This window comes from Lutra lutra, chromosome 14 (assembly GCF_902655055.1).
Source record: "Lutra lutra chromosome 14, mLutLut1.2, whole genome shotgun sequence".
Classification (NCBI taxonomy): domain Eukaryota; kingdom Metazoa; phylum Chordata; class Mammalia; order Carnivora; family Mustelidae; genus Lutra; species Lutra lutra.
The window spans coordinates 40,626,809-40,745,676 of NC_062291.1; the positions used below are offsets into that span (position 1 = coordinate 40,626,809).

The 118,868-nt window shown below is 49.6% G+C and overlaps 2 protein-coding genes and 1 long non-coding RNA gene across 5 annotated transcripts; 2 read left to right on the plus strand and 1 right to left on the minus strand.

The window, feature by feature from the left end:
* The first annotated feature begins 48,684 nt into the window (after nt 1-48,684).
* On the plus strand, nt 48,685-50,107 carry LOC125084600 (uncharacterized). The gene is made up of 3 exons (XR_007122652.1): nt 48,685-48,980; nt 49,423-49,511; nt 49,964-50,107. It is a non-coding gene; the product is annotated as an uncharacterized LOC125084600 (long non-coding RNA).
* Nucleotides 50,108-50,484: 377 nt separating this feature from the next.
* On the plus strand, nt 50,485-87,676 carry ANXA11 (annexin A11). 3 transcript variants are annotated; one of them, XM_047702114.1, is made up of 16 exons: nt 50,485-50,706; nt 51,795-51,889; nt 70,704-70,769; nt 72,594-72,706; nt 73,645-74,037; nt 75,328-75,415; nt 75,658-75,752; nt 76,456-76,569; nt 78,532-78,622; nt 79,015-79,094; nt 79,213-79,269; nt 81,571-81,664; nt 83,512-83,607; nt 84,560-84,618; nt 84,819-84,941; nt 86,838-87,676. In XM_047702114.1, exons 3-16 carry the CDS (start codon nt 70,715-70,717, stop codon nt 86,895-86,897), a joined length of 1,518 nt encoding a protein of 505 aa, XP_047558070.1. In that variant the 5' UTR covers nt 50,485-50,706; nt 51,795-51,889; nt 70,704-70,714; the 3' UTR covers nt 86,898-87,676. The 3 variants fall into 3 exon arrangements, with proteins under 3 accessions (XP_047558070.1, XP_047558069.1, XP_047558071.1); XM_047702113.1 differs by lacking the exon at nt 51,795-51,889 and having other exon boundaries at nt 70,707-70,769; XM_047702115.1 differs by lacking the exons at nt 50,485-50,706; nt 51,795-51,889; nt 70,704-70,769 and adding an exon at nt 72,251-72,397.
* A 16,532-nt stretch (nt 87,677-104,208) lies between these two features.
* On the minus strand, nt 104,209-117,158 carry PLAC9 (placenta associated 9). Its single transcript, XM_047702392.1, has 4 exons — nt 116,930-117,158; nt 106,736-106,833; nt 105,459-105,582; nt 104,209-104,979 (listed from the first exon to the last, which is right to left on the minus strand). Exons 1-4 carry the CDS (start codon nt 116,979-116,981, stop codon nt 104,933-104,935), a joined length of 321 nt encoding a protein of 106 aa, XP_047558348.1. The 5' UTR covers nt 116,982-117,158; the 3' UTR covers nt 104,209-104,932.
* Nucleotides 117,159-118,868: the final 1,710 nt, after the last annotated feature.

Genomic DNA, 118,868 nt, shown 5'->3' on the forward strand with positions numbered 1-118,868 from the left:
GGTGGAGGGCTGGATGGAGGGTTGGAAGGGTGGCCAATTTTCCTCCCCTTTGAAACCTGAATGGCTCCTCTGGTCTTGTACTTTGCTTCCTCCTCTTGCCCACAGCACACCTGCCCAACACGTGGGCTCTGTACCCTGTAAGTAATCAATAAGTGTGAACAACTGCTGTGTAGTTTGCCTGAGTAGTAGCTGGTTGCCGTGAGGTCAGCCCCTCAGCCCGTCCCAGAAGAGTCCCTGAAACAGCATGTCCTGTGGGATGGGAGGCGATGGGGGTAGATGGCCAGATAGGTATCAGGGGCCTGGGTACCAGGCTCAAAAGACCCACCCAGGCCCAAGCTCTGTGCCTCCCCTGTCCCCTTCATGTACACATCAAGAAGCCTTGCATTTGAATGTCAGAGGTCTTAGCCCAAGCCTTCACTTCAGAGAGAAGGAGTCACCATATTCCAGAGAAGGAAAGAGACTTGCCCGAGCTCAGCCAGGAAACCTAATGGCTAAGTTACCTTCTTGTAATCCACCCACATTCTCATGCCCCCCCTCACTGGTCCCCATCTAGCAGTCTCCTGGTGTAGCATGGCCCCAGACACGCAGGTCAGAGGGTACTCCTGGGTGAGACTTAGGTCCCTGTCTCCTTCCCTTTCTGGTAACTCTGTCCACCTCATGGTTTCCAGAATGGGACAATGGAAAGAAGATGGGATTTGGAGAGCAGAGACCTGGCCATGGGGCCTTGGGCAAGTCTCTACCTTCTCTATAAGCCTCCATTTTCTCAACTACTGGCTGACTTGGTCAAGTGAGGATACAAATAGGAAGACGGTGCTTTGCTAACTCTGAATAAGCCATCATTCAAAAGGGAAGTGTGGTATTAATAATTTAAGCAAGAGAAATATTCAGTTTATCTGGAGGGGTGGTTGGAAGGAAAAGCGTGCATGGAGGGAGGGTCTGTCCCTCAAGTTTCCCAGACAACAATCTGATAGATGTTTGGGTGAGTTTCAAACCAAGAGCTTTGCGCTCAGAGAAGCAAGAGAAACTTTGGAAAGAAGGGCACGCAGAAGTCTTCATGCAAGAATCAGCCTTCAGTTTGGTCTTGAAAGGCACCAGACAGGAGCCGAGGAAGAAGAGGGGGCCTCACGACCCCATGCTAACTGACCAGTGCTAACTGATGCTGCTTATTTCTCTAAAGCACATCAATTGCATGGAAATTTATAAGCCTTAACCCTCTTGAACCTGCCCCTACTCCATGCCCCAGGAATAAACAGCGAAGTGCACCCTGGGAAGGCTGAGTGTTGTCTCTCCTCCGGGCCAGGACTAGGCATTGGGTTCCTTCGGACTGTGTGTTGACACAGAAGGTGTCAGTTTACAGCAGTGATAGCAAAATGGCAAAGAGTCTCCCTGCATACGCCACTGCCCCATCCCCCCACCCAGGACAGAAGTCACTGAGTGCAGAACTCTTCCCCGGATGTGACTTCAGAGCCCTTCTCAGCACAGCATTCTGTCACCATGAAGGATGGAGCGGACCTGGAGGATGAAGACTGTTCGATATCTCCTCTTCCCTGTGGACGTAGCATGCTTCTTGCCGGGCCATATGACTGCTAGCTCAAGTTCAACATCTTCGTGCAAGGCTCTGACAGCCAAACCATGGGGTCAGCCTGACCAGTTCAGTCCCCAGCCACAGACTCTTAACTCTTGATAAAAGAACCACAAAAGATGAGGGGATCCGTGAACATTCAATTCAGTCAGCCACTCCGTGTAGGTTCTGAGCTGTGGAGAGTGCCTGGGCCTTTGGAGATGGTCTGTTTCCCAGCTGTGACTTTGGTGAGTTGATTATCCTCTGCTCGACAGTTTGCTCATGTGCAAAACCTTCTCCCTATTACTTGAACCCCAAGACACAGGAGGACATTGGACGCTCTGACAGCCTTGGCCACTGCAAGGCTCTCAGAGGATGCTTGCTGCGTTTCAAGGCTGGACAATGAGCTTGAGCACGAGGGGCACCAGCCTGGATGTCAAAAGCCTCAGGTTCTCTGCCCTACCGTTGTGTGTGGCCTGGGGAAGCTGGCAGGGTACCCTGGATCTCTGGTCCCCAGAAGTCATAGGAGGCGGCCTAGTAGACCACTGCTCCCTGAGGAATAGCCTTTAGAAAAGTGCCGAGGCAGAGATGGGGCCATCCTCACACAGGAGCTAGAGGAAGCCATGACTCTCCTTTCAATTTCCTACCTACTTTTCCTTAAAATACAGTGACAACAATAACAACAAGAAACAAACAAACAAAAAACAAGCTATATACATTTTACCAACAGCCCCTTAGCAAACGTCAATCTCTGAAGATACCCTGGGCCTCCAGGGCTGGAAAGAAGATACCTGGTCACTCAGGACCAGTGATGAAAACATGGTCCCTTTCTCTTGTGGAGGACATGGGGGAGTGGCTTTTGAATATCCATGTATTTAGGCTTATGAAGCATCTGTTTGGAAAATGGAAATTAAAACACTCACTCTGAAGTTGAGTGCACAGTGCTGTCTACATTGTTTTGGGAAAGTCCTACCCATATCAAAGAATGGAGAAAGCTGGCTGATGGGGACTTTGGGAGGGGCTCAACCTGCCCCTCCAGGCACCCCATGACCTTTCTCGCCTGCTTAGACAATCTTTCCATGGCCGCCCACTGAGTAAAGTCCAAACACTGAGCATGATGTCCAAGGCCCTTTGGGCCTCTGGCTGTTGGCCCCCTTTCTATCCTAATTGCCAGCCCAAACCACCCTCTAGCTCCTTAACCCCATGTGTCTCCTGCCCTCCGGCAAAATGAGACAACCAGCCTTTCCCATTCAAGCAAGGCCTTCCTTGCCTTAGGCCTTTGCACATGCTGTTCCCCTGCCAGGAAGAGCCCCCACTGTTAGTCTCTTGGCAGTCTTCTCTCACCCTTCAAAACCTAGCTGAAAAAATGACTTTCTCGAAGAAGATTTTTGTAATCATAACCCCCGTTCTCACCCTCACAACCACCCATTTGATACTCTCTTTCGTTCTTAACTAGAGGGTGTTCGCATGACATCACAATGTTCACAGAACGGTCAGTCCTCCCTTCCCACCCGCTTCTACCCAGCAACACCAGTGGACTATGAGCTCCTTTGGCTGGCCCAGCACTGGAGCAGAGCAAACCCTCTGTTTACTTAAGGAAGGAGTAAATAAACTCAGCAAGCCTTTGTGGTTTGTGGACTCAGAGACAGGAGACTGTCAAATCTGGTCTGGAACAGCTCAGAGACTCGAGGATTGCAGAAACACATGAGGGCCCTGGCAAGAGGGGTCACTATTCACTCCGCGTCCATGTCCTCCCTGCACTTCCCAGCCTCCCTTGTAGCCAGGAACTGCATGAGACTCGTTCTCGACAACCGGACAGTGAGTAGAAGCAGGGTGTCTGTAACGAGGCAGCACAACGAGGTGTGGCTTCTCCGTGGCTCGTCTCTCCCATTCTGGAGGCGGGAAGTGAACGACTCTGAGACAGAAGAGGGCAGATGGCTGAATCAGTGCTGTGGGAGATCTGGGCCAGAGACCCTCCCAGACTGTGATGGGCACTACGGACAAACTCTCTGGTGTTCGACCACTGAGACTGGGGGCTCATTCGCCACAGTAGCAAAGTCTGCTCTAGCTCTGCTCGTGGAGGGACTCGAAGATGATCTGGTCCAAAAAACCTCATTTTGCCCGTTTGAAAACTAGTATTGAGAAGAGGAAAATCACGTGGCTTCTGATTCTGTGATTTTGAGTTGGCCTCCTGAATCATTCGTGGGTGACAGCTGTCCTATCTTCTGATGTTCAATACCAACCTTGTCCCTCTCCCTCAGCCCAGGTGCACGGGAGGGCATTAACCATAACCCTCGCTTGTCAACATTATTTTTTAATTAATTATCTATGAATGTAATCAGCCCCCACGAACAAATCAGCCAGCATAAAAACTAGGTCCTGGGCAATAACTTATGTATACCCATGAGGTCTACCCCTAGCCAATGGCCCAGGCTCCCTGACCCGACATAAGCAGCATCCGGAACCCTCTCCTTGCTTTCCTATTTATAAAGTGCTGTCTCCTCTATGTGTATTCTAAAAATATATCTTTGATTTGTTCTTTAACATGATCAAAATGGTGTCGTGCTTTTTGAAATCTTTGTGACTTACTTCCTCACTTCCCATAGTACTGCTAAAGTTTAATCCTATGAAAGTCGTGCCCCTGTAATTCATTCATTTGGATCGTGATGTATCCTAGCCCGTACTGTAACTCAGCTGCTCCTTCAGTCCCTCTCCTGCTGATGGCTCTTGCCACGATGTGGCTAGGACTCTTCCTGACATCCATCTATAAGACTGTCTCCGGAGTATATGCATTTGCCGCACTGTGGAGACGTAGATGTTCGCGTTTGCAAGATACTCCTGAATGTGCTGTAGCACAAGAGGTCCCGTGAGTCCACACCCTCCCCAACACTCAATCTCAGACTTTTTAATGTTGCCACATGCGTGCAGTCAGTCCGCTGCGGCAGGCTCCCTGATTTCCCCGGACCTCAGTTTCCAAATCTACTGCAGGGAAGTGATCCTCAGAGGGCCTGCAAAGCTCCCAAATTGAAGTTAACATGGGGACTGAGTGGTGTTGGTGCAGGAGACATGAAGCTAAGGAGCAGAAGTGTGGCCTTGCTTCCGCCGTGGCCCCTACAACGGGCCACTTGTCCCTGCTGAAGCCTGCAGGACCTGGCAGGACACGCCATTGCAGAGAAGGAGCCCCTGACCCGCAGAGCTGGGTGGTCAGCTGCAATGCAGGAAGCAGAGGGAGGCAGAACATGAGCGCTCAGGGCTGGGAAAAGATTCAGGCCCTCCCTAGTGGCCAGCTCCTTGCAGACCCATGCTTGGGGGGTTTTCCTGTTGGCTCGTGAAGTGATATGAAGTCAAGGGTATTGTTTATCCTGGTCTCTGCCATTGATAAGACAGAGAAAAACAGCTCCAACAATAACGTGGATGCCGCCAGCCCTTCCTGCCATTTGCCTTCCTGGTTAGAGTCCTCCTCTCCTGGGCTCCTTCCTCCCTCTCCTTCCAGAGACCGTGATTCAGACCCGGATAACATTTGGGGTGGAGGAGTGGAGGGTGAGCTCCATTCCCACCATTGTGACCTCCATGAGCTCCAAGCCCCATCCAACCTTGGATCTTCTGTCTGTCAGAGCTCGAAAGGTTCTGGGGCAATGGTGGAACTAGAGTGGGCTCACACGCGCTCACTAGAGCAGACTGTACATGTTTACAGATTTTGTAAGCCCGTTGTTAAACACCACTATTATAAAACATTTAATTATATAAAATTACAATTAAATTACTTTGAACACAAAGATAATAAATACTGAAAACACATCAAGTCCTAATTATTTTATTATGCTTTACTGTGACCTATGCTCTTGATAACAACAGCACTGTGTTTTCAGGGTGGAAATGCTGTGTGTTGTATTTCATGGTGGAAATGCTATGTAATGGTGTGTGGCTACACACTTCTTCCCAGGATACATTAGTCACCTGAATATGACCTTGAAACTGGTGGGAGTATTAATACCATGGAAATGAGTGAATGTTAAAATCAAGGATTTGTTTTTGGAAAGCTAGTTGTTAAACATTAACTAGGATGCCACTATTCCTGGGCACTTCCCAAATCCCCCTCTGAGATCCAGGGAGGGCTTGGGATTTGCCCAAGGCCACACAGTGAGTCGTAGGTGGTACGAAGATGGGAGTCCAGGTCTTCTGAAGTCTTTCACCACCAACATACACCACACTTGTCCTGTTGGTCTGTGTTACTGTAAACTCTCTACACAGAACACTATCTCATTTTCCCTATTTTTAAATGAAATTCTTTTACAATAGCTGTATGTTGTCATTGTCAAAAATTTAAGCCACCTGTGATCCCACCAGCCAATGATAACCGGTGTTAACATTGTGATGTACATATTTCTAGTCTTTTCTCTAGCTAGTCTTTTATCTTTATCTTTTAAGATAAAGCCAGATCAAAACTGCATCAACCGTTTACTGTCTGAATCTTGTTTTTGTTTTTGAACTCTGCAAGATAATGTGACATTTTTCCAAGTCAAGAGTCATCCAAAAGATTGAGTGCCTCTTTCCTTGACAAGAGCTACCTTCTGCAGTCAGGCAGAATTGGTTTAAATCTCCACTCAGGCCGGTATTTGCTATGTGACTAAGGACAAGGAAAGTAACCTCTCTGTGCCTCTTCTGTAAGATGAAGACAGTACTAGCCCCTATTCCATTGCATTATCCTGAGAATTCAATGAATATGCATAATGCTCCTAACACTGCCGGGCAGAGAGGAAGCTCTGAGTAGCTATTAACTAAATTTTTTTGTTTTGCCTCAATGTTTCACCATGGGTTGCTTTCTACCTGTTTTGTGCTTTCTCAGGAGCTGATGCTAAGCCTGGAGCAGGAACAATTAAGAGGAGTGAAATTGTGCTGAAATTGACACCGCCCAAACAGAACTCTTGATTACCTGCAAATCCACTCCCTCCCCATGGTAACCCATGTCAGTAATCAGCACTGCTGTTCCCCAGCAACCCAAGCCAAAAACTAAGTCATTACTAATTCCTCCCTCTCTCTCCCTTTACATCTAATTCATTAATAAGTCCTGTCCATGCTGCTTCTAAAATATATCCCATGTCTGCCCATCTGCCTCTGTCTTCACCGCCAACATCCCAATCCAATCCTCTATCCTTTTGTGTCTGGATTTGTGCAGCATCCTCCTCGCCGGTCTTCCTGCCGCTCCTCCTGCTTCCCCCCACGCCTCCCACAACAGTTTTACCCCCAAGGGCCAGAGCAATGTTTTAAAAGCTGTGTAGGGACGCCTGGGTGGCTCAGTGGGTTGAGCTGCTGCCTTCGGCTCAGGTCATGATCTTGGGGTCCTGGGATTGAGCCCCGCTTCCGGCTCTTTGCTTGGCGGGGAGCCTGCTTCTCTCTCTCTCTCTCTGCCTGCCTCTCTACCTACTTGTGATCTTTCTCTGTCAAATAAAAAAAAATCTTAAAAGCTGTGTAACCTGTAGGTTACAACCAATTACTGGGTGTGAAATCAATTTAGTGGGTCATGACCTGATTTTCGTTTTAATGAAATAGAAGAATTGGGACTATCAGAATACATGGCTCCAAATAGCTATTGTTTTGTGACACTTTTGTTTGATTTTGATGTGTTCAAAAAACATATGTTTATATACATACCTAGTGTACCTGGTCATGACATAACTTGTATTTCTTTCTTTCCGTGTGTGTGTATGTATATGTGAGATAGGCACACTTAATGTAAGATACACACACTTAACAAATTTTTAAGTATACAATACAATATAGTGAACTGTGGGCACTCTGCTGTATGCTAGATCTCGAGGATTTACTCATCTTGTATCCCTGAAACTTTGTATCCATTTCCTCCTCCTCTTAGCCCCTGGCAACCATGGTTCCACTCCACTTCTGTGAGTTTGACTATGTTGGGTTCCACATGTAAGTGGTATCAAGTAGTAAGTGTCCTCTGAGCCCAGCTTATTCCATTTAGCACAATGTCTTCAACATGTATTTCTGAAGCTATTGTTTTAAAACATCTATCAGATGCCACTCCAGTGCCGTTCAAACTCCTTTGACAGCTTCCACCCGCTCAGACCAAGCCCAGAGTCATTACCCTTCCCACAGGCCCTGCAGGACTGCCTCCCGTCTCATCTCACCTTCTCTTTTAGACGCTGGCCTTCTTTTCGTTCTTCTAACATTCTCAGCTTGCCGGCCCCTTAGGGCTTTGGTATGAGCTGACTCCGCTGTCTGGACCGCTCAACCCCAGTTTTGTGCCTGACTTCACACTTCATACAGGCTTCACTTCAAACCTTGCCTCCCTGCTCATGTATCTGTTCACTTAGGTGCTGGCTGTGTCCACCCCCCACTCTACCCATCTCCAAACCAGGATGTCAGCCCCCTGAAGACGGGGGCCTTGCCCAGCACACGGTATGCTGCCTGGCACAGTAGGACATCATTTCCTGTTGCTGGGTCAATGCACTGACCCCAGCATCTAGGGCAGCCCTCGGTGACTTCTCACACCCGGAAGTGAGCTTGTGGTTCTCCCTGAGCACATTTGCACAGCTGTCCTGATGAACCGCTACCTCACTCACCCCCCCTCCAAAAGAGATAAGGGATGCCATAAGGTCATTCAGCAAGTGTGCAGAATGAGGAGAGCGGCCACTGTCCCCTGCTGCCCCTGGGCTCCCTGGCGGTAGCCAAAGGCTCTGTCCTTGAGCTTACGTTCAGGCCCCAGCCCTGTGGGAGCTCAGCTCTCCTGAACCTTTATCAGATGGTTTGACACCTTTATTCCTTTTAGCTTTGTTCTTTTATTTTGCTTGATTGTATTTCCCTTGGGCTGTATTTCATAGCATTTCAGTATTTTGTAATAACAGTCCACAGCTTCTGTATTCTGGCGAAGGCTAATGATTTACTAGGAGATCTTGAGCTTTGGTCATTTTTTCTTCTCCCTGCATCTCCCTCCCTCCCCAGTGAAAGCTCTCTCAGGCTGATTCCCCTCCCCTGTGCCCCGCTGGCTCAGGAAGAAGGCACTATGCTCCCTGGGCCTTCCAGGTGAGTTTCAGAGTTTGCCACAGCTCCCCCACCCACCCTACAAGAGCTGATGTCCTTCCAAAGAGCCCTTCCTTCGTGGGCCCCAACTCCAGAGCCTCGGCAAAACCTCCCTGAACTTTAGTGTTCTCATCGGCGCCTTTGGCACTGGGATCTATGCTGTGCCTACCACCTAAACCTGAGGCGATCCAATTAAAATAACAGATGTGAGCACTGTTTGTGGAGTCTGAGGCTCAATCTGGTTGTGAGCAAGTGTGCACAGTTCAAGCAGAAAGCACTCTCACTTACCCAGCGGACGCGCCTGTCCCAAAGCTGACCTGGCTGGTGTTGAGTCCTTTCCCCATGCTGGTCCCCCTCCTCAGGCTGATACTCTTCTCTCAGCCATGCTCAGGCCTGGCCCTGCCCTCCCAGCCTCCCGGGCCACCAACAAGGCTCTCGGACGCGTATGGCCGCTCCGGCCTCCTCACCTTCCTTCACCGTATCTGGGAACCCTACTTCAGAGGTTTCCTCAATTTGCCTTGGGTCAATCACCTACATCGCATTCTGCCTTGGTTTCGTTTTCTGAAAGGAAAATGTAGCAGATAATTTTCAAGAAAGTTACGAGACTGAAACAAAAATGCTTGAGAAAGTCCAAAACAGTATGACTCATGTAGGAGGTGGAGCAAATCTTATTCTCCCCCAGGTCCGGAGGTGGTGCCTGTGTCCTCCACTGTCCCCAGCTGAGCTTCCCACCCAGGCTCTTCCGCCTCTTTAAAGCCCCTGCTTGGTGAGCTTCCTGGCATTGGTCATGCCACCTTGCCTCACTCTGTGCTCAGCTGCCTGCATGCCCCATCGGTCCCTAAAGATGTCATCTTCCCCATCCTGCGGGCTGCCATCGGCCTGAGCAGCTGGGCCTCAGAATGATCCAGGCCTCAGTTTGCTCAGGACAATCCAGGCCCATGCCGTTACTCCTCTGTACACAGATCCAGAAAGCCTCCTTTCCCTTGCAAAAGTGGACAATCGATTATATGCTGACCCATCGCCACCCTAGCTTTCAGTTCCTTGACTGCTTCATCTGCAGGGACCATCACCACCACTGCCCTCTGTTCCCCATACTTTCCTCACCACCACCAGCCATACTCTGGCCATGTTACCCTGAGCCACCCCACCTCTGACGGTGAGAATGCAAACATCACTCTTTGACCATAACTGCTCTCATTCTGACTGACTGGGTGATAACCCAGCTTCTCTTACTCCCCTTTTCCCTTTTTTTCCTCCGCTACCTTCCATGTCTTGGCACAGCTTGTCAATCACCCTTATAGACATCCCTCTCGTCCCATTGGCCCTGCCGTCTCACCTGGGTGAGAAATTCCCAGGACGGGTTCATTCATCATCAGCCTTCTCAGGACTGGCCTGGGCCATCAGGGGCTGCTGGAGAAGCTCACACCATTGGACAGTCTGAAGTCACTAAATGTTTGGTCTTGGCAATGGCGGTTTTTTCTGGAGGCTTGCCCTGGCTACAGTGTGGAGCGGAAACTGGAGGGGAGGGCCTGGCAGGCAGGAAACCAGACAGGAGTAATCCATTCACCAAGACTTGACTAAGAATCTGCTTTTGGTCATTATCCCAGTCATCATTAAAGCTTTAATTAATTGCATGGGCCTTGAGCGAGAGCGGAAGGATGCAATCGGGAGTTGTCAAAGTGGTTTGGTGGGGTTCGGGGAACCTGCAAGAGCAAAGCTCTAGGAAATCACCCAGCTCTCTGGCTTGGGTCATTGGCTTCACAGACAGGCCTTACTGAGACTGCAAACATGGGGATAGAAGAGAAGCAAGTTTTCAGGGAGGGATGAGGAACCCAGCAGGGGTTGGCTGAGTTTGGGACATCCTAAGGCCCTAGGTGAAATGGTGGATAGGCCTGGGACTAATTGGATATTCAAGTCTTCAGGAAAGATATCTGGGCTGAGGTGCCAATATAGGAGATTAAAGAAGAGATTCGAGCATGATCGGACTAAAATTTGGCTCTGCAATGATTACAACTTATCAAGCCCATCCCATCAGACATTAGACACTTACAGACCACACCTCATCTGCTCCCACGGCCACCCTGGGACAGCAGTCACATCATTTCCCAGTGTGGGAGAGACACACAGAGGTGTCAAATGATTTACCCCCAAAGTACACTTGGATTAAGTGATGATCCAATGTAGAAACTGTTCTAATACCCAAACCTGGCTTCTTTCCATGGCCTCTGAGTTTAGCAGGATCATGGGACTCTTGACCCAAACACCAACCCAAATACCCACAACACACCAGGGAGGGAGACGAGGTCCAAGACAGGGAGCCCTGTGGGACCTGGCACAGGCGCTTGGTAGGCGCTTTCTAAATGATGCCGGATTGGAATGTGCTAGTAATGTCCTGCCAAAGCCCATGGGCGTGGGCAGCGTGGAATCTGAGGCTAGTCAGTTGTGGTCCCCATGCACTGCTCAGGACTGGTTTGCCCCGGCATGGCCTAGGAAGATCCCGAGAGTCCCCCAGGGGTCAGCTGTAAGTCAGCTGACCAGAAGGAGCTGCCGCCGCAGTCTCTGGAGCCTAGGAGCTGAGCAGCCCCCATCTTCCATTCCCTGCGTCTGCCTGCCTCACACGTGTTATTGTCCTTAGCCTGAGCTGACGGCGCTGGAGACTTGGTTTTGCTCGGCGAGCACAGTTTATCCTCTCGCAGAGGGAGAGGCGATGCTAACTCCCAGCCCCCATCATCCTCCCAGCACAAACCACTGCCCCTGGTTTGGTGAAAAGCCAGGCTTAGCGGAAACTCTTTTTACTGGTGGGCATGCTCCAAGCGGGTCAGCCACTCCTAACCCCCTCCATGGGGTCCAGGAGCCACCCCCTCCCTTCTCTGGAGCCTTCACGTCAAAGTCATCCTCTGTACCTGTGAAGGGGAAATGGATTTGTTCTGCCAGAGGAGGGTCGACCCAAGGGAGGACCTATGGGCCTCTGGATCATTATCGTCATCATCATTAAAGCTTTAATTAATGGCACAGCGTGAACTTGTTTTTCAGAATTGGTCACTGCCCTGGGAATTTGTAATCGGAGACACATAGACTTGTTCAAGATGCTAGTAATAGAAAAGTCATTCACAAACCTCAGGCAGAATTCGGAACTACACAGATGGAAAGAATCTGAACTTAAGGTTGGAGACTGATTATATCTTCGATATGCCACCAAAAGCATCAGTAACAAAAGAAAAAAATGGATAAATCAGACTCCACCAAAATTAAGATTTTTGTACTTTAAAGGATACCATAAAGAAAGGGAAAGGGCAACCCACAGAATGGGAGGAAACATTTACAAATCGTACATCTGATTAGAAATCTGTATGTAGAACATATGAAGAACTATTGTCATCTATTAATAAAAAGACAAATGACCATTAAAAAAAAATGGGCTAAGGATCTGAATGGACATTTCTCCAGGGGCACCTGGGTGATTCAGATGGATAAGCATCAGACTTTTGATTTCAGCTCAGACCAGGATCTCAAGGTGGTGAGATCGAGCCCTGCAACAGGCTCTGCATTCAATGGGGAATCTGTTTAAGATTCTCTCTCTCCCCTCTATCCCTCCCCAACTCTGTTCATTCTCTCTCTCTCTTAAAAAGAAAAAATGAATAGACATTTCTCCAAAGAAGACCTACAAAGGCCAGTGAGCACATGAGAAGATGCTTCACATCATTAGTCATTGGGGAAATGCAAATCAAAACCACAATGAGCTCCCACTTCACACCAGCTTAGGATGGCTGTTTTTTGAAAAAGGAAAATAACCAGCATTGGTAAGGATGTGGAGAAACTGGGGGTGGGAATGGAAAATGGTGCAGCTGCTGTAGAAAACAGTTTGGCGGCTCCTCAAAGACGTAAACACAGAGTTACCATATGACCCGGCAATCCTAGGCAGATGCCCCAGAGACCTGAGAACAGGGGCTCCGACAAACACTTGTCCACACATGTTCACAGCGCTCCTCTTCCCAGTAGCCCAAAGGTGCAAACAACCCAAATGTCCATCAGCTGATGAATGGATAAGCAAAATGTGAAGATCACTGAGCCATGGAAAGGAATGAAGGTATGAAGCATGCTACAACGTAAACCTTAAAACATTCTTCGGAGCACAAAAAGCCATACGCCTGCATGATTTCATTAATACAAAATGTCCAGAATGAGCGAATGGATAAATATGGGGAAAGCAGTTTATGGGTAGCCAGGAGCTGGGGAGAGCAAGGGCAAGGATGGGGAGTGCTTGTTAATGTGTGTGGAGTTTCTTTTCCAGTGACGACCGTGGCCTGGAACTACAGAAGGGTGATGTTTGCGCACGCCTGACTACACTAAGAAACCACTGAATTGTATACCTTAAAAAGATGAATTTATGTTTGTGGGTTATATCTCAACTTTTTAAAAAAGATTGAGTGTGCATTCCCAGATCCTATGGGGACCCATTCTCCAGTGCTCCCAAAGGGCGATGCAGATCCTTGTTTATAGCCCCCGTCCCGGGCTGTGTCGAAGGAACCGGACCGCGGGGTTACCGGAAGGGGGCATGGAACAGGAGCCTTCTCAAAGTAGCTTGAGCAAGAGGGAAAATTTGCCAGAGAGATCCAGGAATAGCTCACGCTACCTGAGGGGTGGCAGGGCTGGACTCTGGAAGAGTGAAAACAGGAAGGGAAAATTGTCGGGACCCAGGGCAGGTCCCCTCCCAGCCTCCCTTGGAGAATGGCCCCAAGCTTCCCTGCGGCTTATGTAAGAGTCCTCAGGACTGCCATTCAAAGGTTCTGTTTACCTTCAGAGCTCAGCACGGTTAACATCAGACCCTGACCATCTATACTCCAGTTCTAGGAGACACAATCTGGTTGGTTCAGTCCAACTTCTGGATTGATTCCCCCAGGGTCAAAAGTCCACCCACAATCCCATCAGTTGGACCTCAGAAGAGGCTGGGGGACGTGGGCCATTCCTTCTGTCGTCTCTAAGCGGTGTGACAGGCAGAGCAGAAGAGCCCCTGGGCCGGGGACTCCGTCATGCTGTGTCTTTTGTCTCTGCTTCTCTCTGTGTGTCAGCTTTGTTCTCTCACTGCACCCCGGTGCTCTCCATGTGGCTTCCAGCAGCTCCAGATCTACACGCCTTCAAGAAAGAAAGATGCTTCCACTTTCAACATGACAAGTCCCAGAGCAGAACCCTGGTTAGCCCAGCTCAGATCATGGAGAAGGTCAGGAGGTCAACAGAACCCTGGGGGATGGTGAGGCGCTCCCACATAGGCACATGAACGAGGTCAGGACAGTTTCCAAGAAGTGGGAGTGAAGTTAGAACTGCAGGTGTCTTCTAGAGGGTTCATAAAAGTTGGAGGCTGGGGATGGGGTAGGACCATTGCCCTAACTGATCATTAGGTGAGGGTGTCTTGGAGGAAGGCAGGAGTTCGAGAACGTTTCTGTGATAGAAGAGTTACCATCTGGTGCCTTCAAATTTGCAGGGTTATCAGAACAAAAGATTAATAACCATCTCAACCCAACCTGATGATCCGGGGAGCCTCGAGGGAAGCTTTCACCACCAAAGCTCCCTAAGACACACATCTGTTAAGAACCTGGTGTACGGGTGCTCATGCTTTCCCGCAACAGCTCCCCAGATGAGTTCCTTTCCCTGTTTCTCAGATAAGCGAAACTGAGGCTCTGAGGGGCAAAGTCCCTTATCCCGGTAGAGCAGGAGTCACTGGCGGACTTCCGGCCCCAGCTCAGATTCTTCCCGTTGCTGTGTACTGCTTCCCACTGTGCAGACCCCTGAAGCGAGGAGAGGTCCGGGCTGGGGCTCAGTGTGGGGCCTCATTGAACGTGACCAGATGGGGGTGGCCGGGACCTCAGGACTACGGCCACTACAGCATGTGGCCATCGCCGGGCACTCCAGAGCTCCCATGGGAGGCAGGCGGAGTGTTTGTGCGTCTGGGAGGTCACATCCTCCAAGTAAACACATCCGTGAGGGAACCGGGGCTCCTCCCTGTGACTGAGACCCTTTGATTGGCTTCTGGGCAGTAAACTGCTGCTGGCCTAGAGACTGGCGGATACTTCCGGAGAAGTAGTCCATCCGAAGCTCCAGCATCTCCGAGATGCCCGCCCGAGGACTGCACCCAGCCCCTTACTCCAGACATCGGGGCCCTTCCGTGGCCATGATGTGAGAGACGACAGGCCTGGCGGTGGTCAGCGTGCTCCAAGGAAGTCTTGCGGGAAATGCAAGCCCTGTTTACACATCCCTGTGGGATTCAGATTAGGAGCAGATGAAGCAGATGTGTCATGGGAGCCCCAGAGAGGACACAGGAAGATTCCCACCCGATGGGATGAGAGACTTCTAGTGGTTAGAGAGGTCTTCAGGACAAGGGCGGGTTGCTGGGTGAGGAGTGGGCTCCCTGGTGTTGGAGGGATGTGGGTTGAGATTGAATATCACGTTGAGGACCGACAAGGAGCAGCGAGGGTAGATTCTACGAGGTGACATCCTAGCCCTCTCCCAGCCCTGAGCTTGCTGGTTCCTGTAGTCCTCTCTTGGAAGCTGTATTTCCGTTCCATTCCTTTTGTTCCAGAGAATATTGTACGTGAGGAACTTTGCCGTTTGCTTCCCAGCATCCTCCCTGCTCTCCCAGCATTCCAGAACAGCTGCCATTCCGTTCTGGCAGTACTGGCCCCACCCCAGGGGGGAGGAGGGAGGGGGCGCCAGGCGCCAGGGGGAGGCCTGCGTTCACCCCAGCCAAGGAGCATGACCCCATCTCTTCCCACGGTGATAGGTGGCTGGGTGGGCAGTAACTGAGCACAAAGGCAATCAGGACTGAGCATTCTCCTGGACACAGCTTTCAGTTGGTATGTGGGCATGGGACGGGACAAACCTCAGTGCACCCCAGGACTATGGGCCACCAGCTGTGGGAAGGACTGCTCCCTCTCCCAGTGGGCAGGACAGAGGAGACACATAGTTGGGATAACAGATACACTCAGAGCCCTCCCCAGAGCCCCCGTCGCATTGCCAATTGGCAGCTCTGGCTTTTTTGTTTGGTTTGGTCTTGTTTTTTGGTCTGAGGCTTTTTCTGGCTGCTGGAGCCTACTGGGCCGGCTCCCGGCGCAGGCCAGAAGTACCAGGGTCAATGCGTGGGATAAAACGATACATGGTTCCACACTGTTCCCCAAAATTCCTCAGTGGCCTTGCACTCCAGTCCTCTAATTGTCTAGATAACCCTTGATGGGCTATTTCCCTTCCCAAGTCAGTTTGCCATTTTCCTGCTCGTGTTTCCTGGGATCATGTCCCAAATAAACTACTTAATCTTACATCCTCAGCTCAGGATCTGGGGGAAATCTAGCGGTAAGAACTCGGCTTGCTGCTGACCTCCATCCTGAAGCCTTGTGAGAGCTCGTGTAAGGATGAGGCCAGGACCGCGGGAGACGGTGGGGCAGGAGAACAAGGCAAAGTGGGTCCCTGGGGACATCGATGAGCTCCAGGACCCACCCTTTGCTTGAAGTCTGCCTTTCCTCTAGACATTCCATTTCTGTGAACCACACATTTTCTTTCTAGTTTAAGCCAGCTTGAGTTGGGGCTCCTATCGCTTGTACCCAAAAACATCGTGAGTGATCTCATTCACAACAAGGAGAGTCTCATTCACAACAAGGAGAGAGGCTCCATGGCCTTGGAGACGGGGGTCGCTGAGAGTGAATTTTGGATGAAACAGGGAAAAAGCGTGCCATGGAGGTGAAAGTCACATGGACCTCTCAGCGCGGCCACCCGGCAGAGCTGCTTACTTGGCCTCTCCAAGGCTTGCTCCTTCCTCTCCAAAACAGGACAGTATTACCAGTCTTTCAGGATTGTAGTGAGTTTTGAAAATATAACACTTGAGGGGTGCCTGGGTGGCTCAGTGGGTTAAGCTTCTGCCTTCGGCTCAGGTCATGATCCCAGGGTCCTGGGATGGAGCCCTGCGTCGGGATTTTTGCTCAGTAGGGAGCCTGCTTCCCACCCCCCCTGCCTGCCTCTCTGCCTACTTGTGATCTCTCTGTCAAATAAATAAATAAAATCTTTAAAAAGGTTAAAAAATTTAAAAAAAATAACACTTGAAAAGTAGCCAACCTATAGCAAACATTCAATACACAGTAGTTATCATTGAGAATGGGAGATGGAGGAAGTGAGAAAGGAGAAGGAAGAGAGGGATGTCATCTTGCCCTTGAAGACCCCACAGCACAGATGAGAGTTGGGAGGGACACAGGGAGGGGCGTGGTCTGACCGGAAAGGAGGCTCTATCTTGGGACGCACAGCTGCAGAGAACCTTCCGAGCACCAGGCACTATTCTGAGCCCTTTTCACTTGTTCATTCATTTCATCATCACGAAAGCCCTAGAGACACGTGTTATTATGACCAGCACTTACTGGTCTACAGAGAAGGAAACTGGGGCACGGAGAGGTTGAGTAACTTGCCCGAAGTCTCACAGCAGGTGCGTTGGGAGAGTCAGATTGGAAGGCAGGCACTCCCCGCTGCTCCTAACCTCTGGGCTCCCCTGACTGCAGCCCCAAAATGAGGACATCTCTGCTGATGCTGAGTGGCTTTACTCTCAGGACAGGGCGTGTGGGCTGTCTCCCACAGGCAGCGCAGATGTACTGGTACAGGCCTGGTGACAGTGAGAACATTGCATAACCCCCTGTCATTGGTGAAATGGCTGTGGAGTCATCCTAGGAACCAGATTTTCATCCCATCCTTCCCATGGGAACAAAACCTCTTGTGTATTTTCCAACGGGGAAACCAAAGAGCTGGGAAGCTGTTTTTAACCCCACTGAGAGATGAGCTAATGATGCAGGAGGAAAAAAATGGAGGTTAAAATAAACTCTAAGAAAAACTCGCACATGTTTGTGAGACCCTAAATTGTGCTATCCTAAGAGGCTGGGAAACCGCCTTCTCCAAAGAAAGTAGACTTTGACCCATCTTAAGACAGCTTAGGGGCTGAAGGAATACCCTGAGGCCCTTCAAAAATGAACCCCAGGAGGGGAAATAGGTGTTCTCTCAAGTTTCAAGTCACACAGCTGTCTTGCCCCTCCCCGACCCTGGCAGCTCGAAGACCTAAAGAACTATAGCAAAGACATTTAAAAGCTAATAAATAAATACATAACTGTGTCAGAAAGAAGACAATACATATGTGAACCAGAAACTTGGAGGAACCCTTCAGAAACCCAAACAAATGATGGGCCTGGATCTAGAAAGGGCCGGCATGGCACAGAACACACCTAGCTACTACACCTGGCAAATCATCACCACTCAGCTAGAGCAGGAAGGGGACTGTGGCCAGAGATACAACTCGGGAGTCCTTTGGATACAATACAGGTTGTAAGTGAGGACCGCTGAGTAGAAGGACTCACCAGGGAGAAGGTACTCTGGGTAGAGTGAAAACGATAAGCACAAGATTACTAGAGGATGGGCAGAGGGAGGTGATTACATTCAATGACCAATCATTCAATTTCTCGACTATAACCCTGAACTTCACCGCTTCAGTCATTTCCCTAGAAGGCTTGCTGCAAGCAAGACACTGCTTGTTGGGGACATGAGAGTGGCTGTGCCAATAGAGAGTAGACAATGGGCTACTTGCTTTCTTTGCCCCTTCCCCGCCATCCCACATTGGTGTCATTTCTCCAGACATGTCCTTGCTCTGAGGCCTCTAGCTCAGAATGTTGAGTCTCCCTCTCCCTTCTCCATAAGTATGGGCCTTCAAAGCCCCAAGGCAGAGATCACCAAGGGCAGGGAGCTGGGATGGAGGTCCTGGCTGAGACAGGCACCGGGAGACAGATTTGGAGCAGAGGGTCTTCTCCCATAACTGGAGCCATATCAGCCATGACTTGACAAACGCGGGCCCTACCTACTTCACAGGCAGGGAGATCAAATCGCAGCCTTGGAGAGAGGGAAGGGGAGGACTGCTGGTTGCAGTTGGTGGGCTGAACACTGGCATTAGCTTTCATTCCCTCCCACTAAAATGACAGTGAAAGGGTCAAGAGAAGGTATAAACCCACGAAGATAACGGGAAGAGAAGAGGGGATTAAGCAACATCATAATCCAGGCTGGAAAGATGACGGAACAATGGAACCAGCTCAGCACACCACAGAAAGGGGAATCGCACGCGGGCCGGCAGAAAGCCATGAAGCAAGTAGATCGACACCGCAGAACCCCCGAGAAGCTTGAGGACAGGCAGCATCCCTTCCCCTGGGAGTGGGCGTGAAGGTGGGGTCAAATAGAAGAATGATTGGTCACAAGTCTGTTGAATGACCCAGCTGGTCTGAAAACGTGTGCCCACACAAAACCCAGGGTGCAAATGCCTCTCTGTGGTCTTTCCCTCAATAACATGTCATTCCTGCCTGATCACTAGAGAAACTTCAGAAAAAATCTCAGTTGAAGGACATTCTACGAAATACCTGACCAATACTCCTCAAAACTGTCAAGGAGAGTCTGAGAACAGTTCTAGCCAAGAGAAACCTAAGGAGATATGACTGGACACAGGAAGTTTTTTTTTAATCCATGGAAACAAAAAATGCTAGACAAGGCTAGCTAGAACCCAGAATTCTTGAAGAATCTAGTTGACTAACAGATATAGAAATATTTTTTGACAGGAGTATTTTGTTCAAGTGTACTCATTAAAAGTACAGATTGAGGATTTTAAAATAAAAAGATCTTTGGATGAATGTGACCAAAAAGTATAAATTTTGGTAAAATCTTACCTTAGGATGACAGAGAAATAATTCCATCATATTTTTATTAAAAGGGAGTTATTAGAAATTAGTGTAAGGTCCATACACTCTCATATCATCACTTCTGATTTTAAAATTTAAGTCCCCAATCACCGTAAAAAGAGATGTTATTCTTGTAGAATACGAAAACATTGGGGGGAAATGAAGTTTTCTCTTTGGAATGAACTCAATATATTACGCCCCTCGAAACAATCTAACAACAAACGTAACCCCTGGATCCATTCCCTGCCTTGCTATGCAGTTTGGGGACTGTCTGTTCTCCAGCTCAGCAGAAGCCTGAGGCTTCATTTTCTGGATGGGATAAAACGAGGATATCCAGACAGGAAGACAGCAGGCACGGATGAGTGGGGAGTATTAAAAGTGGGATTAAATGTAAGTTTACTTAATAGATGTTACAGCCTCCAGTCGTCTTCTCCCACTCTAATCTCGAAGTACCAGCAGTGAAGCATGATAGGAGGATTCAGGCACGGACTGTGTAAGCACACCCTAAGAAAATGTCTGGCCTGATTGCCTAGAGAGAAGCCTGTAGTCACCAAACACCACCCCCACAACACACACATGCTTACGCGTGCGCACACAACATCCAATCAGATTTTGGGGGTCTTCCTTAGACAAGAAGACAGCCAAGAACCACCTATCTTTTGAAGAAAGCCTCTACTAAGAGACAAAAGCAACTTGGAAGAAACAGAGGCTGTGTAGGAAGAGGAAAATGTACGAAAAATGGTCATGAATATCTTCAGAGAGATGAGAAGGGTTATTGCATATTTGAAATAAAAAGGTGAGCCGTAAGAAAGAACATCCAGAGAACCAAAAGGAGCCCTTAGAAATTAAATCCATAATAAGAACAAAAGTTCAGTATGTAAAAAGAATGAATAAGGCACGCCAAAGACTAGGAGAAAATGTTTGCAAAACACAGATGTGGTAAAGGCTTGTATCTAAAATATACAAAGAACTCTTAAAACTGAACAATAAGAAAACAAACAACCCAATTAAAAAATAGGCAAATGATCTGAACAGATTCCTCCTCAAAGAAGATAATACAGATGGCAAGTAAACATACAACAATTTGCTCCACATCGTATATTACTAGGAATTATAAATTAAAAATAGCGAGACAGCATACATACTCATTAGAATGGCTAAAATCCAAGACACTGACAACACCAAATGCTGGTGAACATGTGGAGCAACAGGAATTCTCCTTCGTTGCTGGTGGGAATGCAAAGTGGTACATCCACTTCAGAATGCGGTCTGGAAGTTTCTTGCAAAGCTAACTGTAGCCTACCTCACAATCCGCTACTTGATGTTCACCCAAATGAGTTGAAAACCTTTGTCCACAAAAAACCCTGTATATGAATGTTTATAGCAACTGTATTCCTAATTGCCCCCAAGCTAGAAGCAACCAAGATGTTCTTCAGTAGGTGCATTCAAAAAGTATCCATACAAACAAGTTGTTTTGAAATAGGGAAGTAAATAACAGCAGAATTATTTAAAAGAGTTGGAAGTAGTTGTTTCTGGAGAAAAATAGTGAGGACAGGGTAAGAAACGAGTTTTTGTTGAAACAAAAGAACAATTCACCTTTTTTACTATGTCCATGGATAACTGTGATAAAAATAAAAACAACAACAAAAAGAGAAAAATAGAAAAAGAGTTGGAGAGGAAGGAAAAGTCACACATAGACTGAGCAGCGCTCTGAGCCGATACTGTTCCAGACACGTCCTTGTGCTTTTCCTCACTGATTCCCCCTGCCCCCGACCACAAACTTACCTCCTCTCCCCTGTGAGGTCGGTGAGAAAAGAGGCCCAGAAACACCGAGCCTTGCCTGGGGACGCACAGCCAGCAAGAGGGGCTCAATCTGTCCATCTCCCTCTTCCAACCCCTTGGGGCAGCTCTTACCAACACATTATTTTTCTTCTGAGTTCGTTCCTCTAAGGAGCAAAGGTCTGGTCCCTTCCCCAAAGCCTTCCTCCAACCCCTGCTGAGTTGGGGACATAACACTGTCAGTGGTTTAATTCGAGCCAGATGGAAGGCTTCACTTGGCTCTTAAAGCGTGCCCTTTGAGAGTGCTGAGATTTGCAGATAAACCTTGAGATGTGAGAGGAGAACAAGAAAACAGGAGGGTGACAGCATAGGAAGGTTGGGGGTGGGGGGGCCATTCAGGGATGAGTCTGAACCTGATGGAGAACCCCCTGCACAGCTGTCAGGCCTATGGCCAAGGGTTGGGCCTTGAGCCAGCAGCCCAGAATCTTAGAGGCCGAGACTCATGTGTTCCACCCATTCACAAATTCCCCAAACACTTTTGAATGCCCAGGGGCAGACTTTGGGGTGGGAGCTCGGGTACAGTGTGGAATCAGACATAAACCTCTGCCTTGAGGGATTCATAGTCTAGCAAATAAGATGGTAAAATGGGCAGACAGCTGGGTATCCAAAAATTTAGGATCCAGTGGGACCTGAAAGTAACATTATAGTAGAGGCAGGGACAGTATAGGAGGAGAAGAGTCACAGTCTTGAAGGCATTGACATGGGGCTGGTTTATGAAAAATGAACAGGGACATGCCAGGGAAAGAAGCTGGGAGGCCCAAACCAGGCAGAGAAAAGAGCAGGTGCAAAGGCACAGTGGCTTGGAAGGATAGTTAGCATAGAAGCAGGGTGAGAAAGAACTCTAGGGTTGCTTGGAGCAATCCCATATAGCTCAGAGGAACTGGTATCATGAGACAGGGCCTCCATTCTTGGTCCTTCCTCTTGCTAGTGGTATGACCAGAGGAAAGTCCCCTCTATTCTCAGGGCCTCAGTTTCTTTATCTGTTTAATGGGGAATGTAGATTTCAATTTTTTCAAATAACATGAAAATAATATATTACATTGTATTCTTAAAAAAAAGAAAACCCAAGATATGTTATATACATGTGTGTGATGACAAACAAGTTTCTTGGTCCTGTCCTCCCTACCTCTGACTTACGTCCTGAAGCAAACTTTTTAAATTATTTGTGTTTTTGTTTATTGAGGTCCTTAGTCTCTGAAACTCTGAATAAAATATCCATGGAACTGTTTCTTGATTTACTGACTTTAAGTAGTCTATTGACTTCATAGTCAATGAAAAACAAGAATTTAGTTCACATAAACTCCCTTCTTTGTCTCTTCCTCTCTGTTCTTTCTTTCTTTTTTCTTATCTATCTATCATCATCTAACTCTGTGTTCTATTAATTACATTTGAACACTTTTAAACAATGTACTTATACTTCTATTTCTCGTTTTCTCAACTCTATTCAATATTTCAACAACCTGTTTGAAAACTAGGCTCTTAACTCCTCCACTTTTTATTCCATTGTCCCCCCAAACTTAAGTATTCCATTGACTATACATATATTTTTATATTATCAAGGTCATTAACACCAGCATTCTGTCTTTAATCATCGCTAAGTTTCTACACTTTGTTCGCAAGTTATTTGAAAATAAAAAACATGATGAATCACTAAATTCTACACCTGAAACTAGTTTTACTATATATGTTAACTAGAATTTAAATTAAAAATTGAAATAAAAAAGTTTTTAAATAAAAATAAAAACGGTATTTACATTCTTATGACTACATTAATATTATTTACTATGTAATTAATAGATAGTATGCTATGATTATATTGCCTTTATTTTTTCTCTTGCTTTATTTTTCTTGGAGTTGATAATTGCCTTTCCTTTTCTTTGCATTGTCTTATTTTTGTCCTATCCCTAAGTTATTCCAGGGTCACAAGGATAATATAAAGTCTATGGAATTTCTAAACTGTAAGCTCTACCAGGCAGGCATTTTCATGTTTTGTTCACTGCTCTGTGTCCTCAGTCTGCTATCTTGAACCTGAAGTCAGAATAATTTTTATGGAACTTCCAAGACTATTTAAAAACTTAGTTGTGTGGGTGCCTAGGTGGCTCAGTGGGTTAAAGCCTCTGCCTTCGGCTCAGGTCATCATCCCCGGGGCCTGTGATCAAGCCCCACATCGGGCTCTCGGCTCAGTAGGAAGCCTGCTTCTCTTCCTTTCTCTCTTTGCCTGCCTCTCTGCCTACTAGTGATCTCTGTCTGTCAAATAAATAAATAAAATCTTAAAAAAAAAAACTCACTTGTGCCAAAACAACTTTATTTTTTTATCTTGATTTTTTTAAGTTTATTTATTTATTTAAACAATCTCTACACCCAACATGTGGCTCAAACTCATGACCCTTGAGATCAAGAGTCGCATACTCTTCTGACTGAGCCAGCGTGGCTCCCCTTCAAAACAACTTACTAAATGTCAAGTACTGTAAACATAGAATTATTTCCATTATCTCTATTATTATTTATCTCTATTATTATTTTTATTCAAATGTAGGAATCCTCTCCATCACCTCCCAGACTAATGATTATTCAACGTCTGTATGCAGTAACGAGAAGCTCGCTTCCTAAATTTGGGCATCTCTGATTCCGAGAACCTTCTTTCCTCTTTTAAGCTTAAAATTGCTTCCCTGTAATTTCTTGCCAGTGGGCCTAGCTCTTCTTTCTAGGGTCTCAGAGCGTCAGGCAGCTTCCTGCTTCCTGGGTCAGGCGTTTAGAAATAGCATGGCTGCCTCTTGACCTTCCTTGGGTCTGTCTGTCTTAAGAAGTGCTGTAGGTCCTCCCTCCCTTCCACCCACCATGCAGGTTCCCATCCCTCACCACCTGACCGTGCTGCCCAGACAGCAGTGCCTACAACTGCCCACAGACTCGAGGCCCATTTCAACACTCACAGTAAACAGTAGGTGTGCAAATGGATATTATTTTCTTAAATTTTCTTAAGCTCTTAATCCTGGGAACAGCATGAAGACCAAATATAGAAAACAGTGGCAACACTACCTGTCTTTACTTTAAAATGTCAGGTCTTGATATGACACAAAATATGTACTGAAAGCCCAGGACTGACACTGCCTTAATATTGCAACCACAACACAGATCCCAGCATGGAATTGCTTGTATTGGTTTGTGCCTGAACCCCAGGCCAAAATTACGAACGGGTTTGTGGTTTTTCACTTGTTTATGAGAAATAGAAAAATTGAGGACATCATAGGGAAATATTTCGTAAAGTTAAATTTATTAATTTAGAGGACTTTTCTTTATTGGGACACCCTATTCCTCTTCCTTGTTTTGATCATAAAATAAAAAATATAGATCTTAAAATTTGTATTTGATTATTTTTTAAAAGGATGAGTGTTCCCCATTTAAAAGCTCCAGGAACATTTTGGGAAAATTGAAATGCAGATCAGATCATATATTTTTTTTTTTTTTAGTATTTATTTTTGAGTGGAAGGGAAGGCACTTGTGCATGAGCAGGGAGAGGGGAGGGGCAGAGGGAGAGAGAGAGATAACCTTAAGCAGGTTCCCCGCTCATCTCAGAGGTAACACAGGACTCCTTCTCATGACCCTGAGATCATGACCTGAGCCGAAATCAAGAGTCTCATGCCCAACCGACTGAACACTCAGGCAGGCCAAGATGAGATAATATTATAATGAGTTTCTTGGAAGTATTAAAAGTTGGGAACGTCATTTGGTTTCTTACATTGGGAGTGTGGGCTGGGTTTGCTTACAGGCCCATGAAATCCAAAATCCAGGAACCACTGGGCTAAATAAAAGGGCGGAGAATGGAAATCCAGGTGGTCTCTGACTTTCGCTGCAATGACTTTAGGTCCAGTCCGGGCACAGGCTATTACCTTGCTGCTCTGGAGGCCTGACCCGGGGAAGTGGCAATGGGGACCCACATGTGGCAGCCTTGATTAAGGAGATGGTGAACTGGGAAGGGCCCCAAGCTGGCGTGCTGGCACTCGGGCTATAGAATAGGCTGGACTTGTTGGGCCCTGGAATGAGCCCTGTTGTCTTTTCCACTCTTAGAGCTGTCCCCCAGGAAGGCCGGTGCCTGTACCTCTCCTCAAAAAGGAAGGGAGGGACGAGCTTTTGTTACACTAAGATGGGTAGAGCTGAGCATCCAGTAAGTGACAAAAAAGGAGATAAAGGGCAGTGATTTGAGGCAAGAACTCTGAGAAGCCCCAGACAGGGGCTAAAGATATCTGGGAAGACTTCCTGGGGGAGGAGGGGTCTGTTTAAGCCCATGTCTAGGTTAGAGGTAAGGGGAGGTATAGAAGTGGCAAAGTACATCATGTCTGCAAGGACCATGGCAAAGTCTGGTCAGGCCAGACGATAGTTGGGGTAAACTTTTCTGTATGTAAGGAAATGTTAAACTCGGGAAAGGGGGTTCCCTCTTGATTAATTTGGGGAATGGTACATTTAACAAGTCACAGAGCCTTCTTACCGCACGGCTTTTAACAGGGTGGTGTGACCTGCGAATCTCCAGAAAGCAAGTGTTGCACGTTCCCGGTTATGCACCCTTTCCTCGGAAACTGTTCGAGAAAGTAGGGAGAAAAGCATGAAGAAGCTTGCCCCACTAAGATCATGGCAAGACTGACTGACGTTCTCACCCTATGCAGGAGAGGACTGCGGGCTGAGTACTAACTGTGCAGATTCCCGGGCCCCATCCCCCCCTACTCACCTCCCCCCACAATAAGAGCTCTGGAGCAGTGGCAAGGAATCATTGCGCCTAGCAAGCTGGTGCCCATGCAAGGGTTCTAGCCACTGCGCTTTGAGAACCAGGAGACAGTATCAACCATCGAAAGGCCTGGAAACTACGCTTCAGAAGGCAGTCACAGATTCAAGCCTCTGTGGGGGTAAAGGCCTGAGAGCCCAGAGCCTCTGGTCAGCCCCCCTGCTGTAGGGATGGGGGTGGGAGAGCCAAGCTGCCTATCCCACTGTGGGGCAGAGAAGGGCCCAGCAAAGCCACTTGTCTTCCCCCTGGCGTCTGAGGTCAGGTACTGCAGGTCAGAGCTCATAGACCCAGAGGGCAGGCTGACCAGCTGCTGCCCCAGGGAAAGGGGACAAGGCTCAGCTCAAACCTTGCTTCTTCCAGGAAGCCTCTCCAAACTTCCTCCACCTCTCTCTGCTCCTGCAGCACTCATCTCTGAAACACACCACCTCACTTTGCTACACCTCCCCCTGACGTCTCTAAAACAGTCATTTTCGAGCTTATGCAAACACTGATAGTTTTATCTCATTAAGTGGGGAGCCTTAGGGATACTGTTGACAGCTGAAGGTCTATGGATATTAATTAGAGTTACAAAGATAGCACCAAGGAGCAAATGCCAGGGATATAGCTGAAGGGAGAAAGGGGAGGGGAGAAAGAGAAATCTCCCTTCCAATAGGATCCAACTTCAATAAAGTAGATCAATCAAGAGGTAGCGGAAAGGCTACCCACTGTCAGCCTCATCTATATGACGCTGTGGAAAAGGCAAAATCGCGGAGACATAAATTAGCTCCGTGGTTATCAGGGAAGATCTGGGGATAAGCTGAAGATGACAATTGCTTTGCAATCATGCTTGAAGGCAGGAGGAGGGGGAACCACATGGCAGAGCAGGGGTGGGTTAGAGAAGGTCCCAGAGCACACCCTACCTCCAAAAACCACGTGGCAGTAGTGGAGAAAGATCAGCCTGCTCAGCCAGCACACAGAGCCCTCCCCGCCCTGCCCTGGCCACTGATGAATGTCACTGGGATGCGAGAGGCCCAGAAAGTACACTGCCAAGGATTCCATGCACAGCAGGTCACAGCATCTGGGGTAGGAAATGAGATCAACAGTAAGAGCAACTGATTAGAGCTTCCCCTATGCCGGGTATGGTGTGCGTTGGGCTTCACAGGTATTATCTCATTTAATCCTCACGACAATCTTACGGAGTTATTACTACACCCCACATAACAGAGGAGGGGACCAGAGCCCAGAGATGTTAGGTAATCTGTACAAAGTAACACAGCTGGTAAGAGAGGATGGGATTTGAACATGGGCACCTCTGGCTTCAGAGCCCTGGCCTTCACCAGCACTGCTCTTCAGTGCCACAAGGGCCATCTCCCATCGTCCCAATGACAGCGGAGTCTCCTCTCCCACCTTCCTGCAATGCACCCATCCTGCCTTGGTTTGCACACCCCAGTTGGCAGGTACTCACGTTTTTCCCAGGAGGGTCGTGCTTAAATGAACTTAAAGTTGACTTCTGAATACATGCACCCACACTCAGTCACCCCTCTGCGCCCTGAGTCAGTGTTGCCCAGCAAACATTACCGCCTGCTCCTGGGCACTGGGGAGGATTGTACTTCCTGGCCGCCAGGACTTAGGTATTCCCACATGCCTTCCTCTGGCCAAGGAAGTGGGAACAGACACTTTATAGGTCATTGTCCAGTTCCCTGCTTCTGATGCTACAGTGTTTGGGAGGCTCACGTCTGGAGGAAACCCCCCTTGGTGTGGATTCCTGAGTGACGAGGACGAGCGGAGACTCCCTCCTGATCTGTGCGGTGATGTGAGCAGGAAGTAAGGCTTGGCTGGGTAAGCCACTGAGATTTGGGGATCGTATGTTACTGCAGCAATACCGAGCCTAGCCTGGCTAAATGGGCCACAGAGCAAGTCAGTCTGCTCAGGGCCAGCAACAATCCACTCTCCCCTCAAATCTCCTCTAAGCTACCTAGTCCCAATTTTTTAGCCAAGCCTCCCATGACTTGGTTAGCTGACTTCTTCCCTGCTCTTCTTTTCGGGATACATTACAACGTGAGAACTGGACACAACACTCAGCAAAGCCTGTTGCCTCTTCCCTCCTCCTCTGTGCCCTACCCTAGGGATGCAGCCCATGATTTCAGTGGCCTTCACCAGGATGGCAAGGCCAGCTCCATCCCATCCCCAAGATTCCATTCTGACCGGCCTGGCTCTAATTCTTTGGGCCCTGGATAAAGAGAGGGCTCAGGATTTAGAATTGGACTGACCTGGGTTTTTATCTTGTCTCTACTACTAACTTAACTGGGTCACTGTGGGCAAGTTACTTAAGCTTTCTGAGTCTTATTCTCAAATGAAGGATGGATATAATAAGACCAACCTTGAGATAATGGTCCATGTCAGGTGAAGAATCCAGCTGCTCCCTAAGGGCCAGTAGCTCTGTGCAGATGCTACTTCCCTTCCTGTCCCCCCACTCCATCTCCTTCAGGCTCCCAAGATGGGGAAGGGAGAAGGCATTTCTGGAATGAGGCCCCAGGCAACTCTTGTACTGTTGCTGGGCCCTAAGCCTAGTCTTAGACCAGTTGGGGGGGCCCTCCTGCCCTCCCTTGCAAGTCGCAGCTGTCTGCTCCCCCATCCCCCATTCCAGGGTGGCTGTCCCATGGGGGTGGGGAAGAGGGAAGTGGACTCCGGGCTGCAGATGTTCAGTGCTCAGAGAAGGCTGCTAGGCTAATCCCGGGGCTGCTGGCAAGGCTGGGCCAGAGTCTCAGAAGTAGGCTTCCAAGAGGCCCTCTCCTGCCTGCCGGCTGCCTGTGGCTCAGCTCGAATTCCCGAGGCCCCCAGCTCGGGAACAGCTGCGTGGCTGCCCCTCCCTGCCTCTGATCTCTCTCCTCTCTTCCCCCTACATGAGTTAAACGAACAGGGGAGCAGTGCTAACCCAGGGTCTGGACGGAATCCAGGCGTCTCCCAGCCACGCAAACCAGTTCTCCGAAGCTTCAAGGAGCTCAGAGCCACGGGGTTTCTTGGGTCTTTCAACTTGGAGACACGTTTCCTGCTGCTCTTCTTTTGGCAGAAAGTCTCAGGTCCAGCTTTGATGCTTGCACTTTTGCCTGCCCCTCTGCTCCCTGGCTGGCCGCACTTTTCAAGATACCCTCTAACCAGTGCGGTTGGGCAGGACTGGACCTGGGGTGGGGCTCAGCAGCAACCTCACCCACAAGCCTCCCCAGCCTCCTCCCTCCCCACCCAGGTCTCTACCGGCCTCTCCTAACTGCCTCCCTTCCCATGTCGCCATTGTGCACCACCCCCACAGAGGGGGGTGCGTGTGTGTGCACGTGCCCGTGGGTGTGTACTCACTACCATTTTCTGAATGTTTGTTACAGGAAAAGCTTGTGTTATTCTATCCTCCACATTCTTGCTTCTTCTCTTTGACAAACACGGAAATAGACAAAAAGAGAGGGTGAGAATCTTGACTTGTTCACAGAAATAGGAAATGACAAAGCCAGGATGTGACCCCAGTTTTGATGCTCTGATGACTTCTGCACCCGTGTCCCCTCTCCAGCCAACCATGGAGCCTGGTAAGGACTAGTCCTCTGCGCTGGAGCATGTGGGACAGCTACGTGATTTACCCCCACTCGAAATAGAGCCCCACCTGAGCCACAGACATAGGTGCCTCTGTAGCTGAATGTGTCTCAGGAGTGACACTGAGGACAGCCTGATTTAGCAGGGCGGGGGGGGGTGGTGGAGGGAGATCCCCACCATCCCAGTGTGCTGGGGTGAAGCATGGGATGGGACGGCAGAATCTGTTGCCCTCGGCTGGGTCCCCAGGCTCTGCCACTGGACTGTTCCTTTTCAGGTTGGGAGTAATTCCAGGTGAACTTAAGGGTACTTCTCATGAGTGACCTTAAATACAAGCCAGCATCCACCAAAGAAATCAGGTTTGAGCCAAGGCAGGAGGCACACCTGCCCTCATGGGATTATTGAAGGATCACGTGGAGGGGTCCACCAGGTGTCTCCTGAGATATTTCCAAGGGTGACTTTGATGCTACATGGTCTCTGCCTGTGATTACAAACTAAGCCCAAGCATAAACAGTTGTCCCTTAGTCACAGGGAAATTGCCTCTGATGATGAGATCCCAGGACTGGAGAGAAATCTGGGGAAAGACTAGAGACCTGGGGCTTCCAGGGAACTTGGTCTCCCTTGAAGGTCCCTGGAGTTCCCTGTTGCCCTTCCTGATCTAGGTTTTCAGTGTGGGGCAAGGCACACTGCTGGACAGAGAATGGGATCTGGGCTCCAACGTGGCTCTGCAAGGGGACCCCGGGCAGGTCACTTACGATCCATATGGGCCCCATGTTCCACAACTGTCAGATGAGGTTGTTGGACAAGTAATCCTGCTGAGGCACTGGGGGCCCTTGGGGACTGCATCTGGAATGGGGAGGGCTCCAAACCCTAGCCCGGGGAGCAGCACGGACTCTAAGACTTGTTATATCTTGACTGAACCTTCCAGCAGCCTCTGCCCACTTCTGGTGGTTGCTTCTGGTTCAGGGATGGCTTCTAGATCTGCTTCCAGAGATGGTATCATCACCTCCTTTTCCAGGTGAGAGAGACACCTGTTGCCCATAGGGCCTTCCCCCACCCATCTCCTTTCCAATACCTCCATCCTCCCTCTGTCCCTCTTTTGTGAAGCTCCCATGTACTGGCACTGTCTTCCCAGGCTGGACCCTTTGCAAAGCCTCAGGGTCAGGTCCTCTCAGGACACCCCCCACCCACCATAATCAACTAGGTGCCCATATTCCCTGAAGAATTGCCCCCTGTCTTTTTCCCTCTGTTTCAAAAGTCTACATTTGGGCTTGAAATAGTCATGGGCCCAGTTGCCCTTCAACACCAGCTGGTGACCTTGGACAGATCACCTCAACTCTCTGAGCCTTAGCTTTGACATTTTGAAAGAGCGCCTAAAATAATAACAATAATTCCAGCAGTGACCACGTGTTGGGTGTTTATCATGAGCCAAGCTAAAAATCGAGTCCTTACATACAACTCAACACCAAAAAACCCCAAACAATCTGATGAAAAAATGAGCAGAGAACCTGCATAGACATTTCTCCAAAGAAGACATCCAGATGGCCAGCGGACACATGAAAGGAAGCACGACATCACTCATCGTCAGGGAAATGCAAATCAAAACCACCATGAGCTGTCACCTCACATCTGTCAGAACGGCCAGAACCAAAACGACAAGCAACACCAAGTGTTGGCGAGCATGTGGAGAAAAAGGAACCCTTCTGCACTGCTGGTGGGAATGCAAAACTGGTGTGGCCGCTCCGGAAAACAGTATGGAGGTTCCTTCAAAAATTAGAAATAAAAAAATTAAAAATAGAAATACTATATGATCCATTAGTGGGTATTTACCCAACGAATATAAAAATACTCATTTAGGGGCGCCTGGGTGGCTCAGTGGGTTAAGCCGCTGCCTTCGGCTCGGGTCATGATCTCAGGGTCCTGGGATCGAGCCCCGCATCCGGCTCTCTGCTCAGCGGGGAGCCTGCTTCCTCCTCTCTCTCTGCCTGCCTCTCTGCCTGCTTGTGATCTCTCTCTGTCAAATAAATAAATAAAATCTTAAAAAAAAAAATACTCATTTAAAAAGATATATGCTCCCCTATATTTTTTGTAATGTTATTTATAAGATATAAATATCTATATATATATATATCTTCATATATGTGTGTGTGTATATATATATATATATACATATATATATATATATATATGAATATTACTCAGCCATAAAAAATAATGAAATCTTGCCACTTGGAACAATGTGGATGGATCTAGAGGGTAGTAGGCTAAGTGAAGAAAGACAGAGAGCACCCAGCCTTGGAAGCCAAAAGTCCTGTTGTCATCACTTGGGGTGAGCAAAGCCCCAGCCAGAGTCATCCCCATAAAGTGCATGGGGACAGTGAGTGTGAGCAAGCCCGTCAGGCACCGTCCTGCCCGGACAGCATTATGACTGCCGTGGGGGCTTGCTGGGGCAGCTGCTGGGCAGTATGTCCTGAAGAGCTTGACTTGCTTTGGCCTTTATTCCGATCCTGTGGCCCAGGGCTGAAGGAAAAGAGGATGGGAAGAGACCGGAAGGTGGGAGGGAGGGAAAGGATGAGGATGAGCTCCCGAAGAAGCCTCCGAGGCTTCTCGCCAGTGGGTGGAGTCCATGGTGTACAAAGCCTCATTGGGTGGGCCTGAGTCTTACCGGTGCCCTCCTGAACGTGATCAGCTGGATAGGGCGTGGGCTGTCCAGGTGGGGAAACTGAGTCCCAGGAAGCAGCAGAGGCTTGCCCAGTCGATAGCCAAGCCAGGAATCGGAAACTGGATCTTCTGACTCTCAGTTTGGGCTTGATTTGCCTTCTAGACATCAGTGTGGGACCTGGGTGCAGGCTTGCAGGGACTGTCCTACCTCCCCCGTGGGCCCGTCCCTTAGCCATGGAAGGAAACAAGGAGGCCAGTCCCCTTCCATACAGTGGGGTGGGGATGGACAAACCAGTGCTGGTTCCAGCTGCCCCCCAAGGCTCCCACGAGCCTTTTCTGCCCTAGCAGCTTCCCTCTCCTTCTGCAAAATGGAGAGCTTTAGTTCTCTGGCAGGTAGTTGCGGGGTCAAATGAGAGCATACCTGGGAAAGGGGTTTGTGGGCTGTAAAGCCCTAACCCGAGGGAAGGCGAGCTTGCTAATGTCTCTGGCACATCGGGGCCCCCGGGGAAGGTGAGGTCAGGCTGTCCTGTCCTGCTGGAGGAAGGACGGGACCAAGTATGTACTTACCTCACCCCGCTCTGGGGTCGGATTCAGGCTCTGTGGGCTAAATTAAGTGCATCCCAAGCCATATAAACTGTCCCTATAAACTGAATACAGTCTTCTTCCCGCGCCCTCCCGCCTGCAGCTGCGCCTTCCTTCCATCAAGGAGGTGGCTACAGAGTTGATAGGTGCCCCAACCACAGCCCCAGGGGCTGCCCTCTGACCCCTGGCTGTTCCTGGGTGGTGAATGAGTGGGGGGACATCATGGGGAAGGGAGTTGCCCCAAGACCCTCACCATAGGCCAAAGCCCAGGTGGCATGTCGGGGCAAAGTACTCCCCCCAACCTTCCCCTCTTGCTTCCACACATACTTTTCCAGTCCCTTCTAAATGTTGTGCCCTCTCCTCCAGGTAAAATGGGTCCCTGCCCTCAAGGAGCTTACATTCCCACCAGGGGCTCAAAAAGGGGACCTCCTGGGTAAATTAAGCACTGTTACAAGGTGGCTAGTGCTGCTCTGGAAACAGAGAAGAAAGACCCCTCTGTGAAGGGGCCAAGAGAGCCAGTGAGGTGGAAGGGGACAAGGAGGCATTGCAGTTTGAAAGAGGGAGGTCTGGACAGGCTTCCTGGGGACGACGGCAGCCAAGGCCTCCGACCTCCCCCAGCCAAGGGATTTAAGGTTTTCGATTGCTGGCATCTGGCATTCATTTTGCCTTTTCTCGGGGTGGGAGGACATAGAGTGTTTGGCAGGGCTATTCTGGGTCAGGCTCAGGGACAGCTTCTCTGTGTCCTGGTCAGTGGGGAGGCTCTTCTGGGGTTAGAAATCACCCCTGGAGCTCAAGGCAGCTGGTGTGCCTCAGGGAGACCTGCGGTGGGGATCAGGCCAGAGTGAAATCCCCATCCGTGCCAAGCATTTGGGCCTTAATTTAAAACAAAAGACACTCCAGTGGACACCATGCAGACAGGCCTCGTCGGGGTGTGCTGACCTAGCTGGCCCAGGGCCCCGCAGTGCCTGGGGTCCGTGAGCCAGGAGGCGAGTGCCACTACAGCCCAGCGTGTTTGTCCCAGCCCTGCACGTGCTCCCACACACTCGCACACACAGCACCGCACACACTTACACATACTGCTCATCACACATCCATCCCCATGATGAGAACGTAGCCGCCACACATACGCACACTCGCCTACCACAGCACCCGACTCAGAAGGACCCCCCCCAATGCACGCTCACAGAGATTGATCCCCACGTGGTATAGACCCACAACACATATACAGACCCCCCACGCACATACACAGTATGCCCCAGACCATCTCACACGCACGCGTGCACACGTGCCCTCACAGACGCACATCATATGTCCACCCTCCACCACATACGCACACGCATGCCGCACGCCCCCGCACTTTGTCGCCCTTAAGGAGCAGGCCTGACACAGCTACACCAGCTCTTGAAACCGTCTCTGTCGCTTACGTAGCTGAGTGAGTTCTGACTCCTTGACCGGGTCCCTACAAGGTATCTGTCTGACAACCACTTTAAGATTTAGTTAGTGAGTTAGTTCTTTGGTTAAGAAAAGGAGGCAGAGTGAGTGGGGGAAGAGGCAGAGAGAGAGAATCTCAAGCAGACTGAGCGGGAGCCCGTCGATGCCACTCGGATCCGATCTCAAGACCCTGAGATCATGACCTGAGCGGAAACCAAGAGTTAGAGGCTTCTCCGACGGAGCCGCCCAGGTGCCCCCTGCCTGACTACCCCTACCTGACTATCTCTGTTCCAGGGCAGCTCAGAGTGAGAAGGTCAGAATTGTCTCTGTGTCACTTCATAAAATGCCCAACAAGGAAGGGACTTTTTCTTCCATCACGTGGAGCTCTCTGGGACAAGAGGAAGATCCTCCAGCATAAATGTCAGAAGCCAGGTTTTACTCCTGGCCTGTTGGCTACCAGTTACATGCATGTCACTGGGTAAAGACACTTTGCTCCTTGAAACCTTAGTTTCTTCATCCACAAAATGGGAATGGAAACCGCGTTTTCCAAACTTCTCAGTGGAGGTGAAACTCCACGTGAAATGGCTTTGCAACCTTGAAGTCATGCCAATATGAAACGGGATCACCAGTAATTTGGACGAATTGTATAGGGTTTGTTGCCTAACCAGGCAGGAAGCACGGGTGGGTGGATGGAGAGCATGTCTCTTGTCCTCTGTCTCCCTGCTGCTTCCAGGAGGAGGCTTGAGAGAGTCACGTGGACATGGAGCTGGTGCTCCACCATGGGCCACCTCTTCTCATCCCAGGACCCAGCAGAAAGTGCTTTTTGCCAACAACCATTCTCTGGTGGGGTGTCCAGGGCCGAGAAGCTAGGAATAGGGAGAAGAACAAGGCAGGGCAGAGAGCCTAGCTGGAGAGGAGAGACAGAGAGCTACAGCGTCACCAGGCCTAGTCTGCCTTCCTTGATCAGGGCTGATGCCAGCCCACTTTGCAGAAAGCACTGGAAGGCCGCCTGGACTGCAAGAGAGCTTCTCTGTGTGAGGTTATAGTTGCTCTGAGCGGTCGCAGGGCTAGGGGTCCTAGGTAAGAATGTGACTAGGTCCTGGGGTACATTGTAAAAAACTACAATAAGCTCTTAAAGCTTCCTGGAAAATGGGGACTCTGTCCTTCTCAAAATCCACAAAACATTGTAATAGTTTAGCTGGGGGCCCCAGGTTGGCAACTCTGAGCCACTGCTACTTAGTTTGGGTCTCTCTCGTGCGACAATCCTAATGGCACCTTCAGGAGCTGAGGCAGCAGCCTTGTAGCTCTGGGGACAGGCTCACTCATTCTAGTTTCTAAACTCAGAAAGTGAAATAAATACAGGAAAATGTTGATAAGTACCACTACTGTATTTGTCTTCTACTGCTGCATAACAAATTCACCAGAGTTAAAAAGAGGAACCATTTGTTGGTTTACCGATGAGCAGCACAGAAGCCCACGCACACGTGGCAGGTGTGCTCAGGGTCCTACAGGCCAATGCCGAGGAGTTGACTGGGCTGTGATCTCATCTAGAATTCTGGGTCCTCTTCCCAAGCTCATGGGGTTGTGGCAAATTTAAGTCCTTGAGGTTGTAGGCCTGAGGTCCCTGGGTCCTTGCTGACTGTCAATCAGGATCTGTTCTCAGCTCCTAGAGATCATCTGTATTGCCACAGAGGCCCCCTCCATCTTCAAAGCCATGTATGTCACATCTTTCATGCTTTGAATCTCTGACTTTCTGTTTCTGATCTCTAGATACAGGTTTAAAAGGACCTTAGGACTTGGTCAGGCCGACCTGGTTAATCTCCTACTTGAACTCACATGCAACTGGTTAGTTACCACAGTCACATCTGCAAAATTCCTTTTGCCATATAATATGACACAATCACCAATGATACCCGTCATATTCGCAGGTTTTGTCTAAACTCTGGTGCTGGACATTATGTCATGCGGTCATCTTAGCATTCTGCTTACTACAACTACATTATCATTAATAACTTCAAGTCTTCAAAAGACATTCATAAGAAGGTAGAAGAGAACAGTTTATCAATATACATAGATGATAAAAGAGTTGTATCTCAAATATAGTTTATAACGCCTACAGATTAATGGGGGAGGGGGAGACAAAACAAGAGGAAACCAGACAAGGAAATAAACAGGCATTTCTCAGAAGGAAGGCAAAATAATGAATGTATGAAAGCATGCTCATGATTAACTGGGGAAAAATAAATGAAAGCCCAGTAAAACACCATTTCACCCTCACCAAATTAGCAAAATTGTAAAAAATATGACAGCATCAAATACTTGCAGTGAGTATGGAGTCATGGGAACCTGCACACACTCCTAATGTGAGTTTCCATTGGCGCAACCTCATGGGATAATGAAATGTAATTATCTCTAAAGTTGAAAATGCACATGATCTATAACCCAACAATTACACCCCCTAGGTATGTACTTGACAGAAATATACACACATGGATGACCAAGGCAGCAAAAAATCTGGAAACAATAGGAAAGATTTCAAATGCCATCCACAGTAGCATGTATAAATAAATTAAAATCTATTCATATAATAGATGACTTCAGAGGCAATAGTATGATTCCATTTCTTAAAACTGGTGGAGACTACAGAGGTGTTGGTTCCATTGTTCCTTCAGGAAGTCTTTCCAACTCCTCTGTCCCTTCCCCTGAGCAGAAAGAAGTCAGAGGAGGACAGGTGTTTAGAGATCCGGAGCCTAACCCATGGCGTCACAAACAAGGAGACAAGGGAAGAAGATATGTGTCAGGTTTTCCAAGGGCTTCTCTTGATCCGTCCTCTTTTCCGTCTCAGTACCCATCTGTAACATTCTCTTCATCTTTCAAGGTCTTCCCTCCGGATGCTTGGAGACCATCCTAGCCCATGCACCCAGTGAGAAGCCCAAAGTTCAGAGAGGTTGAAGGATGTGCTCAAGGCACACAGGCACGGGGAGGCTGCTCGAGCTTTCTGGAGTCAGCGGCGTCTTTACTGGCAGCATCCAAGGCTAATTCATATCTCTACTCTATAGCATCCTCTAAGATAGTCCCTATAAACAGGAAGTGCTCAGCTAATGCAGCCCTTCCCCTCTTGGGTCCTTAGCTAAGTTTGAACAAGAGCTTTGCAACTCTTTTTTTGATGCTGCTACACAGGAAATGACCAGCAGATGGTAGCATTTCCCTTTCCTGGCTCCTATCTCTTCCCAATTGCAAGTGTAAAGGGAGGAAAATTGGCTTTTCCCTTCTGTTCTCCAAACTCGGATGTCAGTATATCCCAAGGGCCTATTGCTCCCATTCAAAGCATGCATCTGCTTACTCCTTTGCTGGGAAAAGCCTACTTCGCATCTGCAGAAACTCCAGTGTTAGACACTGAAGAAGGAGAGCACGGGGATATGCAGCAAGCACATGAACGAAGCCTTATGAAATACTGATTCCCCCCCCCCCCCCCACTGGGGTACAGTGGCCAGAGAAGGCAGCTTGCTTAAGGTTCCCATTTTCCTTCAGGGAAACAGGTTCAGAGAGGTAGGGCAACGTGCTCAGAGTCACACAGCAAGGTCAGATTTTCTGACTCCCAATCCAGTGCACCCTGTGAGTTTTGCCAAGTTCATTCTCAAAGGTAAAACCTACCCTGAGGGCATTTTTCAGCCTATATATGCAGACAGGAGATCTGAAAGCTAAAACACAATTCAAAATGCTATATGGTGAATATTAAGGGAACAGCATAGGAAGGAAGTGGGGGCTCAGAAGAGCAGACCTTACCATTTTCAGGGTGTGTGTGTGTGTGTGTGTGTGTGTGTGTGTGTGTGAAGACCTGTGAGGTCAGGGAAGAGCTCCTAGAAAGAGAGGAACTCTTACCCTTGAAAGTCAAGATGTACAAAAGACAAGGAACCTTGGTGGAAACTGTAGATCAGGATGGCAAATGTGTGACCTGGGTCTGCAACTTTCTTTATTCTTCTGCACCCTCCATCCAGCACCCGGGCCCATGGCAGACATCATTAATCGATTGTTGGACTCTTTCCCCCTGAGCACTGGGCCTGCCCAGGATCCGTTCTAACACAGGGCTCGGGGCACCCCCTTCCAGCCCATCACAGGTGGCCCAGCAGATGAAGGCTGCTTGCTCCCCCCGGGCCTGCTCTGCGGCCTCCCTGCTCACTTGCTGCCCTTTACTGCTCACTCCCTAGGGGGCCAGAAGCCACGCTGAGTCCTTTACACACACCTGCCATTCAATCCACTTAACAACAAAATCTCAGGTTTACAAATAACTGAAACTGAAGCACAGAGGTGCTAAAAACCTTTCTGTGGCAGAGCCAGGATGCACGCCCACACCTGTGTGCCTCCCACGCCCAGGCTCTGAGACTGCTAGAGTGTTGTGTAAGCCAGTGCGGGAGAAGGGCTGCGGTTTAGGCCCTTGATGGAAAGGTAGTAATGATACTAACGGGGCTTCAGTGGACACCGAGTCCCAGAGAACAGGGGGCATCAGAGGTGCTTTGTTTGATCGTGCATTCCTTTGACATATATTTATTAAGCACCTACTGTATGCCAGATACCTTCTAGATGCTGGGAGTATAGCTATTAACAAAAGAGGCAAGACACCCCGTCCTCAGTCGGGGGAGTCTAACAAGTGTGCCATACGTCAGGTGCTGTGGGGGAAAAGTAAAGGCTGGAGAGAGCCGTGACCAGCTGTATGGGTTTTCGGGCCTGGGAGATAAGGGATAGCCTGGGCGCCCGAGCTTTCTGGAGTGACTGAGGCACATGGAGATAAAGCCCTAAAGAGGCGGATCCTGATGGCCTCAAGGCAAATAATGGTGGTGAGGAGTCCGTGTGCGGAGGAAAGAGCGGGGCTGCCGAAGTATGAGGGATTCCGGAGGCCTTCTTTGCTCTGCCGAAGGTGATGTGACTACAGAAAAGGCAGTCTTTCAGAATACACAGGCTCCAGGGCCCTCTCGGACGCTGGCCGGTGTGGGATGGAGGCAGGGTTCCGTGTATGCCTCATACAATATACGAGCACCTAATGGAATCGATTTCATTCTTCAGGGGTCTCTGACCACCGCCCCATGGATGGGGCTGGAGCAGGGTGGGAGGTGAATTTTCAGCCTCTGGGCCCTCACTTCCAGCAGGGCACTGGGAGGAACTCCGTGCCATGAACAGTGGAAAGCATGGAAACGTGCTGGTCACTATCAACAAGTTGCTTGGTGTTTAGTTGGTGGAGGAAAATGACTTTCCAGGAGTCTGTTCAATAGGAAGCCAGGAAGCCTGTTGTTCGAGCGCAGTGCCCTCTGTGCGCCCAAGCTCACAGACAGATTAGCTAGGCTTCGGGGGAAATAAACATGCAGAAATAAGATGGACTTGGGGCACCTGGGTGGCTCAGTCAGTTAGCATCCAACTCTTGAATTTGGCTCAGGTCATGATCTCGAGGTCTTTGGATCGAGCCCCGTGTCGGGCTCTGTGCTCAGCATGGAGTCAGCTTGTCCCTCTCCTTCTGCTCCTCCCCTGGCTCACATTCTCTCTCTCTCTCAAGTAAATAAATAAAATTAATTTTTTTAAAAAAGGAAATGGGCTTGCTCTGCTAGGGTTCAGGTCTCCCTTGGGTGCATGAGCAATGTGGAAGGGAGTAGAAAGGAGGAAGAATTTTAGAAGTCTCGTGGCCAGTTCTTTCATGTCACCTTGCCCCACCTCCCCTCGAAGGTTCAGTGCTTTATGGAGGCTTTCTTGTGGCCGGCAGGGAACCATGAAGCATGTTCTTCACTTGGGCTCTGCAAGCATTCTAGGAGCAGTATACCCTCTCAAGCAGGGAGGATTAGTATACATATGAGTCCCTGCCTGACTATATGGATGCACACCTGTGCGCATCCAGCTTTCTTCAAATGCCCCTAACATGTCTATGCTCGTTATCAGTTTATGACTTTTCAGCTCCAAGTTCACCCACAAATAGCTGCTGTGTGCTAATGGTCAGGATCCCCACAAGCATCTTGCCTTTATACTGAGCGTGCTGGTAAGTCTTCTAGCAGAGTGTGCCAGGAGAACTCCACAGGAGGACGGGACTTCTGCCATTGGTTTTGACAGGTACAGGACATCCTGTGGTGCTCTGTCCCACTCATGTGTCTGGGAGGTCCCCCAGAGACCTAAGCGTCTTGTCCAGCCTGGTGATCACCTTCCCATGACCCTCCCCAAACGGACACTGTGTGTTCCTTGCTGCCCACCTACACTGCCGTCTGACTCCTTCTAGATGCCCACAGACCCCACCACCAGGTTGTGACTCACCTGCACTCAGGCAGATTGCTTCATCCTTGTCTAGCCATAGAAGGCCAGCTCTGGCCAAGACACACGCAAATTCCTCCACCATCCAAGGGGCTGCCATGATGCCTTCTCCAACAAGGTCTGGTCCACAGCCTTGAGAGGTGGCCCCCTTCTGAGGCTGTACCCCCTCCTTGGGTTCCCTTTCTCAGCTGTAGGGAGAGTAGCCTTCTAGGGCTCTCTTTACATCCTACAGTTACTCTTTTATCACAGCATAATTTTCTTTAGAGTAAACTCCCATTGCTTAACTGCTTACAACTCCCATTGTTTCTGTCTCCTGTTCCTGACTGAACCTAGACAGAAAACAGTACTTAGCTCCCCAAGGATCTACCATAGCTAGTCTCAGGTAAAACAAAAATAGAAAACTCTCAGCTCATTGCTCAGCACACAGAAAACAATAAACCTAAGTGGCTCTGTTACTACTCTGTGTTTGAGGTAGAGGTCACTTCCCCTGCTACCAAAGGGTTGGCGGCTCAGGAGTATCTGCCTCAGGCACTTCCTCTTACCTGTTTAGCTGGAGCTGCATCTCCCCTGGGGTGGCAGGAACATAACAGAAGGTAGAGCTATCATTTGTGGAGCACACCCCCTGTAGGAAGCGGTGGGTCAAGAGTTTTGTGTGTATTATTCGTCCCGTTTGCAAAAAAAAAAAAAAAAAAAAAAAAGCCAAGGACTCAAGAAGTTAGAATGTTGCCCAACATTTCACAGCTGGCCCAGGCAGAGCTGGAATGTGAACCCCATATAGCCTATCCCAGAGCCCAGAGGCTTAACCACCATGATGAATTTCTTCGTGGCCAAGATCTATTGCTGTGTCCGGCCCTGTGCTAGATGATTCACAGAGGTTACATAATGTGTCTCCATAACAACTGGGTTTGGCATGCAGTGTTTTGGTTCCTGTCACACAGATCAAGAGACTACATTTCTTACCCAAGGCCACTCAGCTAGTGAGCATGGAGGCAGGATTAGAGATGGGCCCTCTGGCTCCAGAGCTACGCGTTTAACATCTAGAGTATGGCTGCTTCCCTGACTCCCGTAGCAGAAGTGAACGTTGGGGGCAGGATGTACGTAGATCTGGAGAGTGTCCTGGGTGAAGCATTGGAAACACTTGACATGGCACTTGACTTTATATATGGTGTCCATGCATTTCCAACCATGCCATGTAGCATCAAAGATGAAAAGCTAGGGAGAGAGAAGGATAGAAGAGTCGATAGGCTTCTCTCCCTGTGTCATCGCCCTACTATACCTGTCTTAACCCCAGCTCTATGCGAGAGGGATCATCTGCAGGCATTTCTATAAGACTGGTTTGGAAACAGACCTGTGTTGGTTTCCAGCCCTCTTCTAGGGAGGGGATTGCCCGACACGCAAGACGGATGGCACAGCCCCTCAAGCACCTTGCCAACACCAGGTCTGATTCCATTTCACCAATGGTGCCAACCTGAGTGATTAGTTCCCTTTGTACAGTTTCATGCTTCTTTATCAGCTTAGCCCTAAGACCCTAGCAGCAGATACAGAGAGGGAAATAGCACCTATTGTAAGATCTAAGAGTATTTGCAGATTCCAGAGAGTGAGGCCAAATAACACATTCATTTCTACAAGTTGTCCTCTTGGAGAGGTCGCTGCGGACATAACAAGCCCTGTGCTCTACGACATCCCTGCAACAGAAGAGGGATCCATGTTCAAAGCTGTATTTTGCATCATGTCACTCAGGATAGATTGAGGACCACCAATCAAAACACAATCCACTAAAAGTTAATCTTTAAAAAGCCACAGGAGGCACTGTCACTGAACTCTGCGGCTCCAGCTGAACTGGTATTATATGTATTTAAGAATATGAGTCTAGGGGTGCCTGGGTGGCTCAGTGGGTTAAGCCTTTGCCTTCGGCTCAGGTCATGATCTCAGGGTCCTGGGATCAAGTCCTATATCGGGCTCTCTGCTCAGCGGGAAGCCTGTTTCCCCCTGTCTCTCTCCCTGCCTCCCTGCCTACTTGTGATCTCTCTCTGTCAAATAAATAAATAAAATCTGTAAAAAAGAATATGTGTCTAGGGATTGAATAAAATACATACTTCTTAAGTACTTGTCCACAAACAGCATTTCTTTCAGCCAAACTTTTAAACAGTACATTGTGGCTCTGAGGCTGAGATTCGACTCGGAATGCTGGTACTTTCCGTTGCTGTTTATGAAAGAAGCCACACGCATTAATATTAAACTGATCTGGGACTTCAGTTCAGTCCTCTGAGGAAAACTGGGGCGCCAGCAAGCGCATGTTCCTAAAGCAAAGGCCAACACACATCCCCTCCAACGTGCGTCAAGAGAGCCCCTGCTGGTGGAGCCAAGGATTGCTTTAGGAGAAACTTCCAGAGTTCCCTAAGAACACCACAGGGGGGTAACTGAGGCCCCACGGTTCCACCTGGGACAGTGCAATGTCAATGAAAGTCATACTGGGGAAACAGGACAGCAGGTGTGGAAGCACAGATCCTATCTGAACACACAGGCAGATACCTGCAGCCCCGCTCATGCCGAACAGCAATCCCTTCTAGTCAAACCGGCTGTGAAATGCACTCCCTAAGTAACTAAACAAGGTAGCTTTTCTGTGCATAACTGTTTTCTCCAAATACCCTAAAGTTGGAGGATAGCTCTTAAAATGATTGTTGGGGATCCAGAATTGGTAGCCCTTGTTTCTGGAGGTAATACGAGAGTAATAGCGATTGCCTATTAAGACCATTCTGGGGGTGCCGGTGGGGGGCGCAGTCCGTTAAGCATCCGATTCTTGGTTTCTGTTCAGATCCTGATCTCGCTGTGGTGGGACTGAGCCCCCTGTTGGGCTCTGCTCCGCTGGCATGGAGTCCCCTTGAGATTCTCTCTCTGTCCCTCCCACTTGTGCTCTCTCTCTAAAATAAATAAAACTTAAAAAAAAAAAAACCATTCTGAATCCATGATATCCAAATCAGATTTCCCAGAAATTCTTCAGTGCTTCTAATTCCCTGAACATTACTTATCAGCTTTTTAAAAAAATACCAGTTTTTTCCTTTCCTGACATTTCTGGAGTTTGGGGCTGAAGAGATAGACTACAGCACCTGCTCTGTCCACTATCGTGAAGGAGGAAGTCCGAGAGCCTTATTACACAGAATTTCAGCAAAATACATTTCCTGGGACGCCTGGGTGGCTCAGTTGGTTAAGCAGCTGCCTTCGGCTCAGGTCATGATCCCGGCGTCCTGGGATCGAGTCCCACATCGGGCTCCTTGCTCAGCAGGGAGCCTGCTTCTCCCTCTGCCTCTGCCTGCCACTCTGTCTGCCTGTGCTCACTCTCTCTCCCTCTCTCTCTCTGACAAATAAATAAATAAAATCTTAAAAAAAAAATACATTTCCTGAAATTGTTTTTAAAAATATCTATTTCTAATCAAAACCACAATGAGATATCACCTCACACCAGTCAGAATGGCTAAAATTAACAAGTCAGGAAATGACAGATGCTGGCGAGGATGCGGAGAAAGGGGAACCCTCCTACACTCTTGGTGGGAATGCAAGCTGGTGCAACCACTCTGGAAAACAGCATGGAGGCTCCTCAAAATGTTGAAAATAGAACTACCCTATGACCCAGCAATAGCACTACTGGGTATTTACCCTAAAGATACAAACGTAGTGATCCAAAGGGGCACGTGCACTCGAATGTTTATAGCAGCAACGTCTACAATAGCCAAACTATGGAAAGAACCTAGATGTCCATCAACAGATGAATGGATAAAGAAGATGTGGTATATATACACAATGGAATACTATGCAGCCATCAAAAGAAATGAAATCTTGCCATTTGCGACGACTTGGATGGAACTAGAGGGTATCATGCTTAGCGAAATAAGTCAATCTGAGAAAGACAACTATCATATGATCTCCCTGATATGAGGAAGTGGAGATGCAACATGGGGGGTTAAGGGGGTAGGAGAAGAATAAATGAAACAAGATGGGATTGGGAGGGAGACAAACCACAAATGACTCTTAATCTCACAAAACAAACTGAGGGTTGCTGGGGGGAGGGGGGTTGGGAGAAGGGGGGTGGGGTTATGGACATTGGGGAGGGTATGTGCTATGGTGAGTTATGTGAAGTGTATAAACCTGGTGATTCACAGACCTGTACCCCTGGGGATAAAAATATATTATATGTTTATAAAAAATAAAAAAAAAAATGGGCAGAAGACCCTCTTACACTGTTGGTGGGAATGCAAGTTGGTGCAGCCACTTAGGAGAACAGTGTGGAGATTCCTTAAGAACTTAAAAATAGAGCTTCCCTATGACCTTGCAATTGCACTACTGGGTATTTACCCCAAAGATATAGATGTAGTGAAAAGAAGGGCCATCTGTACCCCAATGTTTATAGCAGCAATGGCCACGGTCGCCAAACTGTGGAAAGAACCAAGATGCCCTTCAATGGACGAATGGATAAGGAAGATGTGGTCCATATACACTATGGAGTATTATGCCTCCATCAGAAAGGATGAATACCCAACTTCTGTAGCAACATGGACAGGACTGGAAGAGATTATGCTGAGTGAAATAAGTCAAGCAGAGAGAGTCAATTATCATATGGTTTCACTTATTTGTGGAGCATAACAAATAACATGGAGGACATGGGGAGATGGAGAGGAGAAGGGAGCTGAGGGAAATTGGAAGGGGAGGTGAACCATGAGAGACTATGGACCCTGAAAAACAACCTGAGAGTTTTGAAGGGGCGGGGGGTGGGAGGTTGGGGGAACCAGGTGGTGGGTATTGGAGAGGGCACATATTGTATGGAGCACTGGGTGTGGTACAAAAACAATGAATACTGTTACGCTGAAAAGAAATTTAAAAAAAAAGGAAAAAAATATCTATTTCTATTTGTTTATATGTAGTCATTGCATATGTTGCCTTATCAAGTATATTTCCTACAAGAGAACTTCTATTTTAAATGGGAGTGGATGAGGGGTGCCCGGGGCTCAGTCAGTTAAGCTATGCACTCCTGATTTCATGGCTCAGGTCATGACCTCAGGGTCATGAGACAGAGCCTCACTTTGGGCTCCACGCTCAGCACAGAATCTGCTTCTCCCTCTCCCTCTGCTCCTCCTCCCATTTGCATACTCTCTCTCTCTCAAATAAATAAATAAAATCTCTAAAAAATAAAAAATAAATGGGCATGGATGAGGATAAACTTACATTCTTAAAACTTCATACATACAATGTTCGGAAGAGTTTTCCATAGACTAATTTCTGGTCCAAACGTATCAAATCTTGTTTCTCCTTCACTGCCTACATTTTTCTGAAAACAGGTGCGAGAGGACATGTTCATTATTGAACCGTCTCTGGCTCTCCTGGCTGAATCAGAGCCGTGTTCCTAGAAACCATTCCCACACTGAAAGATGAGCAGTAATGTAACCACACACAGAAGTGACTGGAAATGGCACGAACATATCTTATTAAGCCCTAACTAAGCAAATCTTCAGCTTGCCTTTTTTTAGCTAAATCCCAAAAATGCCTATGGCTCTTCTGATGTGAGGGGTTTTTGGAGAACTCAGGGTAGAAAGAACCAGATGTCTTAATTGCTTGTATTTAAAATAGCTTATTTCTGCAAACTCTACAAAAACATTGGACCATAGGAAGGTTTGCTCAGCCTCTCCCATGAGGAGCTCGGAGGTGAGGCGCCCTATAGTGCTACCTCAGTTGAGATACAGAAGCCAAGAGAAAAAGCAGGTTGAGCAGGAAAGATGATTAGTTCACTTTTTGACATTATAAAGTTGGGTTTTAGGAGGGATTTTCTTGTAAAGGTGTCTAGGAAGCAGCTATCTATTCATATGTTTTTAATTCTAACAGCACCTCCCTATTAAATAAAGAAAATTCAAACATTGCAAAGGGAAGTAGGAAAAGAGAAAAAAAGATACAAAGAGAAAGCATATTTCACATGATATTCAAAATATGAACCCACCTACCTGGCCTCTTTCCTAACCAATTAGAGACTTGGAAAAGGTGCTGGATGGCCCTGGGATAAGCATGGCCCCTTTTGTTGCTAGATCAGGGGAAAATCAAGGATGGAGGTACTATGAGGTCTCAAGGCAACAGCTATTTACCAAGCAGGATGAAAGAACTTTGACTTTTTACAATTTACAGCATTTACCAATGTGTTTTAGGTGAATATCAGCCCTGAGTACGTGTGTGTGCATCTCCAAAAAAGGGGCAGAAGTAAGTCCAAATATTTCTGTAATCATTATTAGTATAAACTAAACTCATCAATTAAAGGCAGGTACCCAACTGGATTTTTAAAAATTTGTTTAAAAAAAAAAGGCGTTATTTCCAGGAGATGAACCTAAAGAACAGGAAAGCCTGAAAACAAGACAGGAAAAACATACCAGACAAATACTATCTTAGCAATACTGAAAGCAGGCCTAATAATTTTTTAAGGAGAAAAATGATAAAAGAAGGTAAGTCACCAAAAGATAAATCAATTATGAACTTGTGTGAACCTAATAATTTGTTCTCAAAATTATAAGGCAAAATGAGAACAAATTATAGGGGGAAATTGGCAAAGTATAATAAAGGTAGGAAACGTTAATTCAGCCTTCTTGGAAATCAACGGCTGGAACAGAAAAAAACCTGGGGTATAAACAGTCTGAGTAACTAGCACACTGGAGGGAAAAACACATAGAAAGAAGCTTGTGCATTCACAAAAACTGGGACATTAAAAAAAAGAAAAGTCTGTCTGTCAGGCCACAGAGAAGTCACAAATTCCAAAAAGAGCACCTTTTCTCATCTCTAAGCATTAAAATTAGAAATCTATGACAAAATTTTTTTTTAAGATTTTATTTATTTATTTGACAGAGATCACAAGTAGGCAGAGAAGCAGGCAGAGAGAGGAGGAAGCAGGCTCCCTGCTGAGCAGAGAGCCTGAGGGGCTTGATTCCAGGACCCTGAGATCATGACCTGAGCCGAAGGCAGAGGCTTTAACCCACTGAGCCACCCAGGCACCCCCAAAATGTTTTTTAAAAAGCTACAGAAACATGCTTCTAAATAATACATGAATTAAGGATAAAATCCTAATTTAAAAAAAACCAAAATATTTAGAACTGAGAGATAACAAAAGCATAGCATGTTAAAACTTGTGATACGTAGTTAAGCAGGATGTACAGGGAGATTTATCATCTTAGATACATTCATCAGAGAACAACAAGAGAGAGATTTGGAAAATAACTGACCCAAATGTTCAATTCTAGAAACCAGAAAAAGATCACCAGGGCAGATCCAAGGAAAGAAGGAATGGAACTACAAAGATAAAATGAAATGAAAGCAGTAGGTAATATTTTAAAAGAATGAATATAATTTATAAAAAAAATTAGGGATGCCTGGGTGGCTCAATCAGTTAAGTGTCTGCCTTCAACTCAGGTCATGATCCCGGAGTCCTGGGACCGAGTCCCTTGTGGAGCTCCCTGCTCAGCAGGGGCCTGCTTCTCCCTCTCTCTGCTGCTCCCCCGCTTGTGCTCTTTCTCTCTCTGACAAATACATTAAATCTTTTTAAAAATATATTTTTTTAAATTAAAAGGGGATTGTAAAATCTAGCCAGACTGATCAGAAGCAGCCTTTCCAGATCCCATCCTCTACACTTTCCTCCCCCATCCTTGACCCTAAGGATCCTCTTTACAAGCCTGCGTTTTGTGAGGTATGTGCGATTTGTTTCCCCACTGGAGAAGAGCTGTGTTTACAGCAATAGAGTGTTCTATAGTCCCTCTTTGTGTGGCATACCTCGGCTGTACTCAAACCCTGTCTGTGCAATGACTCAAGGCTCCTGCTCTACTCAGAGCCGTTCAGCACCTGACCGGTTTACAAGTGGTTCACTCCCCCTTAGTTCAGCTCCTGTCTGTGTCAGACCCTAGCCGCGATGAACCAGGGGTTACTTTGCAGATTTTCATAGACCATTTTGAAGATTTTCTAAGTGAGAACACCGAGACTCAAAGAACAGATCACTTCCAAAGCGACAGGCCCCAGGTGTTGGCACACCAAACCCAGAGTCTTTTCCCCGACACAAGTGTCCCCACGGTGTCCGAGCCCAACACAACGTTTGTTAAAAATAAATGGTTCAAAGTCACAGAAGGGTGACCACAGGGGTAGCTATTCACCACCCTGGCCTTGAAGAGCTCAGGCCCGACGTAGGAAAGTGTGCGCTACACGCAGAAGGAATTCCGCTCTGATTTATTTTTTTAAAGATGGTATTTAAGGAAGCAGTAGCTCATCTACGAAAAAAGTGAGCCATTCAAAGAAGCTTGCCTTTGAGGCCGCCGGGAGCCGGGGCAAGCGCGGCGCCGACGCAGGCCGTCCAGCCGGAGGCTTGGGTGGGCGCCAGGTGTGACCTTCCCCGATGAAGTCCCCAGCCGAGGGTACTGCAGGCGACAGACGCTCCCTCGCAAGGCCGCGGGCTCGGTGGGGGCTTCGCCCCGACGCGCGCTTCTGTGTCGCCGCAGGCACCCCCACCGCGGTAATATCCGGGCCTGGCGGAGCCTCCTGGTGCCACTGACCCTCCGCTCGTCTTCTGCTGAGGGTGGGGGCGGGGCGTTTCCTCCGAGTCGCACTGGAGCCTTTGGCCTAAGTTTCACTCTCACCCGCTTCTCATCGCTAAAAAATGCAGTTCAGCCCCGAAAAAAGGCCGCTCCTTTGCGGGGTAAGGGGTGTTGCAGAGGCCGCGTAAAATGACTGGGTCCGCGGGGTTTGTAGTCGGGCGCGGCGGCTGGCTGTCCGAGGGCGCGGCTTCCGCACCGCACCCGCGACCCTACCCGGCAGGCAGAGGCCAGAGTCTCCCCTTCAACCTACAGCGCCAGTCCCGCCCTCTTTGCGCTCTGAAAATGGAAATAGGACCAGCAGCGCTGTTTGCAACAGCCCCAAACCGGCAGCAACCTAATTGTCTTTCCCTAAAAACCTAGGTGACACGCACGTTGGCGCACCCCTTGGGTCCTTGGGAAGAACCAAGGAGATCAAAGTGTGCTTTTATGGAAAGACCCGGCAAGATGTAGTGAGTAAAAATGCATGTCGCAAAAAAAACACGGCAACACCGTCTTAAACAGTGCATTTAGGTGAATATATATACACATAGAGGTTGCAGAGAGAAGGATCTGGAAGGACACACCTAAAAGTGGGCTGGAGGAGTAAAGAGTGAATCTCAGTTTCTAAAAATTGTTTTTAAATGGTCATATATTCATTTATTACCTGTGCGAACATTTTTTTTCAAAATTAAGATCTTTTAGAGTAGTTTTATATGTACAGAAAAAATGAGAAATTAACACTTGTTTTTTCCTATTACTAGCATTTCCTATTAGCATGGAGTTTTTGCTACAATGAATGAGCCAGTACTTTATTATTAACTGACGTCCATAGTTTATTTAAATTTCCTTAGTTTTTTCCTAATGTCCTTTTACCAGGATCCCCTCCAAGATGCCACAGTACATTATTTTCATATCTCCTTAGGCTTTTCGTGGCTGTATTCTTGGGAGGAAGACCACATGGGTACATGCTATCACTGAAGATTTCTCTCTCTCCATGTTGACCTTGATCACCTGCCTAAGGTAAGGTAGTTTGTCGGGTTTCTCCACTGTAAAGCTACTTTCCCACCCCCACCTCTATTTCCATACTGTTGGGTGACCTTTTTAACGTGAAAAGTGTTCTTTACCTGAAGGAGAGTCGCTAACAAAAGTACATAGGGCCGGAGGGGGCTGGGAGAACGCCGTCCCCGAGATCGTGGCTCGGGCACGACCAACGGAGGAGGCGGGCGGAGCGGGGATGCTCCTCACCAACGTCCCGACGCTGGCAGAATCTCCTACCAGCCCAAAAGAGCCAGAAGGCCGGAGATTTCCCCACGCCCCAGGAGACAGCTCTCCGCCCGTTAGCCCTCCCGGCTATCACCTGGGGGCGGGGCCGCGCTCCGACCCCACCCCTAGCACCGCCCCGTCCCCTGCGCGAGCTGCTCCGCCCCGGGGAGCACTGGGCCACCGCAGGGTTTTCCGCCCGGCGCGCTCCTCCTCCGACCCCGCCCTGACGGTTGCGGTTCCCGAGTGCCCGAGTGCCCGGAGTGCCCCGAGTGCCCCGAAAGCCGGAGTGGGACAGAGCTCCAGGCCGACAGAGGCTCCGAGGCCGGGACGCCCGCGGAGACAGCCGCCGCTGCCCGGGGCCCCTCGCGGCCCCCACCCTTGTGATCAGTGGCCAGCGGCCGGGTAAGTGAGGGCTCCCCGGCTCTCCGGAGGCACGGGGCGGGGCGGCGGCAAGGGACGGGGTGGTGGCAGAGCGCCGCGGCCGGGCCGGTGAGCCCCAGACTGCCCTGCGCCCGCTCCTGTCCCGGTCCCGCCCTGCGGCTTCCTGGTTGCTCAGCACGGCGGTTGGGGGGTTTGCGGGGGTTGGTGTCGGGTTGTCGGCTGGCCCCCGACGGGTCGTCGGCCAGGCTGCCCGGCTCGATCGGCAGAGAGGGGCTGCCCTCTATGAGGTGGGCGGTGCGCAGGCCGGCCCCTGTGCCCAGGGCCACGTGACTGTGCTGCGCGGCCGGGGTCGGGGGCTCACCCGCTCCTGGGTGGGCGTGGGACGACTGGGTGAACTTGGGACCAGATAAACCTGCGACCAGACGGCGACTGACTGGTATGGGGATGGCCCGTGGACCGAGCCCCTCTGACCCAGCGGAATTCTCGAGAGTGTAGGTGCCCTTCCGGCTTGTGCTAAGGAGGGCTCGTCTAGGAGGCTGGCTTCAGGAACTTTCCTCCTGAACTGGGAAGAAGCAAATCCTGGGAGCTGCTGGTGTTGGAGATTGTTTGTTAAGGCCCCTTTGAGAGAATGCGGAACTACCCCGGCGCTGTGTTCACCTGTGTGTTTACCCTTTCTGCCTTTCCCCTTGAGCTCTACGTAGCCTGTGGAAGGCTTAAAATGGCAGAAACCCATTTTATTGGTTTAAAGGACAGTTGCGAAGTTCCCCTTCCGAGGAGAGAAGTTAAGCTGGACAGTTCTAGCCCAAGCAGGTTACAGTTGCCGCCCCGCCCCCACCCCCGCGACATTTCTCTCCGCTTCCCCCATCAGTGACCTTGCTTTGCTGTGGGTATCCAGGGTAGCCAGCGACGCTGCTCTCTCTCCCGACCCCACGTTTTGCTTCTGGCTGCCTTGACCTGAGCGTGGAGTGGTGCGCCTCTTCGCAGCTCCCACAACCGGAACAAAAGCTTGCAGGGGAGGGCAGGGCTGAGTCGGGGAGGTGGACGAGCAGGGTGTGTTCTCTTTCTTCACTCCTAAATGGCTCTCATTCTGTTCCTTCATTCCTTCCTAGCTTCAGTCCATTGTCGGGGATTCCAGGAGGATTAACAGTGCTCCTTCCCTCAAGGCACCCTCCTGTGCTTCTAGGTGGTCCCTGGCAAGACAGACCGGGAGGTGCTTGGGAAATCTGTTTCCCTGGCATGGGGTGCTCAGTACCTCGGGGTCCTGCATCCCTCCGTCTTGTCTCTTACAAGTCTCTGTGCCTTGGTTTCCTCATCTGTAAAGTGGGGGTGATAATACCTACCTCACGGGGGCATTGTAAGGGTTAAATGAGTTAATACGTGACAGCCGTGACAGCCGTACAGCCCAGGCGCCGTGCTGAGCTGGTGACTGTTAGACCATACCTGTGTGCTCTAGGTGGATGTCACCTACATGGGGTAAAGCTTACGGCAGGGCGTAGGACACAAGTGTCAGCAGTAATAATACAGTAATACTAGCTGTTGTTTCTTTCATGCAGCTGGAGGTCCATTCAAATCGAATTGCTCTCCTGCCAGTTCCTGTTTTAGTTCATGTTGTTCTGCCCTCCTGGAATGTCCTCCTTCCCCATCTCTGCCCAGGATTCCCCACCCTTCTGGGAACCATCCAGGAGCCTACTCCTAGCCGGAAGGGACAGACATACTCTGAGCCCACGCTGCCCTCCTCCTCCACTCCTTTGGCATCCCTTCTCCATATTCGCCTTGCTTAGTATTTGTGTGGCCCCGTGTCTTATCCTTGCCCCATCCTTGCCCCATCCTTTGTCTTTGGAGGGTGGGGCTTACTCCTGTTTCTTACTTGTGCCTTGGTTGCACAGCACCCAGGATGGGCTCTGCCTCATATATGTGCTCAGCAGAATTTCGCTGAGTGTGAGAGGCAGGCCAGGGAAGTAAGGTTTTCCTTGATCTTAGACCTTGAAGGCTCGGTTTGGGTAGGCAACAAAAGAGAGCCTGAGATGGAGCCAGGGCAAGGCTGACCGATACCTGTCTTGGATTGCTACACCTAGAAGGCCAAGATTCCGTGGAGGATGGGTTCTTTGGAGTGACAGGAGTAAGAATCCAGCCAGAATAGGTTAGTGGGGGCTCTTGGGAATTCATTGCAGAACAGAGAGGCAAAGCCGGTGTAGGCAGGAGGTGAATGAATGTAGAAAGGAAATCTGTGTCGAGTGCTGGGGACCTGTGCCGAGGACCCAGGGCCTTTTTGGAGTTCGCCTTCCCTCCTCTTGGATTCACCTCCTCCTTTCCTCTCTCCCTAAGCCTGAGGCAGTGCCTGGTGCTTGATCCCGTGGTAGGGCACTCAGGAAGAGTCTGTGCGCTGGTGTGCTTCACAGTCACAGCCTAGCAGGCCAACTCAGGTCTATCTGGACTTCTCTCTACAGCTCATTCTGAAGCTGTTGTCCCCTGGTGCCTCAGGAATTTGAGTGATCCTAGATAGGAAAGCCCTTAGGCTTTCAGCCCTTAGGCACCTGTAAGGGTGAAGAAACTGAAGTTTCTTTGTTGGGAATTTGCATTTTTAAAAGGAGTTGTTGAAATTCAGTGAAGCTTTCTAATAATGCTGAAACTATAGCACAGTAGGCCCGCTGACCCCCTCCCACCCACCCACCCCCACCCAATAAAATAGAGGTCTGATGTCACCTGGTGGCTTGTATTCTGGAGGATCCTAACAGTACATAGGTCCCAAACAGAGGCTCCAGTACACTGTTAGAAGAAAGTAGTGGGTGAGGTCAGAGTTCTCCGTTTTGGGTCACTGGGACAAGTTGTGGAGCCACACAAGGTCCCAGTGTTCTAGATGGTAAAATGCCTGCCTCATATGGTTGTTTGCAGATTCTGGTGAGAAGATGTTTGCGGAGGGGTTTTAAGATCAGCCAGGGCTTGATCATGATGGTGTTGATCTCTTGGGTGCTTTACTGCAAGGACACTTGAGACAGGATGGAGTGTGCAGACAGTTGGCGCCTGACTCTGTGATCCCTTAGTGTCTGGTCTTCCAGGGGCTGTGCTCCTGAAAGTCCCACGGACTCAGCAGAAAAGAAGGGAAGAATTGTTCCTGAAATTGCAAGGGAAGTCTGGTGTCCCCAGCCTTTGTCACCTGGAGCTTGGGGGTAGGCTGGCTGGGAGGACCATGAGCTGAGAGGAATGCGAATGAAGGTAGAAAGGAGAAACCCAGAGGGGGTTAGCTGGGGGGCTAGAGGGGAGCATGTGGCAGATTAAGCCTGGGACTGGCATCTCTAGGGGGAAAAGTATGTTTATGTGGGGGGGTTCCGCTGGCAGTAGCAGATGTGAGCTTGCCGTGGCCACCTAAAAGGTCACAGCTATTTTTAGGAAGTGGGTGACAAGGCATGTTTCTGTTGAACCAACTTTGTGAGTACCCACTGTTTGCCCAGCCCTGTGCTGTGTGCATAAAAGCACAGTCCACCCCACCCACCCTAGGTTGTCTGCTTGGATTCCCCAGAGACATGGCATACTGGATGAGAACCAGGTCTGGAAGGTGGCCAAGATCATGATCTTGAATTCAGTTTTGGACGTGGAGCATCTTGAGGTGCCTTTGGGGTACCAAGGAGGCAGGTGTGTCTGGGGCTTAGGAGGACTCTGGGCTAGAGAGACATTTTTGTCTAGATTTATCTGCTGTAAAGGGCATGATGAGATTGAGGAACTCACCTTGAATAGCTGAGTAAAGGAACCTGAGCCCAGGAAGGAGCTAGAAAAAGAGCAGTCCATGAGGGGAGAGGAAAAACAGGACAGTGTCAGATCATAGAAGCCAGGGTGAGTCCACTTCAGTTGGAGGGAGTGACCATGGGTGCCCGCTGTTGCTGTGGGAAGTGATAAGGAGGATAGGCAGCATGTTAGCTGTGGCTGTTTTGCTGGGAGGCTGGCAGATGGGAATGAATGGGAGGAGGAGTTGCAGGAGTGCGGCTAGGCTGTGCTGAGTATAGACGAGCTTTGAAGGGCAGGAGAGGCATTGGGTGGTGCTGGAGGAGGCCGGCAGCGAGGGGGTGTTCGTTTCTGTTTCTCAGCTCATCCTCCCATTCCACCCTGAGAAATTAGCAGTGGGGGTGGCCGTCCGTCCAGGCTCCCCCCACCAATTCCTCTGTGTCGTATGGACACAGGCACTGTAAAGGTCTGCTGCTGCTGCTGCTGCTGCTGCTGCTGCTGCTGCTGCTGCTGCTGCTTTTTTAAGGATTTTATTTATGCATTTAAGAGAGCGAGCGAGCAGGGAGGGGGCAGAGGAAGAGGGAGAAGTAGGCTCTCTGCTGAGCAAGAAGCCTGATTTGGGACTCCATCCGTCCCAGGACCCTGGGATCATGACCTGAGCCAAAGGTAGACGCTTAACCAACTGAGCCCCACGGGTGCCCCTGCAAAGGTTGGCTTCTCTCACAGAATGGTTTCATGCTGCAGCCCTTATTCCACAGCTGGTGGTTTTGATTAGTTTATCAGGGGCAGTAATCCTGGGTGAGCCGTGTTCTGGGTCAGTAGCCACTGTGGAATGTTTTATAGTGCAGGGGGACTGTGGTTTATACAGTCTTCCCTTAATTGATGGGGATGGGGACCATTGACTATTTTTATAATTTGAACTAGTGCTGGAATGAGCAACCAGGAGGGCCCTGATTGGGATGTCATCGAATGTATTCATTTATAAGGAAGAGTTGACATTTTTATGATACTAACTTTTGCAAATCAGGGACAGATTACAGGCCTTGTAATACATCTTTAGTAGATATTATGAACGGGATTCTAACTGGATTTGCTAACTGGATAATAATTTTTTGTATGCTTTCCATTTTTTTTCCTGTTTCTTGGCCATTAATTTCAGCCTTTATCATTATTCATTCCTTCTTACTTTTGGCTTATTTTGTTGCTCTACTTTTAATTTCTAAATTAGTTCATTTATTTTTTAATTTTTTTAATTTTTAAAACGCATGTAAAGTTCAACATTTGTGTGTACAACCCTAGCTGTTTGGCCTTCGAAAGGCTCACCTTTCCATTCCTTTATGGCCGCCACATAGATCAGGGATTTTTTAATTTCTTTACATTTGTTTACTTATTTATTTAAGTAGTCTCTGCACCCAACACAGGGCTCAGACTCATGATCCTGAGGTCAGCAGTCTCACACTCTTCCAGCCAGCTGCCCTGTCGTGTAGATCTGTCTTGATCCAAGGATGTTTTAGAAGACAGGATCCTGTATTTAACCAGTAACCAGTTTTGTGGGGAGTATGATTACATTTTAAGGTCGACTGCTAGTTTTATTGGGTTATGTTTAGTGAATGTGATCAGCACAATTTCTTCTCGTTGGGCCGTATCCAGATTTTCTCTGTGGCAAGTACGTGATCCATACCCGAAGCTGTCACGGACAGGAAAGGTTACGTATTCCCGGTGGGTCACAGACTGTAGTTGTATCTGTTGACTTGAGCTTGCTTGCCTTTCTTTGCATATTGGTCTGTCAAATTCTGCAAGAGGTCCCCAAAATTCTCGCTATAATCTCCAGTTAAGTCAGGCAGTACTTACCTTCGTTCTCGATGCAGGGACCAGACGTCCATGCTTGATGTGTACAGGTTTATGAAGCTGATCTGTGCAGATTGTACTTTGTGTCATTTGTTGCTTATTTTAATGCTTTTGGCCTTTGGCCTTCATTGCCACGTTATGTGTTTTAGGAGACCATATTGCCAAAGGTCCGGGAGAATCCTTTCTTCTTCAGAGACCAAAAATAAAAAGTCCATTTTGTAAGACAGTAAATGAAAGGCTCAGAAACGTAGAGGCAGGCATCGGCCTGGGGCTTTACACCAGGGCCTGTTTCAGTTCAGGCTTATGCACAGTATGTGGTCCTCTGGTTTCCCGGACCTGCTTCTCAGAACCCCAGTTGTCATGAAATAATCCGGTCCCAGTGGTCACCAGGATAGCCAGCTTCTTAGGAGGGATGGGTAAAATAAGATTTGCCTGCCAGCTCCAGGGACAGGCCCCACACTGCCTCTCTTCTTTTGTGGTTCTTGTCCCTTCCTTTGTGTCCAAAGACAGGGACAGCTCTGACTGGCAGTTACACTGTTCCTTCCTGGTTTGTGACAGCACACGGCCTTTCTCTATTCCACAAGGGATATGACAAAACAGTCAGTACACAGAAAAGTCTCAAGGCCAAATGTCAAATATGAAGACTTAGGCCACGGCCTGGGTAGCTCAGTTGGTTGAGCATCCGACTCTTGATTTCAGCTCAGGTCATGATCTTGGGGTCGTGGGATCGAGCCCCACATCAGGCTCCACACTGAGTGTGAGCGTGGAGCCTGCTTGAGATTCTCTCTCTCCCTCTCCTCTGCTCCGTGCTCACTCACTCTCAAATAAATAAATCCTTAAAAAAAAAAAAAAAAGTGTCTTTTGTGCTCAGCACATGACCAGGGTGTGGGAGGATGGCAGAAGGCAGTGGTAACAGCAAACCGAATTCGGGGGTTTCAGTCTTTGATACCGAATTCAGACTATTCACATACCAGATGGTCTTGATTTCATTCCTTGGATCTTGTTTCCTGTTTATTACTTACTATACCTGGGTGTTACTTCTGTCCTGATTTCTGCTGACTTGGGGAGGTTTCTCATCATCCCTCTTCCCTCGCCCGCCTGCATTACCATTCAGCTTTGGCCGTGGATTAGGAGAGGAGCCCCCTCTCTCTTCAGAAGTTGGAGGCCGGGGTCCATGTCTGCTCCGTGAGGTCATCCTGGCCCCAGGCTCCTGGTGTGGAGTTGCCCCCAGCACTCTCTAGGGCTGCGGTTTCCGAATATAAGCAGTTTCCGAATATAAGCGTATCTAAGACTAACTGGGAAGGTTTGTTAAAACACAGATTTGTGACCCCCTTCGCCCTTAACGGCTCTGATTTAGGAGGTCTGGGGTGAGGCCTGGGCATCTTCATTTTTGACAGCCACCCCTGCTGTTGCGTCTGCGTGGGGACCGTCCCGGATAGCACTGCTCCAGGGCCTTCCCTTAACCCGCGTGGCTCAGGGCAGCTGGCTTGCAGGGCCATGCCTGCCTGGTTGCCAGGGAGGCTTGGAAACTAGTCCTTATTGGAGGCTACCGTGTGCCAGGCAACAGTTGTTCTGTGCCACAAGTAAGAGGGGGCAGATGGTCGTAGGGGACAACCAGAAGTTCCTGGGACACCACCCACTGCTGTGTTTAATTTGAAACTCCAGTCTTGCCATCGGCCAAGCTGGTACTCCTTGGTTAGGAAGAGGGAATGGTCTGTCATGATCAGAATGGTACGTCGCGATGGTGACGATGGCGAGCCCACAGGCAGTGCAGGGCACGGCCACCTCCGACCCCATGGCTGGTGCACAGAAGGCCAGCAGCTGCTGCCACCACTTGCTCATGCACTGAGGATTCTCGCTCCTTCTAGGCTGCCCCCAGGAGTCGGGTCCCTTCCTCATTTTGTCTTAACATTTCCCCAGCTCCATCCAGCCCTGGGGGCAAGGGGGTTGGCACCCAGAAGGAAGCTGAGTGGAGGGGAACTGGTGTGGGCCGTGAGTGCATTAGCCCAGAAGCCGAGAGACATGCTTCTGGTCTGTGTCCTGCCTCCAGCCCGCCCTGGGACATCAGGCAGATTCTTTTGTGCTCTCTGGGCCTCCACTCCCCACCATAGTAAAATAGGCTGGTCGAAGCTGATGATTTCGTGAAGGCCACTGCCAGGTCCAGTATTCTAGGATTCCTGTGTAATCCAATGCCAGGGCACTGGGAATTGACTTTTTATTTCTAGGACGTGTCTTTCAGAACTGGCTTGCTCAAGTTCAGCCCTCCGGTAAGCCTTAAACACTACCCCGTTGCTGCTTGCCCAGCCTGCCTTGTTGGGAGCATCTCCTGACTGCTTAGCCCCAGTGCCAGCCATCCGAGGACAGTCTGAGGTGCAGGCTGGCTAATGATTGACTTAGGCTCCAGCAAGCCTTCGTTCACGGCCTGGGTGGGGAGTTCAGTGTTTAACAGCACCTTGTGCAGGCTTTTTGTTCAGTGCGAGGGCAAATACGTCAGGATTGGTGGGGGTCTGCCTGGGGCTCTCTGGCTTGTTTCTGTGGCGTTATGGCACTGTGCCCGAGAGAGGCAGATCCCCATGAGGGCGGGACACTGGGACTCTGCGCCCCTGCAGAGAGTAAGGCCACTTACCTTGCAGAGTTAGGGATGTTCGTACACCCTCGAAACACTTGCAGTCCTGCCTTGGTGTGGGAGGGAGAGGAGAGAATGTCCTTGATGACGACTCCTCTCTGCCCCCGGAATTCCTGGAGCCTGTGCACCAGAAGGTCTGACCAAAGAGGCCATCAGAACATGTGCCACCCAGGATGTGGAAGAGATGAATCACGTCCACTGTCATGTCGTGTCATGTCATGTCGTGGTGCCCAGCCCTCTGCTAGCCAGTGGCAGGTGGAGGAGAGACCTGTCCTACAGCCTAGGCTCTGCCTCTTGCACTGAGAGGCCTAAGAAATAGTAATTCTGGCTCTGGCATCAGATGGTGTGACCCTGGCTTGCCAAGAATCATCTCTGAGCCCTGTTCCCTTGGAGGTGATCTTATCTGTCTTGTAGGAGCATTGTGAAGATGAAGGAGGCAATATATAATGAGGTAATACGTGTCTCGACCATAGGTACTGGGAAGAGGGGAGTAACCTTTATTTACTAGAGGATAATAGGCCAAGTGCTGATAAGTTCCAGGAAGAGCAGTCCTTAGGGGTAGAGAGATCAGTGTGGGCTTCCTGAAGGAGGTGGGGCTCTGTCTTGGCTAAAGGAAGGCCAAAATTGACATAGGCTTAAGGAAGGCGTAAAGGAGCCAAGGAGAGCAGACCGGTTAGAAGGAACCAACTGAGCAAAAGTCCTGAAGATAGAAAGTGCCAGGATAACATCCTGGCTGTGAACCGCAGTCCTATCTGGGAACCTGCCGTCAGCTTGCCGTGGCCCAGTGTAACTCTTGGCCCAGGGCCCTGTGGCAGAACCTAGGATCCCCCCTGCACAGGGGTCAGCCCATGCCTGAGATCGAGATCTGAAAGAGAATCTTCTCTACTGTGAACTGTAGGCTCCGATGGGGACCTCTTTCCACTTCAGCAGCACAAGGTTGGCTGGGAACTTTGTCACCCTTAGACGGGAAGGTGCTGGTAAGTGTTATTTGAAGAAGAGGTTTCCTGGGGCTTCTAGGTGAGGCGGGGGGCCTCTCGTGTATCTGGGTTCGAAGGGACTGAGCTTCTCCAAAGCCGTTTGAACAGGCGCTCCCTGCTGCCTTCCGTTCTAGCCCTCCCTGCCACCCCCTTCCCCCAGTTCACTGTGAGAGGATCTGTGAATGGGCTGTTGGCTTTCATATGGCTCATTGCCTCTTAACTGGCAGGGCCCTGGGTGACATCACCTGTCCCTTTGACTACACGTGCAGGTGCCTGCAGGGATAGCGCAGCTTGGGACGGTGGGCTGCTGCAGTAGGCACACCTGGCTGAAGGGGTGGTCGCTGCCTCCCTAGCTGTGTGCTACCGCAAGGAAATAGAGAACCTGTGTTGCCAGATCTCCTATTTTTCCTTAAAAAAAATTTTTTTTTTAAAGTCAGGCCCAGCTTTTTTATAGCCACTCGCCTTCCCCCCACCCCAGGAAATAAATGTGAACTACAGAACCCTCAGGGAGCCCCAGGTTCTGGGCAGCACAAGTCTAGAACCACACACCCCTCATAGGCTCACCCATTTAATAAGTGAGGGAGAAAGATGCCCAGGAAGAGCCTTAGGTTGGTCAAGACCCATCAGAGAAGCTGGTCCTCTACACTCTTCTCCCTCCTTCCTCTCCCAGAGGGTGCATTTCCTGATTCTCTGCCATAATCTCCATTCTTCCTAGGAATGGCTCTTAAACCCCTTGTGGGTAACTTCCTGCAACTGCTCTATTGTGTTTATGTCCCCAGGCAGAAAGAAAGCCTGGGGCAGGCCAGGACTTTGTTTTTTTTCTTCCTCTTTCCCCAGGTAGCCTAGCCCAGCCCAGCCCTGGGTTCCTCTCTGAGCGCAGAAGTAGAATTACTGTGAAGATAATGGAATATAAGCTTCCACTTCAGGAGACCCTCCCCTCCCCTCCCCCCTACCTTACTTGCCAGGGAGGGGTCCTAGCAATGATGTGTATTCATTTTCTGAAAGAAGACCCCCAAAATCGTATGAGGTTCAGACCCCACAAAACCGGGACTGACCCCTGTAGATGCGGTGACTGGCTGGCATCCTGTCTTTTGGACAGTGACCTCTTACTTGGGGGTGGGGGGCAGGAGGTCGGGGTCCTGGGCCAGCCCTCTTAGGATCTTGCTCTGTCACCTGGGCATGTCACTTCCTCCTCTCTGGTTGTCAGTTTCCCCATCTGTGAAATGAGACCCGAGGTGGCGTGGGTAGGAATGAACTGAGTCATGGCTAGGGCTGAGGGAGCTCCGGGGCCCCAGCTGCGCAGTCCTGGCGGGTTGGGGTGTGATGGTCCCGCTGGGGTGGAGCACCTTTTCCCTCCTCAGAGCATTTGTATTGCTGGCGGGGTGTGTCTGGCCGGGCCACACAGAACCACTCACAGCCCTGAGCCTCACTATGGTGATTCTTGTTGACTGATAAAATACGGGGGAGCAAAGCTTTATGGAGGTTTTATTCCCAGACCTGCAGAAATGGTGAGCACCTGCTCCTTCCTTCTCAGTTGGAATAGTCGATTTATTCCTTCCCTTGTCAGGAAAAGCCTCCTGAGTTACATAGACTTGTGCCTGGATCTTTTTACACAAGGAGAGCAGAGGCTTTTTCAAAGAGAACACCATAGAAGGATCTGGAAAGGAGGAGATTACTGTCTGTGTTAGTTTTGTATTGTTGCCATAACAAATTACCACAGACTTAGTGGCTTAGAATCATACAACTTTTTTGGTGATAAAATACACATAACATGGGATGCCTGGGTGGCTCAGCTGGTTAAGCGTCTGTCTTCGTCTCAGGTCATGATCCTGGGGTCCTGGGATCCAGTCCCACATCCGGCTCTCTGCTCAGCAGGGAGTCCACTTCTTCCTCTGCCTGCTGCTCTCCTGCTGCTGCGTGCTCTCTCTGATAAATAAATAAAATCTTTTAAAAAATACACATAACATAAAATTTACCATTTTAGCATTTTTTAAAAAATGTGTAGTTCCAAGGCACTAAGGACGTTGACACTGTTGTGTGGCCAACAGAAGCTCCCCAGACCCCCCTCCTCCCCGCCCCTGACCACTACAGTTCTCTCTGTCCTCATTGGGCTGCTCCAGGCACCTCCCAGCGGTGGACTCATACGGTGTTTTTTTGTCCGTGATGGGCTGAGTTCTCAGCGTAACATCCCGTGTTCAGCCCTGCCGAAGCACCTGTTGCAACCTCCTTCCTTTTTAAGGCTGAATAGTATTCTGTTCTGTGTTCTACACCGCATTTTGTTTATCGTTCCTTTGGGCGGCCAGCAGGGCTCAGGCAACCCCGGCGCCTGGTTGACATCCTCCTGCTTGGCTTCTGGGCCGTCCTGGCAGCAGCCCCTCTGTGCGGGTGGTGTCACTGGGAGCCATCACCCCCAGGCAGAGGTGGTGAAGCACAGACACAGACCTGTCTCTCCTCAGCCTGCACTGCACTTGGAAACACAACCACAGTTTCCCCTTTTTTGGGTGGGTGGGTGGGGGGTTGTTTCCTTAGGACCTGACCACAACTTGGACTTGACTCTGCCACTCTGTCTGTCACAAGACCCTTGGCATCTGCCAGGACCGAGCCCAAAGGCCTCCTCACGTTCTGGCCTTGGGTGTGAACCGGTGTTGCCACCATGTATGGGTTCACCTTCATTTTCCATTGCTCAGAGATCCTAAATTGGGATTGGCCTGTGACTAAGCATTGGCCCTTCCGGAAGCCCATTTGGTGTGGTGTCAGAGGGAAGCTCCCGTGAACAGGAAGGAGCCAGGTTTGTGAGAGAGCTGTGCTGTGGAGGGGCGGGAGGGAGACCACGAGCTGGTGTGTGAAAGTGGTCACCACTGCCTCGATGCTCCCCTTCTCAACACCAAGGACCTGGTCTAGAAAGGCAGCTGGGAGGAAGGAACATGATTTCCATCACGGTGAGGACCTGGGGTCAAAGTACTGACAGTAGGTGCAGGGGCGCAGGAGCTGCTTCGCTGGGTCCCTCCTCACAGGCAGAATCTTCTCCAAGAGGCCTTTTCAGAGGCGCTTCTCTCCCCGCACCTGGCCTCCCCTGCCCTGTCTGCTGCTTGCCGCTGCTTCTCTGGCCCCTGCCATTCCTGGGGCATGGACTGGGCACCCAGGCACGCAGAAGGGAAAGAAAGAAAGCTTTGCCAGTTTCCTGTTGGTGAATTCCCCCTTGGGGGGACGGGAATATCCAACACAGCCATTCCCAGGACCTGCTCTTCCAGAGCTGGGTTTGGTGTGGGAGAAGGAACTGGCCAGCAGGATTCTACTTGTCACGTCCTCTGCCCCCACCGCTAGCATTACTCCCCAGTTCTCCATCCTCTCCCCACACTGCCTCCCAGTTTCTCATCCCGAGTGTTATCAAGTGGGCTTCTAGTCTTCCTGTTTGCTGTTTTATACCGGAGAAACTGGTATCATGAAAGGTTAAGTGAAATTAGGAGAATATATTTGATATTAAACTGTTGCTATCCCCATTTTACACGTGGGAAACCGAGGCCCAGGAAGCTTAGGTAACCTGCCCAAGGTCACACACCTAGTAAAGAGCAGGACAGGGATTTGAACCTGTGTGGTCTGGCTTCCGAGTTCATGTTCTTCCCACCAACCTATCCTGCCGTTGATGAAGTACCTGGGGTCCCAGTGAGGCCTGAGATCCTGATTCCTAATCCCAGGCTAGTCCTCAGCTGGTGTTTTCCAGTTTCTGAGATACTGGTTTCTGGGGCGGGTGAGCTCCAGGAGGAAGTAGAGTATAGCATGGGGGTAAAAGTCCGGGGCTTTGGAGCGGGGTTGCCTGGGTGTGAGTCTCGGCTCAGTCATTTACTACCTGTAACCTGTGAGTTCTGTAATCTCTCCATACCTCAGTTTCCTTATCTCTTAATAGGGGATCATAATCTCAGTGTTTGTTTTGTAGAGTTGTTGTAAAGTTGAATTCCATGTAAAGCACTTAACAGAGTGCCTAGCACATATTAGTCCGTAAATGTTAACTGTTGTTATGATTGCCTAATTAGCTGGAGAAATCTGGGGATAAAGTTAAGCAGTCTCCTTTGTTACAGGAATTCTCAGAGCCTTTTACCATGCTATCATGAATGGGCACTTTGGAGATGCAGTAGGCAGCATTTTCCAAAGTTTTGGACAACTAATCTCTCTCTCCTTTTAAGTTGCATCCCTCTGAGTTCTCAACTTGGAAGATAGTAAGCTGGTGTCCAAGAACATAGTTCAGGAAGCACTGAGCTGTAAATCAAGCTGCCCGTTTGTGCTAAGCTGGGGCTGGGGGCCCAGTTATTGTTCAGCCAGCTCTGAGTTACTGTATGTGGCAGAGTTCTGTCTGTGTCTGGCTTCCCTCCTCCCCTGTAGGTGTGGAGAGAGGGAACAGGTGTGAGCCTAGGCACCTGAGGATCTCTGGAACCTCCTGGCCATGAGGAATGGCCTTGGCCAACCCTAGTTCAAAGTGTATTTACTGCACTCACTTGTGCCCTGGGAGGAGGGATCCTACAGTAGGTCCCCTGTGGCATGACTGTCTGGGACCACCAGATAAGCCAGCCTAGCTCAGATGGAAGCGGCCCCAGGTGTTGCAGCGTGGCTCTGTTAGGAGAAAGCAGGCAGTGAGTAGAGTTCTACCATGGATGCTCTCCCTAGTGTGTGTATAGTTTGAGTAAACTGTGTCCCTGGTGTATTTTAGCTGCACAACTAAGGGGGTTGGAAATTAGACAGCCTTCGAGGTCCCTTCCGATGGGAACATTTGGGTAGTCTGTAAACTTGAGATTGGGGTAAAAACCTAAAGGGGTGTCCCCTTTCAGAGTCCTAAAATAGAAAAGGAAGGATGAGCCCTGAGAGGAGGACTCCCCCCCACCCCACCCCTCCTGGCAAACCCTCCCTTCACACCCATGGGATAGCAAGGTCTGAGGAGAACTGGACCCAGCACTGGGTCATTGGTTTGGGATCCTTTTCCATGTGAGATTCTTAGAAGAGGATTGCTTTTTTTGAGAGAGAGAGAGAGAGAGAGAGAGAAACGATGCATGACAGGTGGGGGAGGGGCAGAGGGGGAGAGAATCTTAAGCAGGCTGGTGCCCAGTGTGGAGGCGGACTCGGAGCTCCATCTCATGACCCTGAGGTCCTGACCTGAGCTGAAATCAAGAGTTGGATGTTTAACCGCTCAGCCACCTAGGTGCCCCAAGGAAGTGGATTACTTTAAGTAGACGTTTCTGTCTTGCTTTGGGCCTCATTCACACCCCGTCTGGGTCATTGCCTCCTTTTGTCCAGCCCAGTGACCCGGGGAGGAATGCCCAGCACTCCCAGGGCGGTGTATGGAGGCCAGGAGCTGCTCAGACTGGCTGAGGGCGAGCAATGCCGGGTAGTGATGTGTCCCATTAATGACCCCCAGTCTGCCCAAACCTAGCCTGGTACTGGAGCGAGGAAAGTTTGCAGATAAGCAAATAAATCTCTTGCTTTAAAACAGTTGTATACACACATGCACAAATATAAACCATATATACACACACATGCACGTGCATTTGTGTGTGTGTTTTGGTGGGGCGGGGTCTTGAATTACACATTAGAAACTGCCAGTAATGACCTTTGGGTAGAGGGTTAGACCTTTGCTTTTCACTTTCTGGTGCCTTTCTGGTTGTGTGTGAATTTCCCTGCAGTGTATTCTCATGTTTTTATTTTATTCTTTAATTTTATTTTTTTATTTTTTTAGAGCAGTTTTAGGGTCACAGCAAAATGGTATGGAAAGTACATTACTATCAACACCATCAGTATCCATTGTCAACACCCCTACCATAGGGGTGTGTGTGTGTTGTGATTGATGAACCTGCACAGACACATCCAGAGTCCATAGTTCACCTTAGGTTCACGTCTGGTGTAGTGTGTTCCATGGCTTTTGACTAATGTACCCACCATTTTAATATCATACAGAATAGTTTCACTGGCCTAAAAAAAAAAATCCTCTGTGCTTTGCCCATTCGTCCCTCCCTCCTCAATAATTCCTGGAAACCGCTGATCTTTTTACCACTGGTTTTACCTGTTCCAGACTGTTGAGAGTTGGAAGCAGGCAGTGCGCAGTCTTTTCTCATTTGCACTCCAGCTCCCTGCATGTCTTTTCATGCATTGACCGAGCACTTCTTTCTAATGCTGAGTAATAGCTCATCGTCTCGGCATTTGTCCATTCACCTGCTTAAGGACTTCTTAGTTGCTTTCGCATTTTGACCATTATGAATAAAAGCGCTTGCACACATCTGTGTGCATGTTTTGCGTGGACGGTTTTCAGCTCACTGAGGTTAATACCGAGGACTGCTGGACCCTATGGTAAGAATGTGTTTAGTCTTGTAGGAAACCGCCAGACTGTGTTCCCGAGGACCGGTCCCATGTTGCATTCCCAGCAGCAGTGAGCGAGAGTTCCGGTTGCTCCGCTCCCTCATCGGCATTTGGTGTTGTCACTGGTTGGGACTTTGAGTGTTCTGACGAGTGTGCGGTAGTCTCTCGTTATTTATTTGCAGTTCCCTAACGATGTCTGATGGGGAGTGTCTTTTCACGTGCTTGGAAGCCATCCATGTGTCTTCTTCGGGGAGGTGTCCAGGTCTTTTGCCCATTTTTTAAATTAGATTGTTTTCTTACTGTTGAGTTTTTGAGAGTTCTTTTCTATGTTTTGGATAACAGTCCTTGATCAGATGTGTCTTTCATAAACTTTTTCTCCCATTGGTGGTTTGGCTTCTTTTTATTTTTAAAAAAGTATCAGCAGAGAATCATCTGAGCTGCATGACTTAAACTCTATATTTAAATTGTTGTATCAAAACAGATTGAGGATTTCATATTATAAGATGAATATACAGACGACTGCTCCAGCCCCCAGGTGGGGGAAGGCCAGTGGAGGGGCCATCCCACAACAGCCTCCACCACCCTAGTCCTGGGCCTGCTTGGTTTGCTGCTGGGCACAGAGGGTTGGGAGGTCTCGCATGGTGCTTCCAGGCCTCAGCCTGCTGCATGCTCTGTCCCCACCCAGGTCCCTCGCCAGCCTTCTGGGGAGGACACTTTTGTATTCTGGTGCCATAACACTGCCACCACCCACCCTTCCTTCCCTTTTATGTGCTGAAAATCAGGCCAGCTGCCTGCCGTGTGGCACACGCTCCCTCCAGTGAGTCCTAGTGTCAGTGTCCGGACCGGAGACCAGAGCCACCGCATAATGGGGCATCTGCCCAGCCTGCCAGAGCTGCTGACGGTCAGGAGGAGGAGAGCCTTGGTCAGTGCAAAAGGTGTGATGATAACCTGTGGACACCGAAGAGAGAGCCGATCTACTGGATTGTAACTCAACTGTGTTCTCTGTGGTGGAGAGCGAGTGCTGGACAGGCAGGCACAGGGAGAGCAAGGTGCGGAGCCCCTCTTAGAAGCCCCACTTGAGCTCACCTGCGAGTGGGGACAGTGCCGGAAACGATTTCACGTGGTACAGCGGGCCCTGCTGGTGGCGGAAGTTCCCCAATGACTGGAGGATGAGCGGATTTCTTCTTGTTGAGGAAAGGGAAAGCAGGTAGACATTGTGAGTCGGAGAGCTGAATCCCCACAGCCCTCTGGTTGGGTAGGCACTGGGGGCAGGGACGTGCACCCTGAGGGTGCCGCAGGTCATCCAGATGCCGTGGCTGTTCTCCTGGGGGTTATCAGGCAGGTAAACCCCGGGGGCTCTGGGCATGGGCCGTGTGTTCGAATCCTCATCAGACACGGGCCCTCTTTACACCATCGTGAAGTTGTGAGGAAATGTGTAACATCATCGTGGTAAGAGTTAGAGACCGGAGTGCTGCCTGTGTGGCACGGCACCTGCTGCTCTTGGACTGGGGTGTGGTCGGCCTTGACAGTTCTGGAGTGTTGTCCTTGGCCCCTTTCCTACCAGTTACTTGGAAGAAAGCAAACGTCATGCTTACCGAACAAAGCTGAGCACTAAGATGTTTGACGCTGGAATGTCTGGTCACCTCCGCAGGCTGAGCAGTGCGCAGAAGGCACGGGAGGAGTTGGACAGGATCTGCATCAAGGCTCCTTGGCCAGAACACTCTGTGTCCCAACCCAGGGAGGAGGGAGGCGATGGTCCAGTCCTGCCCTGTGCTCTTCAGGGACCACAGCTGGGGCCTTGGGTTCTGAAGAGAGCTCCGAGACAGGGAAGGAATGGTACTGCACACAGGAGATGGTGTGGAGATGAAGTTGCTCTCGGAGGAGGGCCAGTCTGGAGGTGGTCTCTGTAGGAGGGGAAGACCCAGGGATGAAGGCTTGCTGCTTGGACGTGGGGTCAGACCTGACTTACTGCCGAAGGACAGCTTTTAACTCTTGCTGGGAAGTCTGGGAAGCCCTCCTGGGAATGCATGCCATTGCCCTGGGAGTGACCTGCCCTGCGGTCCTGTCCCAGGCGGGGAAACATGGGTGGACCCTCTGGGTCTGGGTCCCAGGGTGCGTTTATGTAGGGCTGCTAAGCTCAGCCTCTGAGCTGGGCTGCCTGGGCCTGAATAGAGCCTGTGTGAGGTATTCAGATCTTGGAAGAACAGCCGTGGCCTCAAGGGAGCTCAGAAATCGCCACCTGAATGGGGCCTTTTTTTTCAAGTTGTTTTTTTAATAGGCAGTACACACATGTAGCCAAAAAAAATGCAAATATGAACAGTAACCTTCATGTCTGTCCCCAGTTTTCCCTTCCAAAGGCAGCCAGTGTCACCAAGCTTCTTGTTTATCGTTCCAGGGATGGGTGTGTGTGTGTGTGTGTGTGTGTGTGTGTGCGCGCACGCACACGCACTCACAACCACCGAGTGTGTCTGTTTTACATCTTTTTTTACAAAATGTTAGCTTAGTAAACACACGGCTTACACCTTGATCAAGAATGGCGATCATTTCATATGCCCAGTTACAGAACCGGCTAACTGTAAAATAGCTACGAGTGTTCGTTGTGCGGATCTTTTCTGATTCCCCACACCAGCCTCTGCAGATGGCTAGCTAGGGGGCTGTTATCCCAGAAGGCCCCAGCACACTCCCTGTCCCTGTCACTTCACACATGTGTAAGTGTGCCCGGGAAATACATTTCTAGAAGGGGAGTTTCTGGTTCAGACCACGTGATTTTACATGTTGACATCTCTGTGTTTGTAATGGGCGGTTCTAGCATCTTAGTGTGCATAAAGCCTTCTGATCCTTTTCTGGAATTGCCTGTTTACATCATTTGTGTTTCTCTACTGGTAACTGGTTTGTTTTGTTTTGTTTTGTTTAATTGCAAAACATTTTTCTTAAGTTTGTTATTTCTCTTGTCTTTCTGTTGGTTTCCTTATTTGTTTCCTATTGTGCAGAACTTTAATTTTATATCTTTAGGGTTCGGGGCCACTTCTTAACATTTAAATCTCTGGTCTGGCTGAGATTAGTTTTGGTGTATGGAACAGGGTGGTACCCAGCTTTTGGCTTGTCTCCCCCCACCCCACCACCCACCCCCACCCCGGCTGTGGATGGGGCCTTTTGGCTTCATTCCTCTGGGAGTAGAGGAGAAGGGTGGCAAGGGGTCTTTGATACCAAAGACTTTTGGTACAGTCACCTCTAGACACACTAACCAAAACATCCCCACGCCCATCATCCCTGTGGGCCCTGTGGGGACCAGTGGCACCTAAGGAAGCCCTTCAGCCTCCTTGCAAACACCATGTGCAGATCTCCAGTGTAGCTGTGAAGGGCACACAGAAACCTGTAAGTGAGTGATTGTGTCTAGAGCAGTGGTTCTCAAAGTGGGGTCCCCACACCAGCAGCATCACCTGGGAATTAGTTCGAAATGAAGATTCTGGTTCTGCGGACTCAAACTGCAGTGGAGCCCAGCTGTGTGTGTTTAACAAGCCCTTTGGGGTGGTTCTGATGCATACATTGCAGTTTGAGAGCTAGGTTGGGGCCCAGTGTTCAGGGGGGAGCAGGTCACCTGGGGTCAGCAGGAGTAATGGTTGAGGGGGCCTGCAGGTCCCCTGACACCCTTACCCGTCCCTGGACACCACTGTGGACTGCAGCAGCCACTGAACCACTGACCAGCAACAGGAAGTAGATTGCACGACAGTCTGAGTGGCTGTGCCCCTCCTGGGCAATTTAGCTGGCATGGGGCATGGCAGAGGGATCCACATACAGAGGGACTTTGTGAGAGCAGCTGTCCCACCCAGCACTAGCAGGCAAGAGCCCTGGGTTCCAGGGCTTTCTCCTTCCCTACTCCTGATCTGCAAGTCACTTACCTTTCTGAGCTCCCACTGCCTCACTTGCCCTCGTTCCAGATATGGATCACATGTGCCCTCCTGAGGTCTCTTGTCTCTAGGATTGAGCTGCCACACTCCCATGCCTGATGAACCAGAGGTCAGAGAGGGAGGAACTGTAGCTTGGGGCAGATCCATGTTGGAGGCCACCGTGGACAGCTTGGGGTCTCTAGGCCGGGCCCAGGGGACAGGGGCTCTGGCTGGATGGTGATGAAGAGACAGGAAATAAAGACCAATAGAGCAGGCCCCTGAGAATGAGACAGTGTGTGCTCGTCTCTGGGGTTAGAGAGCAGCTCCACACGTGTGTCAGCAGAGGTGGGAGTGAAGCATGGGGGGAAAGGGGTCTGCGAGGAATCGCAGCCACTTACATGTGGTGAGCCAGCCCTGCGGTGCTGCGTGTGGGCACGGGTGTGAGTCTGCCCCTAGTCGCCGTTTCTAGCTGGGTGCCCAGCAGTGGAAGGTACACTGGGCTGGCTCAAGTCAGGCCTGACGCAGCCTCTGCTCAGGCAGGGGCCTGGCCTGTGGCTGTTGGGGGATTTGGCAAGACTGGTGGGAGCTCCCCACAGAACCTGAACATGCTTCCCTCTTGCATTGCAGATTGAACCATGAGCTACCCAGGTTATCCCCCGCCCGCGGGCGGCTACCCCCCAGCTGCACCAGGTAAGAAGGTCTGGGGCGGGCAGGGGAGGGAATGCCCTCTCTGCTCAGTGTGCAGGAGTGGACAGGGAGAGAGGAACAGTGCTTTTCAGTCATCTCCTTTCTAACCCAAGGGCGCAGCCAGGATGGGGAGGGGTGGAGAAAATCCTGGACCCAAGGACCCAGAAAGGCCTGGACTTGAAACACTTCTGAAAGCCAGGACGAGGCCAAGACCCAGTTTCTTGCTTTATTAGCTGGAAGCAGCAGGCAGATCTCTTCTTCTTTCTAGAACCCTTTTTCTCTCCTTTGCAAATGGTTTCACGTATCTCTCTTCCACTGGATTGCACCTGAGACTAGTGAGATAGCCAGGTAAAGCCCCTGGCACCCTGTGATCAACCGCAGGGTCCTTCGGTCAGGGGAGGAAGTGGAGGCTGTTGCTATGGGTCAGCTGTCTGTGCTGCACCTCTAGAAGCTACGGGCGGATTGCACGGGGGCTGCACCTGCCGTCAGGCCGCCAGAGCCCGGCCCCACCAAAGCATGTTTCTTCACACTCAGAAATCAGCTCCTCTGGCCCTGGCCCCTCCCAGGTTCCTCCTGAAATGACACTGGGTCCCCATGGTAGGGGAGGAGATGAGGGCATCGTTCCAGGCTGGTAACCTGAGCTGCCCTCACCCCACAACACCGGTGGGCAAGTTCATTTCCCCAGAGCAGAGGCCCTGGAGTCCGAGCACCCATGACCCTGCCGGCCATCTGTGCCCACTCTGCCCTTTCAGCAGGCGGAGAACAGGTCTGGAGCGGGGAGGTGGCGTGGCCACCATCACGTGGCGTACTGGGTTGAGCAGGGCCATTTCCCTCTGAACAAGGCACGGCTCAGGGGTGCCAGCGCTGGCCTCGAGTTTGGTCCTCGGCCACTAGGGACGCTGCCATGGTGTCCTATGCTGCCACCCCCGCCACGCCGAGTGGCGAAGAGAGGGCAGGCCGGGGATTCCTGGCAGGCTCCATCCTCAGGGGCCTGGAGCCTCAGAAAAGCTGAGCTCGAGGCCCTCGGGGCCTGTTCACTGCTGTGGTCAGAAAGGCATCTAACAAACCAGGGGGCCACACAACAATGGCCGGCCATGGCATGGGAGCCCCGCACAGGCATCAGGTCTCCATCCTCATCCGGGCAGTTTGAGGCAAACTAATTATCATCCCTGCGTGTCAGCTAAGGAAGCTGAGCTAGAGGGGCTGAACATCTCGCCCCAAGGCACACACTGGGTCCCTCTGGGTTCAGGACTTTTTACTGCTGTTCCCCAACTGCCCACCCCTCCTTGTAGGAATGGTGTCTGTGTTGCGTGACCCAGCCCTGTCTGCTTCCACCCTGTCGTCCTGCTCTCCTTCTTTCACAGACTTGTCACTGCCAACAGCCCAGTCGGCAGGACACCCACCTTTCCCTGCCATGCTTTCCCTTCATCGTGGGTTCTCGGTGCTCTCTGAGCTCACCGCTGGCACGGGCTGAGTACAGTGACCCCAAATGACCTGTTTTTATGTCTGTATTCCCTTTCCATGATGGTGAGCCCAGGAGGGCAGTTCTGTCCTTGGTCCTCCTACCTCTTTAGTCCCATAGAGGTCTTGGGAGGGTTTGCTGATCCGGACCTTCCTCCCTGGAAGGAGAGGCATGTTCCCTCTTTTCTTTTCTTCTGGCGGCGGGCTTCATTCAGCTTTCTTGCTTGAGTGTTTTCTGTGGGGTCTGTAGTGCTGTCCTAGAGGCCCTGCTTTGGCCTCCCCTTCTGACGACTGGAGAGCTTGCTGCCCTGCCTTTCCCTGCTGGGGGTGCCGCCAGGCTGCTGAAGGGCTTGGTGTTGCTTCCAGGTGGCGGTGCCTGGGGAGGTGCTGGCTACCCCCCGCCCAGCATGCCCCCGATCGGGCTGGATAACATGGCCAACTATGCAGGGCAGTTCAACCAGGACTACCTCTCTGGAATGGTGAGTCCAGCCCTCCTGCTGGGGCTGCCCCTGAGGTATGGGGCGGGGGGGGGGGGGGGGGGGGGGTAATACCTGCATGGCCAGAGGGAAAAAGGCTGCTGGCTTGTGTGCCTTCAGAGGTGTCTGTGTGTGTGCCTGCCTGTGGGCACCAAGTATTGGACTGCATCTTAGAACAAAGGGTTTTTGTCGGGCCTCTCCCTGCTCACGATGTCCCATCTGTAAACTGGGGGGAAGGGGCCTGCACTGGGTTGCCTGGTCTCTCGGGTCTCTTTCCTCCCTGAAGTGGATGGGGCAGTGCCTTCACAGAGTATGTATGGAACACTTCTGTAGGAGCACTGTGTAGTGTCAGGAGGGAGGAGAGCGTAGGTATGCGTGTGCCAGTGTACACGTGCATGTGCGCGTGCATGTGTGTGTGTGTACATGTGGATGACTGTTCTGCTCAGGCCCGGGTGCCTGGTAGCATAGGCTACTTTTATTTGTTAATTGGCTTATAAAAATATATTTTTATAATCTAAGAACAAATGCTTGCTCAGTGTCAACCATGCAGCCCGTATGCAAGTCTCATTTGTGCCTGGCTTACTCTAGGCACCAGGAGTATGTGGATACAACAAACAAAAATCTGAGCCCTGAAGCTCTTGGGGAGACAGCCAGTCACCATAAGTAAACTGTGGGGCGTTAGAGCAGATACAGGTGCCTTGGGCATAAGACCAGATGCAGGGCTCAGGAGTACAGGTACAGGGGAAGGGGGCAGTAGTTTTCAAGCTGGGTGGTCAGGCTGGGCCTTGCCGAGAAGCCAGGGGTGTTGGCCTCTGAGCTTTCAGTGTTGGAGGGCTCAGATCAGAGAAGGACGGATGGACAGGCTGTGGCCATGCTCCTGGGTGAGCGGCAGGGGCATGGGGTGGGGTCGTTCATCTTAGGCTTGCTTTGTGGACTTTCAGGCATCCAACATGTCTGGGACATTCGGAGGAGCCAACGTGCCAAACCTGTACCCTGGGGCCCCTGGGGGTGGTTATCCTCCCATCCCCCCAGGGGGTTTTGGGCAGCCGCCTTCCGCCCAGCAGGCTGTTCCTCCATATGGAATGTATCCGCCCCCTGGAGGAAACCCGCCCTCTGGGATGCCTTCCTATCCGCCCTACCCAGGGGCCCCTGTGCCAGGCCAGCCCATGCCGCCCCCTGGCCAGCAGCCCCCGGGGTCCTACCCCAGACAGCCGCCGATGACCTACCCTGGGCAGCCGCCCATGCCACCTTCTGGGCAGCAGCAGCAGCCAGTGCCAAGCTACCCGGGATACCTGGGGTCTGGGAGCGTCACCCCCGCTGTGCCTCCATCCCAGGTGAGTGCCTGCCCTGGGTCATCCTTGGTCCAGGCTTGGGCCCCAAAGGCCTGAAACTTGTGGCCCAGTGTCCTCTAACAGCGGGGCCAGGGAGGGCACAGCCCATGGAGAAGGGCTCTGTCCTCCATCTATAACTTCTTGTTTTACCAGAGTATTGCTTTCTCACACACGCCCCCTCCCCACCAGTTTATATTCTTAAAGACCTTAGGGAGCTGCCCTATTTCTCGAAGTTTGGTTAGATGTTCCATGTGCGAGTTGGAGCTGAACGTCCCAGGGTACTCATCATTCCTCCTGTGTCATTTACTGCCTGGGCTCAGTGCTTTGTAGGAACTGCCTGGGCCCCGGGCCTCAAGCCATGTGCCCAGTGGAGCTTAGTCTTCAGTCTCCCGAGGTGCCTCTCAGGCTGGTCTTAGAGGGTTCTTAAAACCTCCTTTGGCTGGGGAAGCTTGCTGGCAGTTCCTCAGGGCTTGCTCTGGGCTCATTTTGGAGAGCATTTCGTGTTTGCAGTGCCTAGAATTCATTGTCATGGTTACATGGCCAAACCAGCCAAGCACGGGGCTAGTGGTATGTGCTCGACTACTATTATTAGACAGAGGGTCCCTCTCCTCCCTGCCCCCACTCCTCCCTATCCCTGCCCTGCTCTCCATCTTCCTCTGCCCTCCCCCTTATCCCTTCTCCAAGCTTCTCTTTTTAACCTGTTAAAACCAGTGGTGCACCAGGCCCAGAAGGCAAGCCACCAGGAGACCACTTAGGCAGGAAAATGTGTTTGCTGGGGAGGGCAGCCGTCAGTGTCAGGAAGGAGTCCGGCAGGCAAGCGGGGCTGAGAGCCTGGAGAACAGCGCCCAGAGCAGCAGAGTCCAGGACATAGTGAGGCGGGGGGTACTATGGTAAAGGCCGGACGCCGGCGTTTCTGGAGGGAATACCTTTCCTTCTTTGCACCGAACTGCTCCATGGCCTACCCAGACCATGGCAGGAGGGCCCTGAAATGTGCTCCCATGTGCTGTGGCAGGAAGGTTTGCAGGCACCACCTGCCCCATTGGGAAGCCAGAGGACCTGGGCATAGGGCAGATGTTCAGCATCAGGACTCGGCTAGAGACGGGCCTCTAGCACAGGAGCCAGGCAGAAGTCTCAGTCCCCGAACCGGAGGGTATCTAATGGTCACAGTAGGCTCCCTTAGTGACTGACTGCAGGCTCCTTCAGGTACCCAGAAAGGTTGCTTTCAGAGTCTGGGCAGGGAAGTCTTGCATTTGGGGTGTATGACATCTTCTGTGAGTCTGTTTGTCCGAGCAGTTTGGAAACCGAGGCACCATCACAGATGCTCCCGGCTTTGACCCCTTGCGAGATGCTGAGGTCCTGCGGAAAGCTATGAAAGGCTTTGGTGAGTGACCCCGGGTAGCTCGGTTCCTGACGGCCCCCCTGACTCGCCAGGTGGCTCTGGGGTAATGTGGGGTTGCTGGGAGGTGCTAACCCAGTCCCAGTGGTGGTGGTGGAAGAGGAGGTCGATGTGGGGGTGTGGTGGGGATGCCCAGGAGAACGGGAGGGCCTCGGCCAGGGAAGCTTCCAGCTGCAGAGCATGCCCACGACCCCGGCCCTACCCACATCCGCCTCTTCTTGTCCTAGGGACCGATGAGCAGGCCATCATCAACTGCCTGGGAAGTCGCTCCAACAAACAGCGCCAGCAGATCCTCCTGTCCTTCAAGACCGCTTATGGGAAGGTGAGTAGGGAGAAGGCATTGGGGGGCAGGTCCCCACTGAACTGAGGCATATCCTCTAGCACAGCCCCACTCACCCCTGCTTTTCTTAGGTCCCAGGTGAGCCTAGGTCTACTGGGTGGGCAGTAAGGCCCATTAGGGCATTTTCTGCTGCCCACCTAGCAGGGCCCTCTTGGGTTATGGCATCTTTGTAAAACAGAAGAATGCTCTGAGGGAAATCCAGAAGTCCACAGGGCACTGAGGTTTGATGAGAGAGATCTGGGTTCTGGCCCTGGCTCTGCCATGACTCATGGAGACCATGGATGGTATTTCCCTTCGGTTCCCACTGGGCCGGATTTTCCTCCTGGGGACCAGGCTGCTAATCCCAGTCCTCTTCATGACTACCCTGGGAGGTGTAGCTGGGAGGGGAGCTTTGAAGGAAAAGGCTTGCAGTTCAGCACAAATGCATGGGAACATATTTTGAACTTCTGGGCTTTTGAACCTTAGGTAAACACTGGGCCTGGTGTTCTATCTAGCCCAGTGCTTCTCCAGCCTGAATGAGCCACGGGTCCCCGGGGAAGCGGATTGAATTGCAGGCTCCAGCTCTGCAGGTCCGGGCTGGCTGAGGCAGGCGCTGCTGGGCCTCAGATCTGCGATACTGTCCCTATTAGTCACTGCCTGTGGATTCTCAAAATACGTTTGTTTGTCTCTTTGAATATTCGATCAGGATTTGATCAAAGATCTGAAGTCTGAACTGTCAGGAAACTTTGAGAAGACAATCCTGGCTCTCATGAAGACCCCGGTTCTCTTCGATGTCTATGAGATAAAGGAAGCCATCAAGGTATGTACATGTTTGTGTTTATGTGTGTGTTTATTTGCTTACTTGGACACACAGGCCAGGGAAAGGCCTGGACTGCATATTGGGCTGAGCCCGTTTATTAGCTGCTGTTGTCGGTGAGGTTCCTGGAGCCTTTCAGGTTGGAATCCAAGTGCTGTAGAAAGGGTGACTTCCGGTGACTTCCCTAAGAGGCAACACAGGTGTCATTCATCATCAGGGAGCATCTGTGTCTGCCCATCTCAGAAGCACAGTAGCAGCTGGGTGGTCAAGCTGGTGGTGACACAGAGATGGGAGCAGGCATATGAGGCCGTAGGTAGGACCATCCTCCTTCATTTAGGACTCTGCCTTAGCAAACAGCAGAGACACTCTCGAGGGGTTTAAGGGAGACGGAGGTACAGAATTGGTTATGAGGATAGAGGTAAGCAGCCCAGCTTGAGCAAGGGCAGGGACCCAAGCAGGATTTCTCTTGTCTCAGCTGCTTCCTGAGTGCCCGCTTCGTTCTTCCATCTGCTGGGGGCAGAGGATCCCTAGGGACCCCACTCTGTTTAACTCTCAGAGATTCAGCCACAGAAACAACAAGCTATCCCTCAGTCCAAATTCCACTAGAGGCCGACTCTGACGGGCCTGCTTAGGGTTTACTGTCTGCCCCCCAGGCCAGTTCCTTGTGGCCATACGGTCCTGTGGCTCCTAAGCCCCACAGCAGGTATCCTGTGGATGGGGCAGGGGCAACTCCCACAGGAGGGGCAAATCCCTGTGAACTGAGCAGGTGTTCCTGAAGGAATCCATCATTTTTCAGAGGCGTGATAGGTACCATGACTCTTCCTGCCCCCCAGAGGAGAGGCAGAGAATTCAGTATGGAGCCTGGCGGGGGGAGAGGCACCTGCTGAGATCCTCAGACATGCCCTCTTCTAGGGAGGGGTCAGGAGGCAGGTGGGGACAGCACCCAGGGAGCGGCCCCCAGACCTGTGCTGGGCCCAGCCGCCGCCTCTAGCTGGCTTCATGGGGTGGTGGTGGTTGTGGAGTATGGGAAACCACACAGGGCTGGGGTCACCTGTCACTGATGAGCGGTGTGTCCTTAAGCATGTGTAAAATGGGACTGCAGACGCTCACTCTTGCGGCGTGTGGTGAGCGCTGAGCACGGCGGCCAGCAGAAGCTCTTTGCAAGCTCTGAGGCATCGAACAGTTGTGCTCATCCTAAAAATAGCTCCCCCCGTACTCTGCTTCCTACGTGACTGGCACTGTTCTAAGTGCTTCTCATGCCTAACATTGAATCCTCAGAGCTTGGCAGGAGGTAGGTGTTAGCTGCTCCCATTTAATGCACCAGGAACCTAAGGCACAGAGAGGTGGTGAAAGGCGCCCGACGACACACAGCTAATGAGCAGCAGGCTTATTATCCAAGCCCACCCAGCAGCCAGGCTTCCCATGTCCTCTGCCTTCTCCCCACTCCTGACATGCTCCTCTCTCTCGGCCTCGTCGGGGCTGCCTCTTCTAGCTGTCTTCAGATGCTCCACAGTCCAGTCCAGGACTCTCCTCTGGCCACACCTCTGCTCTGGCTTTATACCCGTTTTTCAGTTCTGTCTTGTCTCATTCATGAGCTGAACTTGGAATCAGACAGATCTGGGTCCACATTTCAACCCACCATTTATCGTGTGGCCTTGGATAAGTCACTCCACCTTTCTGATACTCCGTTTTCCTTGTGGGGGAATGATTGTGGTCCTTCACGTGACCTCTGGGCATCACCATGTCCCTGTCATACTCTGGTATTTTTGTGGGACTGGGGCAGTGGCGGGGAGCTTGGCTGCCTCAGGCCCGACAGCAGCAGCAGCCCCACCGGGGGCGTGGGCCGGTGCTGGTGGCAGTGGCTGTTGGGGTTTGTGCTGTGGGGCATAGGGCACCTGCTGTCTTCCCCGCGTGCTGGTGAGGGAGCTCGAACAAGCTTGTGGTTTGTGTTCTCTGCCACCTCAGGGGGCTGGCACTGATGAAGCCTGCCTGATTGAGATCTTCGCCTCCCGCAGCAACGAGCACATCCGGGAATTAAGCAGAGCCTACAAAACAGGTTAGGCTGGTGCCCGCCCCTTAGTCCTTCACAGACTCCTGCTTTCTGGGCCTTGGCTACACCCTCTCCCTCAGCCTCTTAGACCTTCCTGGCCTTCTTATCACCTCATCTTCTGCCACCCCCAACACGTGAGGCTTTGATCCGAGACCCAGCCCTGCCTGCTGTTTGCACACGGGGCAGGTAGCTAAGGTAACAGAGGGCTAGTGGGAGAACCTCTTGGGTGTGGTTTTGGCTGAGCCTGACCGAGGCGGGGTCAGCCTGGAGGTCACAGTCCCCTTGTCCCTTGGAGGGTGGTGTGGACCTCATCACACCCAGGACTCCTGGGCCCTCCTCTTGCCGGAGTCTGCTGCTGATTGGCTGCAGGGCGTGCCTTCCCTGTGTCTCCCTTTCAGAATTCAAAAAGACCCTGGAGGAGGCCATCCGAAGCGACACGTCCGGGCACTTCCAGCGGCTCCTCATCTCTCTGTCTCAGGTGCCTTTCCCATGACAGAGCTTGGGGCTCAGAGCAGAGAGAGGCAGAAAAGGCTCGGGGACCGGGGAGGCGCCAACTGCAAGGAGCAGCCTTGACCATGCCTCATGCTTCCTTTCAGGGAAACCGGGATGAAAGCACCAACGTGGACATGACGGTGGTCCAGAGAGATGCTCAGGTGGGTGTCATAGCCCGGTGGCCCAGCTGGGCTCCCGGCATCAGGGCGCACCCCTGCTTTCTTGCTCCCCGAGGGAGGGCTCTGGGGTAGAAAGAGCAGCTGATCAGGAGCGGGTCCCAGACGCTGTGAGTCTCAGGTAGGCTCCACTGCATATCACCCGCAAGACCTTGGGTGTCCCCTCACCTCCGTCGGCTTCTGAGACCCACCTCAGCGTGACCCTGGGAGACAGCTGTGACAGGAGTTGGGAGGTCATGGTGGATGTGGGGGGTTTCCTGTGACCTGGTCCTCTTCCTATGTTCGGTTGCACGTCATCGTGTTTGCAGACGGGCAGACTTTATACTTGCCTCTTATGCTTTTGAAGGCCAGAGCCTAGGAACCAGCTGTCTCATTAGTTGTGCAGCCTTAGAATTCTGCCGGTGTCTGCAGCCGTTCATGACCACAGCTTAAAGGCAAAGGTCTCTCCCGTCCCCTCTGTCAGGTCGTCTGAGTGTCTCTCTAGAGGAGCTTGGGTTTCCCACTGATGAATCGGACCACAGCAGCTGTGGCTAGAGGAGAGTCACAGCTTCTGGTGGGATGGAGCTGGCCAGCCCTCTCTCCTCCTTTGTCGCCCTTGCCAACCCCAGCCCGCCATTCACCAGGAGCTGCCAGTGGTCTCCTTATCTCTGCTGTCTATCAGGATGAAGAGGACTTTTGTGGAGGGCTCTCTCTCTTTTTAGGGCTGGAAAACAGCTGCTCTCCAGTCTGGTCCATTTCCTTTCCATATGGGGAAACCGAGGCTCAGAGAGGCTGACCCTTGTGCCTGGAGGAACCTGGAAGCAGGGACTGGACAAGGGCCCAGACTCCTGGCTTGTTTCATGTGTCCTGGCCTCACCCCAGATGCCCTCCTTCAGGGTCTGCCTTAACATCTCCCCTAGCTTGAGACATGCCCTCACATTTCTGGACTCAGGGCTGGGCATCTCCAGGCTCCCAGCTCTAGCCCTTGCCCCAGTGGGAATTTTCCTCTTCCTATTTTCCTGTCTGCTAGATAGGCCTGGTCATTCCCTGGCCAACACAGAAGCTGCCTCAGTTTCAAGGTTTTGTGCCCACTTCTCTGTCTTCTTAGTTACGGACCTTTTCCTGCCTCACCTTGACTTGTGGGATCTCTGAGCTCCTCCTCCCCTGGCCATTGATGCCTTGAGTTCCCAGAGCCACTACCTGAGGCCTCTAGAGCACTTCTGGGCCATCTGGCATGAGGGGTTGTGAATTGACAAATATTTGGGGTGCAAACTTGCAAAAATGTAACAGGCAAGTGCAGATTCTGCCCATTTGCAAACATTATTATGGTATACACAGGGACACACAGGGAAACACAGGGAAAGTGGTTGCCACATGCAGACCCCCACCCACAATTGCATTCTATTCATTGTCATATTATTCATTGTTCCTCTTGTAGATAGGGAAACTTCTTATAAAGATTGGGAATTTTATATAGAAATCTGGATTTCTGGCAACTGTGGGTCTGTGCTCCTCTATTATAATAAAGTCTCCAGCAGAAGCACCTCAGTGGCTCAGCGGGTTAAAACCTCTGCCTTTGGCTCAGGTCATGATCTCAGAGTCCTGGGATTGAGTCCCACATCGGGCTCTCTGCTCAGTGGGGAGCCTGCTTCCTCCTCTCTCTCTCTCTCTCTGCCTGCCTCTCTGCCTACTTGTGATCTCTGTCTGTCAAATAAATAAATTCTTTAAAAAAAAAAAAAAGGCTCCAGCAGGTGCTAAGAAGCAATCAGACTTCTGCGTGCTTAGCCTTCGTCCCCACCCCACCCACCAGCCTTACAACTGGCCTGTTTCCCTCATTTAAGTTACCCAGACAACCTTTGGGCTTTCAAGTTCGTGATCCTGAATCTAATCTGACCTTTGCATTTCAGAGGTGAGAAAGTGAGGCTCCAGGAGGGTTGCTGGCACACCAGAGCCCCCCAGCAAGTTGGCAGCAGAGCTAGGACTCCAGCCCAGCCCTCGTTCTGTTGTCCCTCTTGTGTTGCTGCTCCTTTGCTGGGGGTTAAAGCTGTCCCTTGCCTGTCCCCGCCTCAGCTGGCCTCGGTTCTCCTGGTCCTGAGTGTCCTACCCCCCCCCACTCCCACCTCAGAAGCCTGTGTTGCCTGGCGAGATGATGTGTGGATGGTGTCTAGTTCTGCCCCGTGCATGGAGCACAGCCAGAGCCCTGCATCCATTTCCTTCCTCTGTGGGCCTGCATGGCTGCCCTAGGTAACCTGGGCCTGGTCTCTGGGGTGAGGCCTACATTGCATGCCTGCCTTTCCCTCTGTGCAGGAGCTGTATGCAGCTGGGGAGAACCGCCTGGGAACAGATGAGTCCAAGTTCAATGCAATTCTGTGCTCCCGGAGCCGGGCCCACCTGGTGGCAGGTAAGGCGGTCCCATGTCCCAAGGGCCGGATAGATGAGGGCAGACAAGGTATAAAAGGGAGACAGCTAGCAGGAACACTTGGCAGGCCCACTGCATGGGGCTTACTCCTCCTTAAAAGAGCCCCCTGGTGGGCGCTGGGTGGCTCAGTCATTAAGCTGCTGCCTTTGGCTCAGGTCATGACCCCAGGGTCCTGGGATTGAATCCTGCATGGGGCTCCCTGCTTGGCGGAAGGCCTGCTTCTCCCTCTCCCATTCTCCCTGCTTGTGTTCCTCTCTCTCTCTGTCTGTCAGATAAGTAAATAAAAAATCTTAGGAAAAACAGAGCCCCCTGGTGGTGACATGAAAGGTCTTATCAGTGGGTTTCCAGACTTCCGTGCGCTTTTGGTTCTGGGGGGAAGCAGAGGAAGAGGTGAGAGGAGTGCGGTCTCCTGCTGGCCGGCGCCTTTATATACCAGAATGTGGAAATCAGAGTTGAGAAGAGTCTTTAAGGGCACCCGATGCAACGCCTTCCAAAGCGTGGCATACAAAAATCAGCATAACAATTGATCGTGCATTATACGAAAGCACATTGTTTACTCATTCATTTGGAACCTATAAACCAGGCTCTTGCCACAGGCCAGGTCCTAGAGTGGGTGTGGGGAAGCAGCAGGGAACCATATTCTGGAATCGCTGCTGTCCTCAGGCTGACATTCTTGTTCTGGGAGACAGGCAGGAGACAAAAATGAAGTGGAATCTGTGCCAGCTGGTAAATCCTTCAGTGACAGACAATAAAGTTGGAAACAGAGATAGGGAGTGGTGTGGGGGGTCAGGGGTGGTGCGGGGGTCAGGGATGATGCTTGGAGTGGTCCTTGCTGAGGTCATGACATTTGAGTTAAAAACATGACAGAGCCGCATGTGCAAAGGCCCTGGGGCAGGGGTGGTGGGACTGAGAATGACAGCCACACATAGCCTGGTGGGGGCCCGAGTGAACACCCAGCCCCCTGTTCTGTGCACGGACTAAGGCCAGAGCTAGAGTTAGCACACGGGTCTCCACTGGGCCATACCTGCCTCTTTAGGAGCCTGGAGTCCCACTGCCATGGGTGCTTAACTTGTCCTTGGGTAGGCTCTGGGGGCCAGACGGGTGTTAGCTCATAGCCTGACTGAGAGCTAAAACAGATACATGGAATGATGGGGAAGGAAAGTGGGCATGGACGTGAAGTGAAGGGATTTGAGAAGAGAGCAAAATTTTCTGTCGGTGTGTGTGGAGGGGTGCTCATGGGGTGGTAAGGGATGACTCAGGTGAGCCAGGAACTGACAGGAGTGGGGTGCATGCGTGTCATGGGGTGAAGAGCCTGTCTGACTTGAGAGCTGGTGGGGGGGCCGGTCAGTGGGGCCACCTGGGGTACTGCAAGCTGAGGGGAGAGGTGGGTCTCATAAGGCCAGGAGGCTTCCTCATCGCATGCTTGTGTGTGTTTTCTCGGGTAGCTGAAACGAAGTACCACAGACTGAGTGACTTACGCGAGAGATCCTCATTTTCTACTGTCCTGGGGGCTGGAAATCCAAGACCAAGGTGTTGGGGAGGGGGGGTTGGTTTCTTCTGAGGCCTCTCCTTGGCCTGCAGATGGCTGGCATCTTGCCGTGTTCTGAAACGCTCTCTCCCCCATGTTTGCATCCCTGATGTTTCCTTGTGTGTCCAGGTCTCTTCTAAGATTGGATTAGGGCCCATGCTAAGGGCTTCATTTTAACTTAACCACCTCTTTAAAGGCTGTAGGTACATTCTGAGTTGTAGTGTGGGGGTTAGGACGTCACCCCATGACTTTGTGGGGACAGAATTCAGTCTGTAACTCGTCCCTTCTCTCTTTGCACTAGTCTTCAACGAGTATCAGCGGATGACCGGCCGAGACATCGAGAAGAGCATCTGTCGGGAGATGTCTGGGGACCTGGAGCAGGGCATGCTGGCTGTGGGTAGGTGTCCTGGGCCCGCCTTGCCGCCGGCCTCCCCGGGGCTGGTGTGCATTGTCTGTTTGCAGGGTGCTCCCCCTTCTCTGGCTGCAAGGCGAGCGAGCACATGATCCACAATTGCTCAATCCTGGGCCGAAGCGGTGGGAAAGCAGCCTGCTTCCCGGGTCGCAGCATGGCAGTACCTCCCGCGGCCCCGGACGGTCCTGTTTATATTTCAGGCACAGCTCTGGGGAAGGGAGCTGCCATGTGGGCACCAGTGGGATGGCAGCCAGCTGCTCTCCCGGAGGAAGATGACTCACATCCTGCCAAGTTGCCTCTAAAAATACATCCCTGCAGGCAGTTGTCAGATGTTTGTGATGGAAACACGTGGAAAGATTTCTACTTGAAACAGCTTGCTCAGGAAAGCTGGCTTGGCTCCCGGAACCGTGGAGTGCCCCTTGCCGTGCCCGCGCCCAGTGCAGCGGGGTCCAACCCGCTCCATGGCCGCCCACCTGCCCAGGCTTCACAGCCTCTCCAGGCCCTGTGGGGCGGCCACAATCTGCCCATCTTTAGCTGTGCTTTCCTTGGAGCCTTCTGGCTGGGGCAGATGGCGAGTCCTCCCCATTTCCTGTGTGTCCCCTGTGACACAGGGATTGTGGCCGGAGACATTTGTGCCACTCGGCCATCCTTCCTCCGTGAGGGTCCCAGCCCCTAGGTTGCCCCACGTGCCAGTATCCCTACATGGCTCCTTTCACCACACTGTTGCCTAGAAGGAGGTAGAGGTTCGGGTCTGGGCTCTATGTTTCTATTCCAAAGAACCAGAACCAGGAGCACAGACAACTGAGCCTGGAAGAGAAGGAGGAGCGGAAGGTGAAGGTGTCCCCCGTGGCCTCGCACAAGGACACTCGTTCTCTCCCTTGGCGCCTTGGACGGAGAGTTTCTGCAGATGGAGTGATGTTCTGTTTCTCTGTTCTAGTGAAATGTCTCAAGAATACTCCAGCCTTCTTTGCTGAAAGGCTCAACAAGGCCATGAGGGTACGTGTCTCCCATGTGCAGGGGTCTGGGCAGAGGAAAGGAGGGGGGTGTCTCACCCCCTCCCCATGACCAGGACCTTGCTCGGGGCAGAAGGCACGAGGAGAGCCACCCCTCAGCCAAGAGGACAGAGAGGGCCCACGGGCAGGAAGGTGGGACAGTAAGGAGGCTCATTGCTTATGCCCTTGGTGGACTCTCTTCAGGGAGTGGGAACGAAGGACCGGACCCTGATTCGCATCATGGTGTCTCGCAGTGAGATCGACCTCCTGGACATCAGAATGGAGTATAAGCGGCTGTATGGCAAGTCGCTGTACCACGACATCTCGGTATGGCCCTCGTGGGGACGAGCGGGCTGCCTCCTGTGGACCTCCCTGGCCTCCCCCTTGTCCCCATGTACCTGCCTGCTCGGAACCCTGGCCGCCCGCCTTGGCCCCTGGTGTGCGCGGGCATCCTACCTTTGGGCTTTTTGCTTGCTCTCTTCAAACTCTCCTGGTTTATCCAGTTGCCCCCAGACTGTTAGAAGCTCCTGAGGGCAGGCTGGGTGTTAACCCCGCTGGCGCCCCTGCCCTACCTCTCCAGCACCCCCACCCCTGCTGCTCAGTAAATGGATGGAGGGGGAGTCCCTACACCAGCCTTGGAGAAAATGCCGGGCCTCCCCACATTGGTACTCGGTCACCCTATGAGTCTGGGACCCATTGGTGAGGACTCCCATCCTGAGGCGACAAGTCCTTCTGTCACCTGGTCACACGGCAGAGACAGCCCTGAGAGCATGAGAGCGCTAGGGCTTTGGGGTCATGCGGCCTGGGGTCCAGTCTGGCTCTTCTCACTTGCTGTGTGACCTGACCATCCTTCCCGAACCCTAATTCCATCATCCCCAAGACAGGAATAGCAGTTCAGGGAGTCTGAACGAGGCGGCGCTGTCAGGCACCTGGTGTGACATGTGTTACGCTTTTGTAACCATGCGCCGGGGCCAGCCTGACAGTAAATTCCTTCTGACTGTTAAGTTCTTGAATCCAGAGCCACCACAACCAGCTTGTGACTTCAGGCTCCCTCAGATCTGATGTTGGGCCTGTCACCGAGAACAGCTCATCTCCATTTTTCTGTCTATAACCTGCTGCTTTGGAAAGCAGAGGATCCTTAATTAAGCACAAAGTGGCTCCCGTGTGCCCATGGGCTCCTGGAAGGAGCTAGAGGCCTCGCCTCTGGGGAGGGATGTGGTGGAAGGAAATGATCAGACGATAGCCAAGTGCGGGGTGCCTGGCTGGCTGAGTCGGTAGAGTGTGTAACTCTTGATCTTAGGGTCATGAGTATAAGCCCCATGTTGGGCACGGAGCTTACTTTCTTACTGTCGGTGTGTGTGGAGGGGTACTCATGGGGTGGTAAGGGATGACTCAGGTGAGCCAGGAGCAGACAGGAGTGGGGTGCATGCGCTTCATGGGGTGAAGAGCCTGACTTGAGAGCTGGCGGGGGTGCCGGTCAGTGGGGCCACCTGGGGTACTGCAGGCTGAGGGGAGAGGTGGGTCTCATAAGGCCAGGAGGCTTCCTCACCGCATGCCTGTGTGTGTTTTCTCGGGTAGCGGAAACAAAGTACCACAGACTGAGTGACTTACGCGACAGATGCTCGTTTTCTCCTGTCCCGGGGGCTGGAAATAAGTAAATAAAAAATAAATAAAATTAACATTTAAAATAATTTTTTGAAAAGAGGTTAGCTAAGTGCGTTCTGCGCTCTTCTAATGGGAGTGCAGCAGTGTGAGGTGGAAGAGAGGTCGGTAGGAGCTGAGACGCCCAGGGGACAGTGGTGCGCACTACATCACGCTCCAGGGCACATGTAGTAAGAGCCGCGTCACATACAGCCTCAGTCCAGTGCAGTGAAGATGCTGGGAAAAGGTCACCATGAGTTAGCCCCGAGTGAGGGGTTTGGGTGGGCTGTTTTAAATTTTGCACGTTTATTTTTCAAATTCTGACTTTGATCATCAGGGTGAGTGCACCTGTCTTCTCAGCAGGCACTTGGGGAGGCCGAACCCTGTGCTCTACGCTAGGTTTAGGCAGCCGCAAGGCCGCGTGCGTGAGCTGCTCCCACCCTGAGCCCAGCATGGGCTGCGGGCGGGGTGTGTGTGTGTGGGGGAAGTCCCTGCAGCAGCACTTGGGGCAGAAGAAAATCAGGAGCTAGGAGGCCAGAACTGGCCACAGCTCGCTAATGTTGCCCTTGTTTCTGTGACCAGGGGGACACTTCGGGGGATTACCAGAAGATTCTGCTGAAGATCTGTGGAGGCAATGACTGAGCTGTAACCAGTGGCTCCCACTTCTGTCCACCTGCCAGCGATAGAGATGCCAGGAAAAGGTCAAAAGAATGTCCATCTGTTTCTAACAAATCCACAAAAGAGCCCCCCAAGTGTCCCAGGGCAGCCCGTCCATCGTTAGATCCTTGGCCTGTCCTCCACCTGCACCCTCCTCTCCTGCTCCTTGTATCATGCTCGTGCTGTAGGACCTGGGTCCCTGTCTCAGGGCGCCTTTTCCTCCCCAGCCCCCACGGCCGCTTGCTGCGAAAGTAGACGTTTTATTTCTTGACCCGCGCAGTCAGTCCCTTTGGCTTGTGGCTGAGACTCTCGGCTTCCTATTAGTCATGTAATTTTATGTTTTTATTTGGAGACATCTTTTTTTTTTTTAATAGTCCTTGCCAGACAGATGCATACAAGTCTCTGCTGCATACACATTTTGGGTGAAAGGCTGCGGGGAGCGCTGTGTCCGCAGCAAGGAGTAAAAGGGAAGACCTTTGACAGTAATCTTAGTGTCTGGTGAGAATGTGTCACCAGCTTTGTTATTGCCAAACTCACTCCTTAGAGTTTTCTTAGGAAAGAGAAAAAAAGAAGAAGAAGAAAAAGGCCAGAAAGTCATCTGTTCCTCCTTCCATGCAAAACCAGGAGAACAAAGCCAGCTCCGGCCAGTGACAGGGTTTCTTGTAATTTGGAATGTGCCTTAAACCTGAATGTTAATAGCCAAAAACTTTCTAAATTAAAGTCAGCCAGCTCTGGAACATTTTGGAAATGTTTCCCTGGTGCCAGCTTGTCGTCTTCTGCCTCATGATTCTGCCTGTAGCTCAGGGTTCTGGCCTTAATAGCCAGTGAAAATTTATACGACTTTAAGTAGAAACTTATGCTCAGGAAACTGTGAGCATACGTAATTTACGGAGACCCGGGTTGTAACTAATGAGAAGGGAGGTTCCTGAAATCCCTGCTCGGAGCCCAGATGCTAGGGGTGTGTGGATTTTGGTCAGACGTGGGTGCGGTGTAATCCACCGAGGACAAGGTAGGAAGAGTGCGGTCCTTCATCCGGGTCCTGGAGAGGCATGGGCAGGAGGGCACGCGCATGACTCCTGGGCTAGACCTCTTGGCTGGGTGCTGGAGAGGAGGATGGGGACAACCCAGAGAAGCACAAGACTGGTGCCTCCCCTCAGGGACCCTTTGGTCTCAGAAGGTGCTCCTGACTGTGGTCCTGGTGGGCCTTTGGCCCCTTGGTTGGTGGTGGGTAGGAGAGGGTGAGTCCACAAGGGGCAGAATTTCCAGACATCATTGTTCTGTCCAGAAGCCTGGAGCTTGCCTTGCTGGCCAGGGTTCTCTCCTCACTCCCTTTCTGACCTCCTTTGTTGGGAGTTTAGAAAGGAGAGAATTCAGGGACCGAGGTGGGAGATTGAGCCAGCTGGGCCCTGGGAGGGGCCGCAAGGAATGGCCTGTCCCCAGAGTAGGTGTCTGCCTGCAGTGCCCCCTCACTCTTCCCTGGTCATAGTGAGAGGAGAGGATGGCCCAAGGGGCACAGGGCAGCCAGGAGCTAGACCCTAGCCTGCCCCACCTAGACCCACCTGCCTGAGCCAGAGAAGTTGCCGTGGGCACCGGATTCAGTGGTAGGCCCTGCTCTTCGCTTCAGGTCCCCCTGCCTCCATGCCAGCAGCCTCTCAAACACCCAGCATACTTGGCTGAGGTGCTCCTCCCCTAGGGCAGGCCTCTTGCTCTTGGGTGCCTGGTGGCATGAACCGATTGGCGTGACACAACTTGCCACAAACTCAGGTGGACCCCGGCTGCCTCCCGAGCTATGCCAGGGCCTACATTTAGCCCCCCTCCAGGGAGATGTTCTGTGACATTCCTTCGCCTCATCTCACCAGAGGTTGCAACCTGGTGTCCAGCAGGCAGTTTCTGACTGTTTGTGCATTTACTTTGGTCGCCAAAGAGTCTTTTCAGACATTTCAATTTATTGCCAACATGTAGGTATTGAGAGATGTTATTATTATTTTTTTTTAATCTGAGATTCTGGCTTCTCTTTAAAAACTAAATTCTGGCAACCCTGCAGACCAGGAGCTGCTGGAGCCAGGTCGCAGCTGCCCCCTTGAAGCATATGTTCTGTTTTGCCACAGGCCCTGCCAGTCCCTGTTGCGTGTTAGCTCTTTGGCCCCAGTAGGGCTTGGAGTTGGAAGACCCCGGCCCACACATCTGGGGACCATCTGTGTTCACCCTGGCCCAGGTCTTGGTTTCTCTTTACCTTCCTGTCCCCCAGTCTACCCTCTTGGTCATGCCCATGGGACCCAACCCATAATAAGGATAGGCTAGAGGACAGCATGAAGTCTGAGTTCTCTCCAGGGCCAAAGGCATTTACTGCCTTCTAAGGTCAATGGGAGGTTATTAACTCTGTTGGTTATGCTCAGGACAAAAAAGATGGGGAGGGAGACCTTCAGCCTTACAGGACATCTTTCTGGGAGAGGACTGCCCTGGGTGGTGGTGGTGGTGGTGTTACTGTTTTACGTCCTGGGGTGTTAGTCAAGACCAGTTCTTGCTACACATCTAATTTCACTTCCAGAAGAACTAGAGGATGAGATACCAGGGGAATTCAGCCCTGAGTGAATTCTCAGCAGCTGTGGGGCATTGGATGGAATAGTGTGTTGGGGGCAGGACCGGGACTAGGATGAGGCAGATGAGTCACTTGTCTTGGGTACAAAATTAAAGAAACCATCCTCGCTGAATATTGGGCTGTATGGGGTGCTTACATTTTGGGTGGGAAAGTGGTCCTCAGATAGTGGGTCACAGACCCTCATGTGCATGAGGCTTGTCGGGGGAGCTTGTTAGGAAGCAGGTCCCTGGGCCCCAGCCACCCAGGGCAGAGCAGGCCTGGGGGCCAGGAAACTGCTTCTGCGGCCTGCTTGCCTGGTCATTCTGATGCTGATCTCTGTGCTCCTGGGCTGACCCAGGACTTCTGAGATAGGGGTGTTCATTCACACGAAGGGCAGCAGGTGAGGTGGAGGCAGGCTGTGCCTGGAATTCGGTCAGTTGATGGAAGATGGAAGTCTGCTCCCGGCTTGGAGAGAGGGATTTGAAAGATGAACCTCTGCAAATGCCCATGGTCAGAGCAACAGCTGGGTGACCCTGCCACGTCCCTCCTCTCGCTTTGGCAAGGAGTTAGAGCTCTAGCTTAGGACATAGCCCCTTCTGTTTGCTGCCAGTTCCTTCTTGCCCTGGCTGATGGAAATGGAGTCAGACTTGGGGACAGAAACCAAGCTAAATCATCACAGGTGTCTTTCCCAGCCCAATAACGGCTTATATTTTCACCCCGTCGAACCTGAGAGCTCTCTCTGGCTGTGTTCCTCTAAGAGACCGGGACGTCATTACTCAGTCCTCTACCTGGCCCCTTACAGAGACCCTCTCAGTTAAAGATGGAGTCAGCGAAGCCCTCAGCTCTACGAGGGACTCCTGCCCTCAGCCCGCCCTCCTTGGAAAGCTCTCCTTGGCCCAACCCTGGTGCCCACTCTGAACCTGGTTCCTTCCAACAGTAAGAGTTGACATTGTCCTGAAGCAGAAAGAGCACTAGTCTGGGAGTTAAGCTCCTGCCCTGATCTCAGGTCAGCCACTGGTGTGCTCTGTGATCCTGAAAGTGTCCCCTCTTTGGGCCTTTGTTGTCCCTTTGAAAAATGAAAGACTAGATCAGAGCTTTTTGAACTTGAATGTAGTCAGCAAAAATGGTGGAGTAGGGACCTCCAAAAGTGTACCTCCTACACAAAAGCAAAAGAGATGGCGAGAACTGTCAGAATCAACTTTATCCAAACTCCAAAAACTAATGGAAAGTCTGCAGCAACCAGACAAATGCTTGAGAAAAAAAGTCTCTGTGAGAGGGTTTTGTTGCTTTTTCACACACCCCAGCCCCATCCCCCTTATCCCCCCAGCTCAGCAGCAGCCTCATGAACATCCCACAGTCCCTGCATGGGTTCTTAGCACTGGAGGGAACAAAATGGATCTTGTTCTCAAGAACTTTGGATATTTTGATCCGTCTGGTTGCTCCCCAAAAGACTGGCTCAGATGACTTGCATTCATTTCACCGAATTTGGAGCTTTCCTCAGAGGGAGGTGGCAGCCTTGGTGGACATTTGAAGGCAAAAAATATATTAGCCACTGATGCCTGGAGGAGGGGATAACAGTTGGAGCAAGCAGGAGATAAATTGAAAAGTTTAGGGAAGAGAGGCTGGCAGTAAGATACTTTGGGGAATAATGGTTTTGGAGAGGTCCCACAAATCCTGGCGGTCTAGAAGGCCACCACACGCATGCCCAGGGTTGAGTGCATGCTTAGAAGAAACGTGAGAAGGCTGAGTGCTCACCTCTGGCTGACCTTCTGGCTCCACATGACTGGGAAGTGAAGGCTAAGGCAGAGTCAGAGACTGCTTGGCTCCAACACACACACAACACATCAGCAAAGGCTGGGAGATTTTGGGGTGGTGGTGGGGGGAGTTGGTTCCAGGTTCTTAAGGAAATTTGTTGAATCACTAGTGACCACTAAGCTAACTGAACATAGAGACTTCAATGGCCACACCTCACAAAGAATATAAACTTCAAAAAACTAATCTAAAAAATAATAATAAAAAAAATAAAACTTAGAAAACTCATTAAACTACAACTAATAAAGCAAGCAGCAACAATAAATTCCGGGGAAGGAGAAGACTCTGGTTTCCAGAATTGTCACATTATAATGTACAAAGTGGCCAGTTTTCAACAAAAATTATGAGGCATGTGGGGAGGAGTCAAGATGGCGGAGAAGTAGCAGCTGAGACGACATTGGGCAGCAGGAGATTAGCTAGATAGCTTATCAAACCATTCTGAACACCTATAAATCCAACAGGAGTTCGAAGAGAAGAAGAGCAGCAATTCTAGAAACAGAAAATCAACCACTTTTGGAAAGGTAGGACCGGTGGAGAAGTGAATCCAAAGCGATGGGAAGATAGACTGTAGGGGGAGGGGCCGGCTCCCGGCAAGCGGCAGAGCAACCCAGCACAAAATCAGAACTTTTTAAAAGTCTGCTCCACTGAGGGACATCACTCCAGAGGCTAAGCCGGGGTGAAGCCCACGGGGGGACAGCATGGTCTCAGGTCCCGCAGGGTCACAGAAGGATCGGGGGTGTCTGAGAGTCACAGAGCTCACAGGTATTAACAGCGGGGAAGCTGGGTACAGAGACGGAGCCGAGGAGTGAGTGCTCAACTCGGGGTTACCTTAAATTGTGATCTGTGGCACAGGCCACTGCTCTGTGAGCAGAGACCCCACAAGATCTGGGGGACCTCCTTGGAAGAGCGCAGGGATCTGTGAGGTTTGGAGACTCTAGGCAGGGCTGTGTGCCAGGGACAGAGACACTTGGTCACAGGCTGGGTGAGCTCAGAGTGCAGCCAGAAGCCAGGGAGATGGGAGTGATTGAGCGCTTTTCTCTGAGGGCGCACTGAGGAGTGGGGCCCCGAGCTCTTGGCTCCTCCGGGCCGAGATTGGGAGGCCGCCATTTTCATTCCCGTCCTCCCGAACTCTATGGAAAGCGTTCAGGGAACAAAAGCTCCTGAAAGCGATCCCTGTCCCCTGGTAAGGACGTGCAATTCTGCCTCAGGCAAAGACACTTGAAAATCACTACAACAGGTCCCTCCCCGAGAAGATCAGCAAGAAATCCAACCAAGACCAAGTTCATGTACCAAGGAGAACAGCGGAATTCCAGAGGAGGAGAAAGCAAAGCATGGAATTCATGGCTTTCTCCCCATGATTCTCTGGTCTTGCAAAGTTAATTTTTTTTAATTTTATTTTTTTCTTCTGCTAAATTTATTTTTATTTTTTTTACTTTTACCCTTTCCTGTTTTAACGTTTTTTAACTAGTTTATCTTAACAATACCTTTCATTTAAAAAAATATATTTTTTGAACCTTCAATATCATAGTCATATTTTATCTTTCATTGTATCTAACTTTACTTTTTGTATACATATAGAGTTTTTTCTTCTAAAAAAAATTTGGGATACAACTTCTTTTAATAGATCAAAATATACCCTAACTCTAGCACAGGGCTTTGTTTTAGTCTCCAGCCTGAGCAAATTCTCTCCACTTTCTTTTTCTTTATTCTCCCAACCAACTTAACTCCTTTTTTAGAAATTAAAAAATTTTTTTTCATCTTCATAGTCCTATTCCATCCCTTCATTGTGTTTACCCTTATGTATGTTTTTCATTCTTTAAAATTTTGGGAGGTAGTTTCTTCTAAGAGACCAAAATACTCCCAAAACTAAGTGGGTGACCTGTTCTATTCACCAGTCTAATATTTATATTTTTTCTTTCTTTTTTTTTTAATTTTTTCTGAACTTCTTTTTACCCCCTTTCTTTCCCCCACGATTTGGGGTCTCTTCTGATGTGGTTAAAGCACATTTTCCTGGGGTCTTTGCCACCCTTTTAGTATTTTATTCGCTCCTTTGTATATTCTTTTTTTTTTTTAAGATTTTATTCATTTCACTTGACAGAGATCACAAGTAGGCAGAGAGGCAGGCAGAGAGAGAGGAGGAAGCAGGCTCCCTGCCGAGCAGAGAGCCCGATGCGGGGCTCGATCCCAGGACCCTGGGATCATGACCTGAGCCGAAAGCAGAGGCTTTAACCCACTGAGCCACCCAGGCGCCCCCTCTCCTTCGTATATTCTTATGTGGATAAAATGACAAGGCGGCAAAACTTGCCACAAAATAAAGAACAAGAGACAGTACTGAAGGCTAGGGACTTCATCAATATGGACATTGGTAATATGTCAGATCTAGAGTTCAGAATGACGATCCTCAGGGTGCTAGCCGGGCTCAAAAAAGGCATGGAAGGTATTAGAGAAACACTGGAGAAATAAAAGCCCTTTTGGGAGAAATAACTAAAATCTAACCAAATTGAAATAAAAAAAGCTATTAATGAGGTGCAATAAAAAATGGAGGCTCTTACTGCTAGGGTAAATGAAGCAGAAGAGAGAATTAGTAATATAGAAGACCAAATGACAGAGAATAAAGAAACTGAGCAAAGGAGAGACAACTACTGGACCACAAGGGGAGAATTTGGGAGATAAGTGATACCATAAAAGAAAACAACATTAGAATAATTGGGATTCCAGAAGAAGAAAGAGAGGGGAACAGAAGGTATATTGGAGGAATTATTGTAGAGAATTGCCCTAAGACGGCAAAGGGAACAAGCATCAAAATCCAGGAGGCACAGAGAACCCCCCCCCCCTCAAAATCAGTAACAATAGGTCCATACCCCATCATCTAATAGTAAAATTTACAAGTCTCGATGACAAAGAGAAAATCCTGAAAGAATCCTGGGACAAGAAGTCTGTAACATACAATGGTAAAAACATTAGATTGGCACCAGAATTACCCACAGAGACCTGACAGGCCAGAAAGAACTGGCATGATATATTCAGAGCACTAAATGAGAAAAACATGCAACAAAGAATACTATATCCACCTAGGCTATCATTGAAAATAGAAGGAGAGATAAAAAGCTTCCAGGACAAACAAAAACTAAAAGAATTTGTAAACACCAAACCATCTCTACAGGAAATATTGAAAGGGGTCCTCTAAGCAAAGAGAGTGCCTAAAAGTAGTAGATCAGAAAGGAACAGAGACAATACACAGTAACAGTCACCTTACTGGCAATACAATGGCATTAAATTCATATCTCTCAATAGTTACCCTGAATGTAAATGAGCTAAATGCCCCAATCAAAAGGCACAGGGTACCAGAATGGATAAAAAAACAAAACCCATCAATATGCTCTCTACAAGAAACTTATTTTAGACCTAAAGACACCTTCAGATTTAAAGTGGGGGGGGGGGGTGGAAAACAATTTACATGCTCATAGACATCAAAAGGAAGCTGGAGTGGCAATCCTTCTATCAGATCAATTGGATTTTAAGCCAAAGACTATAATAAGAGATGAGGAAGGACACTATATCATACTCAAGGCGTCTGTCCAACAAGAAGATCTAACAATTTTAAATATCTATGCACCTAAAATGGGAGCAGTCAACTATATAAACCAATTAATAACAAAATCAAAAAAACTAATCGACAATAGTACACTAATAGTAGAGGACATTAACACTCCCCTCACTGAAATGGACAGATATCCAAGCAAAAGATCAACAAGGAAATAAAGGCCTTAACTGACAACACTGGACCAGATGGACATCACAGATATATTCAGAACATCCCAAACCATCCCAAAGCAACAGAATACACATTCTTCTCTAGTGCACATGGAACATTCTCCAGAATAGATCATACCCTGGGACATAAATCAGAGATATATTCAGAGCATTTCATCCCAAAGCAACAGAATACACATTCTTCTCTAGTGCACATGGAACATTCTCCAGAATAGATCACATCCTCGGTCCTAAATCAGGTCTCAACCGGTATCAAAAGATTGGGATCATTCCCTGCATATTTTCAGACCACAATGCTCTGAAGCTAGAACTCAATCACAAGAGGAAATTTGGAAAGAACCCAAATACATGGAGACTAAACAGCATCCTTCTAAAGAATGAATGGGTCAACCAGGAAATTAAAGAAGAATTGAAAAAATTCATGGAAACAAATGATAATGAAAACACAACGGTTCAAAATCTGTGGGACACAACAAAGGCAGTCCTGAGAGGAAAATATATAGCAGTACAAGCCTTTCTCAAGAGACAAGAAAGGTCTCAAATACACAACCTAACCCTACACCTAAAGGAGCTGGAGAAAGAACAACAAAGAAAGCCTAAACCCAGCAGGAGAAGAGAAATCATAAAAATCAGAGCAGAAATCAATGAAATAGAAACCCAAAAAACAATAGAACAAATCAACAAAACTAGGAGCAGGTTCTTTGAAAGAATTAATAAGATTGATAAACCCCTGGCTAGGCTGATCAAAAAGAAAAGAGGAAGGACCCAAATAAATAAAATCATGAATGAAAAAGGAGCGCTCACAACCAACACCAAAGAAATGCAAACAATTGTAAGAACATATTATGAGCAACTGTACACCAGCAAATTTGACAATCTGGAAGAAATGGATGCATTCCTAGAGACATATAAACTACCACAACTGAACCAGGAAGAAATAAAAAACTGAACAGACCCATAACCAGTAAGGAAATGGAAGCAGTCATAAAAAATCCCCCAATAAACGAGCCCATGGCCAGACGGCTTCCTAGAGGAATTCTACCAAACATTTAAAGAATTAATTCCTATTCTCCTGAAACTGTTCAAAAAAATATAAATGGAAGGAAAACTTCCAAACTTATTTTATGAGGCCAGCATTACCTTGATCCCCAAACCAGACAAGGATCCCATCAAAAAAGAGAATTACAGACCAATATCCTTGATGAACACAGATGCGAAAATTCTCACCAAAATACTAGCCAATGGGATCCAACAGTACATTAAAAGGATTATTTCCCACTACCAAGTGGGATTTATTCCAGGGCTGCAAGGTTGGTTCAACATCCACAAATCAATCAATGTGATACAATCCATTAATAAAAGAAAGAACAAGAACCATATGATACTCTCAATAGATGGTGAAAAAGCATTTGACAAAGTACAGCATCGTTTCCTGATCAAAACTCTTCAACGTGTAGGGATAGAGGGCACATAACTCAATATCATCAAAGCCATCTATGAAAAACCCACCACAAATATCATTCTCAATGGAGAAAAACTGAGGGCTTTTCTGCTAAAGTCAGGAACACGGCAGGAATGTCGATTATCACCACTGCTATTCAACATAGTACTGTAAGTCCTAGCGTCAGCAGTCAGACAACAAAAAGAAATTAAAGGCATCCATATCAGCAAAGAAGAAGTCAAACTATCACTCTTTGCAGATGATATGATACTATATGTGGAAAACCCAAAAGACTCCACTCCAAATCTGCTAGAACTTGTACAGGAATTCAGTAAAGTGTCAGGATATAAAATCAATGCACAGAAATCAGTTGCATTTCTCTACACCAACAACAAGACAGAAGAAAGAGAAATTAAGGAGTCAATCCCATTTACAATTGCACCCAAAACCATAAGATACCTAGGAATAAACCTAACCAGAGAGGCAAAGAATCTATACTCAGAAAACTGTAAAGTATTCATGAAAGAAATTGAAGAAGACAGAAAGAAATGGGAAAATGTTCCATGCTCATGGATTGGAATAACAAATATTGTGAAGATGTCTATGCTACCTAAAGCAATCTACACATTTAGGGCAATCCTTATCAAAATCCCACCCATTTTTTTTTTTCAAAGAAATGGAACAAATAATCCTAAAATTTATATGGAACAAGAAAAGACCTCGAATAGCCAAAGAAATATTGAAAAAGAAAGCCATAGTTGGTGGGATCACAATTCCAGATTTCAAGATCTATTACAAAGCTGTCATCATCAGGACAGTATGGTACTGGCACAAAAACAGACACATAGATCAATGGAACAGAATAGAGAGCCCAGAAATAGACCCTCAACTCTATGGTCAACTAATCTTCGACAAAGCAGGAAAGAATGTCCAATGGAAAAAAAACCAGTCTTTTCAACAAATGGTGTTGGGAAAACTGGACAGCCACATGCAGAAAAATGAAACTGGACCATTTCCTTACACCACATATGAAAATAGACTCAAAATGGATGAAGGACCCCAATGTGAGAAAGGAATCCATCAAAATCCTTGAGGAGAACACAGGGGGCAACCTCTTTGATCTCAGACACAGCAACTCCTTCCTAGGAACATCGCCAAAGGCAAGGGAAGCAAGGGCAAAAATGAACTATTGGGGCTTCATCAAGATCAAAAGCTTTTGCACAGCAAAGGAAACAGTTAACAAAACCAAAAGACAACTGACAGAATGGGAGAAGATATTTGCAAACGACATAATCAGATAAAGGGCTAGTATCCAAAATCTATAAAGAGCTTGTCAAACTCAACACCCAAAGAACAAATAATCCAATCAAGAAATGGGCAGAGGACAGGAACAGACATTTCTGCAAAGAAGACATCCAGAAGGCCAAAAGACACATGAAAAAGTGCTCCACATCACTCAGCATCAGGGAAATACAAATCAAAACCACAGTGAAATACCACCTCACAGCAGCCAGAATGGCTAAAATCAACCAGTCAGGAAATGACAGATGCTGGCAAGGATGTGGAGAAAGGGGATCCCTCCCACACTGTTGGTGGGAATGCAAGCTGATGCAACCACTCTGGAAAACAGCATGGAGGTTCCTCAAAAAGTTGAAAATAGAGTTATCCTACAACCCAGCAATTGCACTACTGGGCATTTACCCTAAAGATACAAATGTAGTGATCTGAAGGGGCACGTGCACCTGAATGTTTATAGCAGCAATGTCCACAATAGCCAAACTATGGAAAGAACCAAGATGTCCATCAACAGATGAATGGATAAAGAAGATGTGGTATATATACACAATGGAATACTATGCAGCCATCAAAAGAAATGAAATCTTGCCATTTTGCAACAACGTGGATGGAACTAGAGGGTATTATGCTTAACAAAATAAGTCAATTGGAAAAACACAACTATCATATGATCTCCCTGATATGAGGAGGGGGAGATGCAAAGTGGGGGGCCTGGGGGTAGGAAGAGAATAAATGAAACAAGATGGGAGAGGGAGGGAGACAAACCATAAGAGACTCTTAATCTCACAAAACAAACTGAGGGTTGCTGGGGGGAGGGTGGTAGGGAGATGATGGGGTTATGGACATTGGGGAGAGTGTGTGCTATGGTGAGTGCTGTGAAGTGTGTAAACCTGGCAACCCACAGACCTGTCCCCGGGGGCTAATACTACATTATATGTTAATAAAAATTTTTTAAAATAAAAAAAAAAAAATAAGAGCTCAGAGCAGACTTTAAAAAAAAATTATGAGGCATGCAAACAAGAAAGTATGACTCATACACAGGAACACAAAAAATCTATGAATAGAAACAGGAAAACCCAGATATTGAGCTTACCAAATGAAGACTTTTTAAATTAACCGTGTTTAAAATGCAAATTTCCATTTAGCTCCTTTTTGTAATTCCACAAAAGAAGTGAAATCTACAAGAACAGAAGAGAAAAAATTTCTGTTACTATAAAAAGGAACCAGATAGAAAATTCTGGAGTTGAAAAGTAAAATGAAAAATTCACTAGAGGGGTTTAAGAGGAAACTGGAGAAGGCAGAAAACATCAACAAACTTCAAGATAGACCAGTTGAGATTTCCCAATCTGAGAAGCGAAAGAAAAACAATGAAGCACAATTAACAGAACCTAAGAGACCTGTGAGACACCATTAAGTATGCCAACATGCATGTAATGGGAGTCAGAAGAGAGAAAGCAGAAATATCAGAAGGAACAGTGGCTGAAAACTTAAAATTTGATGGAAGAAATTAATCTACACATCTATGAATCAATTGTCGAAAGACAAAGAATTCTAAAACCAATAGAGAACTAACTTGTCACATATAAAGATTCTTCAATAAAATTAACATTCTGACTTCTTGTCAGAAACCACACAGGACAGAAGGCAGTGGGATGACATATTCGTTTTGCTGGAAGAAAAAAAATAGTGTCAACCAGAATCCTACATCTGGCAAAATATTCTTGAAAGATGAAGGAGACATGAGGACATTCCTGGATAAAAAAAGGTAAATGGTTTGCTACTAGTAGATCTGCCCTATAAGAAACACTAAAGAAAGTCCTTCAAGCTGAAATGAAAGATACCCAGCAGTAACTCAAATCCACATGAAGAAAGAAAAGACATGGTTAAAGGTAAGTATATATGTAAACATAAACATTAATATTAATATGTTTTTTTGACTTGTACCTCTTTTTTTTTCCCTGTATGACAACATACAGGACAACACCAAACAGTAATTAAAGGCAACACCAAACAATAATTATAACTGTTGATGGGCACAAAATATATAAAGATGTAATTTCTGATAATAACAACGTAAAGGAAGGTGGTAGAGCTATGTAGGAGAAAAGTTGCTATATACTCTTGAAATTTGGTATTAATTCATAATGGATTGTTTTAAATTAAGATGTTAGGGACACCTGGGTGGCTCAGTCAGTTAAACATCCAACTCCTGACTTTGGCTCAGGTCATGATCTCAGGGTCATGGGATTGAACCCTATGTCAGGCTCCATGCTTAATGCAGAGTCTGCTTAAGATTCTCTGCCCCTCCCTCTGCTCATGCTTGCTCTGTAAATAAATAAGTAAATAAGTAAATAAAATCTTTTTAAAAATTAAGATGTTAATTTAATCCCAAGAGATAACTAAAACAGTAAAAGAACTGAGAAGGAAATCAAAATGGTACAGTTGAAACCATCTGCCTCACACAAAATATAGCAATAATGGAATTAAGGAGCCAAAAAGTAAATAGCATAGAATACAAAAAGCAAAATGGTACAAGCCTTATCAGTAATTGCTTTAAATATAAATGGCATAAATTCTCACAAATGATGTTATATCCTGATAAAAGGGTTAATCCATCAAAATACAACAATTATAAACATATATGCACCTAGCAGTAGAGTCCCAAGAAAATTTGAAACAAAACCTGACAGATTTGAAGGAAGAAATAGTTACTATTAGTTGGAGACTTCCAATACCTCACTTTCCTATTGGATAGAATAAATTGATAAAACAAGGAAAGAGAACACTCGAACAACACTGTTAACCAACAAGACCTAACAGACATAAATAGAACAGTCAGCCCAACAACAGAATACATATTCTTCTGAATTGCACATGGAAAATTCTCCACATAGACAAATTTTAGAATACTGAAATTATACAGACTATTTTCAATGACTATAGTGGGATGTAATTAGAAATAAATAACAGGAGGAAATCTGGAAAATTTACAAATATGTGAAAACTGAACAACATACTTTTTTTAAAAAGTGCTCAGAGGGAAGTATATGGCTATAAATGAGTACATTAAAAAAGAAAAAAGATTTCAGATCAATAGCCTAACCTTCCACTTTAAGGAATTAGAAAAAGAAGAACAAGGAAAACCCAAAGCAACCAGAAGAGAGGAAATAATAAAGGTTAGAACACATAGAATAGAGAAACAATAAGATCAAGGAAACAAAAAGGTAGTTCTTTGGAAAGATGAACAAAACTGACAGACTTTTAGACTGATGATTGATTGACAGAAAGAGGAAACTCAGTTTCTAAAACCAGAAATGCAAATGGGAACATGACTGACAATCTTACAGAAATAAAATTTTATTTAAATTTGTCTATTATAAAATTATAAGAAAATACTGTTAACAGTTGTATGTCAACATATTAGATAACCTAGATAAAATGGGAAAATTCCTAGAAAAACACAAATTCCCAAATCTGACTCAAGAAGAAATAGAAAATCTGAATAGACCTGTAACAAGAAATTAAATCAGTAATAAAAGCCTCTCAACAAAGAAAAAGCTAGGGCCAGGAGGCTTCATGGTGAATTCAGTCAAGCCTTTAAAGAAATAATAACAATCCTGCTCAAATTCTTCTCAAAACACAGAGGAGAGAATACTTCCTAACTCACTTTATGAGACCAGTGTTACCCTGACACCAAAGCAGACAAAGAGATCACAAGAAATGTGAAAAATTCTCAATGAAATAGCAGCAAACTGAATCTAGTCGTGTATTTAAAGGATTAACCACCATGACCAGGTGAGATTTATCAAAGGAACACAAGGATCATTCAATATACAAAAATCAATCCATGTAATACACCCTATTAATAGAATGAAGGGGAGTTCCTGGGTGGCTCGGTTGGTTAAGCGTCTGCCTTCAGCTCAGGTCATGATCCCAGTGTCCTGGGATCAAGTCCTGCATCAGGCTCCCTGCTCACAAGGAGTCTGCTGCTCCCTGTCCCTCTGCCAGCTGCTCCCCCAGCTTGTGCTCTCTGTCAAGTAAGTAAATAAAACCTTTTTTAATTAGACAAAAATAGAATGAAGAGGGATTAAAAACCAAGTGATGCAGAAAAAGCATCTGAGAAACCCCAACACCTTTGGATGATCAAAAACAAAGAAAAATGAAAGAAACTAAGAAGGAATAGTTATCACCCTGTATAAAGGGCAGCTGTGAAAAGCCACAGCTGGCATACTTAATGGTGAAAAAGTAAAAGCTTTCGGGACGCCTGGGTGGCTCAGTTGGTTAAGCAGCTGCCTTCGGCTCAGGTCATGATCCCAGCGTCCCACATCGGGCTCCTTGCTTGGCAGGGAGCCTGCTTCTCCCTCTGCCTCTGCCTGCCACTCTGTCTGCCTGTGCTCACTCTCGCTTCTCTCTCTATGACAAATAAATAAATAAAATCTTTAAAAAAAAAATTAAAAAAAAAGTAAAAGCTTTCACCTACGATCAGAAATCCGACAAAGATGTTTGCTCTTGCCACTACTAATCAACATTGTTTTGAAAACTCTAGTCAGAGCAATTAGACCAGAAAAGGAAAAAGCATCCAGATTGGAAGTAAAACTTTTGTTCACAGATGACATGACCTTATGTAGAAAATTATAAATCCTATCCACACAAAACTTAGTAGAGCTAATAAATGAATTTGGCAGAGTTGCAGGATATAGGATACATGATCAAAATACAAAAATCAGTTGTGTTTCTGTATAGTAGCAGTGAACAATCTGAAAGTGAAATTAAGATTCTATTTATAGGCACCTGGGTGGCTCAGTCGGTTAAGTGTCTGCCTTGGTCAGGATCACAGGGTCCTGGGATGGAGCCCCACATTAGGCTCCCTACTCAGTGGGGAGTCTGCTTCTCCCTCTCCCCTTCCCCCCCTCACCCCTGCTTATGCTCTCTTTCTCTCTCAAATAAATAAAATCTTTTAAAAAGATCCTCTTTATAATAATATCAAAAAGAACAAAATATTTAAGGATAAATTTAAGTTGGTGTAAGACTTGTACACTGAAAGAAAATACAAAACAGCCTTTGCTGACAGATTAGAAGACTCAGTATTATTGACATGGCATATACTCTGCAAACTGATCAACAGATTCAATTTAATCCCTATAAAAATTCTAGCTACCTTTTTGCAGACTTGGACAAGCTGGTCCTAAAATGCATATGGAATTGCAAGGGACTGGTCCCCAAATAGACAAAAAAAAAGTCTTGGAAAAGAAGAACAAAGTCAGGGATCTCCACATTTCTTAATTTCAAAACTTAAGCCACAATACAAAGCTATAGTAATTCAAACTGTGATGCTGGCATAAAGATAGATATATGGATAGGATAGAATTGAGAAACCTAAACATCTGTGCTTAATTGATATTTGACAAGGGTGTTAGAACCATTTCATGGCGAAGGAATATTCTCTTCAACAAATTATGCAGGGACAACTGAATATCCACGAGCCTAAGATTGAAGTTGGAACCCCACCTCACACCATATACAAAAAGTAATTCAACACAGATCAAAGAACTAAATGGAACAGCTAACGCTATAAAATCTTAGAAGAAAAATATCCATGACCTTGGATTTGACAAATGGAGTCTTAGATATGACACCAAAAGCATAAGCAACGACAAAAAAAATAGATAAATTGGACTTCATCAAAATTACAACTTTCATATTTCAGGGGATAGTCAATAAAGTAAAAAGACAACCTACCAAATGAGAAAATTATTTGTAAATCATGTATCTGATAAAACCTTAATATCTACAATACATATAGAACTCTTACCACTCAGCGACAGAAAGAATGCAATTTTAAAAATGGGCAAAGGACTTGAATAGACATTTCTCTAAAAAAGACAAATGGCCAAGAAACACAAGAAACGCTGCTCCTCCTCATTAGGCAAATGCCACTTAAAACCACAATGAGTTACCTACCACTTCACACCTAGTACGATGGTTATAATAAAAAAGATGGTGAAGGTGTGGAAAAATTGAAACCTATATATACACACTGTTAGTGGGAGTGAAAAATGGTAGAGCCACTGTGCAAAACCCGTCTGGTGGTTCTTCAGAAATTTAAACAAAGAGTCACTATTTGACTCAGCAATTCCATCCCTAGTCAGAGACCCAAGAGAAATGAAAGCGCCTATGCAAAAATTTGCACATAAATATTCATAGCATTATTCATAATAGCCAGAACGTGCAAACAATCCAGATGTCCATCAACTGATGCATGAGTAAGAGTGGGGCATCCAGACGATGGGGTGTTACTCAGCGATAAGAGGGAACGGAGTACTGATACAGGCTACAGTCTGGATGACACCTGAAAACACGGTGCTCAGTGGGAAAAAACTTGGACACAAAGGCTACACGTTGAATGATTCCATTTATATGAAATGTCCAGAATAGGCAAGTCCATAGAGAGAGAAATATTAGTGGCTTCCGAGGGATGGTGGGAGGAGGAATGGGAAGTGACTGCGTACAGGTACAGGATTTCTTTGGGGGATGATGAAAATGTTCTGGAATTAGCGTACAGCCATGTGAAGCCACTGAATTTGTACAATTCAAAAATGATTAAAATTTTGAAATTTATGTTGTGTGCATTTTACCTCAGTAGAAAACTTAAAAAAAAAATTGCACACAAATTTGCACACGTATCCTCTGGGGATCTTTCGCTGACATGTAGATTCTGATGCGGGAGGTCTGGCTGGGCCCCAAATCCTGCATTTCTGACAGGCTCCCAGGTGATCTCACTGCTCCTCGTCTATGTCCGTGTTTTGAGTAGGGAGGCTGCTCAGAGCGCCCCTGCGCTATTCTGGGCCTCAGGTGCTTCATCTTTGAACCAATTCCTGCCCTCTCTGCCCCTATAAGTAAGGAGGGTAGGAGCACTGACCGCCTGAGGTCTCCCTGGTCTGAGCCCGCAGGAGGACATGGGCCCCAGGGCCTGGGAGTAGATGGAGAAGGGGCCGTGGCTATAGGGGTCACTGTCAGGAGACACAGAGGAGACCAAGGGAGGAGCTTTTATTTTGCACCGAGCTGATGAAGGCAGGCCAGAAGGCACAGCTCTGTTCTCAGAGAGCTGCCACATATGTGTCACTTCCAGCTGCTGGGCAGCTCAGGCTCAGGGGCTCCAAAGCGATCTGAAAGAGAGGGGGCAGCTCAGCAGTGCTGCAGGCCCCCTGCCCTGCCCTCCCCTCCCCTCCCTTCCCAGTCCCCGGAACTCCTGTGCCAGGGAACACAGGGCACGGGGAGGGAGCAGGGGGCAACCCCCTCTGACACCCCACCGAAGGGGTCTGTGGTGACCCAGGATGGGGTCCTTGCAAGGGACCTGAGAGGCGCGCAGGAGCTTTGAGCCCGGAGAATGGCCCAGGGGGAGGCAGGAACTCTGCGTCCAGGACAGTGCTCCGTGGGCCCCACGTGAACTGCGCCAGCTCTCCCAAAAGCCCTGACCAAGGTGCCAGGCTGCAACGCCCCCAAGCAGGACTGACGACGGCAGAGAACAGGCGGGGAGAGTTGGGGGATGCCTCCCCACTCCGCTCCAGAAGGCACCAAGCCCTCTCCCGGCTTGTCCAGGCCACATCCCCAGCCCAAGCTGTCTTCTGCTGCCCCAGCTGCTCACCATCTCCGAGGAGGTCGGGGGTGGGGCCAGAGGGCCCCGGGGGAAGGTTCCAGGCCAGCTCCTCCAGCTGGCCCAGCAAGCCTTTCAGTTCCGTCTCCAGGTGCTCCACCGTCTTCTCCACCGTCTAGAACAAGAGAGATGAAGGGAGCACAAGAGTGGTGCCATGTCTTGCTGCTTTGGCCACATCCTCAGGGACACCTGGCAGCCCAGTGGGGCGCAGCAGGGAGAGAACTGAGCGCCGGGGGACCTAAGTCTTCCTTGTTCAGGCTCTGGCCCGGGTGGCCTCTCAGTTCCCCAGATGTTAGAAGCCCAGGGCTTCACTCTCTAAGGCAGCTCCTGGCCCTGGCAGGAGTCAAAGCATTCAATCACACAGGTCTGGCGCAGAGCAACCCTGGGATTCCGCTTTTCCCTTTCTGGACTTTACCGGGGGAGCACATTCTTTTTGTCGCCCCGCCCTCTGGTGGCCACTCTGCCAAATGACAGGTTTGGGATTTGAAACGTTCTTTAGTCAGAGCTCCTAACTTCTTCCTGAATGAACCCCGTTAGCAATCTGGTGAAACCTACAGACCCTTTCTCAGAAAAACAGTTTAATTGAAAAAAATAAAGCATGTAGGATTTCCAAGGACACCAATTGCATTAAAACCTTATTCAAGTACTAAAGTTAAATCTTTGATGTAAAAATGTATGTATTTATTAACTCATGAAATAACATAATCTAACATCAGGTCTAACAACTACGGTAATTTTGACATACAGACTAGGATGAATAATAAATACGTTGATAAAAAAATAAATATGTTGATATATTCACAACTATAATGGGATGAAATTATCTGTGATTTCTATTGAGAACAAAGTCACCGTACTGGTAAATACCTTTACGGTTTGTTGTCTGTACTTATAATGAATGGAATGCTAAATTTCAGTTAAAGGTTTGTGAAAATAAAGTGTAGATCTTTTCCCACACAAGTCATAGACCCGGTGTTACAGACCATGGCTGAGTGACAAAACACGGTGACTGAATGTCCACCAGCTCATTGTGTAAGGACATGATCTCGAGCTGGGTGGAAGCAAGGCCCGTGGGGAGGCAGGGTCTGTAAAGGGCTGGTGAGCCTAACAGCCGAGGGAGGGAGGGAGATGCTTCACATGGAAGCCAGGGAGCAGGACTGGCCTGGATTTCCCCCATTTTCCAAAGCAAGATTCTCCTGAGCCGTAGAAAGCTACCAGTCTGGTAGGTGGTCCCGAAACTGCCTGTCCTCCCGAACCACCCTGGTTACCTCCTCTATGACGTCTAAACGGTCGTGGACAGCCATGTGTCTGTCACACCCTGTGTTCCAGGCCGGTTCTCCACGGGAGGGCACAAAGGGCTCAGCAGCTGTGGGAAAACAAGCCTCATCACCATATCCTAGAACACCAGAGACCCCTGCCAAGCACTGGGCTCCACGAGGTGGGTCCTGAAAACAGTCACGAAGAGAAGCAAAGGAAGCCTGAGTGTGGGTCAGGGTATGAGGACGGGGTGCCCCAATCACTCACTTGTCTCTATGGCCCTGGTCCCCTCCCACACCCAGGTGGGCTTCTTGAAGGAGGTGTTGCCTGAACTCTGTAAGGTAAGGAAGGGAGGAAAGGTCCCAGCCAGACAGAATGGAGTGTGCGAAGAGATAAAGGCATAAAATGGCACAGTTTCATGCCCAAACCCTCACGGGGCTGGAGTGGCTGGAAAGTATAGGGTGAATGGGAGGAGAGGGAGCATGGACACAAAGCCAGATGCCCCAATAAACAAACCATGATGCTTATTTGGGGTTTATTTCAACAGAAGGGTCACACGGTCATATGTGAATTTTGTAAATACAGAGAATGGATTGGAGGGATTTGTCTTAGAAGGCAGAGAGTTATTGCAGTAGTCAGTGTGAGAAGTGAGGAAGCGAGACAGGGCAGTAGGAATAGAGAGGATGAGGAGATATTTTAGCCATCGCCTTGACATTGGTGACTAGTCAGTCACATCGAACATTTGATGAGTAGTTACCGTGGACCGCATAGTACGCTAAACCAATGTGCGAACTCAACCAAACTTCACAACAACCCAGTTACGATCCCCAGCTGATGCACATAGGGGTGCAACGCTATGGGCATCATCACACAGCAAGTCTGGAAAACCTGAGGTTCGTCCTGTTCGCCTCTTGGTTCATCCCTTTTCTCCCCTACGTTGGTTCCTCCTTGGTTCTTCTGGCACCAACCAGCCCTCACACCAGAAGTCTCAGGGTCCAGGTTCTGGGTTCAGGTTTCAGTGTTGGTGGCCCCAAGAAGTCTATGGGGCATCAGAGTTGGCTGGAACCTTGGAGAACCCTGACGCTCTGGAAGGAGGCTACTGTCTCCAAAATGTAGTGAAGCGAAGAGTTTCACTGAGGACGAGGTGGCCAGCCAGGGCTGAAGCAGCAGGGAAGTCTAGCGAGGTAAGGATGGAAAGACAGAGCGAGGAGAAAATCACTGCTGAATCCCACCCCGGCATTGTTCACAGAGCAGCGGAGGCAAAGCAAAGTCTAGATGCTGTAGGACCAGGAGGGAAAGAGAGGTCCAAGGGCAGAAACTTGGATCCTGGGAAACGTTTCCCTGAAGCTTCTCTGTGAAGGAAGGGAGATCAGATCACATGGTGTACAGAATGTTTCTTGCTGTTTCTGTTCTTTGAAGAAACAACCATGCTGATAGCCTGAAGGGTGGGAGCGCTGAGGAGTGGACAGGCTGGGAGCCCAGCAGTGTGTGTGGGGGGGTGCTTGGAGGGGGAGAGGGGGCCCACAGAAGTGGTAAAGGCAGACCTCTCCTCAAAGGGCCAAGACGCAGACTGAGTTCTCACCTGTTCACTTCTCCTTAGTCCGTGAAGTGAGAAGGGAACCGTCTGCTGGAAATTCATGTTGACTTATGAAAGAGGAAGCTAGTTGTGAAATTTTCGGGAATTCTGTGAGGGGGCTATTAAACACAGCCGTGAAAATGGGAGGCACCGTGAGAGGAGTTACCTCATGGAAACCGGCAAACGACTTCTTTTTGTTTTTGTCTTTGTTTTCGCGAGCCCCTTTATCAGCCGACCACTGGGGAGGGGGTTCGAACACAGAGAGGGCTTCAAAAGGAGGCGAGGAGGAGGAGGAAGCCCATGCCGAAGGACCCCACTCCAGGGGAATATTTGGAAAGACCAGTCCCCCAGAGAGCCGCCCTGGGTACAGAGTGGCCAGGACAGGGGGGGGCTGGATGGAGCAGAAGCCAGGGGTCTGCAGAGATAATGTGGGGAGATCAAGGGAGCAAAGGATTGAGGATTTTGCCAGCAAGGAGTTAAGGGGATGAGTTCTGGAGTCTAGCTTGGATAATGAAGGAAAGGGGACCAACAAGAAAGCCCATAAATTGAGAGAAATGGAGGAGCTGACAGGACTGGAGGTCTTGGAAGGATGACGGAGTAACAGAAGGAATGAGTGGTGACAGACGTTTCAGTTTCAGCTCTGAGAAGTGGAACAGCTTCCGGGTAATAATACCAAGGTTGCAGTCATGGATGTGGGCACCTGAGGCAGACTGGGGGCAAGGGTTATTGGACTTTATCTAGGCACAAAACTGTTGTAACTGTAAGACCCTGGTGTTGGCTGGGCTGCCCAAGGGGACATACAGAATCGCCCAGAAGGCTGGCAGTTCTTGAGGTAGGGACAGCGATGGTGAGTCATTTTGCTGGTGATGAACACGTAACTCTGGGAGGTTGAATGAACTGCCCAAGGTCACACGGTCCGCAAATGACTGGACCCCAAGCCCCCTGGCCCTCTCCTGACCCCACCTCGGCAAGCTGGCCTCCCAGAGCTCTGCCAGAGCTCCCCCCTCCACCCTGTCCTGAGATGTTCCTGTTCCAACTCTATCAGGATCCCAGGTCTTCCATGAAAGGGAGTGAACCAAGAGCAGAGACCAAACGTCCTTCCACTCTGAGCATCTTTTATGGAGATCAACTTGTTTCTATAGTTTCCTTTTCATAATTTCCTTCCATTAAATTTCAAAAAGCTTCTTCAAAAAGACAAATGGTCTTGTTGACTTTGGGGAGGGGGATGGACATGACATGGTACTTTGGTTATTTTTTTCATCTATGTGTGGCTGGAGTGAGCACTGATGGTTTTTTGTTTTTTTTTTAAAGGAGTCTTTTAGAGATGCACACAGAAGTTTCTAGAGATGAAATGCTAGCATGTCTTGGAGTCACTTCAAAGTACTCCAGCCTGGGAGTGGCAGGAGACATGGGTGGCCACACAAGATTGGCCAAGATTGATAACTGTTGAAACTGAGTGATGGGGACATGAGAGTTCACTCCACTCCTCTCTCTACTCTTGTATATCTGGATTGAAATGTTCCATAATAAAAGCCAGTTGTCTGATGGGGTTGTTAGCAAAAAGCAGAAGCCATCGTGGGCTGCATGGGTGGATGGGAAAGTTCAGGATGAGGGTGAGGGTGGCCTGAGGCACCCCACCTGGAGAGTTGTGCTCCGTTCTGGGCCTTGGAGAGGCTTAAGCAGGGCTAGAGGCAGCCGAGATGAAGGGACGCAGAAGCTTGACTCATGTGTCTCAGCTGGAGAACCGGGGGGGGGGGGGGGGGGGGCAAGGGGGGAGGGGAGCCCAGCCAAGAGAGGAGGGACTTCCTAGGGGCTAGAGGAGCTGCTCTCACCCACAAGGAGGGCTGTCCGTGAAAAGGGGGTCTGTGCATTGGGGGTCTGGGTCCACAGACGCCCTCCACAGGCTCTGCCCTCGGGCCCCTGGCCACATCTCTCCCCGGAGCCTCGCCTGCCCTCTCCCAGACCCAGCTCAGGCCGGGAGGAAGCAGTCTGACCTGGCTGGCCAAGTGCGAGGCTCTGCCAGCCCTGTAAGTCATGAACAACATGAGTCTACTCCCCTCCATTGGCCTGAAACATCCTGTTTTCTACATGTCGGCAATGAGGTCTAACTTGGCTCCAAAACCCCTCCAGGGAGAAGGATTGGCCGAGGTTGCTCTCCACATCACGCAGCACTAATCCCTCACATCTGGACAGAGCTGCGGCCTGAGCCCCGCCGCACAAGTGTCCGTGAGCTCATCGGTGAGAGAAAGCTGGGCCGGGGCCCTCACCGCAAGGCCGTGCTGCGGCTCCCTCGGCCATGCCGGCCCTCACCCCACCACTGACCTCACTGTTCGAGGGCCGAAAACTCCCTGGGGGACCCTGTTCTCACCCTGCCCGGCCTGAATTGGCCTCTCGGAGCCTTTGCTGCCTCCTTCCTAACCCGGGGTGGGGAGACCCAAGGCCCTCCCTCCTGCCCCCTGTAGTTCACTCGGGCTGTGGTTCTATCTTTCAGGGTCTACTGAGAGGCCTCATAAATTAGCTACAAGGACAGAATGGGCGTAAGTCAAGGACAAGTTCTTTCTTGGACCAGAAGTCCCCACAAGTCACGAGCTGGATGTTCCATGTCTTTGAGTGCCTCAGTGGGAAGGGGCCCGGGGTAACGCCTGCTTCACAGGGTTGTTGGGATGCTCGTGAGCGGGGAAGGCTGCAGGGTGGCGGTGATCCTGCCTGAACAGCCAAGCTATGGTTCCCCGTGTTCCCTTCCTTCCTGTTCTCCCGCCTGCCCCGCCCCAGCCAGTTGGGAAAGGGACCTTCTTGGAGGCCGGGTTGTTTTCCCTGGCCTGGCTCCCACTCGGGGCCTATGTGCACCCTGGATGGTGGCCATGGGTGGAACACAGAGCTCTGGTGAGAGCATGCTGCGGTGGAAGCCAGAGGCCCCGCGAGGCGCTGGGCTCACTTCGCCAGTTAAAGACACATGGCCACCGGGTCCCCATCCTCTGAGGCAGGAAGTATGGTCTCTCCCACATACAGCATAGGAGACCTTTTGTGTCCAGGACTTAAATGCTAAGAAAGCACGTACAACTCAAATGACTTCTGTGATGACACGTAATTTCTCAGAGACAACCCTGAACATTGCCGTTGCTCCTGAATCATTGAAGACATACTCTGCTTTGACCAGCAATGTTTGTCACTCAGGGGTTAACTGTATTTGGCCACATTCAATGTAATAGAATAATAAAATTTACCATATCAATATTTGTATCAAAATTTATGATTCTTTTAAAACCATTGGTGGTTTTTAAACTTTTTTTTTTTAAGCTGAATACTACTTGCAAACAATTACATGAAGAACTCCAGTAATGTGCAACTGCTCTGGCTAAGCCAAGAAAGAGAACCTCGAACCCCCAACAAAGAGCTCAGATTCTGAGGCACGTCTGGGTTTGGTTTGGGAAGAGACATGTCCTCCTGTCCTCCTGTCCTCCTTGGATCTGAGTCTTGCTGGTCCCTCTGAGAGCACATCAGTGTCATTCCAGTACATTTATTATCTGATTACAGCAGGCAAGCTGGACTACTATCCCAAAGGGCTCCCTGAATTTTACATGAGTTTTTTTTTTTCTCATGTACGAGTTCAGAGATAAACTGCAAAAGCCCACAAAGCAGAGAAGGTCTAAGAAGCCATCCAAAATAAAGCTCTCTCTGCACACTCTGAAAAGCGCACCAAGGCTGGGTGTCAGAGACACAGTCCAACTCTGGGCTTCCTGACAGGGCTCTTTGCCTCCCCTGTAGAGAGCGAGGGATCTGCCCTGCCAGGTCTACTTTGCAGGATTGCTGTGCTGATTCAGGGAAATCGTGCACTTGAAGATGCCTTGCAATTGCCAAGTGACATGCAAAGGCCCTGGGGGGCATCCACCAGGATAGCAGAAGATGGAGCAAGGCAGGGATTTGTTCCCCAGGGCTCTGCCTCTCCACATGCAGCCAACGCTCTGCCGGATCACTCCGACCAGCTCTCACGATGGAAAGGGATCTATTCTAGGAATAGATGTAGATCCTCTACAAGGATCCAAGGGACGTTTGGGAGGAATTCTCCAACAAGGACGCAGAGGGCTCAGTGCTCACCTGGCTCTCTCTGCTCTCTTAGAAGCCAGTCCCACTCACCAGACTCTGTTTATTCACCTTTACAAGGGGCAGAACGATACTTTGTACTGGAAGCTACTACGGATTAGTGATCGCTCACGATGCACCAAGCTTTCTGCTGAGGGCTTACGTACATTATCTCATCGGATTCTGTCAAGAGCTTAGAACTCTCACCTCCCTTTTTTACAGATTAGAAAACCAAAGATCAAAGAGATTGAATAACATGCTGGAGGTTACATAGCTAGTAAGCAGGAGGGACAGGATGTGTACCCTACCTGCCTGACTCGGTCTATACTGTGCACTGGCAGTGACGTGAGCTTTTGTAAGTTAAGGGCCTCCTGTCTTGGGGTCTCAGCTGCCTCCTCCGCAACAGGGAGAAACTTAGCATGTCTGACTCCACATTGCTTCTATTTCCCTGCCGCTGTGACCTACAGCTCAGAAACTTCTGCTTTGCCCTGCACGTGGGCATGTTAGTCATTAAAGGAATTTTGCTACAACCGAGATTTACAAAAACTGCTTTCTTACCAGAAACCTATCTCACTGGAGGAGGTACAGAAGTGCATACAGAGATGACTATGTAAGATTTACAGGAACGACATGACCAGATTCTTACACACAAAGATCAACTGAGCAGGGTCAAAGAAGTTACCTGACCTTTTCCTTTCCTTTTTCTTTTCTTTCCTTTTTTTCTTTTTTTTTGGACGGTGGGTAAGATTTATTTATTTATTTTAGATATAGAGAGAGAGTTGGTGGGGAGGGGCAGAGGGCACGAGAGAAAGAATCTCAAGCTGACTCCCTGCCGAGGGCAGAGCTCAACCCCAGGACCCCGAGATCACTACCTGAGCCGAAATCAAGAGTCAGACGCTAAACGGAGCCACCCACGCGCCCCGACATGACCTTTTTCAGTGTCTACAGACATCAGTCATCTTATGACTCCAATCTCCTCCCACTTCCCCCTGTTCCTAACATAAAAGAAGCTCGACTCTGGTGCTCAGAGAGGTGGTTCTCTGGGACAATCGATAGTCTACTGTCTCCTCGGTTTGCTGGCTTTCCAAATAAAGTCGCTTTCCTACCCCAACTTCTTGCCTCTCAACTTACTGGCCTGTCATTCGGCGAGCAAACAAACTTGGACACAGTTACAAATTGAGGGGCTGGACAGGTATGGGGCCAAGGGGACCTGTTCATATGACACCTTTGCAGCTGCCTTGGGGCCCCACCAGAGCCCAAATGCGTGCCTCTGACCGAATTGTCTTTGAGTGGTTTGCTCCCACAATATCCATTTGTGTAAAAAGAAATGCTATGATTCTCACAACAGCCCTTCAGCATCTTCCTCTTTTGCTCAAAGCAGAAAGCAGAATTCCAATGGAAGACAGATGGCCATGGGGGCTTGGGGAAGGGGTGGACAGTGAGAGCGTGCCCAAAGGGCCTCAAGGCATAGGTGACAATGAAAGGACCAGGCTCTAGGACCTTAGATTCCTCTGATGGGAAAACAAGAAAGGAACTCAGCAGAAACCTTAAAAGGGCTCTATAAGTATCACAAGCAATTTGTTTCCATCAGTACATAAAGAGTTTTTACAGATCAATATGAAAAACCCCAGTACCACAACTGAGAAGGCTAAGACAATTCACAAGAACTGTAGAAATGACCAATGCATTTAAAGAAAAAGTCCAACCTCAGTAGTAATCAAAGAAGTACAAGTTAAAGCAATAAGCCATCTTAATATATTCTTGCATAACAGCAGATGTTTCTAGATCTAACTACCATTTTATAGACAATACAGGGGAGAGAAGAACATTTAGAGGACTCCTGGCAGATACAATCAGCTGAAATCTAATGTGAAGAACTTTATAGGACAGAAAACCCAATTGTTTCCATAAACACATTTTGAGGAAAAGAGGGGGGAAGAGAACTTACCTATTAAAAGAAACTAACTGACATATCAGCCAAAGGCAATGTGTGTACCTTATTTGGAAAAAACAAAACCAAATGTAACAACATGACACAATTAGGGACATTTAAACACAGATCAGATATTTGATGATATAAGAAATTATTGTCCAGAGGAACCTGGGTGGCTTAGTCAGTTGGGCGTCTGACTCTTAATTTCGGTTTAGGTCGTGGTCTCGGGGTCGCGGGATCGAGCCCTGCATCAGGCTCTGTGCTCAGTGCACATCTGCTTGAGATTCTCTCCCTCTCCTTCTGCCCCCCCTCCTGCTCACTCTCAAATAACTAAATAAATCTTTAAAAAACGAAATTATCGGGGCGCCTGGGTGGGTCAGTCATTAAGCCTCTGTCTTCAGCTCTGGTCATGATCCCAGGGTCCTGGGATCAAGCCCTGGATCGGGCTCTCTGCTCAGCAGGAAGCCTGCTTCCCCCTCTCTCACTCGCCCTGCCTGTGTTCCCTCTCTTGCCATGTCTCTCTCACTGTCAAATAAATAAATAAAATCTTGGAAAAAAAAAGAAATTATCGTCCATTTTTTAGGGTGTGATAATGGTATTGCAGTTATGTTTATGAAAAGATTACTTATCTTTGGGATGCCTGGCGGAGTCGGTTTGGAGAGCATCTGACTCTTGATCTTGGGGTTGTGAGTTTGAGCCCCACACAGGTATACAGATTACTTAAATAAATAAAACTTAGAAGAAAAAGATTACTCAAGGAAATATTTAAAAGATTACTTAAGGAAAGAGATACTTAAGGAAATATTTATGGAGGAAAATATACAATGCCTGGAATTTCCTTTAAGATTACTGGAGGAAGCAGAGAGAATGCGAGTGACAAAGGAAACAGGACCGTCCATGAAATAATATTGCTGAAGTGGGGTGGTCGGTACATGGGGGGTTCACCGTGCTGTCCTGTCTTTACCTACAGGGATTTCATAATCAAAAGTTAAGAGAAACAATAGTAAGTTGTCCAAAGTCTGAAAGATTCCACACAAAAATGTGTGAACTCAGGCTGAGATTACATTAATACTTTCCCCCCTTAAAAAAAAATCTGTAGCAAGGAGTGTGCATCATCAGAAAGGAAGTCATGTTTGAAAAGGGTTTTAAATTGAAGTGTATATACCGGTCACCGGTCACGACTAAGGAGGCCCCAGAAAGTGGGCCACTTGTGGGTGGCAGCCAGCTCCTCCCTCTCGGGGAGCACAGACTGGGCTTTGTGCCCTGGGCTCCCGGAGGAGGGGCCGGGGGAGGAAAGGGGGGAGAAGGACCTGCACCGTGGCCTCTGTGCTGAGCACAGTCCCAGCCACTCTTTGCACAGGAGGAGGCTGTTGGTCCTCTGTAATTAACAGGTGGGGAAACTGAGGCTCAGAGAGATCAGTGAAGCTGAGGGGACAAGAATGGGAGTCAATGTGTGCTGAATTCCGTGCTGGGAACTTCTTTCGTTCTATTCCTGCAGACCCCTCTGCAGGGTGGGTACCATTTTCCCCAAGGAAGGCACCTTCCCTCACCCAAGAAACTCAGCCAGGGGCTGCCCAGGATCCGCCCTGGCCTCTACCCTGCCCCTGGGTGCTGACTCCCACAGAGGCCCGTGCCCAGAAAGGACAGGGACAGGAGGCTTCCGTCCTAGCACGGGGCACTTCACCTGTGTGACTCACATCTTCTGGCTCCGGGCTGATGGGTGAGCAGCCTGGTGGGGGGCAAGGGCCCCCCTGAGTGGTTAGGAGGCCTGGATGCCTGGTGAGGCCTCTAGCTTGGCTCTGCCAGGAGACCTGAGCCTTCCTCTCACCCGTACTTCTGGGAGGAGCCCCAGCCCCGCTGGCTGAGGGCTGCATGAATGAGAGTCTGGGTAAATGGGAGTGTGGCTTATAAACTGTGAAGTACCAGCCATGTGCAGGGTCTTGGGGTGGTGTGAGAGCATCTGGCTGTAAGAAGTCTCTCTCCAGCCGCCCATTTGGGCCTCACCTAGGAAGGGGTAGCACCAAGGCTGCTATCCAGGGAGGGGAGAGCTGACAGTGCCAGGCAAGGCCCCCCACACGGGGGGAACACCAGAGGACCTTTCCCTCCTGCACCCTAAGCTCCCCAGGTCCCTATCACTCAAGGCAGCTCAGGCCCTCAGGGAAGAGCTCCAGAAGCAGGAGGACTGACCTGCTCACCCAGACGCAGAGCCCTCTCAGGCCAGAGGGGGGATGAAATCCTGGTCCTTCTCCCAGGGCCTCCTGCCCGCCCGCGGGCCATGCTGGGCCAGGCCTGGGTCATCGCCTGCAGGAACTCTGCTCCAAGGCAGTGCCCATAACCCAGGCCTGGGCGCCTCTGCAGGCTCTCAGGAGGCAGCTGGCCCCGGGGGTGCTGGGGGAATGTGTGCCCAACCTGCAGACTTAACCTCCCTCCCTGCGATCCTTGCCTCCTCTCTCTCCTCGGGCCTCGAGTCTCTCCACTCATTCTCTACCTTTCGGTTGCTCTCATGTCTCTTTTCAACCCTCCCTCCCGGGCCCATCCCCGCTTCTACAACTCTCTGCTCTCCTGCCGGCTCGGTTCCACCCCTGCCCCCCTACCCCGGGCCCCGGCCCCACTCACCGGCAGCGCGGAGCAGGGCGAGCCCGGCCAGCGCGCAGAGCAGGGGCCGCATGCTGCCGGCCGTCCGAGCGCAGCGCAGCGTCTCCCCGCCGCCGCGCCCCCGGGCCGCGCCGACCCGCCCGCAGGAAATGCTCCCCTCGCGAGCCAAGATTCCTGGGCGGCTCCGGGCTCTCCGGCTCGCGCGATCCGCCCCCTCCGGAGACCCCGCGGGGCGGAGGGGCCGGCGTGCCAGCCTGGGCGCCTCCCCAGCCGCCCCCCGGTCCCGGGCGCGGGAGAGCGGGATGGGGCGAGGGCTGGGCTCTGGGCCACCGCTCCCAGCCCCAGGGGTTCAGGAGCCCATTTCACCGACCCGCACACTTAAGTCCTCCACCCGCAGCGCCGGCCCACGAACCTTCACCCCGAGGGCATGGAGTGTGGAAGCTTTTCTCCGTCCACCGACGAACAGGTCATTAATTCCATCGGACGGTGTCTGGCCCTGAGAGAGGGACGCAGGGGTGGTGTCTGCCTTTTACAGAAACTTCTTTTCTGCTAATGGGGTCCCAGCAATATTAAAAGATACTTAAAAAAAAAAAAAGGAAATTCGTGACTTTTATTCAGATATAAAATGAGTATATGCTCAAGATTTTCTTTAGCTCACTGGTCACGAGGGAACCAGAAAGAGGTGACAACCAGTCGGAAGAACAGACACACATCTGGAACTTTGGCAAGGAAGGGAGGGCAGAGGTGAAGCTGGCTTCTTACACACACACACACACACACACACACACAAAAGCTGGCTTCTTACACACACACACACACACACACACACACACAAAAGCTGGCTTCTTACACACACACACACACAAGCTGGCTTCTTACACACACACACACCCCGTAACTGAACCTGTAACAGGAATCATTTGATTATCTGTACACGAGAATTATTTTAATTGCTCTCTACAATTTATAGACTTGTAAAATGCCTTGAAGGCTAGGAAAGACCCAGAGCCCCAATCTGAATCATGGGGTGCCTGGGTGGCTCAGTCAGTTAAGCCTCTGCTTTCCACTCAGGTCATGACCCTGGAGGAAAGCCTGCTTCTCCCTCTCCCTCTGCCCGCAGCTCCCCCTGCTTGTGCTCTCCCTCTCATTCTCTGTCAAATAAATAAATTTTAAAAAATCTTTAAAAAAGTCAGAATCACAGTGTTCAGCAAATACTTAAGCTCTGTACTAGATAGTGTTAGATAAAGCCTGGAGGAGGAAGCAGAGGAGTAATTCTCAACATCGCATATGTCTGCCTCCAGGGTTTCATGGTCTAGAAGTGCGGTCAGATTAATAAACCACAGCTCAGCTTTGATGATTTACTTCCACACAGACAACCTCTCTGGTCTTCACTGCAACTCCATGAAGGGTGCCTCCTAGTCCCTCCTGCAGATCAGGACATGGAAGCTCTGAGATGTTAAGAACCTTGCCCATGGTCACGTGGCTGGTAAATGCGGAGGCTGGATTTGAATCCAGTTCTCCCACCTCTTCGTGCCAGCCCTTCCATAAGGATAGATTTACACATGGTCCCTGAGGGCCGGATTTTCTTTCCGCATCTAAGCAAACCCAGAATAAGAGGTGGGTGAGTTTTTCAGTGAACTTCAAATCTCCAGGTCCCCTCCAGTTTAGAACACAATTGTTGAACACTACCCCACGCAAAAAGTGCAAAAAGAAATAATAGTAAGTTAACTGTTAATGTAAACAAAAACCGGAAGCTATAGCCATACCTTCTGCGCTGCAGTGTTCTGAGTGGCTGCCTCACCCCTCTCGTCCACTAGTGCAGACTCTTATCCACCAGGCATCCCCAACCGGGACTCCCTGGAACCCTTGTAGGTGCAGGCCACCTCGCCGCCTTCTGGGTTCCTGCCTGTGGCTGTGCAGTTGCCCTCTACAGCCCCCACCCTAGCCAGGGACTGTCACT

What these genes read in the sequence shown, in the direction of transcription:
- ANXA11 (XM_047702114.1), top strand. Translation starts at nt 70,715, where the DNA reads ATGAGCTACCCAGGTTATCCCCCGCCCGCGGGCGGCTACCCCCCAGCT. An exon ending in TGGTCCAGAGAGATGCTCAG is followed by an intron (nt 79,270 to 81,570) that starts GTGGGTGTCATA and finishes CCCTCTGTGCAG; the next exon opens with GAGCTGTATGCAGCTGGGGA. An exon ending in GCAGGGCATGCTGGCTGTGG is followed by an intron (nt 83,608 to 84,559) that starts GTAGGTGTCCTG and finishes TCTCTGTTCTAG; the next exon opens with TGAAATGTCTCAAGAATACT.
- PLAC9 (XM_047702392.1), bottom strand. Translation starts at nt 116,981, where the DNA reads ATGCGGCCCCTGCTCTGCGCGCTGGCCGGGCTCGCCCTGCTCCGCGCT. An exon ending in CGCCCTGCTCCGCGCTGCCG is followed by an intron (nt 106,834 to 116,929) that starts GTGAGTGGGGCC and finishes GTTTTCCCACAG; the next exon opens with CTGCTGAGCCCTTTGTGCCC. An exon ending in GTTTAGACGTCATAGAGGAG is followed by an intron (nt 105,583 to 106,735) that starts GTAACCAGGGTG and finishes CTCTTGTTCTAG; the next exon opens with ACGGTGGAGAAGACGGTGGA.